Source organism: Stylophora pistillata, chromosome 3 (assembly GCF_964205215.1).
Source record: "Stylophora pistillata chromosome 3, jaStyPist1.2, whole genome shotgun sequence".
In the NCBI taxonomy this organism is placed as follows: Eukaryota; Metazoa; Cnidaria; class Anthozoa; order Scleractinia; family Pocilloporidae; genus Stylophora; species Stylophora pistillata.
Genome location: NC_142521.1, coordinates 32331034 through 32461797, shown reverse-complemented (window position 1 = coordinate 32461797; position 130764 = coordinate 32331034). Strand labels below are relative to the sequence as shown.

Below are 130764 nucleotides of genomic sequence, written 5' to 3'. Positions count from 1 at the left end.
TAGTCTCTTGGAATATGTTGCCTGCTGACATTCGCACTGCAAATTGTACTGGGAATTTTAAATTTAATGTGAAGAAACTCCTTGTGGGTAAATCATGATTTTATTTGTCTTTATTATAACAGTATCTCATTCGTACTGTATGTATTGGGTGATCTGCTGATACATGGGGTCTGGGACTCTTTTGCAGATTCTCCTATGGTTTTTTTTAAATTTTTTTTGGTTAATTAACTGTATCATACCAGCATTTGTGTATTTATGCCATTAAATTGTAATAAACAAAATAAGTAAACTTAGGGCTTGAAACTCCCCTAATGCCAACCAAAGAGACCATATGAGAGATTTTCATTTGTTGTTGTTGTTGTAGTAGTAGTAGTAGTAGTAGAAGTAGAAGTAGAAGTAGAAGTAGAAGTAGAAGTAGAAGTAGAAGTAGAAGTAGAAGTAGAAGTAGTAGTAGTAGTAGTAGTAGTAGTAGTAGTAGTAGTAGTAGTAAAACTTTTTTTCAACTTGGATTGAAGAATAGTGTACAAGCACTTCTCTGAGAAATAAATAGAGTGAAAAATATATGTACAATTAATGAAGAAAAAGAAAAAGAGAACAGATGTATGTATGCTTGTAAAGTCTAGGAAGTTGTTTCTAAAAAAACAAATTCCATAATTTGGGCGCAAGAAATTTGAAGGAGTTTTTCCCATAAGATGTAGTATTTATACACATGGTAACTGCAACGTGCTCATACCTCTAGGCCCATTAATGTTGGTCCTCGGTGTAAATAATGCTGCTACGTAGGCAGCTGCGGCTGCTCGAAATGACTTGTGAACTAAAATCAATATATGAAAAAGTCTTTTCTTTCTCAAGCTGACAAGGTTTGGACTTTCCAAAAGCACCTCGTATGTACCGACTTTTTCACCAAGGATTATTAGTAAAACATGTTTATTAAGGAGTTCTAGTTTATTCCCAATTCCTAGCACAGTGCTTTAGTAGTGGAAGTGTGGCGTAATAAAAGCCTCAGTAAAGCCGTGCTTTAGTTGAGGGTGTAAATCTTTCAATTACTTGAATTAAAACGTAACATGTACTGCCAAATTTAGAATTGAGTGCTAATGTCGATTCTCTCCTACCGTGAAAAAAAGATGATGAAAAGTAACCTACCCATTCTATTCGCTGTACGATGAAGCGCTAACGCTCAAAACGTCGGAATCATGCATTATCATCCGCTCGTTCAAACGGCAAAAACTACCATCAACTATCATCTCGAATTTAAATATGTCTAAAATTGTTCTCAAGGTACTGTTCCAGAAGTTCTCTTGGAAAATCTATGCTGGGACGACCCCTGCATCCTGTAAACTTAAACAACCGCCTTTACAATGAGTTGTCACTGCCACCAAGAACAACAAACAAGCTCTTTGTAACAAACACTCCAGCTGAGGAAGAATGTTAAATAACGAAGATGCACGAGCTAGAATATAGAAGGCTCTGTCAAGGTGTGTTACTAGGTATCCAATTCCATTGTCACTTTCATGAAAACGATCATTCACTCGACTCAAGACGAATTCTATGATGTGGCGTAAGTCGCTCTTCAAAGGATCCATTTCCTTCGGCAGAGAGCAAATAATAGATACCACATTAATGATTCATGTAAGAGAGTATGGAATCAAGTAATTGTTCATGTAATTTAGGTTGAATTATACCTCCTGATGAGTGGACAAGTCGAAACGACGAAACGACATAACGAAACGACGAAACGACATAACGAAACGACGAAACGCCATGACGAAATGACGAAACGACAAAACGACGAACCGATGTGTTCGATGACGAGTCGGACTCGTAAAACGACGAGTCGAAGAGGCCAGCCGACGAATCAAACTGACAATACGACGAAACGAACTGAAAGTGCGACGAGTCGAACTCGGAAAACAACGACTCGACATAACGAAACGACGAAACGCCATAACGAAACGACGAATCGAACATTTTGTCCAGGATCTACCTTCATAGAAAAGATCTTTCATTGTTGGCGCAGAGCGACTCTCGCAAACGTAACTTCCAGCATATTCTGGAATGAGACTGAGAGCGATGGGCTTATTCTTGCTTTTGCTCAGTTCAGCGAAGAACTGGTCCATTTCCACTTTTGGTGGGGCTGGGATTTCTTTTGACAATTTTTTTGCATCATAGATCAAGTTTGTAATCATCAGGAAAAGAATCATTTGGAACATTGTCAATGCTCGCATCCAAGTCAGATTTCATCTTCTTTGTCGATTTAAAGTTTATGTCACGAACCCTGGCATAATCGACTTGCTTGACATATCATGGCAAAAGCCACGTGCATTTGACCTGAGTACACGAAAGCTTTTTTTTTAAAAGCATAATCAGGATACCGAACCGTTGTGTGCTTTCAATATCTTTATTTTCAATTCTTAAAAAAACGTTACTCAATGTATGATGTTAGACTTTTAGGATATAATGAAGCAAAGTAGTGGTCAAGGTGACTGCCTTCAATTGCAATAGCTTTTCCTTTTCTCGTAAAAAAGTCAGTATGGTACATTTTAAACTAAAGGTCCTTGAGGATGACTCAAAATTCTACCCTATGTTTGTCGCATGAGTTTCATAATAAACCAGAAAAGATAATTTGTTCTATTCGTTATCATAATGATATACTTAACAAATTAGTTTGCTTTCTTCAACACTCTTAATTGAAAAATGCACTCATAACATAGGGAGAAGTCACTCTATAATTACTTCCGGTAGTTATAGAATGGGAACATTCATCAATTCAACGAGGAAAATACTAGTTTTGGACTTCTGAACAATCGAACAGGAGAAATTTTCAGAAGCATCAATCCTTGCAACACGAGCACGTTTCACTTATCAAAAACAGGTGTGAGTGTCGTGGATTTTGAGAAAAATACACGTATTGCTCCTTTGTATATTTCTTTGTACGCCTTGAGATATCTTAATTTACCTTTACGATGAGACGTTAATCATGCAAACGGATCTTTATTAAATGGTCCTCCGTGAGACACTCCGATTATGTAGTACGAGAAGTGCTGGGGTTTCTTTTTTCTAAGTTTTGAATTCGCTTCACTTTCCTTATCAACTGAAGTTTAAACACCCATCAGATATTTCCTAAGCTTCTTCCTTTTGTGAGAAAGAGAGGTTGAAGATTGTTTCATGGACGTCAAAACTATTGCAAATATCACAAAGTTGTATATTGTTAAATAAATTGTGGTTGTTTATCGTGGTCAATGATACTAAAAGAGAAATGTAATTGTTTGTCTTACAATCATTCCAAGTGACTTCATCGTGAGACAAACGATCACATTTCTCTTTTAAGTATCACAAAGGTGTTTGAAAAGGTAGAGTAATGAAGAACTAATAAGGTGAACATGCTTCAAGCAAACTATCTGACTAAAACGAACCCCTAGGGAAGGAAAGGCTATAGCCTTTAGGGAAAATAGGTAGATACAAAAGCCATGCTAACCATAACGTTAGGACTATTAGTCCGCCCGTGCACCAATGGGATTATCATCATCACCATCATCATCATCATCATCATCATAATCATGTCATCGTTTATCATTATTGTTATTACATAAAAACATACACTTAAAGTCAGACTGGCCCGCATATAGCTATGCTAGTCTAGGCGGGCTAGTCCATCAATAGCTACAGTCCATCATTAGCTTATTACTATTAATATTAGTAAAATTAAAAAGAAAAGTAGGAAAAGAATGTGATTTAATAGATGATATTTGTTTGTTTGTTTGTTCCTCTCTCTTCCCTCCCCCCTACTACTACTACTTGACATTTTAATTTCGCTTAAATAAGATTTTGTGAACCTCAATGAAAGAGTCTTCATCTTCGAGTACACCTAATAGTTTATTTTTAATTCTGAGTTTGAAGGATTTCTTTGGTAGCCCTCTCAGAGAGTTAGGTATCTCATTCCACAGTTTAGCACCAATCCTTGAAAAAGAAAATTTTTGGATTTCAAGTCTTGAAGCTTTTATGTAAAAATTATCTGAAGTAGATGAGCGTGTGTTATAAGAATGGATACTAGACGTTTTCGTAAATAAATTACGTATATTAATTGGGGCAGTAGCAGTGCTAACGTCGTGCATCAATTCGGATAAAGTTTCGTAGAACAAAAAGTTCAGAGGCAAAATCTTAGCATTAATAAACAGTGGAATGGTATGTTAATTTTTGTTTGCGAAGTACCTGAAACGTAATGCACATTTTTGTAACATTAAGATATCATTTAGATAAGACTTACAGGCCTGGCCCCAGACAGATAATCCATAAGTAATATAAGGACAGATTAAAGACTGATAAATATTTAATAAGGTGTGGGGAGGTACAAAGTGTCTTAATTGTGCGAGAAGACCTACAGTTTTACTAATCTTCAGAGTGATATATTCAATATGGATCTTCCAAGAAAGATTAGGGTAAATTAATATTTCTAGACACTTAGCGTAATCTTTGCAGACTAAGGGGACGTTCATATTCTCCTCATTGTCAAATATGCATATTTTAGGTTGAAAAGATAGTCTTTTTGGACATGGACGAAATATAACGAAATTTGATTTTTTTTATGTTAAGGTTTAATTTGTTTGATGTTAGCCAAACATACACTGATTAAAAAAGGAGTGCAGTATGTGAAAGAAGACATCCGGCCATGGAACCAGTAACGCTTTGAATCTAATAATAGCATAGTTTCTAAAAAGGGGGAAGCACAAGTAGGAGTTTGACTTAAATATAGCTGTCAGTGTATGAAATACGTATCACCAGAATATAAATTGCAACGAAGTATATTAAAAGGTACTTGTTCCTGCTCGACAAAATTCCTCAGCCAAATCCTTGCGATCTATCCTACACAAAGCCGAAAATAAAGCATGATAGGTTGCTTTTTTGTGTTTTTTCTGTTTCCAATGTCGCAACATTTGATAAGCCTTTTCCTCCAGTTCCTCATTTTCCTTATGGATCTGTGTTATTGTAGACTCATCCATGTCCAATAGGTAACGCCCAAGTGGTTTCCACTTGACAAGCTTTTGCGAGAGGTCAAGCAACTCTTCTAAAGAGGGACAGCCTTTTTTTACCCCATCTGCCGAAAAAACATCTACAGGTAAGTGAACTTGTTATTTCATTTCTTAGGTCTGTTTTCATACTAAGCAGAATGTCAGGTTGGTAAATGTACCTGTCATCAGGTTGAGTGTGAGCTGAGGGTTACTATCTTGACGTACTCAAGATTTAGTAGCTGATTAAAAAGAACTCCTCTCCTCTCTACGGAACAGACATACTCTTCATTTCCGGAAGTGAATGGATATCATGGTAAGGCTTGAAAATTCAACTAGAGAATGTTTTACCATACCGTCACTCACTTTCGGTCGCTTGGTAGCCCGAGCACCAAACCACAACGACTTTCTCTTACACACTGAACGTTCTAGGACAACGCACCAATTCCATTCCGCCTCGCATACTTTCCACGTAAATAAATATCCACGAAATTTGCTCGCGCTGAAATAACAGTTTGGCGTGTTGGATGATAAATAACTTATTAGACGTTTCTCGAGAACTAATTGATAGAGAATTTGATATAAGAACAGAGAGGTATCACAATTTCTTATGATCATTTTTACTTTCTAGCTTTATTTAATTTTTGTAAACAGCGCCTTTGAATCTTGTAGAAAAGGCGCTATATATGGATTATTATTATTATTATTATTGTTATTATTATTATCAACACCTAATTAATCGCTTCATATTATGGTGTAATTGGTCGAACATGACGATCAGAGTTGACAAATGTTCTACTTTTGGAATACGGAAACTGTGCTTTAAATCTGTCCATTTACCCAAGCTGTTGATCAATGGAGTTCTAATTCCCTGTATGGAAATTGGTGAATCATTTCGTTACTTAGGTCGCTTCTTTGACTTCAACATGTCTAATAACCAACACAAATCTGAATTGTCTTCTCTTTTACAAATCTTGATGAATGACATCGATATAAAGCCACTGCATCCTAAACACAAAATTCTTCTGTACAGCCGCTATGTCCTATCGAAGTTGTCATGGCATTTCACCATAGCAAATATATCCAAAACCTGGATAACGCAACATCTCGACTCTGTAGTGAATGGCTACATCCGAAAATGGCTTGATATTCCGATATCTGGAACACTGAGCAATGTTTTCCTAGAAAGCAATAAATTTAGTCTTAATATTTGTCCTCCCCCCTATCAAATTTACTCAGTGCCAGTCAGTTCTCCGAAATTCATTAAAAGAGTCCCCAAATGATTCCTTGAAAGCTCTCTGGAAATCGTCAGGCTGTCACACTAATATTCAATATGATGTGTACAAATCCACTAAGGAAGTTCTTAAGAATTTCCGTTCTAATCAAGAGGATAAACTGCAACACCACCTAACATCTCAAGGTTTCTTCTTCTCAAATGTTATGAAGTATTCATTGTCATCTGTTAATTCTATTTGGTCAGTGGCCCAGTCCCATCTACCGAAGAACATTTACAACTTTACCATCCACTACATCAACAACTCTCTTCCTACACGTAAGAATTTGGTAAGATGGGGATTATCACAAAGTCCTGATTGTTCCGTTTGCCTTAATCCTGAATCACTCCTTCATGTTGTCGCTGGTTATCAACAATGCCTTGATCGCTTTACCTGGAGACACGACTCAATCCTTAACTTCATTTCCAAGACCCTTCAACCTGTAATTAATGTTAGCTCCTCAATCTATGCAGATGTTACTGGTTTTCTAAATCCCTCAATAATAACTGGTGGAAATTATCGCCCAGATCTTCTTTTCCTAACCCAGTCCAAGTGCCTATATGTTCTAGAACTAACAGTTGGTTCCGAATCTAACTTGTACAACAATGCAGTACGTAAAAAAGAAAAATATCGGAACTTGATTAACGAAATGAGTTGAACTTTCAGATGTGTGAAATTTGTAAATCTCTCCATGAGCTCCCTTGGCGTTTTCTCAGGTGAATGCTCTACGTTCTTAGACCTGATGAATGACATAGGCATTGCCAAAAAGCAGCAACTTTACATAATCAAGACAATGATAAATATAGCTATTAGAGCAACATATTACGTCTTTTGTTGTAGAAATAGGAGTTGGGATAACCCTGATTTGATGCACTTTTGATTTTTGTGTGTGTGTTGAATAAGCCAATCTCAAGCAGCATTTGTAAATTGCCTATACGTAGTGAGATTTACAATTGTACATTTAAAAACACAAATAAAGTTTCCATTATTATTATTATTATCATTTCGGTGTGTCGTATCGCTGAGTATTTTTACTCGTTATTGGTAATTGACTCGCCCAATAGTTCCAAACTGGTGGTTAGCTAAAATTGCAGAGACGTCAAATGAAAATCAGAAAGGTGGGACATCCATATTATTTACGCCAGTCTGGTTGCTGTATCTATCATTATAATGACAGCATCGTCGTTGCTGGTCTACTACCTTCTCCTAATATATCCGAAACCCTACACAACAAAATGACCACAACCATAATCAAGACTCCTGTGTCGTTTTTCGATACTACCCCAGCTAGTTGTATTCTCAATCGATTCTCTAGAGATGTTGGTTGCATGGAAGACGTGCTACCGCCGCTGTTTTTGGAAGCCACTGAATTTTCCCTATTCGCCGTAAGTGCTGTTTTGGTCCCTGCTACAACAACCTGCTGGCTTTTTCTTGGCCCTTCTCCCAGTCATCGTGATATTTGGTTAATACCCGCGTTATCAATTGCAGTCCTCACGAGAACTGAAACGGATCAAGGCATTGAAGTGCAGCCCCGTTTACTCGAACATCACCGAGTGACGCAGAGATTCGGTACGATCGTATTGGAGGTTGCAAATTAGAAGTCGAGAGTAAAGAGTTTGAAAATTTTCTGGCAGTGAAAATGGTCGTTATGGCTTTAGAGGTCTGAGCTGTAGTAGCTCAAAAAAGTCTTTGGTAGAAAATTTGATATAAGAACAGAGAGGTATCAGGACGAGAACACACAAGCTTTTATTTTGGTGATATCATGTACCCGCTGGTTGAGTATTCGCTTGGATCTGATGTCCAGTTCGATTGTTGCAATAACTGCCATTTTGGTCGTAGAAAATCCTGGTAAGTATGCGCAAGCTACTATTTTTTAAATAAAAAACTATTTGTTAAAACATCGTAGGAACAGTGCTTGTTACAGTTTTCTCATTTAAGATGGGTTTAGAAGGATGAAGTGCCTTTAAATTCCTCTCTGCTGGTTCAACTCTCCTTGGGTCTGTCATGATATGAAAAATGGTACTCAAGGCTAACTTGCGCAATCTTTTGTGCCCCACCGTAAAAATTAATCCCAGCATTCTCCAAACCATCCAATTTCAAACATCACTATTTATCTCAGATACTTTATTTTTCTCAGCACTGGCTGGACTGGCTGTAACATACGCTCTGCAGTCCCTGGATGGCACACAATATTGTGTGACCAACCTCAGAGGTGGAAAATCTGATGACATCAGTTGAGCGGGTGATGTCTTATACCAAGATAAGGTCTGAACCTCGCTATAGCATTGAAACCCGTCCCCCTCAGTCATGGCCCGATAAAGGAAGCCTGAAAGTAAGTCATCTCTCCTTAGCTTACTATGAAGGCGGACCTTCCGTATTAAAGGACATCACCTTAAACGCCTCTGAGAAAGCAAAGATTAAAGTTGTAGGTCGAACTGAAGTCGGAAAGTCATTGTTGGTTTCAGCTCTGTTCCGTATGCCGGAAACCTCAGGGAAGGTAGCAATATCAAACGATGCAAATTGCCTTTAGTTCCCTACAATCGAGTCATATTGATTTAAATTTTGGGAAAAGTTCTCAAGCCTCAGGTTCCTTGTGACAGCAATACTCCAGTTCTATTCAGTCTTCCCGTTCTCTAGCTACGAAAGTTGCTATGAAACGAAAAATATTTTTGAGCACGCGGATTTTCTCATAACGTATCTATATACCTGCAGCACAGTAGAGTATTTGCATTGAATCAACATTTTGCGGGGGACTTTGGCCAGACTGCATTGAGCAGTGTGCAATTTTTGAAAGGAAATTTTGAAAATGCCCCCAATATCAGAATCAAGGCCGACCACAACAGAACATGAAAACATGAACATGAAATTTAGTCTCTGGCTTTAATTTATGGATAATCTAAAACTTAACGATGACAAAACCCGCTAAAAAAATACTACTAACGTTGATATCGGGCGATAAATATAAACCTTATTATAGGAAATTAACAATGCATGATGACAACGCGAAGAAAACTTAAGTTAGACTAAATTAACGCGAATTTTTAAAAAATTAGATTTACATGCATTAAAAGCGTACTTTTTGATGAGCATCTTGCTTTATTTACTGCTATTTTCATAATTTTGCAAACTCGAACTTTACATTTCTGAACGCTAAACTGCGTTTTGGCCTCTGTCAATAAAACCTTCCAAGACAAGTCCACGGATGTTTCTAAGTTTTTGTTAAAGCCAAAAATTTGGTTTTGAAGCTTAACTAGCCCCTATTAATTCAAAAGATATTTCAAAGCCTCCGTGAAATCACCAAGAGCTGCTCACTCGTTTGATTGACGGAAACCAAACCGCAGTTTGTTGCAGGTACACAAACGTGCTGCACTTTCAAAATCTCAACACACATGTCTCATGGAGAAAAAGAAGCATTTACAGCAGTTAGCTTTTAGGAAATAAAGGTGCTTTAAAATAACAATGTTGTAAAATAACGTGCATTAAATTTACATCGACATTAATCAAGATACATTAAATCAACGCGAATTTTTTAAAATTGCGTTATCAAAGTGCATTGTTAATTTGCTGCAATAAGGTATATCTTATTATTAAAAACTAGATCATTGGATAATGCAATTCAAGACTTTTTATTGGCTTAGCCATTATGGTATATCAGCCAATATACCATAATCTACAAATATGGCAAGCGTACGTGTCAGCTTAAAATTAAAAGGGAGCTAAAAATTTTACAAAATTTAATAAAATCTCATAAAATTTAATAATTTAATTTAACGTTTTTAATAAAACAATTACTCCACTCGCGCTTGTTGGATATGAGATGATTATAGCCAACTCGGCGCTACGCGCCGCGTTGGCTATCTATCATCTCATATCCAACGCGCGATCGTGGAATAATTGTTAATTAGACGTTTTGTTGTGCAACATCGCTGAGTATTTTTACTCGTTGTTTTCTATTTTGACTCACCCTTCGGGCTCGTGAAAATACGGCACAACTCGTAAAAATACTCAGCGATACTACACAATAAAACTCCATAGGAGATTTATTATCCAACACGCCAAATTGTTATTTTAGTGCGGGCGAATTTCGTGAACATTTCTGGAGTACAAATATCGTGTGATATTTGTACTCCAGAAATACATGTGGAGGGTAATACAAACAGGCAGTTGGGACTCACTCAAAGGTGACCGCGACTGCTCTCATAACAAGGTTACCTCTTAATACGGTGCCGCTTAACACAGGTTTGACTGTATGGGACCTCATTTACAACATTCACCATACATCAGCGTTTTATAAGGTTAAAAAATACCTTTGATCTTTTTTGGCCGTTTAGGAGTTGGACCACCATGAGAAGACGAAATCTTCATATTTTCTGAACTATCGCCTGCCTCTGACGTTCCTGTAGACAAAAATAAAAGCTACATGCTCATATTTCTCTTTTCAAAAGAGAAAGAAACGGTGGTGTATTCTGAATTCTTACAGCATGCCTACAGATTCGTTGACATGCAGAATTGTAGAATTCCAGCCCACACTATGTATTTACTTCTATCATAGATCTTAAATTTGCCATTTACGAGATTGTCACTTTTTTTCACCATGAATATGGTTAGAAAGAAAGTATTCATGGTTTCGAGCTTTACTTTGGATGCATTGGAGTAAATAACCTAGATGAAAACACAACAGGCGACTTCAGGCGGGAATTGACTGCAAGACTCAAGTCGTTTCTTATAACTATTGGTCATCTCTCACAGTTCAGAAAACAAAGAAATCCGAATGGTCAACCTATTTGAATTTTTAATCTACACCTGTGCAGACCGCCATTCTTCGCTATTAACTTTCCATTGTCCGTACTGCTAACCGGAAATCATCTCTAATCAAACTGAATTTCCAAAAAGACTTACCACGTGCATCTTGTAAAACCTGAGTCTAAAGTATGAGGAAAGAGAAAATTTGAAACTGTTACGTAATAACTTGAGAGGACCTGAAAAATTACCAATTTTTTACTATGAATTTTTTACATGAATTTTTGTAACAGGACTACATCTAAAGGCGAATAGATGAATTGAAAAAAGAAATCCTGTCTAAGAGGTTACCAGGGGGGCATGAAGATAGGGAAATAAGCAAGAAAAAAAGGAAAAACTATGGGGAAGCGAGGAAAGAAAAGGAATATGGTTCCAGCCATAAATAGGATGCGACTTAATTCACTAGTTCTCCGTTTGAACTGATACTATTCTTGATAGATTCAGCCCCTGCTCCTGTGCTTTTTCATTAAGTAAATGGTTTGAGTTTAATGTTATGTTATATCGCAGTTAAATCTTACTTTTTGAGGTGTAACAATTGTCATGTTCCGCAGACATTTTGAGCCATCCTCGTTAAAGAACTTAACTTGGACATCTCCTCGATTTCTTTGCACAATGACTTCGCTTTCGTACTTCTCTGAGCGATTAAACCTTGAACGCAAATAAATGTATTATTTCTTAAATAAAATCAACGTCACCCTTAGCAAACAGCGTTGACCGTGAACATCTGACTTCTATCTCGAATTAAATTGGACCCAAAAAATCCGATCATTGCAAGTTACGTAAATGTTTGTACAAGTGCTTGAGCTGTCTAGTTGACTCCAATTACCTTCCTACTGTTAAAATCTCCCTATAGTAAGCTCAAATTAGATTTGAGTAGCGTACATTTAGGAAAAACTTCAAAGGTAATAGGCGAAATATAAATCTAATTAAAACTTCTCAAGTTAGTAAGCACTTATGTTGTAAGAGATACTTCACATAATATTACCTCAAAATTAATTCGTCAGCTAATGTTTCTTTACGAAGTTTGAGACCCCTATAAGGCCTTGCAGTTATTCTTTCATCGTCACAGAGCTTCTCGTTAGAGCTTCCACATCCATAAAGGGAGACTGAGTATGTAGAAAACCATTCCTGTCTGACTCGTTTCTCCAAATGACTAGGATAACAACAAAATCTCAATTGAGAATTTCTACTAAACTCGTCGACTCTACACAAGCACGCAGCGAATCCGGCTGTTCTTGGCTTCGAATCAGCGTGATGATATAGACGAGACTGCCTTCTTAAACGTTTTCTTTCCTTTCGCGATACCAAAAACCTGCAAAGAAATGATTCGTTATGTCAGCGTTAGCTCTTTGTTCTTCAAGTTTGGTGTAGCAATGAGACTCATAAGTGCTTTCTCGCTTTCTTTTAAACAAATAAAAAATCCGCAGATTGTCATATTATTTTTAAAAAGACTCTCGTTCTGTTTTGATAAGTAATGCCCATTTGGGATAGTAAATTGAAACCTTTTAACACACCGAGTAAAATGTCTGACTTGAAATGTCACCACTCTATCATTTAGTTCCGCTGGTCTTGGCAGCTCCTTTGTTATATCTTTCCAACCTGTTGTTCCGTCGTCAGAATTTGCTGACACCACTATATCACAGGTTGAGAAATCTACATATTGTTCCTCGTTTGCGCTAAGCGACATGGGGAGTGTAATTTCTGCTGGTTCTAATAGTTGAATAGCACTGGAACATGTGATGTGCAATACAGGTCCTGCCAAGACTCCACTTTCTTCCAACCATTCTTGTGGGATTTCTTGTACCTTTAAAATAAAGTAATCTGAACAAAATTATTTACTCTTTGAGTTCTTTCCTGTAGAAAATTGTTCCGCTGCAAAAAGAAAAAAAAAATTGAAAGGGCAAAGAAAAGAAAAAAAAATAGAAAGAAAAAACAAGACACTTTGGTTTGAAATTTGGTCAGGAGTAGCAATAGTCAAGGCCCGGACCGCAAGCTATCCTGTTATAAAGCATAAGGGAGCCATAATTGCGCAAACCAAGTCTATGAGTAAAATGAGATTGCTCGACGAATCCCATCAATGTCTAGCAGTTCAAGTAAAGTTTCAACATTAGCAAACTAGTTTAGTTACCAAAGGCCCCCATAGTAGTCCGTGTTTATTGCAAACAAAATTAATATTGTAAAAAAGGGTAAATTCTGTTTACGAGTGCAACCACATCACTATTTTGATAAGCTGTGCTAGAAACTTCGCCTTTTTCCGGAAAATTCTGTTTCGTTATTTTAGGGATATCTCATCATCAGCGTCTAGAATGTTCTTACTGCTAAAAATAGTGTTTTAGAAATAGGTATGACGTAATCGACTACTCTAAATAAGGTTCAAGATTGTGAGATTTAGAAAGGTTTTTAGAAGTTTAAGATACCACTTTAAAGTTAGTAGACCAATAAAGTGCTTTAAGTGGAAAACAGAAATCTTCTCTTGACTTCGTGACAACGAGGCAGGTGGCCCATCAGGCCGGTGCTTAACGCCAGTTTCCGTAGCATGAAGTGACTAGGAGTATTTCTACTCCACCCTGGATAGGATGGTAGTCTATCCCAGTGTTACCCCCCAGCATTAAATTCCCTGATACCCACTTAAACATCTGGGTGAAGAAATGCACTGAGATAGTGTTGTGCTTAATAACACAACACATGTCCCCGGCCTGGGCTTGAAACCGGACCACTCGATCCGGAGTCGAGTGCACAAACCTTGAGGCCACCGCGCCTCCCAGATAACAAAATTGTTATAGATGTGAAAATCTCCAGAGTCAAAGAAACGTGTATTTAACGTGGCATTTAACTATTTCTTCAACCTTTGTCAAATGGCCGATCATTAGGCAGATTGAAGTATGATTTGACAACAAGCAACGCTGCCATTGATACTATGGTGGTGCTGATACCCAGAAACACAAACACACAACGTAGTAGCATCTTAATTTAAAACAGAGCAATTGCTTTTAACAAGATCACTTTGCAACAAAGCCGTAATCTAAATGCTGCGGGCAACTACTGAGCTTTACCGTAACCATCAGACGTGCAATAGAGTAGTTAAAAAAAAACCTCCCGAGCTTTACTTTGATGCTTGGTTCAGTCTATTTACTAATTTAAAAGCATACCTTTAGGGTTAATTGCAAGTTCCCTTTAGTCACAATTTCGGCTGGAATTGTAACTTGTACGTCTGGATACTCCGGGATTCTACAGGTGAACTTCTGATTACGTGAATGGTCGATCAAGTATGTGTGCGACTTGAGTCTGTAGAGAACAGCATAGGTGGAACAGCGTGTCACTCTGGCCTCAGCGTACGGCACTCTAAGCCTTGACAAGAGGTTTTCTTCGACATCTGGAGGAAACAAAGGCGTTTTCACGAAGGGAAATATAATCAGTACGTCTTCGTTAACATTGCACTTTAAAAGGACGAGATGCCTACTATGTGAAAGATAATTAGCCAGCAGCAAAGACTTATTTAGTTCAAAGCATCATGATTTGAAGCTCTCAACGTAGAATATGTCAGGTGCAAAGGACTTTTCGTGGAAGCAATGAGCAAAAATCACAAAAACGTAGAAAACCGTTTTTGGTTTTAAAGGAAACGTATGTATCAACGATGATAAAATGGAAAAGACGGCGATTGAGAGAAAACATTCCTCGGAATTAAATACATGTTTTAACCTTCATTATTACCTGAGTTCTCCCAAACGTTTGTTGTCTCCAAATCTTTCCATTCCCTTTTAGTCGAATCAACTAGCTCGCTAATTACAACTTCATATCCCTCAAGTTTAGCAGCACTATGTGAGAGGGCAACTGTTACTGTTTCATCAAATTCTCCAGTGAAACTAGTGCCTGATAATTCACTATATGACAGCTGTATCACATCGCTAACCAACTCCTCGTTCTTCGCCAAAGGCAGAAGTTCCATTGTTGAACCCAAAAGGGTACATTTGAACAATATGGCTGTCGGAACAGCGTTTGGGGCAAATGCTATACATGCGGCAGCTTGGATTTCTTGAAGCTTCCAAAGTGACCCACTCTTGTCAACTAAACAACTAAAATGAAAAAGGAAATGAAAAAGGGAATGAAAAAGAAGATAAACAAGGGGAGAAAATGAGAAGATGTATGTATTCGTTGTCGATGTCACGAGGTGGCAACAAGATTGGATAGATTAAGTCAAAATGAATCATTTGTCATGCAGTTAAAACTCGTGATGTTTAAGAAACTTACCTCTCAGATTCGTTTGAAGTAGATTGTAGCATGTTTTGTGACAAAGCATTTGGCCCGATTTTCATTTCCTCCTGCTGTTGCAGATCCTCAAGCTTACTGTCTGTCTCGGCCTGTGATTCACACTCCATGGGGTCTGATTCAGACTCAAGTCCAAAAGGACCTTGAGAAACTACCCTTGGGAGAAAGCACTCCGAATGTCCTGGGTTAGATGAATAATATCATGAGTGACAAATTACTCCTTAATTTTGGCGCGAAATTTCAGCGTTAATTTTTAATTTCACATGTGATATTACAAAATTGCCATGGTAACATCTCTTGTATCTCGATCAGAGCCATGATGACGTCGAGATTTAAGACGGTGACCCTTGAAGAAGTTACGAAATTAAAAGAAGCGGCCGAAAATTATTAACAGGCACGAAGAATTCGAAAGGTATATTTTTTGAAGAAACTCAGAAAATTACGAACTTTAACAATGATGTATGCTTTAAACAAAAACTAGATTCTTCTTGATGTTCTCGGTTTTCGATAAAATAAACCATTAAAAACAATTACGGTTGTGAACGTAATTTGTCACCCATGCTATTAAAAGGCAATCAAATGGTTTTCTCGTGACATTAGGAAATAATTTCACTTGCGTCTTGTCAAAATTCTGATAATTTCCCCCGCCTAAAGGCTCGGGAAATTATCAGAATTTTGACAAAACGCGCGTGAAATTATTTCCTAATTTCACTTCTCGCCATTTGATTACACATACTAATTTAATTCTAGCTACTTCAGAAACTGTAAAACAGGCAGTTAATAGGTTTTACTAAGAGAGATGGTAATTTGAGCTTGGTGATGGAGTCAAGAGAAATCTTTTTCTCGATGTCAGAGGCATGGGACTGGACGTGTGTCGCATTTGGATCTAGCAATATCCTAAGTCTCGATCATAAAGTCTCTGTGGCTAAGTGATGGGGCGTAAGAGTGAGAAATCTGCAGCTCTGATGTTCGATTCCACACGGGGACTCAGAATTTTTCCTTTTCGTTTCGTCTGTTCTGGTTGTGGTCTACTCTATTATAAACAAATTTATCATACGAACCGTAAGGCCCGTTCACTCAATCCTATCATTAGAAAACCAAAATGAAAGTTGAAGTATGTAGGACCAATTCGGATGGGGTGAGCTGTCCGACCCTGCATGACTCGGTTGCAGGTCATGAATTCCAATTGTGGAATCAAATTTGAAATAAAACAAAAATTAAATTTGTGCCGCGTTTACGGATTAACATAGACAACCAAAACCTAACGATAAAAGTCCGACGTTTCGGCAACATCTTGGCGCCATTGTCAAGGAAAACTAAATTAAATATGCGATTTCAAGAGTAACTAAGAGCCCAGAGTCACTAATTTGCATAGGTCAGGCAAAGACCTTGGCGCGAATTGAGTCTGATTGTACGTTCAAACAAGCTCGTAGTTGTTTAATGAGTAACATCTCATTAAAAAGACAATCAAACTTGTTATGGCATATTTTCAACACCTTAAAACAATTGTGAAAGTCATCCGGATCCGGAATCCTGCCCGCGTGTCTATTATCGTAGTGTTTACTTTACAGTCGTAGATTTTAACCGCAATGAATTTTAACTGTTAAAATCTACGACTACAAACACCACTCGGGTTGTCATACCCTTTAAAGACCAGGAATCAGCTAATATCGTGAAGACACAGTTAAAAGACCACAGTGTGAAACTCCAGACCATTGTCCAACCAGTGTTTACGAGCTGCAAGATTGCCCAGGAGTTCCCGACAAGCGAACCAAAGCCTCAACTCATTGATCAACAGTGCGTTGTGTACAACTTTAAGTGTGACCAGTGCGATGCTGGTTATGTCGGATACACCCGTGGCCACCTCTTCGTACACGTTGATGGACATAGAAGCAAGACCTCGTCAGTGCGTAAACACTGCATAGGTCTTTGGCTGACCTATGCAAATTAGTGACTCTGGATTCTTAGTTACTCTTGAAATCGCATATTTAATTTAGTTTTCCATGACAATGGCTCCAAGATGTCGCCGAAACGTCGGACTTTTATCGTTAGTCTTTGGCTGTTTATGTTTATCGAAATCATTGTTGTTTACGGATTAATTGTCATTTTCTTTCTCTGAATCGAGGAGATGAAAGGAATAGGTTTTGTTGTATAATATTTTTAAGCTTTCCAGAACGTGATGGGATGAGATAAAATGACAAGAGTCGAGAACAGACAAGACGACCAAGTAGGCATGCGATGAGATACTTTGACTGGGTTTTTGCTGTCACTGACGGAAAAATATTTGGCTCCACGTGGTCCTAAATTACGGACCTCACCGCCCTCGGTCTGTAATTTTGACACCCTGTCAATATGTAGCTAGCCCTCCATCGGCTATTGCGATACATTGTTTGGCTTGCAGTGGTTCCTGTTCCTCTCGCATGTAAGTAGAGAGCTTAGGAATGTTTCCAGTCAAATCAAGTGAAGCGTACCCTTAAAAACTACATCAATGAATCGATGATCCCAATTTTGAACCCGATAAACGTATTTTTTTTCAAAAGGCGCGGAACTTTGTTTGAATTAGAAGTCGATTTTTGATTTGAACACGATCTGCGCTACTTCATTAATGTAATCTTGAGGAGTACGCTTCACTTGTTTCGACTGTAACTTGAGAGTCGGAATTGGACCGCCGCCCAGTTAGCCCAATGGATAGTGTGGTGGACTGTTGTGCGGGAGGTGGAGGGTTCGAGCCCCGGCCGGACCAACACTCAAGGTCTTAAAATAATTGAGAAGAATTTGCTACCTTTCTATAACATCAAGAAATGGTTAGATATTCTAGTTTTCTCGGACAGGGACGATTAAATGGAGGTCCCGTCTCCTGCAGGGTTGGGGGCAGGAGACGTTAATACCCCACACACGAGATTACTGTGTGATGGATGTCCTCCCCTGGGGTGGGATAGGTGGGAAGGCGAGATCGATGGACTGTTGCGGCTGCCAGAGGCGCCCGATATGGTGACGTCTGTTCTCAACCTTAAACTGCACCCATAATTCAGCCTCACTGGCTGCAAGTGGTCAGAAATACTATATTACTAAATTGAGACGGTTGGGTCATACCCCAGACCTTTTCAGAATTACTTTCGGATCTGACACTCGAAAGTTAAAAAGTACACTTGTGTCAGCATGCTTTTTCACAAAATCTTACACAATCGTCTAATGTTTTTGCTCTCACAGATCATAGAGATGACGTCAGAAATGTTCAGAACTAAAGGGCTATACAAGTGACAGGACTATTATAAGAACACAAGGGATAAAAGGAAACCGCTTGAGTATATAAATAGCAACTTGGTAAAGGAAAACTTTCAACTTACCACATACGAAATAATCTCTATCAGCTCTGTATTCCTCTTCAGAAATAGCTATTTTGAGTATCATCTCAGTTAAGCCAAATTCCATCAAAATCTCTTCTGTCACAAGATACTTTTGCGCCATCTCATTCAACAGGCCAATGCGATAGCCATCCCACAGTGCGTCAAGGCTTTCTAATGATCTGCAGCGCGCAATAGCTATCAAGCTGCCCTCGTTATAGCGTGTACTTACAACCCTCATTGGCATCAGATCTTCTTTACTAAAATGATCTTCTTTACTAAAACGATCTTCTTTACTAACAGGAGGTGAGGTTCTCATATAGTTCGCGGCGAGTAAATATGAAAGGAGCATCGGGTCTTCTGTAACACGTCCGCGCCGAAGTACAATCTCTGATTTTGATGTAGTGGACATTTTTGCTAAAGGCACAAAAAAAAAAATAATAATAATAAAAATTAAATAGCCTCAAGCTTCACAATTGATAAGACGAATAGTACTTATTAACATATAAACGACGACTTGTCTTCTTTCCTTGTTACCGTGCTGGTTATTTGAAAGTTCTTCGCCGGTTTCAATTTTTTTAGGTATATTTCTAAGGACCGTTGAAGGCAGAAGGCAAAAGGCGACAGGAACTCGCAGATGATTACGAAGATGCATCATATCCAGAAATTTCGGACAACATGGCTGCCAGCACGTTCGCGAGCATGCGCAGATAACACAACAAGAGATTGAAAATGGCGGCAGAACATAAAAGAAATATGTGGGAAATTTTTTTACTTTCCTGTTTTTTGTAATTTTCAGCTACATTTTCATCGAACAAGAAATGATAGGCCCAATGGAAGCCCTTACTAACCTATGAAAACAGCGCTTATCTTCATGTTTTTCTAAGCGTGAGGTGAGAAAGTTCTCTTCCCGACAAGTTTGCCTAGCTTCCCATCCAAAACATTCGATGTTTATCTTGGAGAACAAAGGTTTTTTTTCTCTCCAGAAAAGAAAAAAAAAACACTTGCTAAGGCACAGCCTTTTTACGAAGAAAATCGGGCTCGTTGTAGTTGAAACCAATGAAGAATCGGAACCATTACTGAGGGAAAAATGCTGAGAGAAGGTTTGTCTTCTTTCTGTTTGGCAGCTCTTTGGCAGCCATTTTTGTTCTACCTCGTCTCGATTGGTCAGCTGTAATCCCTGTTAAAATAGGGCAACTATTGAATATAGAAACCGGCTGAATTTCAAAATATAGCGGGAAAAAACTGCGAGAAAGATTTTGTTCAAATAATTAATTATGCCGTGTCTGATATACCGCCAGTTAAATCTTTTTTACCTTGGAAAATTAACGTTGTGGACGTCTCACTACAATATGCAAAAGACAGAGAAGCAAAAAAAATAGCCTTGACCATTTCCATGATCTATTGCACCATTAAAGAATGGTACTATCTTGATTGAAGGAACCGAAAGAGTAAAATCATTATATTTACCTTTCCTCTCATCCTTCGCTGACTCAATACTCTTTCTACTTCATAAAATGGCCCTTTCCTTGCTGATGTGCAATCATCTAGATAATCTGCAGTGCTCATGTTATTCAAATCCTCATAAAAGCCCTTGCTCGCTCTTTTCTTCGCCCTGGCCGCCATTTTGATCGAGTCTGATCATGCGCCCGTGGTGAATGCCGCTTGCCGTCCTCGATTTCTGGCTATGTTGCAGCTATTCAAAAGCCCATCAGTTTCTTATATGCGCGCGGACTTGCGAGTAATGTGTTGATATGCTACCGAACTGGTTAAAGCACAATTGAAATGAGGTACGACCTGAGAAAGAGTTGTTTTGTAAGAGCTAACCTTCAGCAACGAGCTTTGGATTAAAATCTATGTCTTCAACTTCAACGCGATTGGGCTCTTCGTGAGTTTTTTCGTTTCCCTAAGAGCCAGGCGCTCAAAAGTAAAATATTAATTTTGGAGTCTGCAGCTTTCATTCACAAAAATATCGTTGTACATGCAAAAAGGTAAAGTGTTGCACAATCATTGTTACTGAAAACATACTGACACGGTAGCCCCGATCAAGTTTAAATTCTTGTTTATGAAAGCGATGCTCGTAACAATGAACACAACTAATACATTTCTTTAAACCGTAGTGCACATGTATGATTTTCATAGATTCTCAGTTTTTAAGTTCTTTCACACACTTTGAAAAGCCTGAGCGTTGGAGGCTTCATATCCTGCTGTCCTTGTTTCTTCAAAGAGCGCATTTAATTTCACATTTTAATCGTTTTAACAGAAGTCTGTGTTGATGACGTATGTGTATCATGCACACCTTCATCCTCCCTTGGAGGTGCTTGACATGTCATTCTTATGCTTTCCCACTCTTGAAAGAGATTATTTCTCGATTTTTTCTGCCTTTAAACCAAGTGTTATATCTCAAAAAATCGGTTGAGAATACCTTGTTTCTACTTCTTTAAGACATGTTACGCATCCGATTCGAATGGTGTAAAAAAAAGAAAAAAAAAGCCGAGAAATCGTTTTTTACTAAAAAGGGCTTCTAAATTCACGAAATTTGGAAAGCGGCTACAGTTATTCATACGAATATGTGTTTTTGATTGTTTGTTTTTTCAAATTCTTCATTGTTTCTAAGGGATCAGAGCGGGAAATTCTGATTTGGTAGGCATGGACAAGACTGATTGGCCTATCCTACCAACTAGGCACCTAATCAGACCTCGGACGGTATCCAATACCTCGGGCACAGTTTCTCTCAAATACGGACCTCTCGTCTGATGAATAACATTACATATATGTATAAGGTCTGCTGACCTACAAGCCCTTATATCTGCACTTTTGTATGTATTCCATTGGTAGTGTAGGTAATGTAGGTAGTGTAGTCAAATATGGTACATAAATGAGTAATTAACAAAACGAAAAGAACACATGTAAATAAATTGCTGCGAGGCACATAAGAAGTGTGAAAGACGATAAAGAAATCAAAAGTTCATCATAACATGGTATAGCACTATCTATGGGCTTTGAATATTAAGATCCTGGTATACATACACAAACCCTTCATCTGATCTTTACAGCTTAACGCCAAGTAACTGAAGTCATTGCGAACTTCGTGGATTTTCTCGTGTTTTCCTGGATACCACTCACCGACACATAATGGAACGAGGCAATTATGAATGATGTTATGTAGAGCAAAGAACCCCTTTTAAATTGCTTTGTTCTCAATATGTGACTTCGTAACCCACTTCGTAGCTAACTAGTATCTTGAAGGCCCGAATTTGGTTATCTATAAGATTTCTTTTTCTGCAGTGACTTTAATTGGGATTGACCTTTAGGGATCAATTTGTTTCTACAGGTCAGAGTGTGACTTAATTATCAAAGCGCTTTCTTGATTCATGTGTTGTTCTTATAAAGGAGATGCTAGTAGCATAACAAAATTTCAACCATGCATCAAAGGAAACAATTATTCTAACAGTCATCAGCTAACCTTGTGTCCTTTCGGAGAAGCGAACTGACTCTGAAACTTTCTCTTTAGATTCGTCCGCAACTCTCTGTTTCTCCTTCTTCTGATGGGCTTTTTCTAACATAGGTTTGTCTCCTTCAAAAATTATTTTTTCTTTACCTCCTTGTAGACCAGGTCCTGAGATGGACACACATTCGATATGCAGATGAAGGTCAACTATAAAAAAAAAATGTGTTTAACGTATGCAGAATAAACAATAAAAAAAAACCTCTAGAACTTGCCGGAGTGTGTAACGTTCACCTTTAAAATGTTAAGAAGTTTTCCGTTAACTTTCGTTTTAATTACTACTGACTATTGTGATGTACTATAATTTTCGGTTGTAAACAAATGGAGTGGAAAAAATATAAGACATCAAAAACAAAAGCACAGCTACAGGAGTTTTTCCGTTCTACCTAAAAGAGAATTAAAAAATATTTTTCCGATATATTAGATCGTGGGAAACAAGGACCTCAATTAAGAATTAGAGAAGCATTTATCATACTGAGCTTCATTATTTTAGTATGTTTCATATGATGATATGGAACATTCCTGACGTTGCATAAATAGAATGTCTACGTCAGGAAATAAGCTTATGCTCAAACCCTCAATAAACTCGAACCAAAAAGTATAAACTAAGTACTCATATTAGCGGGGCTCCCACGCGCGCTTTGGGCGCGTGGGGCAGAGCCCCATACCCATGGAATTTGGTCAACCTCTTTTCGTTTGGTTGTCACGTGACTGACCGAGCGTACGTGCCCTCAGATTGCACGAGTAGGGTAGGGGAGACAATCAAAACGAAGGGAGGGGTGTCTCAGGCGAGTCTTGGCAAATGCACATCTTTTATGTTATCATTAATCAAGTTACGAACTTGGGAGCTCCGCTTCTAGGCTTGGCTAAATATATCTATTATGCTCAGGTCACCCCGATTAAGAATACTGAAAGTGATAAATATCGTCAATTAGGGTCGCCTTTTTGGTGGGACTCTTCTTTTTTTAACCAGTAAAATTGTATCAGATAAAACCTTAATGTAGAAATTGGGTGTAAAAATATAAGTTTTCCAATCCTACAAAATAGTACTTTTGAACTGAGACAGGAAAACCAATTTCATTGGAAACGTGAAATTATTGTAAGCAAACTTCCGTGACACCAGTAGTGATATTTTCTCAAATGAAGGTTCCATCTAACCTTCATCTTGCTCTTTTTCTCGGGTTGAAAATCTTGGAAGAATTTCTCTACGAAAAAATCTAACTCTTTTCTGCAATTGAGGTAGGCTCATCAGCTTCTTCCTGAGCGGATCTTTGATATCTTTAGCGATATTTCGAAAGAGCGTCTCTATGTGCTGGCCTTTCGTCATAAGACCTCCTTTTTTCACAAGCTCTTTCTGTGTTTTTCCTATACTTGTCTCGATCTTTTCTTTGGTTGACGCTTTCTTTTCCATAATGGCTTTGTTGATCTCTATTTGAGTCGTGTACCACATCTTCAATTCTTCCGTCTCTCTTGCATCCATAACCACCGGCAAGTCGTTTGACAGGATCATAATGGCTTCTTCTAGTTTGCCTTTCCTCGTTGAGCCGATCTTGCTTGCGATTCGGTGAAATATATTCTTGATGTTTTCCCATAGAGAAAGAAACGACTCGTCTAACATTTCGATTTTGTCAGCCAAGTGACGGAAGAGTGACTTCCCATAAAAGTTGATTCTTGCCAAATCAGCAGCTGCACTTTGATCAGTTGCTACAGGCAGAGTATCCCATCCCGTAAGAGGAGGAGTGTAGTCACATATTGTCATCAATAAAGTGAGTAGCAGAGAGAAGTCAAAATCATTTGACACTACAGTTACTCCCAAAGAAGGGTAAAGGCAGTCCCACTGTGCTCTGGTTATCACTGCAGACTTTAGCTTATTCACCGTTGTAGGGTCTTTCAAGATTTTTGGGAGGATACTTGGGGGATGAATGAGGTCAAAACTTTCCCTTAGTAGCTTTGTACCTTCACCGGTTAAGAGCCGTGCGATGCGTATAACGTTTTTATATGGTGCAAAGTCTGTTTCATCTAGACCTGAGGTGGAGGCCATCGCAGTTAACAGATTTTGTCTTTAAAAGATGTTGCTCTACGAATCTTGACTTCTCTGGATCTCCTCAAGGCTCTCTTTTTGCCTCAGATTGATATCATATTGGTCTTACAGCATTATGAAGCCTGCAATATAAGATATAAGAACAAAGTTTGTTGAACAAAATATTTAAAATCTGTTGAAATTTTATTTGAACTTTGCAGAGAAGGCTAAGGGGCGAAACTGCCGGGATTTTTGAGCGGTAAAATGAGATTTGAATCCCTAGGAATGGTAATCAAAAGCTGGCTGGCCTTTATAATCTTCTCTTGAAGTTGTCCCTTGCTGGCTAGAAGCTGATCAAGAACCAATCAGTTGTACGGTTATACGGTGTCTTAGCGAGTTCTCATTAGTTCTTCCACGGTTATTACAACTTCTTCTTCTATCCACTCTTTTAATCTCCTCTTTCTTAAGCTATAGAATTTTCCTTGTTTGATCATGAGAATAATTCTCTTGTTTAAGTTTTTGACCGTTAGGGCTCTCAAAGCAAAAATGAAAGATCACATCTGTTTTCATCGATCTTTAGAAAATATATATTTATCTGCATGGAAAGGTTAAACTTGGTATCCGTAAAACAGTGCTCGATACATATAGTAGAGCGAGTATAACGTGTGATAAGCAGAAAAAAAATCAGTCAACTACATTTCATCCCTACAGACCTGTTTCGTGGTTGCCCACATTAAAATCCCCCAATGAGTGGGCAACCACGAAACAGGTCTGTAGGGATGAAATATAGTTGACTGATTTTTTCTGCTTATCACACGTTATTTATCTACATATATTTTCCTTCTCTGAATATCTTTTTCTCCCAGAAGTTCAGAACTGATTTTGTAAAATTTCAACTGCACATATAAATGTTATTGATGAACTCAGAATTGCACGTGTAAGTTTGCTCAAATATGAGCCGAACAAAAAAGGCATTGAGTTCACAGGTTTGAAGATGTTAACCGAATAGGTCGCTGGGAACTCTGTGCAAATTAATTTCCAAATTTGAAGCATTAATGGAAACCGATCTTGCGCTTCTTACTTAATTGTCAGAGTAGGAGCGTCACAAATTTAAAGTTTGTTTACTCGACACAAATCACGCGACCATCTGGTTCACATTGGGTTTTACTTCCGGTTCTGAATGTTTCAAGAAATTTTTATTGAAGAAAATGAAAAAAAATTCAGGTTATATGATTTTTTAAGGTATTATGATTATCAAGCACTGCATTCAAAGAATAGCATTATTTCAAGTAAGAGAAAATAAGAAAAATCTTAGGGGCAAAAACAAACTTGTTTTACCTGTAGCTTAGACCACAACTTACGCCCTTAAATCGACTTCTTACATTGCTGCTAAGGCTTGGAATGCATTCACTGATAAGCTAAGATTAATGGCCGAATTTGGCCCTTTCAGGAATGAGATAAGAAAACTAAGTAATTTTAAATTTTTATATCATCATTTATATTTAGGCTTATACTATTTTTAAACTCTGTAATTTGTATTTAACAATTGGTTCATACGTCAGCGTGCGTTCATCGAGATATAAAGCACGCGGGAAGTTTGGAGAGCACGAGAGCAACTCTAGCTTCCCAAGTGCTTCATATCTCGATGAACGCACAGCTGATGTATGAACCAATTGTTTTATAACATTTTCAATGCTGTAGTTTATGTATAAAGGGCAGAAATTCCCTCTCCTACGCTTCAATGCGTTGTTTATTTTGTTTCGGAAAAGTATTTCGTCATGCTTTAATGATCTTGTCTCAGATTGGTCAAAAACTGACAGGTGCATTCATGCGTGGAAATGAAGTTAGAGTTCCGAAACGAGATTAAACCGTTGATCGTTTTGTTTTCCCTTTCTCTGGGTTCTTTCTCGGGAGTAAAAAATCAATTCCCAAAGAAAAAGTAGGCAGATCTTCGTCGGCTTGTTCGTTTGTTGCCATGTCAAGTTTAACTTTTTTGCGGAAGTTTTTCCCGTTTTTACTCGGGCTTTCCGAGGGAAACGCCCGAGGTATAAATTCGGCTGTTTTCCTTTTAGTGGATGCTGTTAGAACAGCATCCTTTATGCCATCGCATGTGTAAGGTAACAAAAGAAACTTCGGGAGCCAATAAGATCATGAGAATTGCAGTCGATTTAAGTCAGTAACATTCTGATGGACCTCGAGTAGTTCTCGGTAGTCCGTCTTTTCCACGACTTTGGACGGGTCTCAATGATCGCCAACGACTAGGATACGGATATGTCCGATCTTCCAAATATGGTTGGCGATAAATGTCTGCAAACGCTCGGAATTTTCTTTGGCTGTTGTACCGATGGCGCCCGAAATGACAAGTAAGCCACGTTTATTAATGACGAGCAGAACAAGCGGCGTAGCGGGTGTACGAAGTGATAACAATATTTGGTAAATAAAAATGTTTTCTCTCTATTTTACCCACTCAATCAGGCGCAGCTTTCGAGGAATACGTAACTCGTATGTTTGTAAAGAACTGTTCGACACTTTCCGCACCATTCGAGATGTTTTTGAAAGAGATTTAGTGAAGGGACAGACCTGTTTGTTTGACAACAGTTATCGTCCGAGCAACGAATTCGAACATTGTCAAAACTTTGGCGATCCACTATTCTTTTAGTTTGAGCACAATTGATTTTCATTCATCGTTTTTGTTTAGAAGTAATCGTGGACGATGTGCTGGACATTATATCTGTCAAAAGGTTAGCCGCGTTTCCGTAGAAAAGCGCTTAACAGGAGTTGTCTGCACTAGCTCCGATTTGAGGATCGTCCCGATCTTTTGGGACGCAAAGAAACTCCTCTGTGAGACAATGAACCTCCTTCGGGAGACAATGAACCTCCTTTGGGAGACAATGAACCTCCTTTGGGAGACAATGAACCTCCTTTGGGAGACAACGCACACTGATGAGACTTCATGCAATGTTGCCTATGACAAAATATTTGACAGAAACGATAGTGTGGATAAGTCTTTTGACCGTGAAGAAATCAAACTGACACATTTTGTTCGAAGCAATGTGGTTGCGAAATGCACCCTTGTTAGAGTATTCCTGAAAGCTGTGCCAGGTTCTGTAAAACACAATTCAGCTATTGATTCTGTTACAAAAGTACCAATAATCAGTGATAAGGAACTCATAGGTATGAAAAACGATCTGCAATTTAGATCAAGTACACCGTTCAGGCGGCTAGCAGTAAAACCATACAGATCTCGAGATAGAGAACCATCTACAATGTCACTGCGAAAAGTTATCCAGTCATTGAAATTTCGAAAATTGAGATCAAAAGTGAAGAATTTGCTCAAAAAATCAGTACCTGCTTCATCTGTTTTACACAACATTGCTTGTAATTATAAATTGTGGAAAATCAGACATACTAAAAGGCAAACAAGTTTCTTTAGTAATTATCTTTTACGAGCTAAGTGTGCCACTTGTTCATTTGCATTTAATGCATCAAAAAGAAATCTTTTACTCTCTGGAGATGTTGAATTAAATCCAGGTCCTGTTGCAAAAGGCAAAACTGGTTCATTGGCATTAGTATCCAATACTACAGGTGATTTGCTCTTAAACTACAGGCTACTTAGACATGGATTAAGACCACTTGATGTTGGTGGAGGAGGCGACTGCTTTTTTAAGTCAGTATCACACCAGTTATATGGCAACTCCAACCATCACCTAGAAATTAGAGCATTGGCTGTCCAGTATTTGAGAAATAATCCTGAGCGATTTATAGAAAGCAATTTGGATGGATCATGGTTAAGTTATTTATCTTGTATCTCTATTCAAGGAACATGGGCTGATAACATTGTTATACAAGCTGTTTCAGATTCACTGAACTTAAGAATTTATATTGTCGAATCTAATGCAAATTTTTCAGATTTGACCCTGGTTGAATCTGTGAATACTGAGGTTGGAAGTATAAGGTCTACATATGTAGGTCACATTGGTGAACTGCATAATGTGTCAACTTTACCAGCTGAATTTGGAGTAAATTCAACTGAAACTGGAACTGAGAAGTCTCATGTAAATTTTGCATCTTGTGACTTTGGCATAAATCATAACCGTAAAAGAAAAGACAGTGACTACATGAAAGAATATAAAAAGAAGAGAAAAGCAGAAAAAGGCATTTCTAAGGAGGAAAGAGAAAAAAATAATCAATACATGAAGAGTTATAGAGCAAGGAAAAAAAGTATTGAGTTTTTTATTTCAAAGTTTCATGACATTGTCTCTCAAGGGCCACTGTATATTTGTACTTGCTGTGATCAAATGTTCTACAAACATAGTGTACTTCAGACTAGTAATCTAAGACAAAACAATCCTGATATTCATAAATACCTTACAGGTAAGACAAGTGTCAACAATACTGAATGGGTTTGTCAAACATGTTTCAAGTATTTGTGTAAAAACAAAGTTCCACCATGTGCTATAGTTAATGGAATGCAATTTCCACATAAACCAGCATTCTTTGATCTAAATGAACTAGAGTGTAGATTACTTGCACCCAGAATTGCTTTTCAAAAACTCATGCAGGCACCACGAGGAAGGCAACTTAAGATACATGGTAATATTGTTAATGTTCCAGCAGATGTGAACCTGTTAGTATGTTGCCAGGCTTACCACATGAAACTGCAACAATTAAAGTCAATTTGAAACGTAGGCTACAATACAAAAGTAGTGCATTATCATTAACTGTTAGACCAAATAAAGTTATCAATGCTGCAATTTGGCTTTTGCACAACAGTGATCTATATCAAGAGGAAGGTATTGCACTGAATGAAAACTGGTTACATAACTATAATGAAGCATTAACTGGAGACATTGAAACCACTGATGATGAGGATATAGTCTTAACTGATAATAGGCAAATCAATGAAGAAACGTCACAAAATGATGAAGATGAATGGAGTGAAGATAAAGCAGACATTTGTGCTGGTGTGGCTGCATGCATGATACTTTGCTAACACCACCAGATTTTGCAGGTCATAATGAGCGGCAGTGCATTCTTAATCTCGCACCATCAGAGGGTAATATGCCACTGAGTGTATTCAGGGATGAATATTCTGAAGAATTGGCATATCCAGGAATATTTCTTGGACAGAAAAGACCTGGTTACAAAGATCAGTTAGTTAAAGTTCTTTACAGTGACATCTGTAAATCAGAATTGAGAAGGTCAGACCGTAGAGCTGCAAAAAATGTTCAAAACATTTTTTATAAAGCAAAAAAGTTGCAGATGAAAATTCTTTTAGGAAAATCACAAGTTGCTTTAAGAAAATGCCACAGAAATAATAAGTCTCTAAAAGCTGGCGATTTAAAAAATGATGGAGGATTAGAAAAACTAGTACATCATGATGAGGGATACAAATTCCTGAGAGCTTTACGAGGAAGCCCACCATATTTTGAAAAAGCTGAGAGAGATCTATTTGCTATGATAAGACAACTGGGCACAGCTACTTTGTTTTGTAGTTTCTCATCAGCAGAAACGCAATGGATTCACCTTCTTAGAATTCTTGGTCAACTGGTTGATCACAAGCAGTATAGCAATGATGAACTGGGAAATTTAAACTGGGAAATTTAAACTGGGAGGAAAAGTGTAGATTGATCCAAAGTGATCCAGTCACATGTGCTAGACATTTTGACTATCAGGCGAATAATTTCTTAAGACATTTTCTGCTAAGCAATGCTGAACCATTAGGAAAAATATCTGACTGGTTTTTATAATAGAGTTGAATATCAGCAAAGAGGTTCACCTCACATTCACATGATGATATGGATAGAAAATGTACCTGCATTCGGTGAAGATAGTGATAGCATAGTGACCTCATTTATTGATAAAATAATAACTTGTGAGAAGCCAGCAGACAATCCTGAGTTATTGGAACTAGTTACCAGACAAATTCATAAACATTCTCATACATGTCGTAAGAAATCTAAAAATGAATGTAGGTTCAATTATCCTCAGCCTCCTATGAGGGAAACAATCATTCTGTATCCACTTTTTGAGAATGAAATACTAATGAGTGAAATAAAATCACATAAGGAATCATGGAAAAGCATAAAAAAATATTTGAATGACCTTAAAGAAGGTATGGATATCACTTTTGACAACTTACTTGTGCTCTTAAATATGACTGAAAGTGATTATATGTTAGCCATCAGATCATCAATTAAGACACCAACTGTATTTCTCAAAAGAAATCCTAACGAATTAAGGATAAATAATTACAATCCTGCTTGTCTTAGTGCATGGAGAGCTAATATGGATATTCAGTTTGTACTAGATGTGTATGCATGTGCTGTATACATAGCAAATTATATTTCAAAGGCTCAGAAAGGTATGAGTGAACTGTTACGACAGGCTTGTAATGAAGCAAAAAAGGGTAATTCCAACATTAAACAGCAAGTGAGAGATATCGGAAGCAAGTTTTTAAATAATGTTGAAATAAGTGCACAAGAAGCTGTATACGTTGTTTTACAGCTTCCAATGCGTAAAGCATCTCGACAGGTTGTATTTATAAACACCTCACCTCCCAGTGAGAGAGTAAACCTTTTGAAGCCACTTAATAGTGATATTAAAGATATGGATGATGACTCTGAAGATATTTATCCTGGTCATTTGATCAAAAGATACACAAAGCGACCAGCTAGTCTTGAACACCTTACTCTAGCAGACTGGGCTGCCTGGTATGATGGCGATACAAAACCATACCTTAAGCAGTCTAAAGAACTTGACTCTGATAGCCTTTTTTTAGAAGTAGCTCTTAATGAAGTTAACGATGATGATTATAATGATGATGATAATAATCACACCCACTCTAAATGCAAATCTTCAAAGAAAAATAAAAGGAGGAAAATAGCTAGAATAATTAGAAGTGTATGTTTCAACAAAGAAACTGAACCAGAGAAATACTTTCGTGAACTAATCATGCTTTTTACTTCATGGAGAAATGAAAATACTGATTTGATCGGTAATTGTTCAACTTATCAAGATTACTTTTCTCTATTTGCTCATAAAATAAATGAAAACATGAAAGAATATGTTGTATGTAATGAAGACTTAAATGAAATACAAAATCACACAAATAGTACGGAAGACATGGACCATCAGTATAACCTGATAGCACCAAGTACTCAAAATGTTGAATGCCAAGATGAGGCTGAAGGTAATCAAGATTTACAACCTGACTTAAATGAGAAATACAATCTTTCTGATGACATTGGCATTCCATCAGCAGATTTAAATCATGAACCATTAGTTCTAAATGAAATGCAGGATGAAGACTACAGACACATAGTTCAAATGTTGAACAAAGACCAAAAGGAATTTTTTTACCATGTATTGCATCTGATCAAAACATCTGATGAGCCATTTTATTGCTTCCTCAGTGGAGGAGCAGGAGTTGGGAAATCAGTTGTAACAAAGGCTTTGTATCAGGCAGCCTTAAAATATTATAATCAGAGAGCTGGTGTTGACTTTACACAGGTGAAGGTGTTATTACTAGCACCTACTGGTAAAGCTGCTAATAATATCAAAGGCAATACCATTCATACTGCTCTTGGAATATCTGCATTTCACTCTTTGAAAACATACAAAAGTCCTGACTCAAGCAGACTCAATACTCTGAGATGTCAACTAGGTCATATCAAATTGATATTTGTAGATGAGATATCCATGGTTGGCAACAGTATGTTTAATATTCAAATCAATAACAGACTGAAAGATATTAAAGGAAGTCAGTTGCCCTTTGGAGCTGTAAGTATTGTTACTGTAGGTGACCTATTTCAACTTCAGCCAGTAATGGATGGTTACATATTTAAAGACCTAGACACAGACTATAGTGTTCTTCCACCTAACCTTTGGCAACAACATTTTAAAATGTTTGAATTGCATGAAATTATGCGGCAAAGAGAAAGTAAAATGTTTGCTCAATTGCTTAACAGATTAAGAGAAGGTAAACACACTTGTCAAGATATCATGAAGCTTAAAGAAAGGTTAATAGATTCTGACAGTACTGCATATCTTAGTGTACCTCACTTATTCATACAGAATGTTAAAGTAAATAAATTCAATGACAGAGTTCACCATACTATGTCTGGTCCTAAGTTCTCAATCAAAGCACATGACACTGTTATTGGAGCTCAATCTCAGAAACTTAGGGAAAAAATACTGAAACAGATTCCACTTGATCAACCAAACAAAACAAGTCAATTGCATACAGTGTTGCACCTAGCTGTTGGTGAAAGAACAGATATCTCCCTCAATGTAAGAACTGATGATGGCTTGACAAATGATGCTGGTAACATAATCAAACTTATTCAAACACAAGAAACTGGCAAACCTTCAGGTATTATTTGGGTACAGTTTGATTGCCCTGATGTTGGTGAGAAAACAAGACATGATAATAGACATCTTTATAAGCAAGGCATTGAACCTACATGGACACCCATTACACCAGTTACATCACAGTTTGCAGTGGGTAGAAATAGAACAGCACAGGTCTTAAGAAAACAATTTCCACTACGTCCTGCTGCTGCAAAAACCATTCACAGGTCACAAGGTGATACAGTTGATAAAATAGTTGTCAACTTTGATGCAAGAAAAGCAATACCTCATATTCACTATGTAGGTTTAAGCAGAGTAACAACAATAGAAGGCTTACACATAATAGACCTTTGTGAAGACAAAATAGCTGTAAATACTGATGTACAGAAAGAAATGGAAAGGCTGAGAACTGAAGCTAAATTACATTTGTGCATAAATCCCGTTTACAATGCTGATCAAGTGCTATTAAAAGTTTGTTATTTAAATGCAAGGTCTTTACATAGACATATTGAAGATGTGCAAAGTGACCTGAACTACAGTAGTACTGATGTAAATATTTTCAGAGACAAGATTCTGTCACTCTGATGATGAGAGTGCATATATTATTGATAACTATAGTTTGTTTAGAAATGATGGTACAGTAACAACTACTAATCTCTGACCATATGGAGGAACAGCAGTTTATAGTCGCGTTGATTACTATCCTGGTTATCCATACTCCTGTAATTCTCATGGGATTGAAATAACTGCTATCAGACTAATGACTGCTCCACACATACACATATTTGGCATATATCGCTCACCTAGTGTACCCATAGTGCAAATGTGTTCTGCATTATCCAATGTTTTATTTTCACAGGCCTTGCAACTCAATGTTTTAATTGGTGACTTTAATATTGACTGGCTAGAAAATGCAGAGAGAACATCACTGTATAACTTATTTGTAAGAGATCATGGATATAAACAGCTTGTATCATCTTACACCACAGATAACAAGACTTGCATAGATCATGTTTATACTAACACACCCATATCAAATATTAAGGTAGAAGTACTTGAAACATATTTTACAGATCACAAGTCAGTTTGTGCACTTGTTGATTGCTTTAATGAGGCAGTTTAAATATCAAACTGTTTTGCATGAAGAGAGAGAAAGAGATATTCCTGATTTTCTAATATTCTGGTACATGCTCATACTACTCATGAACCTTCATTATGTTCATTGACTAGGAGCTTTCTTTACGGTAATGGCATTAAACTGAGAAGAAACAAATTAACTATACTTGTACTTGGACATTTACATTGTACGACTCTACATGACGTATATCAAGCACATTACAAACTACTTCATTTTGCTGCAAATATGAAAATTGGTCAAAATACTGTTACTTTTATTTCACAGTACAGTTGTAACTGACATTCCAAACATGGCGTCAAACTCAAGGTAAGTTCTTGTGTCCTGATAAGACCCTAGCAATCTCTTAATATATTAACCCGTTGCCATTGAAGCTAATGAACACAATTACATTCATTTACCCACAAATTTAATTCTCTCTCATTTTTCTTTTCTTTTAGTAAAAGTACATCAACAACAAAGAGTAGCAAAACGAAAGACTCAGGTAAAAAAAAAAGCTTTTTTATAAAGTAAAATTAATGGTTTGAACCCAGGAGTATCAATACTTTGTATAGTGTGATCCGCGTGAAAGAAGTTCTAAAAATATGTTGGTGAATGACATTTCAACAACCTGTTTGCAAGTCATCTTTAGAGTCAAGTAAATAATAGTTGTCAGTTGATGATGTTGTAAAGTCTGATCCATAGACCACTTTCATAAATGGCTGCCGGATGAAAATTCTTTTGTTTAAATTTAAATTAGCCCTTCTGGCCTTGCTCGAGATAATGTATTCTTTTGAATTTTGTACCGGAGAACGAGGTCAGAAGGGCTAATTTAAATTTAAACAAAAAAATATTAAACCGCCAGCCATTCATGAAAGTGGTCTATGGCCAGTTAAGCCATGATCCAATTGGCTGTAAGACGTGTGTAGTTTGTCAACAGTCATTGGTCTGTTGTGATCCATCTATTGTTCATCAGTTTGTTTATGTCATTAATGAGTCCTTGGTAACGTGGATAGTTGTTGACATCTGTTGAGAGATGTGTCTGTGTTCTAAGTTAGTAAACCAGCTTTCCAAAGTCAGTTGTTGAAACTAGTTAGTACTGTATGTTAAGCATTTAGCAGACTCCCATTCAGGATTCTGTGATTAATATGTCAGTGATCTTCATAAATGTGATAGTTTACATTGCCTTTTCTAGTTGCTTGTTTATTCTCAGTTAGTCTTGTGTTAAGGTTCCTACCAGTCTCTACAGTGTAGGATGCTAAGCAGTCAAGAGAATGGTGGGGGTGGGGGGGGGGGGGGGGGAGATATAAACCTTGTCTGCAACTATAGAATTGACTGAGCCACACATACAAAATTACTAAATTGTTCTTCTATTTTTTTTCGAGACGAATCCATAGAAGGATATGTACATTTGTTAACAGAGGTTCAAACAGCAAGAAATTCCACTACTAACTACTTCAACTGCCGCATTCAAACAGGGCAAGAGGAAGCAGTACGTACTGTATGCTATTCACCTCAAAAACGCATGAATTTAAACCAAGCATTCCTTAATAAATCACCAGTGAAGATTATTGGAGTGAAACAAACACCATCAAAAAGGTTCCATACACGAGAAGAAGAATTTACCATTGCAAAACATGCAAAAATTTCTCCAGCTTCTCTGTCATTTTCCTTTAACGAAAGCTTTAGCAACCAGCTATGCACAATTACTCAAGCACTAGGAAAAGATCTATACGAAACTGTAGATGTCAAGGCCAAAGTCCTCAAGAAGGCGGAAAATAAACAAGTCATTATAAAAGATGGTGAGAAGGCAAAATATAAAAGCGATTGCCTTATAGCTGATGAAACTAACTCGGTAAAACTGGTCTTGTGGGAAGGCATAATTGATAAAATTCATGCTGGGAAAACATACCACTTCAAACAATTGAAACTTGGCATTTTTGATGATGTCAAGTATTTAAATACTAGTGAAGCCACTGACCCTCAAAAAATTGATGATTTACAGAACATCAATCTGACCACACCAGAAATAAAAGACAACACCATTGAAGGCCGCTGCATTGGTGTTCAGATCAAGCGTACTGCCTCTTGCATAGTATGTAACATGACCATCAACGAAGCACAACTTGAAAGTGAAACTGTAACTTGTAACAACTGCAACATGACTACTCTTTCAAGCATTTGCAATACAAAATTAGTTGCTCAAATTGTCATTCAAACTATGCAGGAGAAAAAAATTCTCAAATTTACCTGCTTTAATGATGCCATAAGCAGCTTCCTCATAACAACCGACTCCCAGATGTCATTATCTGATATCCCACTAGAAGACTTACAGAAAATCATGTTGCAGGCAGGGAATAAGAAAATTATAGCAGACAAAACAACTCAAGTAATTTCACAGTTCCTCCCCTTGCATTGATATTAAGATTAAAAATACATGTACAGCCAATAGTGAATTACAGAGTTAAGGAAAACTGTAACTTGTACCAAGTGCAACATAACTGCCCTTCCAAGTATTTGCAATACAAGAGTTATCTATTTGCTCAAATTTTCGTTCAGTCCAGGGCGGATAAAAAATGCACAAGTTTACTTGCTTTAATAATGCTATAAGTAGCTTCCTAATAACAAAACACTTTCAGATGATGTCTGATATCCCATTATAAGGCTTGAAGAAAATTGTGTTACAGGCAGAGGAAAAAACCATGCAATATACCAGACCAACAACTTCAGTGATTTCGAAGTTTCTCCCCTAATTAAGTGATATTAAGATGTATGAACATTAACTCTCCTTTTCTTAAACTCTCATTCAAGCTCTGCGAAACAAAAAGATAGTAAAGTTTACTTGCTAATGACACCCCTTACCAAATCTACATATATGTGACATATATGTGACATAGGTTCAATTGTTGCACATATATGTCACATATATGTGCATATATGTGACATATAGTTAAAATGCTACAGTCATTTCTACATATATGTCACATATGTCTGCATATATGCGACATATATGAAAATTGGCGAGGATGAAAACATATATGTAACATGTATGCAAGTTTGCACATATATGTAGCATTTATGTTTGCTCATATTTATCGATATAGCCTTGCATGGACTGATACAGTAAATTGAGGAGTCCCTAATTCCATTGTAGGGTTCAAATATTACATGATGCAGTGCTGTTTTCATTTTTATTACACAGTATGAATAATAAACTTAAAATGGAAAAGTGCTTATATCAATCTCTATAAGCACATTATATATACTCATGCATGCAGATCTGATTGTGAACTATTAAATATTTAACATTTTGCCAATCCTACTTAAATGATAACGTCAGCTTTTACAATCGTAACAGTGGCCAATTTACCATTTCAACTTTGTTGATATAATCAAATTATTTCATTGCCCCTACTGACACAGCCCCAAACAGTTTCTTTTAGAAACTATCAGCCTCTACTTAAACGATAGCTTGCATGTATCCTGCTTGAACCTTTCTCTCAAATGAATTAATGCTATCCAAGTTTTTGGTGAAGCTAGGCTGGGTTATTTATGCTGTCATCATAACAAAATTGCTTAAATTATTTGATAAAAAGTGAGATTCTTCTGAACTACAAATACCAAAGAGAAATACCTGAATTTCGGTGCCACTAATTCTTTAAATACATGTAGCTACAACAGGCAAACCATATAGCAAGGATAAGCTCTGATGGTGTGGGTCTCATGGCTTGTGTACAGCTCTACCTTATGGCCCATGCATGTATCAAGTCTGCAAAGTACTTTTTAAGAGCATTCAATGAGCTGACACACTTAATTGTTAAGTAATCCAGGAATACAGTGCAAATTAATCGAAGCAATTACACCTAAAAGACAATTTCCATTTAGATTGCGAGCAACCACCAAAGTAAGGATCAAAAGAACGCTCTCAGACAGTTTAAGTAGTGAACCTGGGTACACAAAGGGATCCTTAAAAATTTCTGTTTGATTGGAGATGTCGCCACCAACTGATTTCTCTTCATCATCTGAAAAGCTTTCACGATAGCTTCTTCCATCACCTTCAGAGAGTCAGACACCGCTCCAATTCATGTCCAAAATATCATCGCTGTTGTCTTCAGGCGAAGACATTCCTTGATGTTCCGGAGATGAAGGCAATGACATATCTGACATAGTCTCCGACATACTCAAGTCCGCATTAATTGTCATCACGGTCATCTGAATACTCTGATTTGCGATTTCCTAGCGAAACATTCCCACTTTCCTCGGGAGTTTGCTCATCTTCATCTGAGGTAAGTTGTACCGTTTTATCCTGCTGTCGATAAAAAGTGCTTTTGGGTTTTTGAAGGGATACTTCTCTTCGATGAATGTTGTGGCCATCTCGCCTTCATAACGTTCCACCATTTTACATGGCATGTAAAGCGCATGCCCTCTCATCACGAAAGACCACAATGCCTGAGGGCACGCATCACGTGGTAATATTCATGTGACTAGACAAGAGCGTCGACAAGAGCGGGAGTTTTTGAGTCGCAAGTGCCGAAGCATTGTTTCATCGGATAAATTTCGCTTGTGTTCTCCCATTTTGGACAACTTTTCTCATAATGAGAGAAACAAAGGCGCCTTCTCGCTTCGCTAACGGCTTTGGTAAGTCATGCAAAATTAACTGCGTTATATGGATAGTTGTCTTAGCTGCGAATAAATGCTTTCCGCTGTACCTTGGTTCCAGAGGAATTTTGTTTGAAAGCTAGGCCGATTGCGGATTCAACTTTGCCATAAAGATTCGCTACCTTCGGCATGTTTTGAGAGCGTGAAATTTCGGGTCATCCTCGGTGTAAAAGCCTGTAAAGCTCACGAGTGACGTAAAACAAAGACAATAAAACATTAAAAACAAAAGCGTACAGCAAAACAATTCCTCATGACACAAAGAAAACCTCATCAGGTTTTTACACCGAGGATGAGCCGAAATTTCCGTTTGTTTTCATTGATGTCAATACAGAGGCCACTAAATAACAAAGGACAGTACAGTGTTTGCTTTTCCATGCTGCAATAGATCTTTTCGCGGTAAAAGGAGGGCAGCATGGTCGAGTGGTCAGCGTTTCAGACTTGCAATCTGTCGCTCCTGGGTTCAAGTCCCGCCTTGGCGACTTCTTGGATTAGCCCCGAATTTCAAATCCTCGGCCATGCTTGAAATATAGCTAACTGGTTTGCCTTCGGCCAGTTGGGATTCTTAACAACGTTATTTTCAATTTGAATTATTTGTTTAAGTTGTTTCGTGGAAAACCTGTAAACTAGCTTCTAGCTAAGTGTTTCTCCACGTTACACTGTTTATTATTATAAAACTGTTTATTAAAATCCGCCATTTTGGAAACGGGGCAAACAGAGCGAGAAGTGTTTGTACGCAATGTCAAAAAACGTCTGTAATATAAAAATCTGGACAAGACTTCCGTATTATATCCCCATACTTGATTATGCATTCAATTCTTGGATAAAGGAAAGCAGAGGAAAAACAACGTATTTCCTTTGGGACTACAGCTTTGTTTTTGATTGGTAGGGGGTTATACAAAAATCTTTCCAAAATCTGCACAAACGTTGAATGGTGAGGGTAATATGGAGGCCCAAGCATTTCTCTATTTAAAATTGAGGGGGATATATAAAGGTAAGCTGAAAAGTGGGTGATCGTGTTTTTAATTTTCCTTACATCTGTCTGTAAACCCCGCAAATTTTTCAAGGTCAGGGAAGAGTTACTGGGGAATTTTGCAAAAAGTCAAGGAAAATCTTAGTTCTCGTCAAAGTCAGTGAAAAGTAGGGGAATGTTGATTTGAGAGTTCCACAGAGGTTTGTGAAGTAGTCGATCAAGTGTAGCAAATCGGATAGAAAGCTTAAAAGCGATGGAGAAGTGTATCATAGAGCAATAGAACTATGCTATTCCGAGAAATTTCGTAAATCGTTCCCTGCATGTCTTTAGCCTTAGCCATTTTATATTTGAGTTGTGCACCCCAAGGAAATAAAACAAACCATCAAACCCTGCTTAACTCTGTGCTAATAATATTTTGTGCACTGCGCTTTCGATAATTTGGTAATTAATTTAATTCAAGGTCAGTGAAAAATGTTTTGAGGTCAGTGAAAAGTCAGAGAAAAGTCAGGGAATTTTTTGGGTTCCAATGAGTGGCAACCTTTTGTTTGTATTACTATATTTAAGATATATCACAAACTAATCTATGATTCTAAGTATATATCTTGCTTCTCATTTGACAGCATTTGTATAGTCCCAATTCAAGAACTCAAAAGTGGCCCTTGTGCAAAAAGCCATCCAGGACACGTGCACAGGATGCCACAGAGGAATTTCAAAAAGGAAAGAATGTTGACACTATATCGTTAGCATGCACTTGCGTTTTATGACCCTTAATCTTGTCCAATACATTCCATTGAAGTTCATGCACTCATCAGTAACCTATATGGGCAATAGACTTATCATTTTCTCAGTTGAATGCCAGGTTTATTGTTTGATGGGTTCTGAGTTAATGTTTTTGAATGTTGCATATTTGCGGGACCATCCATTGAGGGAGATTGTTATCTGCTTTTTTTATCTATAATGCCCTTGAAAATAGAAAAAAACTTGATTGTGGCAATTGATGTGCTTTAACTCAAGAGAAGTTTCTCCAACTGACCTGTAATTTACCAAGTACATGTCACTGGTGTACATGTTGTGGTTCAGTTTTATCCTAGGTTCAATTTTTATTTTCGTTTGTATTAATTAAACTCTATCATTATTGCATATAGCCATATATCCAACAACAAATGGAAATAAAATTTGCCTGTAGGATAAAACTGAAATACATCACTTTGATACGTTACGTTGTAATTCAGGCCATTTTATTGATGTAAACACTCATTCACTTTGTTTAAGGAGGAATACAAAATATATGCTTTGTTTGCCACAACCATATATGTCTATGAGCATTTTCTTGCTTTACATTTGGGTACAGCTTTTCATTTGCATATACAGGCTGTTGATGTTTTATATAACTGTTTAATATGAAAAAAGATTGGCTCATACAATTTAGAAGAACTGCAGAAATGTAATGGTCAAGAGGCCAACTCCAATGTAGCTTTGTTGGTTTATTAGCTCGACGTTTGGACCGTCTCAGTCTTCCTCAGGAGCATACTAATTACAATAAGATTAGTATGTGATTAGTATGTAATTAGTATGCTCCTGAGGAAGACCGAGACGGTCGAAACGTTGGGCTAATAAACCAATAAAGCTACATTGGAGTTGGCCTCTTGGCCATTACATTTCTGCTTTTATTTACGTTATTTCAAGAGCCCACGATCGCTTCAGTGATCCTCCAGGCAGCGCGTTTGAGACTGATCAGCATTGTTTGTGGGACCCCTTACAAGCTTCTACTTATATATATATATATGTATATATAACTAACTGCAGAGGAAAATAAAAATTAAAACTTTGCACGAAGTTTTAGTGCGAAGTTTTAATTTTTATTTTCTTAAATAATTGTTTACAAGCTCCATGATTCAAGGATAAGGTTTTTTACGTTTATATATATATATATAACGTTTATATATATATATTACGTTTATATATATATATATGAGTTCTATTTTCTTTACATATTAACAGGTTTCGCAAAGCCATGCCTTACAGAAATATATGATTTTGTGATCTCAATTAAGGATTGTGGTTATTCTTTATTGACTGCAATTGTTTTTGGCTAGCTATTATCAACTATAATACATCTATGCCTTTAGGTTGACCTGCATATGCATGCCCTCACCAAATCTACATATATGTGACATACATGTTACACTTGTGTGCCACATATATGTGGCATATATGTGCAACGATTGAACTTATGTAACATATATGTCACATATATGTAGATTTGGTAAGGGTGCATTTGTGGTTCCCAGGTTCCACATATATGTTACATATATGTTACATATATATGTCACATATATGTGATATATATGCAACATGAGTGCCAAATTCCTACATATGCCACATTTATGTTACACATATCTGGCATATATTTGACATATATGCCACATATATGTGACATATATGCCACATATATGTGGCATACATATGTAACATATATATGTCACATATATGTAGATTTGGTAAGGGACTATAAACAACGTAATCAGTTAGTAATTACATGACTTAAACAAAATTATGTTCCAGGGAAAGCATAAAAATTTTAAAACCACCAAAACCACACAAATGGTTCAAGAGCACTACCTTCCGTAAATATTGTAGTTGTGTTATACAATTTCTCTTGTTAATTATTTTAACTCCCTTATGGGAACATGAGTACTAATAGCACTCTCTACTGCGAGGATCGTGCATCATACGTATCTATAACCGCAGTTCAAAGAATTCCTTGCTTGATGTACCCGAATTCCTTGCTTCATGTACCCGAAAGAAATTCGATGGCTATTACGCCCAATGTGTCTACAAAGTCACACACCGTTCGCGGTAGAACTGCACTAAAAGTTGTGGAGGGATTTGGGAACGCGTGGTTTCGCAAACTTTACGACAGATCAATTAACGAGCGATCCTTCATGAGTGAACCTTTTATCGAGAAATATCAAGCGAAACCTGCTATATCAAATGAGTTATGTCATATTATGTTTACATGTAAACACAACCGTGTATTTAGATGTGATCGAGAACCCATGCAGTAGAATACCAGAAGCTACTCTGAAACGTCTCAGAAGAAAGGGCTGAAAACTGAAGGAATTTGTTTATGTACATATTCGTCCAAGCATATGTACCGAAGTCCTCTTGGCTACATCGTTATGTGAAGGTTAGAAGAGTTACAAAGAATATTTGTAAGCTTAATACGAAGAGGGTAAGATTAAATAAAGTTACAAAACATGATAAGAAGTATTTGTTGAATTGTTCAGTGAGGGTATATCAGAGGATAATGACATTGAAGTATAGAGCGAGGTGGTATTTATCAATGTTTTCTTGTAATAGACCCTTGTGTCTTTATAGGAGTCAGACACACGCATCAAACTATTTAAAATTTCAACTGAGTTCAGATGGTGAGAAAAATCCTGGTCCTACTCCAATGTACATTGACCCTAGCAAATTAATAATGGCACCATATAGCCAAGCTAATGAGTTGGTATTGGGACAAACTGCAGGACAACAATGTGTTGCAATGAGTTTATGCTCTTTGATTTACAATAACAAACAAGGAATCAATTCTGCTAATGATCTCTTGTCAATAATGAGTATTGGAAATCAGTTGTTTTCAAGTTTCTCTCAGTTAACCAGACAATCATATTTAATGCAGACAGAATTACCCACACTTTTAAATGTGTTCAAGACTGAAGAGCCTTTCAATCACTTTTATGCGAAAAGGTAATGTGGGCTAGAAAATATTCGATTCTTGTGCAAGGGATATTTATTGTAGAAGCCATCCTCGAGGTACATGTGTGCTGCTTGAGGTATCATCACTGAATAGCTTAGTACATTATTTTCAGAGTATACATAACAATGATATATTTGAGTTGAAAGGGGTTAAAATTAACAGAGTTCAAAATAGTAACCTTTTTCAGAGTCATGCCTGTGAAACCAGAAAGTTCAATGTGAGTTGTGCTGTGGCTGTCTATTCACTCTGCTACTTCTTAAAAAAAATTATGTAGTTATTGGAATTCAAACACCTTGTCTAATGTTATTCAGTATGGCAAAAGATAATATGAAAAATCAATTCTTGAAAATCTTGTAAGAAATAATGGTGAATGCACAGGGTTTTTGATGTGGTTTTCAGTTTTTTGTCTGACATTTTTTTTTAAACCCACAAAAAGGTCAGAATATGTGTATTCCCTCTTGGTATTAAATGAAGGTCAAATGCCTCTAATTGAATATACTAAAACTGTAAATAGCACTACTTCTCTTGTTGCAGCCATCAATAATATTCAATATTCAGAGACTTTTCTGTTAAAAACAATATGAACTACTGAACATTAACATTTCTTCAATCTACTGATTTCTGACAACTCCCTCTGGGTGATCATTCGGCAACAAACTATGACTCGGTACCACTAATAGATGAAAAATTCCCTTCTCCTTCCAGTTAAAGACAAATACATAGCCTACTCATGGTTTGTAAAAGCCTTGAAAGTCCTTGAAGGTGCTTCAATTTAAAAATAAAAAATTCAAGGCCTTGAAAGTACTTGAATTTGAGGACTACACGTAGGGCTTGATTTTTGCAATGCTTTTTCTAGGCAATTTTCAAGTTGAAAAAAACTACTTTCCTGGAAAAGCTGAGAAATAATATTAAATGATGTTAAACTTGCTTGTGCAAACCTTTCCAAAAGTGGTCCTTCAATTTTCTAAAACTTGGCCTTCAAAGTCATTGAAAAGTCCTTGAATTTCAACCCTTGGAATCTGTAGTAAACTACTCCTATATAGTAATATATTATTTTGATTGTTACCTAGTACCATAACAACATTCATTACACTCCAACAAACAAAAATAAACACAAGTTTGACTTATTCATGACCCACAAAGACGGAATTGCGTGACGACAGTAACAATGGCAATATGGCAGTCCCCTAAAGATAACTTCAAATCAGATGTGCGATATTGAAAGCCCGGGTTCACGCAGCTATGCGTCTAGTTTAATGAAAAATGTCGAGGTCACTCGCGAGAAAAAATTTTTTTCGCGAGGCATTTGTTTGCTGACGTCACCAGCGTGCACAATGGAAAATTGAAGCACGCTCGCGGTAGTGAAATTTGATTGCACGAATTTACAAGCTATGTTATAATCATATATTTCCTCGGTATATTAGCATCTCTATTGCTAGAGGCCTAACAAGCCTCATTTTCATCCGAGTTTAAATAAAGTCATCATCAGTGTCGCTCTTACATATTTCTATGGAGTCAGTCTACATGATGTTTTGACTGAAATTTATGCAAATATGTCGCAACTTAACTCTCACAATGTATACATAGCGAAATTCTTGTAAGTTTTGCTCTCATCACTTTCATCAATGTCTTCCTAGACAAATGAATAAAGGCTGATAATTTCGAAAGAAGCTGTTTGGGGCTGCGTCGGTGGGAGTAACGAAATAATTTGGATATATCAACAAAGTTGAAATGGTAAATTGGCCACCGTAGCGATTACAAAAGCTGACGTTTCGAGCGTTAGCCCTTCGTCGGAGCACACTAAATGTGTGTTAAGAAGGATCTAGGTTTAACTATTCAGATCTCTGTGTTAGATGGGAACCTTAGTGTCATTTTGGTCTACGAAACGAAAACATTCCAATTCACAAGATTCAATAGGTTTTAGGTAGCATCAGCACGCTGTGTTAATCAGCACGCTGTGTTAAAAAGGATTTTATGAAATTGTCATCAGCGCTTAACGTGTACTTTTATAAAGTAACTGCACCTAAAATAAACTCCTTAGCTACAAGTTACATCAAATTGTCACGGTAAGGTTCTAAACGTCATAGGGACGAATTAAAACTTGAGAAAATACACAATTCATGCCGACAATCTAAGCCGCAATGACTGCAATGAAGTTCCGTGTTGATAACAACAACAAGTAACTTCTATCGTTTATGGCATGATATGTTAAACAACAACCAAACTGTTTCATCCAATAGGAAAATCATTAATTAAGGTATATCAAGTCTCTGAACGAGTTGCAGAACATTTTAAAACAAACATTTTCGAATGACGAATCGGAAAAGCTCCTAATAGACCTCCTTTATTTACACGTTACACTACTATGACTGTCTCGATTGAGTCAATTAGATTTTGCCAAGATATAAACCTCATTTATCTTACCTCACTGCTACATATTCTCAGCTGATACCGCAGTTTCATCTGCATACACGAAGAAAGAACTCGCAGAACGAAGTTGTGAAGGAAAGAGTAGGTTTGCAACGAAATAAAGCAATAACCAAAACCTCAGGCACTGGACGCAATGATCTACAGACCGTGACAATGTTAAGAAATTTGCATCTTCTCCCAAGGATTTGTCACAAGATGCGTGACTGTCACTACAACGCAAAAACACCTGATTTTGAGACGTCTTTGATGACAATTCATATCAATAACAACAGATTGTGGTTTAGATTATTTTAATTGTTCTCTCTACCCTCCCTAAATGCTCGAAATAACCATGGTTTGTGACTGAGAAGGGTTTTGACTTGAGAAGCGGTCATGGATAGTCATTGGAAAGCCGTTTACTCAAGGACTTTGGCCTAAACTACAGCAACTTACAGGACGTCTTCAAAAGCACACCTTCCTAAACCTAGCTTATGTCAAAAAAAAGAAAAAGAAAAAAAGAAAGAAAAGAGAGAAGAAAAAAAAACTAAACAGTAACAATAATGATAATAATGATAATAATGATAATAATGATGATAATAATAATAATAATAATAATAATAATAATAACAATAAACAAGTTAATTTGTTTTTAACAACTGAGTTTGGTGATGTAAATTGGCCACTGTAGGGAGATTCTAAAGCTGACGTGTCCAGCTCTTTTTCAGAGCAGTCAACAAAACAAATAAAAACAAACAAACAAACAAACAAATGCTGTGTCGTCGTGTCATTTCGGTCCATTGAAAAGGCCGAAAAAGACTTCGGCCAATATCTAGTCAAATTGGTCTCACTCTCAAGCGTATGTACTTGTTTCTGTCGAAAGCTTCCTGTGTACATTCAATAAGCTCTTGCTTTAGCAATCTCGAATAGCCTCGATGGCCAATTCGTTTTCCTACTCTTCACAATCAAAAAATTTGGAGTTTATGCACTTCTTGAAGTTACAGTCATAAACCTTTAGGATGATTTACGAGTTTTGGAACACCGCTAAATTAGATAAAATCTACGATTACTAAGTAGCCGAATCTGTTCTCGCTAAACATTCGGGTGTGTATCGATTTTTATTATATATAGGGTGGGTATTTAGCCCAAAATATACTAAAATTGGATACATATCATTGAGTACAGCTCGAGAGCTTAGCATTCACCATGGGGGTTAACCAGGGCCAAAACAAAAAACAAAAACGAAACAAAACAGACAAACAAACAAGAAAACACGCTAAATGGGTACTTTACTAAGAAATTACGAGTAATTGACTCTGAGCCAGATCCTGAACTTCCCTTCTACTTGTGTCGAGTTTTCAAGCCTTTGAAAATTTCTCCCGTAAAATAAGTCGATGAAACCTTTAACTATTTTGACTTATATACATTCATTCAAGGGAGTGTTGTGGCAAAATAGAACAAACTCATCTTTGGGGAATGTCCATCGATTCTCGATACTCTGAGAAATACGGTGTATTATTTCTTGCTCCTGCAGTTACTCCAAAAATGCAATACTGAACACAAAACATTGCTGGTACGAGCGTCTGCTCAGAGTTCGTGCCATGGAATTTCCACGCGGCAAGCCCATACTTCTCTCCGTACTAATTAAAACAAAGACAAAATAAAAAAATAGAATGCAACTCACTATCTTAGACTGATAAATTCAAAACTTTTCTACATTCCCGTCTACTTTGTAGAACTCATTCTGTCTGTCAGCCCGATTACAGGTATTTTTCATAGCGAACTGTATCAAAAGACAAGCTAAGCACTTGCTTTGCTTAATCGATGATGTCGCCGAGAATGAATTTCAGAGTTTTGTTAATACTTTTGGGTAACGAAGAATTTGTTTCAGGAAAAGGTTTTTTTCCGAGCAAACGAACATTTAGCGGCCAAGGTCAGGGTTCCAACTCCATCATTTTAAAGTCAAGTGTGCTCGAACATGCTCTTTACAGGATCAAAGACTGAAGCTTCATTTTACATTTATAAACACCAGACTGTTATCGTAAAAACACAATCTTTATTTTTTGTCTCATGAACTGACGAAAGCCTCCCTCAGTTGGGAGACATTGTGAATTGCATTTTATTTCTTGCTAGTTTCGAGCATTAAAATAGCCTTGGTAAATTGATAACCTTCATAGAATTGCGCAATCAGAAAATTAATATAGTTCAGTCAACTTTTTCATTCGCACAACTGGGAGAAAATCGTATTATTCATTTCAATATCCGTGATTTCATTCAAATGTTTTATTCTTTATCTCTTTATCACGGTTTACAGTAAGTAAAAAGTCAAAGATAATTACATCAACGTCGAGGTCAACACCAGTATTTATGTCCACTGATTCGAGCTGAAGGGTGAGGAATGACTCTGGATATACTCATGTTTAGTGAAGTGAAGTGAAGTGAACACTTTATTTGAACACGATGGAGTATTCAGCATAGCTGGTGGGGTTGTGTATTTACAAATAAAAAACAAGTATTAAAAATTAATTATGAACCTATAATTATGTTTAGATCAGTATGCTATGTACTAAGACTGTAAATTTAAAATTCTAAAAATAAATATAATCATCATCTTTATATTTAATTAAAGCGGCAATTGGATCGAAATTTAGTCTTTGCAATATTCATTAACATCATTGTCACACAACATGGCGGTTTAAAGGATTATACTTTGGGACTAGGCCTAACTTAGTAAATACGCTATTGGCTTGCTTAGCCACTCAAGTGTTTTCCTCGTGAATACACAATACGTAAAGACTAGTATTGAAGAAACCTAAACTATCGGCAAGTGCGTTACTTTAGTATAGTTTGTGTGGTGATGTTCCTTTAGCTCTACATATTTTTGCATGGCAGCGAAGGTTTTTAATGCAAATACTTCCAATAAGTGAAGGAGGGGTACCAATATTTTTAATCACATGCTGTATAAGCCTCTAAAACTCTGATATGGTATTGTTCAAAAAATTCTGCAGACGTGAGATCATTTCATGCGTCATTTGACGTTTTTCAATGAAAAATATAATACTTGTAATTGAGGAAGCTTGTCAAGAATACTGAAGCAGAAATACGTAGTGAAAAAAATGTATAAATTCATTTCTTCCTGTGATTATCAGGGTGGGAACTAAAACATTTTAAAGGAGGGAGGTCACAGTTACAAATGCTGTGCCATTTGCGCACATTGATTCCACTGCTGCTCTTCCTAGTACAGCGGACTCATATTTACACCGCAGGAAAGACCGCTGATTGGATTATCGAACACCAAGGAGATTTATTCCATAAACATTTTTCAGATCCAAGGAGATAGTGCTTAGTGCAGCCCACGTAGCTTTGAGATACGAGCGTCTCTGCAGAAGAGCAATAATGATAGTACTAAGAATAGTGATATGCAAATGTTATTGAGCACCTGTGAGTCGAAACGTAACATAGGATGACGAAGAAAGATTTGGAACGTAGAGTCTAACGTCGATCAGCTGTTTCACCTACTGACGTCTCGAAAACTGCAAGTGACTGCCCCACGAATTCAAAAAAGTATGTCTTTGTTTGAGTTCGGTGGTACAAAGCCCTTACAAAGGCAATCAGCCAACTTAAATGTTCTCGCAAAATGCAAAGGCAACATCTTTAAATTTGAAGGTAATCGCGAATCTTCCTTGGTGGAGGAGGAAGACTGTGATAGCCTTTCAGAGATGGAAATGGAACCAGTGGATAGTGCTCCTGAACAGCACGTCGTTGAGATGAAAGAACAGGAAGAAAATTTGATGTGTGGTACTGTCACCTGGCGACTGTATTGGAAATATGTCAAGGAGGTCAACCACTACCCATGATCGTAGTTGTAGCAGTTTCCTTCATCTCAGCCCAAGGTAAGAAACTGCACTGAAGAAACTGAATCGTGGGAGGAAGAAATCAAAGTTTTTTCTACTCTCAGTAGAAAGCAGGCAATTAAAAAAAGCTAATTTTAACCAAAGGAAATCCTGTGTTTTGCTAACATCTGCCCTTCAAAATCAACAACGGAGTCCTTGAAAGTTGTGGTTTAATTTCTGTTTAAGCATGTCGTCATTTTGGTGACAAGGTTCATGAATTAATTCAATACAATACAGTCGCCCGTTCGAGGTTCTTTACCAAGTGAGGAGGTTTTTGTTATTTCTTAGCATGGTAAAGGAAATCTAACCGTTAAAACCTTTTTGACCGTCAACTTTAAAAATTGGCAACGAAGTGAACACCAACGAGAGGTTTATTCAACGACCTTGGAAGGAAAAGATTAAATTTTTTTTTTTTAAATTATGATATTTTTAGGCAGGACGTTTAATTCCACTCTTCAAGACAATTTTTTTCAAATAGCATCATTTTTGGCCATTCATTATCGTTTACACGCCGTGTGACTATAGGAAAATACTTGAATACATTTAGTCCGCTTAAGGATTTCTAGGTTCTTGTTTGTTGTACCGAACACCATCTCCTCGTCAGGTCAGTCTTGACTCCACCTTTCTAATAATTGTAATGTTTCAGTTGCCCTAATAGTTCCAAACTGGTGGTTGGCTAAAATTGCAGAGATGTCAAATGAAAAGCAGAAAGCTGTGGACACCCATGTTATTTACGCAAGTCAGGTTGCTGTATCTATCATTATCATGACAGCATCGTCCTTCCTGTTCTACTACCTTCTCAGAGCGTCCAAAGCCCTGCACAACAAAATGACCACAGCGATAATCAAGGCTCCTGTGTCGTTTTTCGACTCTACCTTAGCTGGTCGTATCCTCAATCGATTTCTAAAGATGTAGATTGCATGGACGACGAGTTACCGCCTCTGTTTTTGGAAGCCATTAAATTTTCCCTTTTCGCACTAAGTACTGTTTTGGTGCCTGCTGCAACAAACTACTGGCTTTTCATAGCCCTTCTCCCAATCATTGTGATATTTGGTTACTACGCATGTTACCAGTTGCAGTCTTAACGAGAACTGAAACGCATCGAAGCACTGAAGTGCAGCCCCGTTTACTCGCACATCACCAGGACATCAAATGGTCTTGAAGTAATTCACACTTCCCGAATGAACGAGGCTTTTCTTGGCAAGCTTTGCAGGTTAGTTCTCAAGAATTGCTGTCAACAGCTAAAACGCTCGACTTTTGGTTAATTTTTTGAGCTTTTTCTTATTCTTTTTACAAGTCTTTTTCCATTGTGGTGAACTTTGAGCAGCAAAATGGAACATGATATGTCCATGATATGAAAAATGCCATACAAGGCTAGCTTGTGCAATCTTTCGTGTCTCACTGAAATATCAGTCCCAGCACTCCTAAATAATCCAATCTTAAAACGTTGCTATTTAATTTATAGAGTTTATTTTTCTCAGCACTGGCTGGACTCGCTTTAACATACTCACTGCAATCCATAGACATCAGCCAATGTTCTGTGCGACAGGCCTCAGAGGTGGAAAATCTGATGACATCAGTTGAGTGGGTGATGTATTACACCAAGATAGGGTCTGAACCCGGGTACAGCGTTGAAACTCGCCCCCCTCAGTCATGGCACGATAAAGGAAGCCTGAAAGTAAATCATCTCTCCTTAGCTTACTATGAAGGCGGACCTTGTGTATTAGAGGACATCAGCTTTAGCGCCTCTGAGAAAGAAAAGATTGGAATTGTAGGTCGAACTGGCGCTGGAAAGTCATCTTTGGTTTCTGCTCTTTTCCGTATGCCGGAAGCCTCAGGGAAGGCAACAATATGAAATGATAAAAATTACCTTAGTTCCCTACGATTGAGTCACACTGATTTCAATTTTTAGAAAAGTTCTCAAACCTCAGGTTCCTTGTGACAGCAATATCCCAGTTCTATTCAGTCTCCCCGGTCTATAGCTAAGAAAAATTTATAATTCTTTAATGAAACGAAAAGTATTCTTGACCACGTGTATTTCTCATAATGTACCCACATGCCTGCAGCACAGTACAGTACAGTATTTGCATTAAATTAACATTTTGCGGGGGACTTTGGCTGCATTGAGCAGTTTACAATTTTGAAAGGAGATTTTGCAAATGCTCCCAATATCAGAATCAAGGCCAGACCACAACACCAGCAGCTACGTTCCGTACTCTTTGCGATAGGTGTGTGGGTTCCTTAACGTGCCTTGCTAACCAGCACAAGGAAGATGCAGGAGACGGGGCCTACAAATTTTTCGTTTTTATCCGGGAAGACTAGAATGTCTAAACATTTGTAGATGTCATTGCAAAGGCAGCACATCATCCTCAGTTAATTTAAGACCCTAGGTGTTGGTCCGGTCTCTACAGCACGATCAACCAGGCGGCCGTCTCAGGTAGACATGCAGAACTGTTCATTTACTATAATGCTTATCGTATAATTCATTTGTACAGGTAATTATCGATGGCATTGACCATACATCCATCAATCTCCAAGAGGCTCGCCGATCCATAGCTGTTATTACGCAAGCTCCGTTGCTTTTTGCTAGAACATTAAGAAGGAATCTGGATCCATTTAAAGATCACACAGACGCAGATCTGTGGAAAGCATTGGAAAATGTGCAGTTGAAGACTCTTGTGGAAGACTTTTCAGGTCAGCTTGAGTTCAAACTAAAAGAGTCCGGTGCAAACCTCAGCGTTGGTGAGAGACAGCTGGTCTGTTTGGCTCGTGCATTAGTTCAGAAGAGCAAGATCATTGTCATGGATGAAGCCTCTGCTAATGTGAATTTCAGGGCTGACCGTCTGGTCCAGCAAGTTATTCGTAACAAGTCCAAAGAATCCACAGTGCTAATCATTGCTCATCGACTGAATACCATCCTAGATTATGAGTGGTAGAGTTTGACAAACCTGAATCGTTGATGAGAAATGGGGGAATATTCACTGAGATGGTAAAAAAACCAGGGCCAGAGTAAGAAAACTTTAAACTGACTACTGCTGTCTGGTTTCCATCAGAGATGTTCAGATAAAAAATCTTCATTTCACTTTCTTCTTCTTGTTAACTGAAGAAATTTAAATTAAACATTTTCATGTATGCTATGTGCTGGAGGCCTACACGGCAGAAATTCACTCTTTCACAAGGATTTTTCACATTTTACTCGAGCATATTAACCAGGCTGTTTGTAATCATTTCTTTCACTCTATATCACGAGGTTATCGAAACGTTGTGTGCTTTCAGTATATTTCATTATTACATTTGTTACCAACTGTACAATGTTAATATTACAAACTTCATACGAGAGACAAGTGTAAATCAAGCTGGCTTTGGCTTCGATTACTATGAGGATTTGTGGGAGACTTTTTTTCGTATAATTGTCGATGCATGTAGATCTGAATGAGATCACGATGCTAGCTGGCCTTTTGCCTTTAACTCACTTGATAGAATTGTGTATGCTCATAAAGGATCCTCCGTTTTTGAAAGACTCCACATCCAAATTCATCCCTGTACGATGCAAAGTATAGTAACATTTGGGGGAAGAAAGATTATCACAATTACAAATTATGATTAGAGTAGGTGGGACAATAAAACTTCAAATTAACCCAGGCGTCGAGTCCACGGCTTTCCTTCAGAACTGGTAAGGCGCTGTAGCTAATTCGAGTCATCAAGGCGGCTTAGAAATGGCTGTTGTGTGACTTGGTGACTTACCCGGGAATATAAGTTTATTAAAGAGAATCATTTATTTAAAATGGGAAAAAAGGTATTAATCAAAGAGAAATCATTATAGTTTGACATAGTGTTGAAGCGACCTCTGAGATAGGTAAGAAAGGAACCTGTTATCGTTTATCATCTTTTGCAAAGGATTGATATATGCTAAGAGATGGTCAAGTCCTCTCTTGTGCATGCTAGAGTGGATAAATTCTCTTGTAGATGTGCGGTGTAAACAGATTCGCTTTACTTTCATAGATGCTCGAACCCGATTTTTGAACATTTATTAATAATAATAATAATTTTTGATATTTATATTGCGCAAATTAACATGTGAATATGATCAAATGCGCATCACAACACTTTTCGGGGGACTTTGGCCGGACTGCATCAGCAGTTTACAAACAATCGAAGGAACTTATTTGAAGATGCCCCCTCCACCCCTATCCCAGTAAACAGGCCAGACCACATCACAGTAATCTTGTGAGTGGGTTCTTTAACGTCCCCTGCCTAACCAAATTAGCTAATTAGTAGATGCAGGAGACGGGACCTACGGTTTATTCGTCCTTATCCGAGACGACTAGAATGTCTATTCATTTCTTGATATATCAGAAAGGTAGCGCATTCTCCTCAGTTATTTTAAGACCTTGGGTGTTGGTCCGGCCGGGGCTCGAACCATCGACCTCGACCTCCCGCACAACAGTCCAGCGCTCTAACCAATTGAGCTAACCGGGTGACGGTTATTTATTGAATACACCATTCCTTGGAAAAGAAACAGAACACATTCAAGCCCGTGTTTTAAAAGCCGTCACCCACGGGAATGTTTGAACCCGACTGAAGTCAGTTCGAAGATTCATCGAATGTTTCCCAAACAATTTCATTCTTAGTTGAGAGAAAGAACTGTTTTAACTACAATAAGCAGAATGTGGCGTGTCACGAATGATACGATGAAAGTAAACGACGGCTTTCAAATCTACTTAATAAAGTCCATTCTGGATGAAAAAGAAGCGAATTTGTGGTGAGTGCGTGAGCGTAGTTGTCGTACTTGTTTATACGCGTACATCACGAGTGCCATGACTGTCGCTCCTACAATTCACCAAATGCATGTGTGCCCAGTGCGTGAAACAGTTTTCTGTTGCTAACAGGTAAAGCATTAGACTAAAAGTTCGTCGTTTACAGGTTGCAGGTGATATCTTTTGCTTTTTTGGCCAGACTCTCTAAAAGCAAACTATTCATGGGAGCGGGAACAGAACCCATAACCCAGGATGTACCAGTGTGAAGGAGATAGAGATGGATCAGTCTTCTGCTTCGCATGCTACCAGTAGTCCTGAAAGAGTCGTTTTGAGATGGATCCTGAATCTTCCAAAAACAAATGGCACGATCTCCACGCGCTATCACAGTGCTCAGGCAAAGAAACTATCGCAGCTTTACACCAATCATTTTTATTTACTTAAAGTGATTTTCCTTACCATTTAAAACTGGACGGACGTAAACCTACGTAGATAAATCGTCGGTTGTTCGAAGGGTGCATGACGCTACCCGACCGATGAATCGCTCTCAAGCGGATAAGTGTTGACAAATCTTACTGCGCTATCCACCGGATAGAGGACTATCCAGTGGATAGCGTTTCCCATACTTCTTACAACTGGGGCTAGAATTGTAGTTTATATAAAAGTATATTGTTAAACGATAAAAATACAACTATATTCAGTCTAATATCGTAAGGGTTTACTTATATTGTTGTTGGGGAAAGGAATAGAAATGTTGTGTTACTTTAAACCATTCGATACAAGGGGTTATGAAAAGGCAGGTTGATTGCCTCTTATTCCGTTTGGAAGTCTTATCTTAAAGGTAGAGTTTGGTCACGTTTTCCTCGTTATGATCGTGAAGTTGACATGGAAACAGTTTTTCAGTTTCTACGGTAGTTAGCCTCCCGGTTAGCTCAATGGATAGAGCGCTGGACTGTTGTGCGGGAGGTCGAGGGTTCGAGCCCCAGCCGGACCAACACTCGGGGTCTTAAAATAATTGAGAAGAATTTGCTACCTTTCTACAACATCAAGAAATGGTTAGATATTCTAGTCTTCTCGGATAGGGACGAATAAATGGAGGTCCCGTCTCCTGCAGGGTCGGGGTAGGAGATGTTCATTTCCCACACACGAGATTACTGTGTGATGGATGTCCTCCCCTGGGGTGGAATGGGTGGGATATTGGGCGCACTTAATTTGGAGCCTTGCTCTGTTGTGCGACCCTCACCACACTCTGGTTAAAGTGATTAAATAAATACTAGATAGTGTCTTGGGAAAGCTATGTTATTAATTATGTTAATTTGTTAGTCCAGGAACAGTGAACCTGTCTGGTAACTTGAAAGTCACGTTCGACCCCTCTCGTTCCTAGAGATGACCTAAGGTGTAACATGTGATACCCTTCATGTTTCGCAATTAGATAGTTGTTATTACTGGCGCGTAGCAACTTAGAGGTGGTACTTGTGAACGCCCCCTCTTCTCCAACTGTTGTGATCATGATGTTGTTATGTAACGGTTTTCTAAGGTAATTGTCTTTTTTTTTTTAGATATCCCTTCAAGTGTGAATAATATTCTGTCAATAGGTTAGTTATGATTTTTATATTACCAATCTTGTTTCTATTCTGGCCGATCTCAGCTGTAAGATAAGAAATTTAAGGTAGAAAAAGATTTTGTAACTGCGCAAATAACTCGAAGGCGTATACCTAGTGAGCAGGAACTGTCATACGTAATCTAACATGATTCGATGGTTGAGACGGAACGATGACGATACAAGAAGATTGACAGCTTAGTAATGTCACCTGCAGTGTCACCTTTATAAACGGTGACCCTCGTTTTTCTAGTTAGATAGAAGCTAGTCCCCGTTGTAACAACTTGAGAAGAGAAGAGATTAAAGAAGAGTCAACCAAACCAACTACGAGTGTTAGAGATTTTACTTCTAATAATATCAGTACTTTTTATTCTGAGCGCTTGTTAATAAACAGGTTTCAGATCGTGACAGATAATTACTGAAAATATCTCATATCAGATTGTTCAGTTCATGAGAAATCCTGCCACAATAACAGTCCAAAGTTGTTCGGGCTCTTTTTCCACATTTTTCTTTAGGTTTAAGAAAACAAGAACACTGCCATTTACCAGCCGAGTTTATTCTGTGTTACGAAAGACTGCGCCCTATTTTCTGAGTAGCGGGAATAATTTCTCCTAAAACAGAACATTTAGGTGGTGAAAACCACATGTGAATAACTGGGAAAACTGAGCTATGTGGCTCATGTTTTTACAAAGTCCATAGCCAGAATCGTTTATGGCAAAGATAAAGCATCCCTGTCTACAGAAGAGAATTCCTCGGCCAAATCCCTACGATTGACCCTACGTAGGGCAGTGTATAAAGTTGTATAAGTTGCATCTGTATGGTTTTTCTGTTTCCAAACTCGCAAAGTTTGATAGGCATTTTCCTCCAATACTTTATATCGCATTTCGATCGGTTTAATTATGGACTCATCCAGGTCCAGCAAATGACGCCTAAGGAACTTCCAATTGTTAAGGTTCTGTGCCAAGTCTTGCAGCTCCGCCAGAGTGGGATAGCCTTCTTTAACTGTATCTGCCAAGATGATAGTCAAAAGGAGATTAATCATTTGGATTTTACACTTTGGGCACCTTGTTTTCGCGAGTTACAGAACATGTTAATTTAATGATTTAATCCAATTTAATTCAATTTAATTTAGTCCATTTTCATTGCATTAAGTTTTGCAGTGGGGAAGGACTAGAAAGGAACATAGGAACCATACGTGCTATTCCACCCTCCCACCCATCCCACCCGAGAGGAGGACATCCATCACACAGTAATCTCGTGTGTGGGAAGTTAACGTCTCCTACCTCAACCCTGCAAGAGACGGGACCTCCATTTAATCTAACCATTTTTTGATCTTATAGAAAGGTAGCAAATTCTTCTCAATTATTTTAAGACCCTGAGTGTTGGTCTGGCCGGGACTCGAACCCTCGACCTCCCGCACAACAATCCAGCGCTCTATCCATTGAGCTAACCGGGAGGCGGTTTGTAATTTTGTCTCCAGCTTTTAATTGACATTCTAAAACAGCGACAGGAACAATATAAAATCACTGACACAGGTATTCTTCCTTCTTCGGTTATCATTTACTCCGAATGAGTAACTTGCAAATGCAAAGATTTACCTTGGAAGCTATTCTTTGGAGAGGAAACAGAATACAGTCAAACCTGTTTTCCTCGTGGCTGACCACGTAATACAGGTTGGCCTCTTGACTACAGGTTCCACAGAAAAGAGTAAGATAAAAACAATTAAAAATACCTTTTCGAATTCATGCCTTGATTGACCACTTGATGTAAAAAACTCGCTCAAAAATACTAGTAGCGTTGATAACACAGATTTAACCCTGCTTAAAAGGTTACTCTCAGTTTTGTCTTAGTAATCCCGCTTTAAGTGATAGTCAAATACAGGTAGATGATGCTACAAACAAGCTGTTGGGACTCAATCAATACAAGGTTAACGCTTAATACGCTGTCGCTTAATACAGGTTCGACTGTGTAGGACCTCATTTACATCATGCACCATACAACAGAGTTTTGTAAGGTTAAAAAATACATTTAATCGTTTTTGGCCGTTTAGGAGCTGGACCATCATTGGACGACGGAATTCTTAAATTTTCTGAACCATCGCCTACCTCTGACGTACCTGTAGACAAAAAGAAAGGCTGCATGCTCAAACACTGGCGGTGTATTCAATTCTTACAGCGTACCTACAGATTCGTCGCCATGCAAAATTGGAGAATTCCAGTCTGCAATGTGTATTCTCTTCGATCATTGGTCTTAAAATTTTCCATGTACAAAAAACTGTCATTTTTTTTACCATTTACAAAGTTACAAATGACACATTCATGGCTTCGAGTTTTACTTTAGAAGCACTGGGGTGAATAACCTGGATGAAAACGCGACAGGTGACTTAAGGCGGAAATTTTCTGAAAGACTTAAAACTCATGTTTACAACCATGCTCATCTTGCGCAGTTCGGAAACAATGAAAACCGAACGGTCAGCTAGTCCTTATTTGACTTTTTAATCTATACTATGTAGACCGTACTTTGCATGCTATGAACATTCTGTTATCAGTCTTGCGAACTGGAAATCCGTCTCTGGTCGAACTGAATTTATAAAAAGACTTACCACATGCAACTTGAACAACTTGAGTCTAACGTAAGAGAAGAAAGAGAAAAAAATATGAAACTGCTTTGGAATAACTTAAGAGGACCGAGAAACCACTACCTTTTAAAAAGTGAATTTAGTAAGCTTTACCAAGGTTTGATCATTTGGCGAATAGAGGAATCAATTTAAGAAATCCTGTCTAAGAGGGTATCAGAGGGTATAAAAAACGGCGTAAAAAGGTATAAAACAAGCAAAAACAAACAAAAAAAATTGGAGGAAGCGACAAGAGAAAAAAATTTATGATTTAGGCCATAAATAGGATGCAGCTGAATTTACCAGTTCTTCATTTGGACTGGTATTGTTCTCAGTAGATTCAGCCCCTGCTCCCGCCCATTTAATGAATGGTTTGAATTTGATGTTCACATTATATTGCAGTGGAATCTTACTCTTTGGATCTTACTTTTTGACGTGGAACAATTGTCATGGTTTGGAGACAAATTAAAATCATTCCTTTTAATGAACTTTATTTGGAGAATTCGTCTTAGCTTCTTTTGCGCAATGGCTTCGCTTTGGTACTTCCCTGAACGATTAAACCTGAATGCCAAAAGATATATTATTTGATAAATAAAAATTTCCTTCACCCTTCGCAAACTGAGTTCACGATAAAGATCTAACTTCTATCTCAGTCAATGTGTTTGGCTGCTCTATCATGTGAGCAATTTTTGGCGATTCGCGGATGGAGGTGCTAAGACATCGATCAAGTCCTACTTCATGGAGATCATTTTTTTCTCGGTGCATTCAGCAGCAGTGAAGTTTTATGCAAAAATGCTTTCATTCAGAGTAAACGGCCGCCTGCAGCTTGCTGGTCTCGGGAGAAAAGAGAGGAAGGTGTGAGGCCAACCTGCTTTCTGTCGAAAGCTACTTTGGTAGCACCGACAAAATTTTCACAGCATTCGCTCGTTGAGGCGTTAAATTTGATCATTGAGTCAAAATCTCTGCCCGTTGAGGTAAATAATTCGACCATTGAGTTACTTTTTCCCGTTGAGGCGAAAGAAAAGCTTGCAAGATAGATTCAAAATGTGGATCACTTGTTGAAGCTAACCATTCAATTGCCAACTCAAGTGACTGTTTGGGCTTTGAGACAAATTTTGAGTCGATTTCATCTGTGGAGAGCATCCATTCGGCCGTCGAGTCCAACTGTTTTTCAACCTTTGAGTCAAAAGAAAACTTCTCGAGCACAACATTGTCGTTTGCTCAATGACTTTTGAACATTCCTCAAAATGTATTGGTCTTGTCGAAAGGCGGTCCGCGAGTTTTGAAAGACAAAAGCTTGATTGTGATATTTCCAGCATAGAATATAGAGAGCGCCGATAAGGGTTGATCAATGCGAATGACACCTTTTATCGTTGCCTTTCTTTTTGTCCAGCATTGATGAATATTTCCTTTTGTCCAGCATTGATGAATATTTTCACAACCTACAAGCAATTACAAAAAAGCGACACCGACCCCTATTACACCGCTTATTTCAAATCGTTTTATCAGTTTTTTCTTCAAGCTCTGACGCCAGCACCCACTTTCACATTGAAACTTTTGGTCTCTCCAATATTACCTTAAAATAAAAGTCGTCAGCCGATGCACCATTACACGGTTTGAGACCCTTATGAAGCGATGCAATTATTTGGACATCCTCAAAGAGATTCTCGTTAGAGCTTCCACATCCATAAAGGAAGACTGAGTATGTAGAAAACCATTCCTGTCTGACTCGTTTTTCCAAATGACTAGGATAACAACAAAATCTCAATTGAGAATTTCTACTAAACTCATCGGCTCTGCACAAGCACGCAGCGAATCCGGCCGCTCTTGACATCATATCAGCAAGATGATACGGAGGAGGTTGCCTTCTTAAACGTTTTCTTCTCTTTCGCCATAAGCAAAACCTACAAAGAAATGAATAAAGGCTGATAGTTTCTAAAGAAACTGTTTGGGGCTGCGTCGGTGGGGGTAACGAAATAATTTGAATGTATCAACAAAGTTGAAATGGTAAACTGGCCACCGTTACGGCTATAAAAGCTGACGTTTAGTCGAGCGTTAGCCCTTAGCCCTTCGCCCTTCGCCCTTCGCTCCGACGAAGGGCTAACGCTCGAAACGTCAGCTTTTATAACCGTAACGGTGGCCAATTTAACATTTCAACTTTGTTGATACATTCAAATTACTACAAAAAAATGAATCGTTATGTCAGCGTTAGATTTTCGTTCTTCAAGTTTGGTGAAAATATTTACACTCAAAAGTGTAAGAAATATCTAAACAAGTTTTATATTATGCCGCACCGTTCGAGATTGTCATTCCACGAAATGTGCACAATTTGTTCTAACTGGTGCGTGCGTTCTCCAGAATTTTTTTTTTTCTGAGTGCAAGGTATGGTTTAGGTATATCAATATAACTCCTAAGTGCTTTCTCGCCTTTTAGAAACATCAAAAATCCACAGATTGTCATATCATTTTAGAAAAGGCCAGACTCCCATTCTGTTTTTATAAATAATGACCATTTGAGAGAGCAAATTGAAATCTTTTAACACACCGAGTAAAATGTGTGACTTGAAATGTCAGCACTTCATCATTTAGTTCCAATGGTCTGGGCAGCTCCTTTGTTATGTTATGTCTTTCCAGCCTGTTATTCCGTCATCAGAATTTGCGTACACCACTATTTCACGGGTCGAGATATCTACACATTGTTTCTCGTCTGCTCTGAGCGACATGGGGAGTGTAATTTCAACTGGTTCTATTTGTTGAATAGTGCTGAAAAATGTAATGTGCAATACATATCCAACCAAGACTCGACTGTCTTCCAACCATTCCTTTGGGATTTCTTGTACCTTCAAAATAATGTTATCTGAACACAATTGTTTCCCCTTTAAGTTTATCCCTGTAGGAAAATGTTCCGCAAAAAAGTGGAAAGGAAAAAGAAAAGAAAAAAAAAACAGAGAAAAAAAAAAGACATAAGCGTTGATTTGAAAGTTCGTCAGGAGTAGCAATAATCAAGATCCAGACTGTACCCTATTCTGTTATAAAGTATAAAGGGAGTCTTAACAGCGCAAACCAAGTATATGGGTAAATGAGATTACTCGAAGAGTTCGGTCCTCTCGATTTGGAGTCGAGCGCACTAATCATGAGGCCACCAGACAACAGGGACCTCAAGCAAACCGCAACGGCGACGGTAACGAGGACGTGGGAAAACGAAAGATCTAATAGTCCTTTTTACGGTTGTGGGCTTGGTGGCCAAGCCTTTGAACAAGAGTGAGGCTAAGGGTGACCTTGTTATGATAGAGATGTTGCTTCTTTTCAAATGCAAATGTCTTTGTTATCATGCTAACTAGATACAGGTCTCTATCACAACAAGGTCACCCTTAGCCTCACTCCTGTTCAAAGGCTTGGCCACCAAGCCCACAAGTGGAAAAAGGACTATTGGCATGATTTGCGCCTAGTGTAATAAGAATTTTTAACATATAGTTCCTATAAATAACCCCTTGTGTAGTTGTCCCGTTTTGGCGCCAGAATGCTTTCACAGGGAATCTGGGGTCGAATTAGCCCTTTTTATTTAAATAGACGAAAAAAATTTAATACTGGTCTAACGGTCAACAGAAGACATCCGCAAAAAGAACGCGTAGAGATGTTTGGGCTGCCGGACAGAATTGAAGGTAACATTTAGTGGCGATTTCAACCCTTCAAATGTTATTTCATATTTAGAACACAATCAATCTATTTGCTTTGCAGTTTGACTGTTATCGTTGGCAACCAGTCCAAAAATAAATTGGCTTTCTTTACATTAGTAACCTTCACATTTAGTAACGCTTCGCATCGTAAGCGCGAATCATGGCAGAACAATAGCTCAGCAAGTGGGTTTTAAAACTTAATACATTTCTTAACCTTCCTTTACAAAACAGCGGCGTGAAATCATTAACAATTCGCATTGTCTACGAACCGAAATCGCGACGGCAAATTATTTAATTTCCATTCGGAAGTCAACGCTACTTTTATACGTTATGTTGAGGTTGAGGTGTGGCGTCGTATGAGACGGTAAAACCATGCAGCCATTTTCGAAATTCCAATTAAGAGTAGAAATTAATTTCAGTTTTAATCGACGTCTTCTTTGGTGCCGTCGTCCTGACTGCTAAAGGTCCCTAACAAAGATTCAAAGATAAAGGCTGATAGTTTCGAAAGAAACTGTTTGGGGCTGCGTCGGTGGGGGTAACGAAATAATTTTGATATATCAACAAAGTTGAAATGGTAAATCGGCCACCGTAACGATTACAAAAGCTGACGTTTCGAGCTTTAGCCCTTCGTCGGAGCGAATAGAGGAATTGTGGTTTGTGTGTGCATTTAAAGGCAGAAAATGGAGCTAAGTTATTGGTGGGAACATGGCAACGAGAAAAACAAGAATAAATTAGTGGAATGAAAAGCGTTCGTTGATCCCTGTGAGATTTAGACTGCCGGTTTGAAAGATGAGCTTTTGTTCAAGATTTTTTACGGTTTTCCGTGCTACTAAGTGTAAGGAAAGACCGCAGATTGCCATATGTTGCTTAGAATGTTTAGGTAAATTAAAATGCCTAGCGACTGGTTTCGATGTGTCCTTGTCATTCCTTTCCACGTCTCGAAGGCGTTCTCGGAATCGGTCACTCAGTCTTCTGCCTGTTTCGCCGATGTGTATATATCTTTTTGCAATAAGTGCAAGTTATGCAATAGATTACATTGGAGGAGGTGCATGTTCCCACCAATAACGTAGCTCCATTTTCTGCCTTTAAAAGGACGCACAACCCACAATTCCTCTATTCGCTCCGACGAAGGGCTAACGCTCGAAACGTCAGCTTTTGTAATCGTTACGGTGGCCGATTTATCATTTCAACTTTGTTGATATATTCAAAAGATTCAAAGAAACGTATATTTAAAACGTGGAATTTACCCATTTCTTCAACCTTCGTTAGATGACCGATCATTAGGCGGAATGAAGTATGAATTGACCAACCAGCAACGCTACCACTGATACGATGGTGGTGCTGAGACCTAGATACACAATAAATACTCAAAGTAGTAGCATCTTGATTTAAAACACAGCAATTGCTTTTAACAAAATCACTTTGCAACAGAGCCGCCATCTAAATGCTGTGGGCAACCACTGGGCTTTACAATACCCATCAGAAGTGCAATAAAGTAATTGAAAAAAACATTAGGAGCTTTTCTTTTATGCTTCGTTTGATCTACTTAATACTTAGATTAAGAGCATACCTTCAGGGTTAGCTGCAAGTTCCCTTCAGTCACAATCTCTGCTGGAACTGTAACTTGTACGTCTGGATACTCCGCAATTTTACAGATAAACTTCTGATTACGTGTATGGTTAATCAAGTGTGTGTGCGACTTCAATCTGTAGATAACAACATGGGTGGAACAGCGTGTCACTCTGGCCTCGGCATATGGCACTCTTAGCTCAGTTTGAAAAGAGGTTTTCTTCGAGACCTGTTAGGAAACAAAGGCGTTTGCACGAAGGGAAATGTAATCAATACGTCTTCGTGAACATTGCAGTTTAAAAAGACGAGATGCCTACTATGTGAAAGATATTTAGATAGTCAGAAGCATATCCAAAGCTCTCACCGCCGAATATGTCAGGTGCACGAGACTTTCATGGAAGCAATGAGCAGAAATCATGGTAAACGTATAAAACCTTAAACACATCTTTTTGCTTTTAAGGGAAATGTATGAATCATCAATGATAAAAATGGAAAAGGCGGTGACTGAGGGAAAAATTCCTCGGAATTAAACACACGTTTTAGCCTTTATTATTACCTGAGGTTTCCAAAACGTTTGTTGCCTCCAAATCTTTCCACTCGCTCTTAGTCGAATTAACTAGCTCATATCCCTTAAGTTTAGCGGCACTATGTGAGAGGGAAACTGTCACTGTTTCATCAAATTCTCTAGTGAAACTAGAGCCTGATGATTCAATAGATGACAACTGTATCACATCGCTAACCAACTCCTCATTCATCCCCAAAGGCAGAAATTCCAGTGGCGAATCAATACTGGGTACATCTGAACAATATGACTGTTGGAACAGCGTTTGGGTCAAATTTCAAGCACGCAGCAGCTTGGATTTCCTGAAGCGTCCACAATGCACCACTTTTGCCAACTGAACATCTTTTTAAATGGATGAAAACAATACAAAAGACAAATCAAAAAAATTTAAATCTAAAACCAGACTAGGAAAGTGGCAGTCGTTAGTTATGAAGCTTAGCAAGTCCTCTGAATGAAAGGAAAAGTTGCAGATTATGGACGGACAGAAAACGCAGAAATAGATGAACTTACATGGTCCTTTCCATCTGTAAGCTGATTTTTTTCAGGTTATCCTTTAAAGATTAGGCCATAGCTGTGTTCAAAGTGTGGATAAAGGTATCCACCGGATAAATCTCTATTCAGTGGATAGCACATTAACATTTAATCGTTGAATATTTATTCGTCATCTCTGCTGAATAGTGTTATCCACCATTTGAGCAACAGGGCTCGGAAAGCGGTAGGAAATTGACGAGAATTCACAGTTGTGAAATTTTCTTCAGGTATGTGATCTAAGTAGCTATGTTAAAAGCGGCAAAGGAGATGCTATAGAGTCTGGTGGCAAGGAGCTGGGTTTTCTTACAAGAGCTTTGATTGCATCATCATGATGAAACATACTCAAACAGCTTTGTTACAACACCTAGGGAAGGAGAGGTATAAGAAAAAAGTCTTCCAGGGAGAGTTTTATAAGTTCTTGATAAAAACATCGCGAGAATTGTTTTAAAATAGCAAACTTAGCGAAAAAAAAAGCAGCACTATGATAGTTGCACACGCCTAACATTTAAGAAATAATAAAGGAAGGAGGGCAATTTGAAAGCATAGTGTGTGTAGGACTTTACGTGACAATCAGCAACATGTTAGAGGAATGTATGATGCTTGCTGAAAAGCATGTAGACGTGTCGAAGACGTGATAAGGTGATAGGCTTCATCCCCTGGAATCTGCTTGGGCTGGGCTATCAGAGGGACAGAAGATGGTATAAGCATAAGGCAAACGCGATGTGTGATTCTTCAAACCGTTGTATATCTCAGTGTAGGGACCTTAAGCAGTCAGGACGGCAACGCCAAGAAAGACGTCGATTAAAAATCGAGTTTCTTCTTTTAAATAGAAGTTGGAAAATGGTTGCATGTGTTTACCGTCTCACAACATAACTCATAAAAGGAGCGTTGAGTTTCAAATGGAAATTAAAATAATTTGCCGTCGCGGTTTTGGTCCGCAGACAACGCAAATTTTGGCGATTTCACGTTGTTGTTTTGCAAAAGACGGCTAAGAAATGTACAAAGTTTTAAAACGCACGTGCTGAGCTATTGTTCTGCCAATGAGATCTTTTATTTTTTCACGTCCTCATTGCCGTCGCCGTCGTGGTTTGCTCGCCGTCGTGGTTAATGTTATCAGCCTCAGCCCTCGGCTTCGGCTTCGGCTGATAACACTTACCTCGACCTTGATTATTCCGGATATCACAATAACCTCATCCCATAATTGTTTATATTGATGATAATGATAGCAACATTATTATCACTGATACGATTTTTTTCGTTAATAGTATCGATAATAGTGATAACGATAATGATAAAAATGATTATAATCTTTAGAAGAAGAAAAAGAAGGACAAAAAGAACTACAAGAACAATATAAGAATAAACACATTTTTAGTCAATATAACTGGTTTGATAAAGACAAAATGGGGCATTCGGCATCATTGTTATGGTTATAAAAACAAACCGCTCTGATTCATTTGAAGTAATTTCTTCCATACATTCTGGAAAACAAATGTTCATCTGCTCTTGTTCTTGAGGATCCTCCAGCTTTCTTTCTATCTTGGCCCGAGATCCCCACTCCATGGTATCTCTTGATCCTGTCTCCTGATCCTGACTCATAAGACATTTTAAGTTACTATGATCGGGCACAACCTCTGCAAAAATAAATAAAGGAAAATATTTTAGTGGTTGCTCAAATCGCGCCCCTCTCATCCTGTCAGATAGTTAATAGTGATGAGAACAGAAGAGACAAAACTAATTAAACCAAATGAATATATTTACAGTAACCATGTGGAGGAAACTAGCTTTTCAACCTACCAAAATCAGTCAAGAAATATCCTCTGCAAGCTCTGTACTCCTCTTCCGCAGTAGTTGTTTTGAGTCCCAACTCAGTTATCCTAACTTTCCTCCTAAATTTCTTCCGTCACAAAACACCTTTGCACCTCTTCATTCAAGAGACCAGTGCAGTAGTCAAGCCACAGTGTATAAAGTATTTCTAATGATCTGCAGAACACAATGATTGTCAAGCTCCCAGGCATAAGATCTACAATTAAAATTTTCCGAAAGTTCGTCTGATACTTTAGAAAGGATTCAAATCCATCTGGTGCAGAAGACGAAAGTCTTCCTAGAAATCTTTGTGCGAGCTCGGCCAAAAGATACTCTACTTCACACCTGATTCCAGGGAAAGCAATTATTCTACCCTCAATACGAAAGCCTGGGCACAGGAGGCTCGGTGTACAGTTGTATTGCGAACAAAGCTTTACATAGCGGATTCGATCTCACGTTTTGACCACTTCAAGTGAAATCTGTGGTTATGAAGCATATGGATCTTCCCTACAACCACTCCAGGATGCGTTGAAACCTCATCTTTCGTTTTACTACTCTTCGGACTCCTTTTGCCCACACAGTTACGGTTTCTTCCGATGACTTAGTTTTCCGGAGACGAGGAAAAGGTTGTGCAGTCAGGATGTGTCACAATTCCAAACTGACTTCACTCTACTAAATGCTATGAAAGTGGTCAGGTCATGCCACTGAGGGAGAATTCCATCGAAAGTTGTGCGGTTTTCATCGGATCGAGAAACGGGGTGAAAACTTTTGATGTCGCAACATTCACCAATGCGAGGAAACTCTTTGAATTCTCTTTTTGGACTAATTTTCTGGTTTCCTGTTTAGAAAGCTACTGATGAAGGTTCTTCTGGCCTTAGTCACTGTCAAGGTTATCGAGAGAGAACAGCATGTGTTCTCGAAACGGAACTTAACCTGTTTCGTTGTTGTGTAAACAACCTCAGTTTAAGCAACAGTGATCAGTTTTGTCAAACAAAACACTCAGTTAGCCCCCAACATGCAGCGTCCTAGTTCACTTGTTAGTAGAGCCCAATTGATGTCTAAAAATCACGGTTTTAATCCTCGTCGACGTTTGATCTCAACCAAAATTCTTTTTCTGCAGTGACTTTAATTGCACACCAAAGTGTGATTTATAATGGTAAATAGACTTTTCCCTTTGTTTGAGGCACAGTTATGCACATGTAACATTCTTTGCATTTCTCGACGTATTTTCTCACGCTTTCTAATTACGAAGTACTTTTCTTACGACCAAGTATCTAAGGAACGAGCGCGCAACGCTAGTTTGATTTGAACTAACAAGGTTCAGTTGTTAAAATACAGTTGTTTGGTTTAGTCATTGATCCAGCGCTGCAAAAGTTACAAAAGCCGAGAGCTGTCTTTCATTTTCCCAGAAATTTGATTGGTTTCTTTGAACAAGCCTTGAAATTAGAGTAGTTGGTTTGTTTTAGTAGCGCTTTCTTTATTGGCTAAGAAAAAGTTGCGATTTAGAGCAAAACATTATCCCATCGATGAGGGTCAATCGGATTGCAGGGATCACCATTGAATACAAAGTGCATGTAACAAAGATAATAATAATGATAATGATCATTGTAATAATTATAATATTAATAACAACAGCTACAAGAACAACAATAACAATAACTTAATTGATCTCTCCCCCAGTAGGGCTTTTCTGGGTCAATACAGTCAAATTGAAACGAACGTAGTAAATAGAACGAGAATTTAAAAATCCCAATTGAGCCGATGGAAACCAGTTTTCTATGTTCACACAGCAGCCAAGGAGTTGAGCTCGGGACAACCGAGAACAATTACAGCGAGTAACTATGTGTCAGAAAGGTTTTGCATTTATGTTATGTAGATATGGAAGAAATGCTGTAGGCCCAAAAAAATTTGAACATAGGTCAAAAGCATTAATTATTCCAAACGTCGTGACATTTGCAGCGATAATTGTTATCAAACCTTGAGGTCTTTTCAGAGGGGCAAGTCGATCCTGCAATCCTTTGTATAGATTCCTACCTGTTTCTCCTTCTCACTGTGAGCTTTCTTTGGGATATATTCGTCTTCTTCAAGAGAAAAACACACAACGTTTCGATGACTCCATGTTATCATTCTCAAGTGAGAAGAGAATAAAAATGAATAGTTAATTGGTTCAACTTCTAGAAGTTGCAACTATGAATCAACTATTCCAATTTGATGGCAATCTTTACGAGCAGACCGACGGTGTGGCCATGGGTTCTCCATTGGGCCCACTTATGGCAAACGCATTTCTCTGTTCTATCGAAGAGAAACTAGATCAAGACAACAAGCTCCCTGAATTTTACAGAAGGTACGTGGATGACACGTTTGCTATTGTCACAAGTGTACCAGCGGCAGAAGATTTATTATCAACGCTAAATAACTGCCATCCGTCCATACACTTCACCATGGAGCTAGCATCTGGAAACAAGTTACCTTTTGTCGGTATGGAAGTGCTCAAGAAAGGCTGTACACTAGAAACTAGTGTTTATCGGAAACCAACAAACACAGGCCTATTGTTTCATCACCAGAGCCACGTCGATAAAAGGTACAAGAAATCACTACTTAAGACCATGTTGAATCGTGCATTCCGCCTGTCGTCCACATGGGAGTCCTTCCAATCTGAATGTGATCATCTAAATATGATGTTTACAAACCTCAAGTATCCCGACCACCTCATCAATTCCACCATCTCTCACTTTGTCACCTCAGTTAGGTCGGAAAACCCTGTAGTGCAAGCTCAATTATCTGTCAACGAAAATGCTGTTCACCGAGTGGTTTTGCCTTTTAAAGATCAAAAGTCAGCTGACGCAGTGAAAAGGCAATTATCAGATCTAAGCAACAAAATCGATCACACCCTTCATCCCGTGTTCAAGAGTCGCAAAATCTGTGAAGATCTCAGAGTACGTGAGCCTAAACCTCCTATAGTTAGCCAACAATGCGTTGTATATAATTATAAATGTGATCTGTGTGATGCAGAGTACGTCGGGTACACCAGCCGGCATTTACATCAACGTATTAATGAGCACCGTAATTCGGCCATCGGCAAACATCTAAAGAACGACCACGGCCTACAAACCATCGGCGACCTGACCAAGCATTTCAACGTACTTAAAAAGTGCACCGGGAAACTGGACTGTTTAGTTCATGAAATGCTTTTCATAAAGAAGATGAAGCCCTCTTTGAACAAACAATCGGATTCCATACGCGCGAAACTATTTATTTAATAGTTTACATTTATGAACTTAACACGCGCAATTATTTATTTAAATATTTTAAATATTTTAAACTTTTTACGTTTGCCACCTTCGTACGGTATAAATTAACTATTCATTTTTATTCTCTTCTCACTTGAGAATGATGACATGGAGTCATCGAAACGTTGTGTGTTTTTCTCGCTAGTGTTTATTCTTAAATGTCTAACAAAATCTAATGTCTTCAAGAGAAATTTCTTTTTCACCGATTTTCAGACTAGGTCCTGAGATATACGCACATTAAATATGTAGGTGGAGACGAACTGTTTCAAAACAAAAGTTGTTCAAACTATACGGAATGAACAACATTACGCACGCGACTGGAGACGATTAAAGTGAAACCTCTAGAACTTGCGCAGGGTGTAACGTTTACTTTGAAAACATTCAGAGGTTGTGCCTTTACCTTTCGTTTGTATTTTGTTAGCTACTGTAATTTACTATAATTTTTCGTAGGGAACGAAAGGACTTGAAAAAAAAACATAAAAAAGGAGAAAAGAATAGCACAACCACAGGAGTTTAATTGATATTCCCCAAAAGAGAATTGAAAGCATTTTCCAGATCTATCAAGTATCCAGATCTTCATGGATCATGGGAAAGAATAACCTCAACTTAGTAATCAGGAAGTATTCATTGTGTTGTTGATTATACCGAATTTTTTTCCTGGCTCCATACAGATAAAATATGTTGGTCGGAACAAAAACTTCCGCTAAGATCCTGACATATGAAAATGACATATGACATATGAAAATGATATACTATCAAAGTGCTCAAGCCATTCCAATTAAGAGACTGAATCTGGTAAATCTCATCAACCAGGGTTGCCTTTTAAAAGCAGCGTGACTCGCATTTTTTTGTCGTTGGAAGCATGAAATTATTGTAAAGGGAAAGATCTTCCGCGAAAATGGTCATTACACTGGTCTGTCAGTGTTTCAACAACTTAAAAGAATTGCTGAAGAATAAAGATTCCATCTAACCTCCATCTTGCCTTTAAAGTTCTGTTGTATTCGCTGGTATTTGTGCGGTTGATTCTCTTGGGAAACTTTCTAGGCTTATATTTTCAAATCCTTCCTGCAACTGAGTTAGACTCTTCAGCTCCTTCTTTCATTTTCAGCTCCTTCCTGAGTAGATCTTTGATTTGTTCAGTGATCTCTCCAAAAAAACAGCGTCTCTACTCGCTTACCGTTTTCGTCATAACATCTCCTTCGTTTTCCACAAGCTCTTTCTGTTCTTTTTCTATAATTGTCTCGATCTCATACCCATGCTTCTCTTTTGTTGACACTTTCCTCTCCTTGTCTTTGTTAATTTCTGTTTGAGTCGTGTACCACATCCTCAACTCTTCCGTCTCTCTTGCATCCATAATCACCGGCAAGTCGTTTGACGGGATCGTAATGGCTTCTTCTAGTTTTCCTTTCCTCGTTGAGCCGACCTTGCTTGCGATTCAGCGGAATACGTTCTTGATGTTTACCCAAAGAGAAAAAAACGACTCATCTAGTATTTCCATTTTGTTAACCAAGTGACTGAAGAGTGACCTCCCATAACAATTGATTCTTGCCAAATCAGCAGCTGTACTTTGATCAGTTGTTACAGGCAGAGTATCCCATATTCGGGTTTATTTGGGTTTTCCTTTTAGTAAGTCAAAAAAAACAAAATACATAAAAGCCATGGTGGGTTTTGAGTAGCAAACTAAGATATTTTTGCCTTGTTGCCTGCTTTCATTGTTTACTTGTATGTCGGTACTTTTGTTGTACAATTCTAGCGAAATTTTTGGTAAACAAAAGTGTTAATTAATGGCCTTTCTGGCAAAATTAGTTTTCATGGTAGTTGGCAGCTGAGTTTATACTCGTAACTTCAATTTCCTTTCATACGATGAAACTTAACACCAACCTTGCTTAGATAAGCGGAAACTCTTAATTGTGTTTTTCATTTTATTTTGTAAGCTGCTCTCTGGTATGATTTTGAAATCAAAACTGTAAATTCTCACCTGAGTTTCCTATTTTTAATGGCCCAAAGCTTATTTAACCTCCTTTTCCCGATACGTGAATATTTCAATGTAAATCATTTTTGCTTCAAAGACAAGTTTTCCGTTCCTTTGTAATTCCTCTCTAAATATTGTCAATTTAGAGGACAATAGAACCTCACACTAGTTCAATCTTTAAGCAAGCTTTGTTGATTACATTCTCGATTACTAAACTAAAGAGATAAGAGGTCATGTCGCTTGTTGGCCTGACCTAGAATAAAGTTTACCGTGGAACCAAAACGCTTTCTCATCTTTGACGTTCGTATAAGCTCGCTCGAAGTAGATCTTCGTGTGCCAGGAAATCGTGATCGAGTTTAATTTCCGTTCTCGCTGCCGAGTCGCTCTACAACGCTAGTTACACCCGTTATTATTGTGCCGACTTGCTCTACACTTCAATTTAATTGTACTTTGCTATACCCTCACAGAACAATTCAACAAATGCTTCTTCTCGTGTTGTGTAACTTTATTTAATCTTACCCTTTATTTAAGCTTACAAACATTCCTTGTAACCCTTCTAACCTTCACATAACGACATAGCCAAGAGGACTTCGGTATGCTTGGACGAATACGCTCATAAACAAATTCTTTCAGTTTTCTGCCCATTCCTCTAAGACGTTTCAGAGTAGCCTCTGATACTCTACTGGATTCTCGATCACGTCTAAATATACCGTTGTGTTTACATGTAAACATAATGTGAGATAGCTCGTTTGATATAGCAGGTTTCGCTTGATATTCCTCGATAGAAGATTCACTCGTAAAGGATCGCTCGTAAATTGATCTCTCGTAAAGTTCGCGGACCGACCTGTGGCATGAGGTAACGTGCGAACCACCTACTTCGATCTCAAAATTACCGCCACAAATAAAGACAGTTTCCATTGGAGAAAAGAAATACAAATCTAAAAAATTCTTGTATTGTGATGAAGACATAAAGCAATTTTGGGGAATTCGCCCGCTGTTCACTGTTTTGGAGTAGCTGTAGCTCAAGCTGACTTGACTCTAAGAGTTCTACATCACATGACGGTTGATTGACAAATGGTCCAGTGGGACCTAAGGCTCCTTTTATAGCGCGCCTTCGTGTTTAAACCATGCGCTCTAGGGTTCATTGTACGCATCCGCTTGCACTTCACGCATGCGCTGTAGTGGAACTGCGTTCTGTGCCTGAACGCTAAAAAAAAAAAAAAAAAAGAAAAAAACCAAGCCGAATTTATATCTCAGGCGTTTCCTTCGGAAAGCCCGAGTAACAATCGTTTCTTAAAATCCAAGATGGCGTATGCAACATGGCGGATTTAAGATGGCGTACGGATACTGTAGATATGTTGTCTTTGTAGCGATGGCATTAAACTAACCATTAAATGTGAGTGTTATTATTTTCTTTCTCCATTTGGTGAAAATTTTGAGAGATCAGACAATAAACAGAAATATTTCAAAATTGTATACTTTTACTTAAGTATATTTTAACACTGCCTGGAAAAAAATCATTGAAACTCAAATAGTTTTGAACTCAGGAGTTTAAAAACTTGTTTTCACAAATAAAGTTCGCGCTTGCAAAGAGTAGTGTTAGGCAGTTATTGTTTGTTTCCTGCCAATGATATAGAAAGGAGTGACCTCACTCCATCACCCGATAAACCTGTTCAGCTACACTTTTAAGGCGCTACTATAGTACACAATATTCAAAAACGCACGATGGCATTACTCTCCCCCGTCACGGTGTGTGGTGCTGAAAGGCTATTTTCGGGGGTCCTGTCCAATGCACTAAATAAATAAGTCTTTGGGAGCTCTGTGAAAATTAATTTCCAGTCTTGAAGCATTTTTCGGAACTGCGAGAAGACAACTCAAGCTTGAACCAGTTGGTGTAGAATCTATTTGCCTCAATGTAAAGGGGAATACAAATACATGGTTTTTCGTATGTGCCTGTTATCGCTCTCCAAGTAAGTGTAAAGTCACTGACTTTATCTCTGCCTGTTCTACTGCTGCAGAAAACATGCTAAAAATCAGGAATGAAATTGTATTTGTTGGAGATTTCAATATCGATATGATGGCCTATGTTGATGGGAATTTGCAAAATACGAATAATCCTTTGGCTGATTTCTGCGATCGCTATTGTCTCTCAAATACAATAACTGAACCAACAAGGGTTACTAACACAAGTGAAACCCTAATTGATGTGATCCTAGTTAATCGACCTGAGCGATGGACAAAGAGTGGCACGTTGAAACTTGGAATAAGTGATCACGATCTTGTATACATAGTGAGAAAACCACGCCTACCGAAATCGAAAGTGCAAACGATTCAGTCCAGAAGTATGAAGAAATTTAATGAAGTCTCTTTCTGTTGTGATTTATCTACTGCTCCATGGGACAGTGCCTTTTTTTATAATGATATTAACGATGTCTGGAATCACTGGTCAAAGCTCTACAAAGACATAATAGACAAACATGCGCCTATTGTGAAAAAAAGGGTTCACGCAAACCAACTTCCGTGGATCAATGTCCAAATAAAAAGAGCAATTCGACTGAGAAACAAACTATACCGCAAATACCGCCTTAGTCGGAATGACGAAACTTGGGAAAGTTATAGAGTACAAAGGAACTTAGTTACCAAACTTAAGCGAACATCTATTAAACGGTTCTTCTTGGACTCTTCAGCTAACGCAACAACTCCTGGAGATTTTTGGAAGCGGGTAAAGCCTCTTCTACCGTCTTCTGGACAAGATAACAGCGATGGTACATGCATAATGGTTAGAGGTGCAGTTGTTAGTGATCCATCAAATCTTTTCAATAAACACTTCTCTTCACCTGTTCTTGATTGAACTATTTTGACTAAGTCTGTTGAAGATTTCGAACATCATCCAAGTGTGACTTCAATGTCGTCGCGCAATTTCAATCTTGGTTTTTCATTTCAACCTGTCAGTACGGAATACATTGGTAAATTGCTTACTGGCCTGAAAACAAACAAATCTTGTGGACCTGAAAATATCACTCCCATGATTCTTAAGCTATCTGCGTCAACAATCAAAGGGCCTTTGACTAAGCTCCTTAATTACAGCCTTGCTAACTCAACGTGGCCTCAGGAATGGAAATTAAGTAATGTTACTCCAGTCTATAAAAAGGATGATAGCTCTCTTGTGGAAAACTACAGACCAATCAGTATCTTGTCGTCCATTCCCAAGATTCTTGAGAAAGTTATGTATGATCAGCTCTATGATACTTTCAAGACCCACTTCTCTCTCAATATGTATGGATTCTTAATTGGGCACTCATGTTGCACTGCTCTTCTATAAATGGTTGACGACTGGAGACTAGCCCTGGATTCTAGGAAAGTCCCTGGAACTATTGCCATTGACCTTTCCAAAGCTTTTGATTCTGTGTGTCACAGTCTACTCCTAGCCAAGTTGCGTGCTTATGGTCTGAATGATGATGCCCTCAGATTCGTCCAGTCATACTTGACCGAGTGACAGCAAAGAGTTAAATTCAATTGCAAATTCTCTGATTGGCTTCCCGTTCAATGTGGTGTGCCTCAAGGTAGTCTTCTCGGTCCCTTATTTTTTAATATATATACGAATGACTTAAACTTTGCTGGCCAGATCGCTTCCTTGCGTCTATATGCCGATGATACGACAACTTATCGATCTCATCACGATATCACTTTCTTGGAAATTTCCCTGAACCATGATATTGACATCTTCCTGTCTTGGCTTTCTCGTAATTATCTTATGGTCAACAACATAAAGTCCCAAGCTATGATGATTGGAGATATTGCTTACGACCCTCAATTTATCATTGGTGACTCTAGAGTCGAGTTATCTAACTCACTCAAAATCCTTGGGGTCACAATTGACGACAAGTTAACATTTGCTGATCACATTCAGAGTGTTATAAAAAAGTTCTATGCCAAGATTGGTGCTCTTAGGAGACTCAAAAAACTTATGCCTGTAGATGTCTCCCTATCACTCTATAAGGCTTACATACTTCCTCACCTGGAGTACTGTACCGGTCCGCTATTGCTTGGAATAAATAAAACACTGAGCTCTAAACTTGAGTCAGTCAATAATTACCCACTCAAAACTTTGCTTAATCTCGGCAATAATGTTGATTACAATACAATCCTAGCTAAAAGCAACATGAAAACTCTAGAACATAGGCGATTTTATATTTCCTTGGTTTTACTTTTTAAATGTATGAAATGGAACGGTCCGGAATATATTAAAAACTTTTTTAAATTGCGGGAATCTAGATATAGTTTAAGGAATAAAGGTGTAAATCTAGTGCAAGCAGGGTATAATAATAGATGGATCGTATCATAATTCCTTTACATATAAAGCTAGTCACCTTTGGAACAGTTTACCTTGAGAAATTAAGGTTTTGTGACCCAGGAGGGCTCTTACGAACTTGTTAAAGCCGAAAAGGGCAATATATCGAACAGACCTTGAAAAACCTTCTAGAGGGTAGACTTGTATATACTGCTGCAACCCGCAGAACTTATAGTTACTCAAAAGCATAGCCCGAGTAGATTCCATATTCGCTATAGAGTGTCGTAATTAGCCATCACGACACATTCGTTTCGCAAACACTCTAGATCTTAGGCAGTCGACCCACACCCATTATGTTAATGTTATGATAATCGTGAGTGACAGTGAATTCTAGAAGACTTTAATCGGCGATAATTTGAAAACGCGAATTGCCCCAAGTATGGTTTTGAACGCCATAACAATCGAGATGGCCAATTGGCACCTTGATTCAAACTCGGAGCATGTTCAGGAAGTAACTTTTTAAATATAACTGCGAGGGAATTCCAACTGTAGTCTCGTCTTGCAGGTCCACAGTCCAGCAAACTTGCGTGGATGGCGCTGCAAGAGAGACAACGGTTGAAGAAACTTGTTCTGTTTCACTCTCGGCCTATATAACCACCCAAACCGAGGTCGGTTCGAAACATCGTGACTTATACTTTTTTATTTGTCCGAAACTGCGGTCGAGCAATTTATTTGAGGCTCACTGATAAACTTTTGGCGTTTATTAATCGTAAGAAAGCAAATGTTTTTTTCCTCTGTAGGACGTGTTCGGCATGGCTTTTTTTACCTCCATTGAGTTCCTATAGGAGAAAGGTTTCCGTAGTCAGGGGAAGGGCTGTCGCAAAAAAACAGCAGTCAAAGAAGACGATTCTGGTTTCTGCACTGGGGCCAGTCCCACAGTGGCCTGGCTCTTTAGAGGATGAGTACTAATACAGAACTTTTCTTTGATCTGCTACAAAGGTAGCACGCGAATCTTAAAAAATACGAGTTTTTGTCTTTCTTGTAAAACGGGAAAAGCTGACAATTCAGTGTAGGTGGCAATGGCGCTGCAAAATCATCTTTAGTTACTGCTTTGTTTCGAATGACGAATCCGTGAGGTATTTTATTTTTGATAATTTCTTTTATTGAAATATTTGTTAGCTTACCAAGGCAAAAAAAAAGCATGATTAATTGGTCACTGTAAGGAGTTTCTAAAGCTAACTGTTCCAGCGTTAGCTCTTCGTCAGAGCGAATCAACAAACAAGTTAAAAAAAAAAAAAAAAAAAAAAATAGGCAATCAAATAAACAAACAAACCAATTCCGTGTTGTCGTTTTGTCTCGGTCCCTACAAAAAACAAAAATAAAAATAAAAGCAAAAGCAAAAACAAAAACTTGACCTCGCGCTTGGTCAATAACGCACATGCATGTTTCAATATCTTTAATTCGCAAGCGATACTGGCAAATACCCGAGTTGTGGCTATCTAATGGTCAACACTGAGTTTTACTAACTTTTCTTGAGACTTTCAGCAGTTAGGTCAGTTCATCCCTTTGACACTTTCCTGTCACTAATGCCAACGTGATAAATGTATTATTTACATGAAAGTGCTCTTCTCCATAGGTTTTTTTAGTACAGAGTCCGTATTCCAAGTACACCGATATCCTAGGTTGACTCACCCGAATGACTGTCTATATTTTTCGCCTTCAATTGGGATATCGAAATCAGTATATTTCCACTACGATTTGTATCTTTTTAGGTTTGAAATTTAAGCTTGCACCCCGTGAATTTCTGCCCCAAAAGTTATCAAAATATATACCGGCGTGTAAAACTTCTGTTCTCTGCATAGCATTTTCCAAATCAGATATACAGTTTTTAGGAAAAAAAAACTGTCATTTAAAAATTACGTGCAAAATTGCACTCCGTAAAATTCTGAATCATCACGAACTAATAAATAAATTTGGAAATTGATTTGAGAGAATCTTCGATAATTTAAGAATATACGAACACGATTAAGACGTTGCTCAGGTAACGTTTTTGTTTTGAAAATCACGAAAATATATTTTGACTTTCAAGTTGAATGGAGAAAATTCCGTAGAATTGTTTTGGTTTCCCTGTGTACCGATTTTTGTCGCTTTTAATTCGCTAAACGCTTTTTAAAATACCGATTGAAAAGAAATGTAAATGATTACAAGGCAAGCTTTTCATCAATTTTTTGGCAATCTTCTCGCTGAGTTCTTCATGGGGGTTGCAAATTGTGAAAAATCGCAAGCTTGTTTTTTTATTCTAAGTCAGTATCTTGAATTATTTATCGGTCACCCGAAATCGATGTATTGGAAACAATGCCGGTAACACTGAATAATTCATTTTGGAAGCTTTATTCATTAACAATGTGCGTGGCTGTCTTAACTTACTTGCGAAACTTTGCTTTTTTACATATTTCAATTTTAAAAAGCGCGTCAGATATTTGTGATCATCGTGGCTTTCAAAAGAGTTAACCTCTCTAATTTTCCAAATAATTTCAAATGGTTGAAATGTTTGTTAAAATTTAGAAATTGAGAGAAATTTAAAAAAAAAAACGGAAGGTAAATATTCAGATAACAAAAATCTACCCCGATAAATTGGGACGCTCATGTGATGAAAAATAATATATTGGACTTGTACGTGCTCCTTTCATGTTCCAGAGATAGTCAAGTGACTTTTTGGAATTTGTTTCCTGTCAATAAATAGATAAAGCTGAATTAAACCTTTAAAGTGTTCCATTTTTGTCTTTGTCGTCAAGAACAAAAGTTTCCGGTGTACTGGTGTTTTCTAGACGTTATGACGTCACCAGAGAATCACCCGCCAAAAGGCGACATTTTAAAAGCAGCTTTCTGATTGGTCGACGTTGGCGGATACAACCCACAATTCAGTGCTCCCACGCTAATTTTTTCTTGGCGGCCATTTTGTATTGGAAGGCGAATGTTAATTTAATGATATTCATATTCGAGTGAAAATCGTTCAAGCAGCGAAGCGCTTTAACCTGTCCTGTCCATTTCGCTGGTATTGAAAGCCTTCGACGATGTTTTCGAAGCTCTGAACTTGTGTCGATCGTCGATATTATTACCAATATATGGCGTGAAGCAGGGACAAAGTTTGTCAGTAATCCAGAGTCCATCCACGCGATTTTGTAGCGACGTGATGATAATTTTTTCTTAACCATCACCGCAGAGACATCGAATATGAATGAAGTAGTCTATCGCTGTTGTGCTTGGCTTCGTATTAACAAAACGGACTCTATTCCTGGAAATTTTGTATTGTTTTAATTTCTGGCACAACAACCTTATGGAAGACGAAACATCGGTTCGAGTGGCTTTGAGGTAAGGTTTTACGGTGATCAAGGAAAATTCTTTGAAATACACTAACAGTTTATTACCAGATCAAATGATTTAGACACCCTGCCAAGTATTATGCAGCGTGGCTTTTTAAATCTATTTGTGCCCTTTTTATGTTTCTATTTTGTAGGATTCGTCCTCAGAGCGCCGCCGAGCGTATAGACATGTGTAGGGTTTGTACTTGCGTTACTCCAGGACATCCTCAGGTTATACTCGGAAAAGACAAGGCCTTTACGTTTGATCATGTTTTTGACATCGAGAGTAAACAGTATGTGATCTATGAGCAGTGTCTCAGAGGACTCGTCGAAGGGTGAGTTAACCTAAATGGCGTTTTGGCGACTTCATTTTGAGGCCGTTTCATGTTGCGATTGTTGTTGCACATTTCCCATGTTGATCGACGCATTCCGCGCTTAGCCAGTGCCAAAAATTGCGTTTATAAATACCGTAAGCTTATGTTTGCGTGATTGCAGTAAGCTTAACTTAAGCCAAGAATTTTTCCTTTTCATTTCAGCTGCCTTGATGGCTATAACGCTACAGTTCTTGCTTATGGACAGGTAATTACACTTTTGTTCGTTTGGATTAAATTTGCATCTGTATGCGTTTAAAAAGTTAAATAAATGCGAGCGCTGTTGCACTGAAAAAATTATTGGCAAGTCCTTAGTCGAAGTGAATTTCCGGCGGTAACTTAATGTTCAAAGCCTTTTAATGGCCCTTTCTTTTCATAAGTTTTGCACGGTTCACGTATTTTTCTACTTTATAGGGGCCATATATCGTTTAATCCCGGTTGTGTATAAAACAGTCCTCCCTGGAATATCGATGATGATAGTTTTATTGTAATGTTCACCGGGAGATTTTCATGTTCTTATCCTAATTTCTAGTCTTGTTCATTAACCGCAAATGCAATCTGTATGTATTTATTTTCGTATTTTGCGTTCGAAATGATTTTTGTCGATTTTGTCCGTTTGAGCCTTTAATCAGCGATCTAACTCGAGTCCATTTGATTTTTATCTAATAATAATAGAGTACATTGTGTGTACGGGAGATGTATTGGTCCATTGCTGTTCTGCATTAACTATCGCGGACACAATTTTCTCAATTATTCACCACTTTCACGGTTGATAAATATAATCCATTTACGTGGTGGTTCATCCGTGAATTTGAAATTTAATTACACAAGATTTAGAACCTAAATGTAAACCACAATATTTCAGTGTACCATCAGGTAGATTATCTCAGATTATTTCTTATTTCGTCCAGATTTTGTGAAAATTAAGCCCTTTGATATCACTGATATCTCGAGCCTAGAGTGATTGGTTATGGAATTTTGTGTTTTTTTTGTTCTACGCTAATTTTAATTTGAATGCCATTTTGTCCCTCCACTTTTGTCTTTATTTACATTTTGTCAAAGCTGTAGATATTACATACTATCATGGAAATTTTTACAAGGTTCAGTAAACATATAATTTATCTCCTGGAGTGACTGAGTGGCATCAGTGATTAGATAATAAAATTTTGCTTTGAATTAAACCTACCTATGAAAATACTAGGAAAGTCCGTTGAATAATTATTTGCATGGTGCAAACCCTAATCTTAGAACTTAAGTGGGGTCATAACCTGTTAGAATATCCATCTATCTTTCTGTTGAAATTTGAGAAAATTCAATTCTTGTGCTGTGCTTTGCTATTCTCTGGGTTTTACCCTGTAGTCTTAGCAGAAGTAAAATTTTGTAAAGGTATTGATTTCGTCCATGATTGTTTTTGTAGCTATATTTAGCTAAGATAATATTTACAATCTCAAGAGTGAGAAGTGGCAGTATTGATTTATTATCGTCAGATATTTTTTTGCTGTAGCTCTTGCTATATCCATGGATATAATCCATGGATCTCAAAATAAAATCAGTCTTTCCGTGCCATTTTTCATCACAATGAATTAGCTTCATCATGGCACATTCTATTGTTCAGTAGCAGATGGAAAAAAACTGTTGGTTCATAAGTTAACTGCAGGGTATAAACTCAGTATTGGTTTAAATAAATATTGGACTGATGCCTTCAAGATGAAATTTTCGTTTTCTTGTGTATGCCTTCATAATGCCTTCGTAAATTATATTGTTCTAAGTGGAGGACTGTTTCATTTTTTCTGTTTACACTTAATGTCATGGAGACTGGTTCATCCTTGTGAAATAGTCAAAGGGTATAATGTGTTTAAAGCAAATTATGAATGTAGAACATCAAAATTTATCATAGATGTGCTGATCTAATGCATGAATTTAAAGCAAAACAGCCATTTCACGTGGATGGATTATATTGATATGGTTTTAAAACTCTGATTTTTGTGTTTGTGCTAATGAATTGCCAAAAATTCTAATGCCTGTAAAGCACAAAAATTTCATATACACGTAAACTACTATTCTTCTGTGCACCTGGCTAAAAGAAATTTTCAGAATTCCAGTGGTGTGGTAAGTAAATGGCCACATTCGTAACTGCTTTTAAAAAATTTTAAACAACATTTACAAATGACTCAGTCACTTAAATTACATGTAAATGAATGCTTTGGAAATAAGTTATTACTATGTTAAATTTGTTGTTAAAACAGGCTATTATTCTTTGAAAATGGTATGCAGGCTCATAAATCCTCATCAATTTTTACCTTAAGCATCAATTTTTTAGAGAGAATTAACTTAACGATAGAAATGGAAAATGTCGACTTTTATCTGATGTGCAGTGTCTTTATGAAAACATAGTCTGTCAAATGTACTGTCTATGGTGGTTTTTACCTGGACTGTGCAGTGTATTTTAAAAAAACACCTTTCTGTACAATGCACTGTAAATGATGACTTTTGCCTGAGGTGCAGTGTATATCAAAATAAATAATTATCAGTCCTGCTGAATTCAGTGCAGCATTAGGGAAAGAGAATACCTTGAAGTTCTTACTTAAATGCATCTTAACATTAATTTTTTAGTTTAAGATTGTTCATTTTTGTGTCTTTAGAGTTAAAGAAAACTCCAATTCAGATTATTCTTTTCAAAGTTGTTTTCTGTTATCATTTTTGTGCTGCTGTGGGGGAAACCAGCTTATTTGTAGAGAACCCTTAAGATTTTGTTGATATATTTTGCAGAATAAATCTTGCCACGGCATATGTTGTGAACATAAATGATATTAGACCTTGGGCAACAAGTTAATTTGTATTGTTGTAGTGCAAGAAAACCAATAGTTGACTGTCCTATGAGGTTCGTAAAGAAATGGTTGCACACATAACAGTGTATGCATCCTTATGGTTGTATTGTGAGATCATCTCAGGGGATGGCAACAACTGACTTTACCATATAGAGGCCTAGTACAAAATCATTTTATGTAGTGGAACCAATACTTATCCAAAATTTCCTCTGTCTACAGACAGGAGCTGGCAAGACTTACACAATGGGGACAGGGTTTGATGTTACTGTGACACAAGAAGAGGAAGGAATCATCCCAAGAGCCGTGGCACATTTATTTGAGGGAATTGATAGAAGGAAACAAGATGCCAAACAGAAAAATGAACCTCAGCCTGATTTCAAAGTCACAGTTCAGTTTATGGAGGTGTGTATAAATTACAATTATTCTAACTTGCATTTTAGCAAATTTTTCTTTCACCTTCTTTTGCTTTCTGTTTCTCCCTGAAAATGATTTATTATGCTCAATGCCTTAAATTTCCTAAAGTGTAATATTATTATTTCTTCTGAAAATAAATCAACATGAAAACTTGTGAATTTACTGATAAATTAACTACCATTAGTATCCATATCCCCTGTGCTTCTCTCTGTCCATTTCCTTTTTTACTGACAAGGAGGATTTGGTTAACAATCAACTTTTTAGGTTGGCAATTTATCAGTTCCTTTAATAAAAATGGGCAAGACATTAAGAAAATCTATTAGACTGAAGAAACGTGACCCAAAGGGACACTTCTTGGATTGTGGTTAGCATGAAGTTTGAGTGAGCATAATTCTGTTATTTACATCAAGAGAGTTGAAATAGGCAGGGGGTGTGTGAATTATTTGTGGATTATTTCTAAATAGTAATCTGCAAATCCCTCTTGGAATTAATTTGGACTTTCTGACCTCTTCTAGCTTTATAATGAAGAACTTATGGATTTGTTTGATTTGGATAACAATAAGGTATGGTCCAGTTTTGTGTGTTTCATGTACAGTGTATGTGCATGCTGCATTTACTTTTAAGCTCCTTTCTGATATTTAATATCCTTTGCAATTCTGTAGGTGTCATGGAAAAAAATATTAAGAATAGGGATATTTTACTAGCAAGAAATGTTTTCTTTCTATATGTACAAGAATTCTAGAACTAGAATCTGCAGATTTGGCAGTCAGGGTGGAAATTTTTTAAAAGAAATCCTGATGTATCTTTTTCTTCTTAAACCGCCTCCCGGTTAGCTCAATGGATAGAGCACTGGACTGTTAGGTGGGAGGTCGAGGGTTCGAGCCCCGGCCAAACCAACACTCAGGGTCTTAAAATAATTGAGAAGAATTTGCTGCCTTTCTATAACATCAAGAAATGGTTAGATATTCTAGTCTTCTTGGATAGGGATGAATGAATGGAGGTCCCGTCTCCTGCAGGGTTGGGGCAGGAGACGTTAATTTCCCACACACGAGATTACTGTGTGATGGATGTCCTCCCCTGGGTGGAATGGGTGGGTTTACATAGGGCCATGTGTTAGAAAACTCTTTACTGGGTGAATCATGTATTTACCCTCTTGAAATAAAGAACATCGTATTGTATTGTATTGTATTGTATTGTCTTTAAAGGGTCGGAAGAGTAATGTAAAAATTCATGAAGATGCAAATGGAAATATTTATACCGTGGGTGTCACTCTGAAGCCAGTCAACTCAGCACAAGATGTAAGTTGTCAGTTAAATCCTTTTACTTTCAAGATCTCATGAATGAGATTTTCTTCTCACTGTCTGTCATATAATTCTTATGATGTTAATGTGGAGAGTTTGGTATTGGATCAACAGATGATCTCCTCACTGATATTTTTCTTTATTCTTATCACTTGTCTGCTTGATATTGTAAGGAGAAATTCATTCTTGGTCATTTATGGGAGCTGCTGGGTTTAAAATGCTGTCACAATTAAAGTAATCACAACAACCACTCAGAGCAAAGGAAAAAATCTGAAGGTGCCAGTGAGAATTCAGATTAAATAGAAGGAAACTGCTTTCTGGGCAAGAAAGCCTGAGTGACCAAGCTCTAAAGAATTCTGGTTGGTTGAGAAAGTGGTGCTGTGGTCTAGCAGCATCCAGTGGCCCCTCGCACCTTACTTTTGCTCTTGAGCGACTAAGGAATCTTTAGTTTTTTCATAAAAAGCATACGCTGGGCACCCTGGATTTCAGAGTTTCAGAGTACTGGGCTCCCTTTAATTTTTCTTAGAGCACAGCCTTGTAGTTGTTTTTGGACCACCATTTACACTGCAAAATAGGGAAATCAAAGGAATCCTGGGTGACTTTTAACACACATTTAAAAGTTGCTCTGTGAATTACAGAATGCAGTTAAGATGTGTGTGAGAGAGAAGACAGGTTTAATCAAGAGCCTTGCATCCAGGCTACATGTTTGTTTTCCATTGAAATATCCTCTGAATGCTCTGACAGTTATGTGTTTTTCTGTGTTATCTATTTCAGACTTTAAATTGTCTACAACAAGGAGCCTTATCTCGTACTACTGCCAGCACAAACATGAATGCACAGTCATCAAGATCTCATGCAATATTTGCTATTCATGTAAAGCAGCAGCGAGTTGTTAAGGTAACAAAGAGGAAATTTTTGACCAAGAAGATTATAAAACATGAAATTGGAGTATAGGTGAAGTGCCCCAACTCTTTAATTCTGAAAGAAAAGGCCCTTCCCTGGCTTTAAGTAGTTAACGTGAAAATGTATTGACTTTGGAATAACTAGAAGGACAACTATATACTGCAAACACGGAATGAAGGGGGGAAAATAATTTGTTTTCAAATTAGTTTGACATTAATTTTTTACTTGTCAGTGTGATGCTATTTTTGGGTGGAATATGTTGATTCTTTTAGTAAAATTGCATCAAAAGAAAAAAAAAGATTAAATGTATGAGGTCATCCACTGATAATTCAGCCAAATGAATTGTCAAAGAGTACATGTATTTACATTAGAATTGCATTACCAACAGAATAACATTTGAATTCCATTTTTTCAACTAGTTAACAGATGGTGATGAAAAGCAAGGTTCGGAAAAAATCAGCAACTATGAATATGAGATGCTTACAGCCAAATTCAACTTTGTGGATCTTGCTGGCTCTGAGAGACTCAAAAGGACAGGGGCAACTGGTGACCGTGCTAAAGAAGGCATTTCTATCAACTGTGGTCTGGTAATTAGAGAGTTTCTTCATTCAAATATAACCTCTGTAAACTGTGATGTTGTTCCAGGGCTTACTCTTGACTCAACAACTTGTGTATAGTCTTTTTTTTAAATTTAATTTCAAATTGAATTGTCTCTCCAATAGATTTTCCTATACCCAAACATAATTATTATCTGCACTGTGCTCCTTACATTTCTTCTGGTAAGGACAAGGAGAATTTGCAAGACCATCAGAAGATTCCTAAATTGGTGACCATTCCTTTATTTTCATAACCTTTAAATTTGATTTTAAGGGTATTGCTGTGAGAAGAAATTAGAAGCCAGTACAGCCTCTCATAGGGGTTGCAGGCTTAATAATTTATGTCTTGAACTTGGAATTATTCCCACAAGGATTTTTATCAGTTGTGAGACACAAGACCTGTATCCTACTGTTATCATAGTGATTTTCAAAACATAGTTTATCCTGTATATTGAGAAATGACTTTTCTCTATTTTGGTTCATGATTGCAGCTGGCACTGGGGAATGTGATCAGTGCTCTTGGAGATGCTACAAAAAGGGGAAGCCATGTTCCTTACAGGGATTCCAAACTCACAAGACTACTCCAAGACTCACTGGGAGGGAACAGGTGACTACCCATTCAAGTAGTTTCATGAATGATACTGTCTAAACTCACCCAATAAGTGGCCGAACATTTTATAGCTATTCAGATCAAAGGACTTTAAGGTCAAGTTTCTGTAGCATGAAGCAACATTGTGTTTAGCAACTACCTCTAGAAGGGGTGTTGTTCATAAGGCAAATCTGTGTCCCACAAAATGAAAGTGAGTGGTTTGATGCTAGTAACAAAAGTTGGGCTAGGTATTATTATGTAGTGGTAACGGCAGGAAATGGAGAATTAACAGTGCAGGCCCATTTGGACTTATCAATAATAATCAAAATAGGTTTGAACTGTATCAAAAAGTAAATGATTTTTGCTTTTTCTATTAGCCGCACTCTCATGATAGCCTGTGTTTCACCGTCTGACCGAGACTTCATGGAAACCTTGAATACACTCAAGTATGCAAACCGCGCCAGAAATATCAAGAATAAGGTGACTTGATTTCTCAGCTGAGTTATATGTAATGGGATTGGTTAATCAGTTCCAGTTGCCTTTTCCACCCTCTCCACGTCATGCCTGGCAGAGAAAGATTTGCGTTCTGACTTTTGTTAAAGTATAAAACAGATGTAGAATCGCATCATTGAATAAAATCTCGCATTCTGATTGGTTAACGAATCGAGGTATTTAGCGTGGAATTGCGAGTTGAAAACGAGACTAAGTGATATTGTTTCGCATCTACGTAAACACAACAATTTTAAAGTAATATGCTGTTTCCTTTTTTTATTCATTTTTATTCAGTTATGCGATTCAAAGAAAAGCCATTACTTCACTCGTGAATTCCGCATTAAATTACACTTGAAAACCGATATCGCACTCATCGCTTCGCGATTCGTGCCATATCGGTTTTCGCGTGCAATTTAATGCGGAATTCCCTCGTCAAGTAATGAATTTTTCTATAGTATTTCAAAAGGATGGGAAGTGGGATTGAATCCAAGGTGTACTTAGGAGAAAAATTCCTCACGATGCTTTTTTGCTCCTTGGGTTCATTCGTTGATTCTGGTTTAATTGAAGTGTTGAAACATTGAGAAAGAAAAACCCTCTTTTAACTGGGATAAGAACTGCATAAGTTGAACCTGGGCCTTAGCAGTAAGAAGCAAGGGCTCTCACTTTAGAATCATCGTGCTTGCCACTTATTCAGTAATAATGTGCCTGTATGTCACCTCTTATCAGACTATTAGACATACATCAAGTTAAACCACAAGTAGTGATTCCACGTCTCTCTAACATGTAAATTTTCTATCTTTCTTTCAACTGAAATGATAACATTGGTTTTGTTTCCAAGGTGACTGTGAATCAAGATAAAGCGAGTAAACAGATGGCTGCCTTGAGGCAGGAGATACAGAAACTTAGTTTAGAGCTGACGGAATTTAGACAGGTACATTACGTGTACATGCGTGTTATGGGAGTCATCCTGTTAAACAATTAGGTTATAAACTTATTACTTACATCCATTTTGAAATCACTTCTAAACCTTGCATTCTGATTGGCCCTCAACGGCCCTTAAATGGCGTGATTTATTTACAAATCGCACCATTTTATGCTCGAAATCGCATCATTTACCCAGCCAATGAGAGACAGCTTCACTAAAACGCAACAACCAATCAAATTTCAAGGCTTGCTAAAAGAAATCAATCAAAGTGCAGAAAATTGAGACAACTTTTGCAACCTTTTACATACCAGCTCAATGGACTGGATCGATTTAACAAATCGACAGTGATTTAACGGGGTCTGTACTCTTATCGTCAACGATATTCTTCAGCTCATGCCGTGGTCAAAATGTCGTGGACTCGCGAGGAGCAGCTAAGTACAAACCTTAATTGTGCCTCTGTTAATAAATGTGTTTTTTTTTTTTTTTTTTCGGTAGGGGAAACGAGTTTCAGGAGTGGATGGTGAGCAAATCAGTGATGTTTGCCATGAAAATGTCATGCTGAAAACTGAAAATGACAAGTACGTATGTTGTAACTTTGTGACACCCCTTGTTTTCAAATTGCTCCTAGAAGGGAAATTTTATTTTGGGGGTTATCGTGTAGAATGTAACAGAGTGACATATTACATGGCACACCTCTACATTGGTGCATATAAAAAAAGAAAAAAAGAAAAATAATGAATATGAATTGACATTTATGTTTTGGCAGACTTCGTGTGCGTATTAAGGCCTTGCAGCAGACTATTGACACACAGTCAGTCAGAATAGCTGACCTCATCTCTTCTCAAGTGTTGGCGTCTATGGATGGTACGAGAAACGATACATTGAATTTGTATATTGGAGTTATCAGTGTCACTGGCAAACACTATGTCTAAGAGATCTAAAAGGGATAGCAAGAAGGCTGGAATCAGACAGATTTTGTGTGAACATGACCCCAAACATCATGCACTGAATGCAGATTACCTCTTTCGAACTCTGGGATTTTTTTAGTTGTTAGTTGGCAAATACAAACGCTTTAAAGCTCTGTATGTCACATGTGTACAAATTTTGAAAAGTGAGTTAATTCATTAGAAGAAAATAGGGAAATATATGTATTTCCACTACAGTCCATTTTCCGCTCTGTTGTGTTACTGTGGGTCACTTAAATTGTTAATATGGTTCAAGTAGAGAAGACGAAACCAGATTGAATATGACGTTCTCGAAAGCTTATGGCTTTTTTCCCTTTGTGTTCCTCATTTAATTAAATGAATGTCGAAAGATTACATATTTTCGTTGTATTTTTTTCAAGGTGAAGGTGTTGATGGAGGAGTGGAAGATCTCATCCAGAAATATTTAAAAGAAATTGAAGAGCTCAGGTAAAAATTGTAGCGACGTTTACAATTATTAATAAGCAGGGATTGAATTCATGTCGAAACCAATAGGAAATCCCGGGGCAACTCACTTTGGTGGCTAGCACGCTTTGCCTTAAATACAGTCATTTAGAGCTTCAAGGCAACTTTCAGCATTTCGTCGGTACCCATATACACTTGTATATTTCTGATAGCATTAAGGTACATTTGTGCTGTGAAGAACGCAGCACACTGACCTTGGCCAAGACTAGAACCCAAATCCAAAACGAAACATTAAATTTGGTCCAGAACGACAGGGAAAAAAAAAACAGAGAATAAAAATCAAAGTTTGGATGGCTCAGTGAGGCCATTCTACTACTCTGCTCTCTGTCCGTGTTATATCCCTGTTCTAATTGGATTATTTTACGCGTTTCGATGCCATAATATGGTAAAATATCGAAATAGTGGAATAATAATGACAACTTATTATCCCTTCACTTTTAGAAATAAACTTACGGAAAGTGAAGCCATGGCAATGGCTATAACACGTCATGCGACATTGAAGTCTCGGATGACGTCACCGTCGTCTCAGGAAACAACCACGTCTGTACTGGAGATGGCCAAGATGGACTTGGCGAAACAGCGGCAAAAAGCACAGGTGGTATTACGAAATCCTCCTTCTCTCTCCAAAGTCAAATGTGTTAGACCTGTTAAGCCTCGTGGAGGCAGTTTTCATTCAACTTTGAAGGGAGTAAAAACTTCTTCTAACCTTCCTGTTAACTCCACTCGACCTCAAACTAAATCTTTTCTTCAAACAAATGGTGGCAGGCTTAAGGTTGTAACACCGCGACTACCTTGGAATACTGGCGCTGTCCCGTCTAGGACAGACTCCGGGCTGAGCCCTCGGATTTCCCAGCGGAGTAGTCTTGTGGCCTTGAAAGAGCTCAGTCCTAAACCTCGTAGACCTAGCAATTATTTAACTCCCGCTGACCGGGATAAACCGTTGAACGGCGTCACTGTTAACCTGGCGAACAATGTTACTGCTAATGTAGTATTGCGGAGACCTAAACAGAAGCCTGTTAATTCTGAAGTTATGGCGGCTAAGCGTAGATCTCGCAGCCTAGAATCTTTAGGTGGGAATAGCGATGCGATGAACGGTTACCTAACACCGGTGCAGTGCTTTAAGTGCCGTAAAGATCTAAGTCGGGTGTTTGACTCAAGTGCGTCTAGTAGGTGTTCCGATGCCTACAGTTCTGCGAGTGATCTTAATTCTTCTTTACCAGAACTTCGTTTTGATGAGAACAACAATGTCCAACTCGGTTCAACTCCAAAGCCATCTGTTCCTAGGCCACAGGCGCTGAAAGCAGAGAAATTAGTACAACACCCACCCCCTGTTGACATCGTGTCTGACACAGAGTGTTATAAGTGTCACTTTGAGAGCGATAGTCAGGCTGAGAGTGATTACGGGGTGACTGTCGCTTCTGACAGCGAAGTGTACAGGTACAAGCCTAAGATAAAAGACAGACGAAACTTACATTTAGATTCTCCCATGCCTCATCTTCTGAAGGAACAAAGAACCGACTCGGCCGGCAGTATACAGGAACGTAAGATTCAACTTGAAGAAGACCTTGACTCGCTGCTCGATTCAATGGCTTTTGCATTAGAAAATATTGATGCATCAGGAAAAAGCGGTGAGCCACTCCCTGGTAAGAATGGTGGTGTCCCCCCTGATGCCGTGTACACACCACCAGCGTTTTTCAGGCCAATATTCGAGGTCAAGATTTAAAACCGTCAATTTTTTAATTTTCTGTTCGTTCCTTTTCTTGGTAATTCTTGTGGTTTTGTGGTTTTGAAGACAACAGTTCTCTAGTAGGCTATGTTTTTTTTTTCTCTCCTGTACCGATATCAGAGCCTTGATGTTCTGAAAGAACGTTAAATCGTGGTCCATCAAGTACATTAATGTTTTTCACCCTTTTGTTTTGCTTGTTTTGTTTTGTTTTGTTTTGTTTTTTGGTATTCAATACATTATTGATTAATGACGAACCCACAGTAAACGCTGTGTTTGAAATACTAGAGAAAATGTCGTTTTATGCTGTTTGATAAGAATAAGGAACTTTAATAAACGAAAAATGGTAGACTGGTTGTAAACATAGAATAGAAATTGATACACGGTCACTAAAATTTGAATTCTTAAATACATGGAAAGATATACAATTCAGGAATGTTTCTAAATAGTGTTTAGATAATTTAGCGATAGAATTCCCTCCTAATTTGAATGAAAAGAGTAACTGGTATAATTCGCTCTAAAAGCAGAAATGGTAATAGTTATTGAAATAGATAAAGTCAGATGAAAGGTAAAAATTTTATTTAATAAAAGTAATGTAATTCGAAAAAAGTAGAGTTTAATTTTAAACCATAAAGAACATTTTATTTTTAGTTAAGTCATAGAATTTTGTTGTTAATTGATGACCTTTTGTGCTCTTTGCATGTGACTTCCTTCCTGTGACCGTGTTAGACCTGGGAAAAAATGTAAATCTAGCAGGGCTATTTTCAGATAACTTAAACTACTTGCATGACATTACGTTTTATCTGAAACGTGAAATTTGTTGATAAGTGTGGATACCGCACGAATGACGATGCCTAACTTCCTCCTTAATTTACTCAAGGTTTTTTAATGATGAACTCAGAATGATGCTATAAACGCCATAACAATGACAGAGATATAGCAAGGCTCTTTTTGAACATTTTTTAAAAAAATAAAAATTTGAGCGAAATCCACTTCTTTGTGTTCTTGCCATTAATGTTTAATTTAATTCCTCATATTCTCAATATGGTTACCTCACTCTTGATTCTGTTTTGCGTTTTCCAATTTTATTTTGTCAATTTCGCTGACTGCCACCATTTTGTTGAGAAGCACGTTTTGTGTTTTACTGTTCTATTTTTGATTCCTTGTCTTTTATTTCGTCCATTTTCAGTTCTTTTGCTTCCTCTTTCTTTTAACTGCTTGTTTTCATCTTTTGTTTATTTAGATTTTCTTTGTTTTTGTTTCCTTGTATTGTTTTAGCTGGCCTCATTTGTTACTTGTTCTGTTTGCATGCAAAAGCTGCGTACATTAGCAGTATTTTACTTTTGTTGCAGTTTGTTTTTTTAACAGTACGTATGTTTGGTCCCCAAAGAAAACGCGGAACTGCGATAATAATTCGAAATAGCTTGCTCTGCATGTGGTTATGAAAGCAATTGGGTTGGTATTCGAAGGCCTTACTTGCCCACGTAATTGTGAACTGTGCTTGCTTTCTATTCTGTTCCCTGAGGCCTCGCCAAACTGAAAGAACTGGGTCTTGTCGGCAGAAATGGAAAACGAAAGCCTCTGTAAACCCTCATAGGAAACCTTTAGGCTACGCACACGAAACCCCCCTAAAAAAATACAGCTATGCGTTAGACTTGAAACTCTTGGAAAACTAAGGTTTTCTTAGTAAAGCCCAGCTAAATAGTTCTCTAAGTGTCTCCAAAGGGCCTCTAGGAGCAGCTCCTATACGATATCCATGGGGGTTTCTAAAACATAGGCATATGGTTTCTTATAAAATTCGTACACACAGCCAATTGGTTACCAAAAGCGTGTCCAAAAGTTTCCCAGGGATTTTTACGACGTTTCTGGTAAATGTTATTGTACGGTTCATTATGTCGAGTCGTAATAACTTCGTTTAGGAATACAGTATGTTCATCTGTCTGTCTACGTGTCTGTCTACGTGTCTGTCTGTCTGTCTGTCGGTCAGTCAGTCCGTCAGTTTGATCAACGGTACTTCGTAACTCGTGTCTGTCTGTCTGTCTGTCAGTCAGTCAGTCCGTCCGTTAGTTTGATCAACGGTACTTCGTAACTCGTGTCTCTCTGTCTGTGTGCTTGTCTGTATGTCGACCGTCAGTCAGTCTGTCTGACTACGTAGCTGCTATGTGGCAGTCCGTGAAGCTGTATGTCCATCTACTTTCTGTCTTTGCATGAAACAATCGCTCATCATGCTTTCATTCATTCGGTATTGTGGCTGTTACTCGTTTCTGTCTCACCAGACATGATTGATCTTCGAATGCATAATCCACATTCTCGTGTCTTCGTGAACTTATCCATACAAGTTTCTTGATTTCAAATTAACAATTATGATGCTTCAGCTTATCACCTCATGTATGCTACCATGGAAATCACAGCAGTGGTCATTGATCTACTTCTTTTCCTTTGTCCGCTGCAAGCTCAGTGTTCAAGGTCTGCTTGGTAAGGTCTTGCATGCTCCTTTATCTGTCTTCTGTTAATCTAACAAAATGTATCCAAACCTTTTGTGAAGCTGGGATATGACAATGTTTTGACCCATTTTGTGGCTTTTTGGGAGGCAATTACCCACGTTACTTTTATTTTGTTTTGTTTTGTTTTTTCTTTGTTTGTCGTTTTTTATTCGTTGTGAAATACTTTTGCCTTTTTCTAACTCAGCATTTTATCATAACATTTAAGAATTCTTCATTAAGTCTAGCCGGGTAGTCGGAGACAGTTAATGTAATATTTAGCACTGAGCATTTATCGTGAGTCTTTAGAAGATTAAAAAATCCGTAACATGAATATTTGAATGTTTTAATAAAGTTAACCAGTTATGGTGACAAGCCCTTAAAAAGCACTACGCTAATGCTTTTGTCTAAAACTCTGCTGAATAACAATTTTAACTAACTCTTTCCTTTTATTTATTTTCAAAATCGCAGTATATCCATTGGTGAAAATTACTCTGTAATGCTGTTAAAGTAAACGTCTGTTCTTGGCCATATTTTAACATGTTAAGGGTTTCAGACGATTCTTTCATGCGCTGCAAAACTGCTGTCAGCGGTCCAAGATTGAGACTTGACGTGACTTGTTAGTAATCATTAATCAGTAGTTGAATCTATCCCTATTTATTTTATGTTGCTGAATATTCATGACATAGGTAAGATTTGTAGGTAGACCCAGCACTCATTCAACTTGAAAAGTGAAGAGAGTTTTAATTGTGTGCGTTAGTTTTAGATCACTGAAAACCCACTTGTATTTCGAATGTTATTCATTGTGTCTAAAATGTTTTCTGAGTACGAAGCAATTTTCATTTGGGTGTAATACGGATTGCATTGGTTTTACTTTGCTGTCCTGTGTGATTGGTCCAGAAAACGCTTGCCACTTTCGCAACCAATCATATTCAAATCTATAACCAAACGCAAGCTCGTTGCTCACGTTTTCCCGCGCTTTTGGCTTCCTGCGTGTATTGACTTGGAGCTGTTTTTTTTCTTATCGGTTATTACAACCACTTTGGTTTTGGCTTTGCGACACTTAATAGAAAGGGACTCAGTAATACTTTTGGCATTACTGTTTATTCACTGATTCCTTTAGCAGGAACTATTTGCTTGAACAGCTCATAACGTTCGTTCCCTTCGTTGGCTTCATTTTGTAACACCCAATACTGTTGCTTACCAGAAACTGAACCCCAAAGAGGAGGGTACAGATCAGCCGTGGGGTGAACAGAGCAGTGACGAGAGTAGCAGTGAAGACGATGAAGTAAGAGTTCTTTGTTGTTAGATTTCAATTGAATCTTCATGCGCCTGACCATCCGTAGGCCTTTGCAGCAACTGTTGACTTTGTTCGAAATCAATATGACCGAGAGCAGCATATGACTGCAAAAAAATGGTAAATGTGAACCGTCGAATTGCCAGTAATGCTTAAATATCCTGTGATGATAGGCCTCGACACTAACGGTAGCCCACCAGCCACAGACTAGTAGAAATTCAGTTTTGGCTAGTGGTTTTCGATTTCCACTAACCAGTTTGGCTTGTAAACAGACTGAAATTGTCGTAACATCTAAAAACATCTAAGATGTCATTAGCCACTTGGCTAGTGAGTTGAAAAGTTAGTGTCGAGCCCAGGATGAACTAACCTCACGCCTAAGGGGAGTGAGGATACTCGTAGTGTTTTGATACCATGGAGACGAGGCTTAGGCTACAGCGCTCAGCAAGACTGTACCTTTACGCACCTTAATAAAGGTCTTTTATTTTACAGTTATTTTTTGTGCAAACCCAGGATAGTATGTGGGGGAGTGGTGTTTAATCTCCACCACTGAGATCTTTCTAATCGTTACCGTCGTTTATGTCAGTGATTTCCTTTTGAAATCCAGGAAAACGATGAAGACGGAAACGAAGGGCGAGGCGATGATGTTGGAGATGATGACGATGATGACTCTGATGACGATGAGACTGTTAAAGGTAGGTTACCTCTTGAACTTCATGTCTCAGAATTTTAATCAACTGGCTGTATTGTTTTCGCGATGAAACTTTAAATTTTTTTTTTCACACAAGCTTAATATGTGTGTTATGTATGAAGTACGAGGAATTCTTTAATACTATAATAAAATGCTGACCTCCACACCATTCACTTTATGTATTGCGTATAGCGTTGTCTGGTTTCATTGTGTTCCTAGTTGGCCAAGACTCGGTGTTTTCAGAACAACACCATACTTTTCTTCAAATTGAAGGCTGAGAATCAAACCACTAAAGTTTTAGATACAGTTGAATTGCATATCAATACCTAATAAGCCTTTTTGAGTAATCCTCTAAGTTTCACTCAGCAAACTGTTTTTCAGCCGAAAAACGTTCATAGTACCGGGGATTTCAATAACGTTTTCCTAAAGCCATATCTACTCGTTTTCAACAGATAATGAGAACGACCTGTCAGGCGACTTGGCGGACCTGTCAACAGAGATATCAATCAAAGAAAAACTTATCGATGAGCTGGAGACAAGTCAGAAGAAAATCCAGACCCTGAAAACTCAATACGAAGAGAAACTATCGCTTCTTCACAACAAAATCAAAGAGACGGAGACAGAGAGGGATCATGTGAGTGCCGGTTTATTTGTTCATTTATATGTTCGTTAGTGAGTCTCTTTTTCCTTAGTTAGTTTGTTTGTTTTCTTTAGTTAGTTAAATTGTTTTCGCTGGCTCTTATTGCGTCATGGATGTAGAGGGCTTTATGAACTTCGCTTCTTCAGCTGGACTGTTTTTGTCTCCTCATGAGAGTACATTACCATGGATTGTACTTCATACATGCAGCGGATAGACGATTGTTGGAGTCCTTTTCATTTCAACGCCATGAGCATATTATTTATTTATTTTCTATTACTTTTTTTAGAGTTTCGGGTCCACTCTATGCAAATTCTAAAAATTCGACTAAACTCGAATTTTTAGTCGCCAAGTTAAAAGTTTTAGTCGCATTGGCGACCGTATCGGTCGCAATTTCGAGCCCTGTAATTGTCTGACTTTGATTTGAAAGGAGACTTTTTTGTTGTGGTATGGAACTGATGTTAAATTGTGTTTTATTTAAGGTTTTACAAAGCGTCAAAAATCAAGACTCGAAATCGGGTGAAAAGGTTCGACAAATTCGCGACGAATACGAGAAAAAAATCGGTCGACTGCAGGGAGAACTAAAAAAGATGCAGGCCGCCAAGAAGGAGCATGCGCGGCTTCTCAGGCAAAAAGCGCAAAACGAGCAGCAGCTGAGAACTTTTCAAGCTGAACTGAAAGAGATGAAGAAGACTAAAGTCCGTCTCATGAAACAAATGAAGGAGGAGGCGGCCAAGAGCAAGCAACAGGAGGCACAACGGAATAGAGAGATTGCGCAACTGAAGAAGGAGTCGCGGTCGAGGCAGATGACAATTAAGAATCTGGAAACAGAAAGGCGACAGCGCGAAATAGTACTCAAGAGAAAGCAGGAGGAGGTATTTTTCCTCGCCGTATCATTCTCCTGTAGTAGAGGCTGTTACTTTATGCTTTTGTAAGATTTGCAAAGCAATCCACGAAATAGTTCGAGCGCCTGCAAAACCTTTCCCTTACGTTTTTGAGTTTGTTGCGGTGGTGTTTATCATGATCGTGTCTCTTCCTTATCATTATTCTCGTTGGGATTATTTGCAAACATGATAGATATTTTCCTGTCAAACTTGGACTACTGTATAAAGCATGCAAATGTATCGGGTTCAAGAACAAAATTATGACCCACCATGAGCTAAGCAGGGGCATGGATGGGCGAAAATGGAAAAGATTTGTATGAAGTCCATTTGTGTAACTGAGTCGAATAGCAGCGGCTCTATGCTTGCTAAGTCGAACTCAATTTGCTAGAAAATACGCACTTTTAACAACTAGTTATATTGACCTGCAGGGGGTTCCAATAAACGTCGGTTACTGCCGCCTGTTAGACTTGTTACCGCCGTTCGTTTAAGCTCCTCGTGTTTGGGTTTCGCCTTACGGCCCCATTTCTGAGTACAGCCGCTTACTTCACAATCAGCAGCTGCTTAGAGAAAAAGTAATCGAAACTCCCTGAATTTGTCGGTGATAAAGCTGTGACTTTTTCCCCCTCCCCCCCTCCCAATAATTTTTGTCTTTGCGCGCAAATGATCATGGCTATCTTTATATAAGCCCTCCATTAAAAGTAACTTTTTCCCTGAGTACATGCAAAGATCGAGATGAGATGCTGTGTATGAGCCTTTTTTATTGTCACGCTCTTGATTCACAGGTAAAGGCCCTGAGGCGTCAACAGAAACCCGTGTCTGGCCAACTGGGAGCACAGCGAAACCAGACAACCCTCTCAACAATGCGTGAACTGAATGGTGCGGACGCCAGTTCCCAAACTTCTTTCACAAGCACGTATACGTCGTACAGCGGTTCATCAGTAACCGTGGGCTCTTCTTCGTCCACCTCAAGAGTTTCTGGAGCAGCCAGTCGACCATCCGGACTGCCACTGAAATCGCCGAGAAGAAAGAGCTCCGTTCAACAGGCGTCTCGGAGTGCGAAGAAGAAGTGGGATGTCATTGACAAGAAGGTTAAAGTCTTAACTTTACCCCTTTCATAGTTTACCATTAAATAACATCCTCTAGCATAACAGACTGACGACTCAGGTGTGGTAACTTTAGCAAACTTATAAGGTATGTTGTTCAATGTTAAAAATTTAACCCCGTTATTTTGTTTTTCTTTCAGATAACATCACTGATTATCAAACGGCAGACGATTGCAAATATGGAATCGGATATGGATCGCTGGATACAGGACAGGGATCGTCTCAGTAAACAGCTCGAGAAGTGTCAAATGAAATACGACAATGCAACAGTTTTGCAAAAGGCAATGTTCCACAAAGTTCTTCTTAGAATACAATATATTCCAAACAGTCGCTTACAAGAGATAAAAGTTTTAGTGGAGAGCTGTAGGATACTGACAATTTTATTGACTACATTTCATGTGGCATTTGTTAATTTACCGCCAGTAACGGTGATGAAACAAGAGAGTTTATGTTGGCGGCCATAACTTTGGTTTGGGCCCGACTCAGAGCCGTTTTAAAATGAGCTCTGAGAAGAGCCCAAAACATATTTGTGCCCAAGAACATAAACTGTATTGCAACTATTGTTACTTTAGAGGGTATCGAGAAAATTAAAACAAAACGATCTGAACAAAACACTTGAGCGTGCGATTCGGACAAAGTCGTCATTTAAGCTCGCAAAATGCACTGCAGTGCCCGACAAAGTGATAATAATTCTTGTTCAAACTTTTGCAGGAAGAAAGTAACGTACAAGAGCTAAAAGAACAACTGGAAGCACTGACGGCGCATATGGATTATGTTCAGGACAACATTACAGACTGTCAAACAAGCATCATGGAGATGGAGGTTTGTCCGAGTGTTAGTTACGGTCCATGTGTTGATATAATTGTAAAGAGAAGAGTGGCTACATAGAAAATGTCAAGAGGCCATTTTTTTTTATCAGGGATGTGGTTTGATTGTTTAATTGGCTCAGTTGGCCAAGATGCCTTAATTAACCCATTCACTCTCAAGATTTTTATGTATGTTAATTCATAATTACAAATCCCTCTGTTTGCTGCTCCTGAGAATCTCACACCTTCTTTAAACATATTCCCCAGTTGATATGATCTTTAGTGGTCCTAACAGGTGTGCTTGGAAGGGTACTAAAGTTGCATGTATATCCAGTATTTTCTTCTCCTGGGAGTAGAACAAAATGGAAGGGTGAGGGCCAAGCGGAGCAACAATCCCATTACTTATTTGTTATATTCTATGTAGGAGCAAGGTGGAGACGCAGCTGAGATAGGAGAATTTTTCGCCACGTGTACAATAACAGAAGCACGTATCTTATTGGAGCACTTCTTGACTAAAGTAATATCTCTGGTAAGTGAAAGAGGTCAATTGTCTGTTTGCTCAGCTGAATAATTTACTGTGACATGGGAAGAGAGTATCGCCCGATCAGAATTCTTTACAGATGTGGGAACAATTGTTTTGAAGGAAGGGTGAAACACATCACGTACTCCCGAAAAAGGCACAACTGTACGTGTTGTACTTAGTCACACCTTGCAAATACTATCCGCTTGCTTTACGCTACCCACAAAGGTCGAAAATAGGCTTGTTATTCACGATTCGCATTAAAGCGAGCTTATTTACCCAACTTGAAGAAACGTTCTCTGATGAAGTCTGCCACTGTCAGACGAATCGCGCAGGAGATTAAAACAACATTTGACCAATTAATTCGTACATATTTAGTTATCGTTAAAAGGGAGAAAAGACAAAAATGTACAAAACCAGAAAGAGGAGGAAAGAGTGAATGGAAAGGTGTGGCACAGGGGGTCACGGAAAGAAAGGTTAAATGATACTCCAGATATTACTCACGGAAATATTACCTTAACAGGGACACGAAGCAACCTCTAAAGAAGCCGCGGCAAAAGAAGTCCAAGCCCGTCTCAATGCCATGAAGCAGCATAATGAGCTGCAACAGGAACTGTTGCAACACGTGCTGCAGTACCACGACTCATTTAGCAGCATCGAGAATCTTACCGCAGCTGCCATTGGGACAGATTCAGAGCTCAGTGGTTCAGAACTTAGGGATCGATTAATGGGATCGTTGGTATGACTTTGTCCTATATCTAGTTTAGTCGACACACATGCAAATCAGGCTCATTGCATAAGAAAGAAGGTGTTTTTTTCTCTTTGTAATTATCAATAGGTGACGCCAAACGGGAAGCAAAACGTGACGTGTGTTGGTTAACTTTCACGTAACTAACTTTCGACAAAGCCAAACTTTACTCTCGCCCTTCCCTTCGAGCTTATTTTGGTGGTCCCAATGGGTGTTCAATAAAACAGGACCCCACTATACAAGTAAAGAAAAATTTGAAAAGGAACATTATCGTAAGTTCTTGTTTTCAGACAAGCCTGGATTCGCTCAAAGATGAAGCCGGAACTCTGTCGAGGTATTGGGATATTTCATTGTGTTGACAATTCTGAAGTTGGGAGTCAAGTCGGGAGTCGCATACAATGAAAAATATTGACAAAGAATATAATAACAACTGTGTTATTTTGTTTGTTTGTTTGTTTTTTTTTTTCTGTCCAGGAGTTCTAGCGGTGGTACGTTAAAAGATTTTAACGGTGAAGTAGCATCTCAAGCACAAACTAAAGCAAAAGACAAGGTTAGTCGTTAGCTAGTCTGTAATTTTGGATATTAGATTAACAAGAATGGTCCTTACAGAGTTTAGTCCTTTTGTGCGCGCACAAGGAGGGAGGGAGGGGTAAAGTTGATTGTAAGTGGTAACATTGAATTCTGAGCTTAGATTCTATCATAAACTTTAAGAATAATTGAGGACTAAATTAGGTTTTCAGCCCGAAATATACCTGATTGGAAGCCTGTGTTGGTTTCCAATTTCACTATTGTGAATATGTCATGCTCGTTAATTTATCATAATTACCACTTTCGAATGTTCGGAATTTATACGATTCTTTGAGTCGATGCTGAATTGCACCCTTTTCAGAACAAGGTTTTTGAAATTTTAAACATTGTGTCTGTAGGCGCGTCGTAGAACTGGAACCCAGGAAGAGTTCTTGTACCCAGACAGAGTCAAAACAAGGCGAGATGCCCGGCTTGACACGGTTGAGGACGAAGACGAGGCTTCTGCTGCTTCGGTACCAAGCCTCGCCTTAGTGCCCGTTCTTCCCTTGGCAGGGGAAGCGAAAGGATCCCGTCAGATTTCCCCTGAACTAATGCAGAAACTTCTTGAGCTGGAAAAGTCTCGTAAAACGCAGAGTTCCGAAGCTCTGATGCCACCTCCTCCTGGCTCTCAAGGCAACCAGAACCAGAGTCAGGGGGGACCACCCGTCAAGACATCCAGGTCCAACTCGTTAAATGGCAGTGGCTCGGCACCACTCCCCGCCTCGCTAGTGCGCGGAAATGTCAAATCCAAGTCGGCGAGGAGTTATCCCTTCAGCAGGTTCGGAGGTTCGGGCTCTGGTGTCAGTAATTTGCCTAGGTCCCAGCCCGCCTCTCCGGCTCTTCAGAGGAAGTCGTTGCCGGATAAACCTGGGGCGGGGTAAGCATTATTGTACACTCTGTTGTTTACAGTGCGTCAGTAAAAATTATGAATTACGCTTTCCCGAGCGTTTTGCTGTTGATTTGCGCATGGCTTTTTGCTCTTTCTCAGTTTTCAGTGAATGTTACTCTAAATTTGCGGAAAGACATTCAAACGGTCAAATCATGAATCGCGGAGGAAGGCTATACCAGTGTCAAAATGAGCACTTTTTTTGCTAATATTACAACGTTTCATGGAGCCAGCTGCAATTTCATCCTCTGGGCGTGAAAATGTAATCATAGATTTGGAAACATTGCAAAATTTTGTCACTGAGGGTGTACACCATATCCCCAGTCTTAAAAGGAGTGTCATAAAATTTTCTGTTCGATTTACCTACATCGCGTGCTTTCTTTTACGATGGTTAATTTGTTATTATTCGCTTAAAAGCCCAGATACAGGTTGTCTGCCGCACTCACGCCTAATTGGTTTATTTGCTAATACTTTGCTAATTGTATTTATTTCTCTCTTCGATTGCAGGGTCGATGATAGTGTTGTGGTTCAGAAGACCCCGGAAGACGTATTTGCTCGTCTGACAAGTAGTCTGGCTCAAGAATCCGATCCTGATATGTAAGTCTCAAGATTAATCTTCCTCTTTGACATAGATTTTGTCCTAACCACTCTTTATCTTTCAAATCGATTGTTTGAAGACTTTTTCTCAGAGTAAAGTAACGACTTTGGCCACCAAGAAACGATATTGTCTATAACATTAAATATTCTAGGTCGCGCGCGATTGGTCTGAACACATCACGTGATCGAATAGGCCCCAGCTAAGACTGGGGAATATCCGAGGATATGCCCCAAATAATATTCCCCAGTTTTCAAACCTTACTCTTGACGATCGGTCAATTTTTTTTTCCTTCAACAGCGGCAGAATGCTGCCCCTTCGTCCCCCTGCAGGGAAGCCTGCTCCTCTTGTGTGTACATATGCTGCCACTGGGCACAATAGTGCTGTTTTATCTCTTGACGTAACAGAAGACTTGATGTTCACAGGTTCTAAAGGTTTGTGCGAAATGTTCAAATACGTGATGCCTTAGACAGGACTATTAGCGGCCCTTACGTACAACCCCCAGAAGGTAACTCTTCCCCCCCCCCTCTTGTTTTACAAAGCAAAGTTAACTCGGACAATATCTTCTATCACTAATCAGTGACAACTTGAAATACTTGAACTCTGTTTTTTAGACCGTACTGTCAAAGTTTGGGATCTGAATACAGGTGAAGAAACGCTTTCTTGTGCTGGTCACAAGAGAGATGTTGTAGCCGTACGGTACTGTCCTAAAACACGGCGGGTCTTTGGTGCTGCACAAAATATTATCAAGGTAAGGAAGCCCGTTTTACTTTTCCGTGTTACGAAAAACTGCCGGACATGGATGCGATGTAGATAATAAAAAACTGAGAGTAACTTACTTGATAGGAGGGAAAACGTCCATTTTCTCCTTTCCACCTCGCTAGTCCTTCCAATTTAATCCTACAGTTCTGTTCAAATTTTCTTGGAAAAATGCTCAGAACCGGTATTCATTTCCAAACCCTTTGTTGAACCCCCTTTCCTCATTTCAATATTCTAGAAAAATTAATGGTAGACTGCTGTTATAGAAATGTGTTATGGTGACTCAGCTCGAGGGTGTGAAAGGGCAGAATGTACACAAAGTAACCTTTTTTAATCCTTGCAATGAAATCTTGAGTTTGCTTATTTTTTACCCACCCCAGGCCTCCTCCTGTTCCCCCATTTCATCGTAAGTAAATGATGCCGGAGTATTTTAGGCTGGTGCCTCCAGCACTTCGCCAGTACAGAACGCTAATGGATATTAAAATTTCCTTACTCAATATTCTGGTCTCCACAGGTATGGGACATCAGAGACGGCAAATGTATCAGGAGCCTTACGCCACCTGGATCCTCTCTTGGTTCATTTCTATCCAACATGACTTCAGAGACTCAAATTAACGACTTGAAACTGTCTGCCAATGGTTCTCTGCTTTATGCTGCGATGGGTACCACGGTCAGGATCTGGGACCTAGAAAGGTGGGTCATGCGAAGTTTGGCTTTTAAACTTGAATAGAAGCTGTAAGTTAAAGTTGGCGTATTTGTCCGTTCATTGCTTCCAAGCAATTGTCATCAGATTTGTTTCGCGGAAATTTGGCCGGGCTGTTCTTTCTTCAGCGTTCGTCTTGAATGCTACAAACGATTTTGCTTTTTTTGTTAGCGGCGTAATAGCTCCTAATCGGCATAGTCAACATTCTGATCACATTGACTGGTGATTGGAAGGTTCCAAAATAACTGATACCCTCTAATTTTTTTCAATCAATGGATATTTGACTCCTTACGTCCCATTCTCAGTGAGATAGGAGCTTAGATGAGCCATGTCTTTCTCGTTTCAGTTATTCCATGACAGGCAAGCTCGGTGGTCACGCTGGGCCTGTTATGACAGTGCTACTCCGAGAAACCAGTAAAGAATCCGTCGTGTTCACAGGGTCCCGTGATCATTACGTAAAGGTGTGTGTATGTGTATGTGTCGAGCAGATTGTAATCTGATCTTTGGGGAACGGGTATCCTCGGGTTTTTCTTTTCCGATGCAATTAGGATTTGGTTGTGGGTAAGGATGAACTCTTTCTACTCATTAGCAGTGGGCTGGGTTGGGTAAGGGTGGAGTAATGGGGTGGAATAAAGGGGAGGGGTGGGTGAAGTAAAGAGGAGGGTGGAGTAGGGGAGGTTGCTCCGTGCATGCTAGAGAAAATGGAACTTAGAGTTGGCGTGGTTATTAAGACGACTGCTCAACTGAAGATTTTGTTCGGAACTTAAGCCAGCATGTTCATCTCATAGTAATTTCTTTTCTTTTTTCGACAGATATTTGAAGTAAATGGTTCTAACGTCGGTGTTCAGGTATGGTGTCTCCAATGACCATCATTTGGTTATCACAATTTCAATGATTAAAACAATTGCCACGTATTAAAGAATGTTGACCATGGAAGTGCACGAGTTTTAGGAAATGAGGCTCATTTTGCATAGTTTTGTGGAAAGGGAGAAATTACATCTCATTAGGAATAACTCAAAATATTTCGAAACTGACGTTCATGGCAACCACGGAAAAATAAGACGGCCATTGTCTAAAGAAAACTTTCCTGTTCGTTTGTTTGTTTGTTTGTTTGTTTGTTTTTTATTTATTTATGAAGGAGTGACACATGTAGTGTATTATTTTCTTACAGTCGGCCAAGAGCAAACTAGAACCACCCCACTATGATGGCGTCCAGTCACTGGCTCTCAAAGGCAATTATTTGTTTAGTGGATCACGCGACAATAGCATCAAGAAGTGGAACATTGAAACGCAGCAACTTATACAGGTTTGTACGCAGTTTGTTCAAGCTGGCTATGGACAGGATCATCAGAACACGATACCCTTGCCAACCGCTTTTCGTTAGCAAGTTTTTTGTTATTCTTTCACTTGACAAGTGATTTCTCGGCAGGGTTGGCTAATATTTTGAACAAGGAGACTTTTTATGCAAGAACATGCTAAGGACAAACCCTGCCAGTCGAATGACCCAACAAGGGCGTTCGCCATGACCTCAGCGGGTCTCAGGGAAATCCCACCATCCCACCATAGGAAGTCTTTTTGTTGCAAATGCATGAATACCGAAATTTTTTCATGGGCAAAGAAGCATTTGCTGGAGTAGAGTTAAGGCCCCTTCAACCTGTTCTTCCCCATCTTTGGTCTCAGGATGACCTCAAGTGCAGCAAAATTCGTACAACCAAATCGCGATGTTGGTCGTTGGTTTTTCTTTGCATTTAATTTACTGAAAGAATGACAAAGTATTTTGTGATCCAAATGCAATCCGAGATTACTTTTGAGACACTCTGTCAAAGCTATTTGGCGATTTTTGTTCGAGAAATCAGCTTCTCTCACAGAAGTTTTAGGTCATTAAACAGTCCCCAAGTGCCGCATAATTCTAATACTTTTCCAAGCTTGGAAAAAAAAGAGTAAAACCTGGAGGATATTCCATAATACTGATCTTTTACTTCCACAGCATATGACGGCAGCCCATAAGGACTGGGTCTGCGCATTAGATTTCTTACATCCTCAAGACGTGCTTCTCAGCGGTTGCCGCGGTGGTATGCTAAAATTGTGGAACGTAGAAACCGCTGCTCCCGTCTGTAAGATATTCTATTTTATCTTAATTTGTTTATGTTTTTAAACCTTTCACACCCTAACATCAATATGATTATTTTTCATACTGCTCTCTATACATTTGCAGTGGTAATGACATGGAAAATGAGTTTGATAACCGCGTCCGTTTTAAATTGGCGATCATTTCACTCTAATGTCTGATTCATTAGGGATACTGTTACGAGAATTTAAGTGATAGTCCGACTCTTGGGAGTTCAGGATTGCTCACAACTACAGGAAGTAACTGAGTTGTTCCCAGTTTGGTGTTGAGTGCCGAGAGATAAAGAAAAAAAAAAAAAAAAGAAAACCGCCCAAGTAGCAAAAACAGATGTAGAAGATAACTTTGGGGCTGTTGCTTGAAGGCGGATAGCGCATGTCAAGCAAAACCTATCGTAGGCCCAACTGGTTTTAATTTAGTTCCAGGCAAAACTGATGGGAAGACATTTACACCGGTAAATTTTTGATAAAGCTTAAAGACTGAATTAAGCGTGTTTAGTACGATCCAGCTCTGTCGTCGAAGAACAAAGATAGCAGCTGTGACATATTTGAAAACGAGTGTCTTTCGTTTTCCTTTTCATGAAGGTTACAAATTGGCTCCCCATACCGTCGTTCCATCTTCTCTTGTTTTTGTTTTTACAAAACTGGAACCGAAAGTGAAACAAATTCGTACTTTCTTTATAACTTGCAGGCGAAATCAAAGCTCACAGGCATCCAATTAATGCTATTTGTACGAATTCGTCTTGTGTATTTACGGCGTCAAGGTAAGGGGTTGTTTATCACTGAAAAAAGACAAGCAGTCTCTGTAAGTTTGAATGTGTCATGGCTAAGACATTCACCCACTGAGTGAATTTTAGATCATCAGGGAAATACCCGTGCCTGATGGTTAGGAGTGTTGGGCTTTATATCGACGAGCTTAAAGTGCACCTAAACCCCAATATTTTTTTTCGCTTAACGAAATAAGCTTATATTTTGGAGTATTTCTGTGCAAAAATTTTTTAATTTGCTTAAATCTTAAATTTTCTGTGCCTAGTCAAAATACGGAAAATCGGCCGCCATCTTGCCCCACGACCGAGTTTAAAGAGGAATGGCTCAAGCGGATAATGGGACGTCAAATCGAGAACACGAAAGTCTGCTTTTCACACATTTTCACTTGTTTGGGAAGGTTGTGGTCGATATTGTCCGAAATATGCCGACCAGGTGTGTTGTATGAGGAATGTCCGAAGCGTGATACCCTCTTGCAAATTTCGCACGTTGCTACATCCTCCTACAACACACTTAGTCGGCATATTTTCGGACAAAATCGACTACAACCTTCCCAAACAAGCGAAAATGTGTGACATGCAGACTTTCGTGTTCTCGATTTGACGTCACATTACCCGCTAGAGCCATTCCTCTTTAAACTCGGCCGTGGGGCAAGATGGCGGCCGATTTTCCGTATTTTGACTGGGCACAGAAAATTGAAGATTTGAGCAAATAAAAAAATGTTTGCACAGAAATACTCCAAAAAATACGCTTATTTCGTTAAGCGAAAAAAAATTTTTGGGTTTAGGTGCACTTTGATCTAGAACCCTGGCTCACCAGTAATTGTCTTGATGTCTTGGTTAGGTTCGTGTACTCCCCCATTGTCTCTCTCTTCCTAAGGGTGCGATGAATAAATAACAATGAATGACTTGTAGGGAAATAAAACTAATAATAACATATCCCATCCAATCTAGATCGTGTGGTCTATTGGGTAGCTACTCATCTCATCTGCGAGGTTTTTTTTTTATTGTTCTTCAAGTAAGGCAAATATCAAATGATTGTTTAAATTCTGTTGAAATTTGATTTTTTTGTTCAGTGACAGGTTGGTTCGCCTGTGGCGTGTCACTGGCTCGTTGGATGAACAATTGGGTGAATTGGATCGTTCTGTTGAGGTGTAATATGGCTTTGTGAAATAAAATTTTTTGCGCTTTAAGGAATACGAATTTAAGAATTTTCTTCTATTTTCCACAGAATTGAATTTTGCCATTTTGTAAATAAATTAATTGGTATGCTTAATAAAAGGCACGAGGTGTACATACGGCCGTCTTCTTGTCCTTGTTTGCTATGATCCGTGTTGAATTACTCCCCGAAGGCAGGCCTAGAATAAATAATTGATCTCTAAGGGAAAATGTTATTTGAAAAAGAAAAAAAAAAAGAAAAAAAAAAAAGGAGCACGGCGTTTAATTAAACAATGTTCTCAAAGCCGTGGGGAAAATTTTTACATGTATTAAGTGCAGCACCCAAGCTCTCTTTAAGAACCACACAAGAAACACAGTTTGCATATCGATTTATAAGGATTTGTACGGGATTTTCTACAAGATATCCATGGACCGATAGTTAAAAGTGAAAATATTAGATAAAAATGGCTTAGCTTACTCCATACGTGTGTTTTCTCCTGGTGTCGTTATTTTACCGATTTAAGTTGATTTAAGCGTTTTTTTTAATCCTTCGTCCGGCAGGCTGTCCGAACAGAAGTGTTCGGCCTTGTCTTCTCTTTAAGAAGAGAAAACCAGGATTAAATAAAAACCGCTTAAATCGGCAAAATAACGACACCAGGAGCAAACAACACACGTATGGAATAAGGTAAGCCATTTTTATTTAATAGGGAGTTAAAGGAAATCACTACGGCTGGCGCTGCTACGGCTACCGGAAGTAAAATTGTCCAGAAACGAGTCATTGCGCATGTTAGTGGTTCCCATCCAGCCGTAGCGGGTAATCCTTCTACGCGAGTAGGAAGGTTTCGGCGTAGTCTGTGGTACGTGAACTTATCTCGCTTCTTTCTTCGCTTTATACATTCTCCTGAGCAATTTTAACTATTGAAATACACTTAACATCTTTAAAAATAGCTTATCGGGAATATTTATCAAGCTTGCTGTCCCTTACCGAGTGAATCTGCCTTCATTTTTGCCGCCGGGTTTGTCGAAGGATCGAAGCAGTGTGCGCATGGAGAACGCAGCGAACGCAAGGAGAAATGCGTTGGTAGAAAGTCTAACTTTTCCTTTTCAAACCTCAAAGACCACTTGAAATTCAAATAGCTGAAGCCGAGGAATGACGAGGGTTATGAGGGACCGTGTAGAAACTTTGCTTTGGTGTTTATAAGCTCCAAACTGGCAATTTTACAACACGTAAGCTTAAATATTTTAATTCACTCATTCACTGTGCACAGGATCGCCTACAATTTTTTTTCCGAACTTTAGAATCCCTCGTCCCTTTGAACGAAGTCATTTTGAGTTTTTAGACGTGCAAAACTACCGCGAAGACACTTAATTTATTGGTTTTAAACTTCTCAGCCGTACTAGGTTTGTAGTTCGCGTTGCTTAAAGTTGAATTTTGGCGGGCTACGGCGACGTACTCTCCCCAAGCCTCGTCAACTACGATAGCCGTAGCAGCGCCAGCCGTAGTGATTTGCTTAAACTCCCTAATATTTTCACTTTTAACTATCTCCATGGATATCCTGTAGAAAATCCCATACAAATCCTTATAAATCGATATGCAAATTGTGTTCCTTGTGTGGTTCTTAAAGAGAGCTCGGGCCGCCTGTGAGTGCAGTAACGCGAATACAGCAATGCAAAAGCAGCCCTGCCAAGGTAAAAAACGGACAAAACGAGAATACTCCATGAACTACGAACCAGGAGATGGTGATATTTTTGGAATGAAGCTGTGAGTTCGAGGTCTCCACGGTTGTCTAACTTCCGTGTACCGAGGGCTCAACTGCATTAAAGAACAGGAAGAAAAATAACACTTTTTTTTTTCTTCGCCTTTTCTTTTTTTTTTTTTTTTAAATTTTGCCTCGCTTCCTCTTTTTTTACCCTATATTTTCTCGAAAGGGCATTAACTGCTGGAAAAATATCACGTCTAGACTATTAGTAAAAAAAAAATGCCACTCGGACTTTTCCGTTTTCGATTACCGTATTTTCGTTGTTTGATCGGAAAGAGGAAGCCACAAGATTCTTTGATTCCATTATTAGAAAGACCACTTATAGTGTCTCGGACTTTGTTTACCTGTTTGTAGCGTGCGTGTCACCCATGCATATAACGTGACTATTGACGACACGTACCATTTTCATGGAAATTGGAACACTAATTTCGTGTCCTCAAGAGCTGAAACGTTCACGCGAGACTTACCAATCACAATGCTGAGCTATAGAAACAAGGAAACAATTGGAAAATTTCCACAGAGTAGATCTAAATACGTAGCACGCTGTGTTCGTCATGAGAAAACAAGGAAGATCCAGACTGATCGTAGTGGTAGAGAAATGCTCTTTTGAGGCCGAACGGTGGTATACTCTCCGGGTAGTAAAATACGTGTTATTTTGATATCCCGGGCGGTCAGATACGATGCCTTATTTCAGGCTGCAAAACCCAATACCGCTGAAAAAGTGAGTACTCTTTAAATTTAACTTATTTTCTAGGGCATCACCGTATGTTTTCATTGCACTGAAAGTATAAAATTGTGAAGAGAAAGGGAACGAAAATAATATCTGAAACATTCGTCGATGATATCAACGACTTGACTGTACCTACCGATATTGCCTTCAATTTCGTGATGTAGAAAGTGGAAATAAAATACGAAAGGAATACAAATTGTACATAGAAGATAAAGAAGGGGGCGTAAAGAAAATATTTTGTTGATTATCCGTTCCTAATCAGTTCCCTGGCAAATCTGTAACAGTTTCTTTCAACGTTTGTTAATTCCGAGCGTAATAACTTTGCGTGACTTTATCAGAACAGGCAATTTTCGTGATGGTTGCAATTGCCATAAGCAATGGTTTCACGACGAATCCATATGTGGAAGTCATCATGTAAAAATTTTTGAATTTTTAAGGCTGTTTTTGTGGAGATTAAGTGTTGAAGACTGATGTTTAGTTACAATTTACCACAAAGTGTCATGACTTCGCTAAATTATTATTCATAAACAGCCCATGCTCACGCGAGCTGTGCATAAATTTACAAAGCCAGTTGCTTTGTACTCCAAGACAAGTTTATGCTCCATATTTTTGTTATTTATGTTCCTGGACTAGTATAATAGATATAACTATTATCCAACTGTGCTTCGCAGAGTACAAATAACGCGCGAGATAAGTACAAATATCACACGATATTTGTACTCATATCACACGATATTTGTACTCCAGAGATATCCGCGAAATTCGCCTGCACTTAAATAACGATTTGGCTTGTTGGGTAATAAATCTCTTAATAAACGTTTTGTTGTGTAGTATTGCTGAGTATTTTTACTGTTTTTTTTTATTTTTTATTTTGCCTAATAAGATATATATAGCCATTGGACTTCAAATATTCTGGGTGAAATTTTGTGCTTGTGTAGTATTGCTGAGTATATTTACTGGTTTTTTGTATTTTGCCTAATAAGATATATATAGCCATTGGAATTCAATATTCTGGGTGAAATTTTGTGCTTGTTCGCGCCGATTATACTAGAAATAGTTTGTGAATTATCGATCAAGACAGTTGACCGCGTTATCAAGAAATTACCGATGCTAGTATTAAAATCATTAGAATATTTAAAATATTAAACTAAAGGTAGAGTTTGAAGGCATATTTTAAGCATTTTATAAATAATATTCTCTCACGCGAGTTTACTTTTAGATGAACTAACAATAACTATAGGTAAATTTCTTATTCATAACCAAAGCTATCGTCGAACGCTCTGAATAGATTATTTTGGATGTTTTGCGGGAAAATGACGCAACCCAACAGAATTGTTGAAATACTGCTCTCTGATTGGCCATTGCCATGGTGCAGCGAAATATACAAAGTTGAATTATGGGTATCATTTAGAAGCCAAAGAACTTTTGTTATATTGACGTTGAGTTATCGTGTTTTTTAATGGCCGAAAAGCGTCTATGTTCACGCTGATTTTCCGCCAATGGAGTCCAAACAAATGGCGGTTCTCCTTTATCTTTAATCATCGGTGCAATGACGAAGGGAGGTTTTTCTTGCCAATCTAGTCGCGCCCGGGGAAGCAAGGACTATATGCGACATTACTACGATATAACCTCGAGACTTTTCAGCAATGGACGGTAAATGATAAATATAGATCAGATTAATTCACTCGAATTTCCTGTTTCACGGTATCCTCTCAGTCATTGTATCTATTTGAAATTTCCTTTTAACATTAAGTTTGTTCTTGTGTTTTTTTGTTTTGTTTTTTTTTTTTTTCATCCAGGGCTGACGATTATCTCAGTGAGCTCTTTTTAAATGCAGCTAAGGTAAGCTTCTAATGCGTGTGTTCTGATGGATGCATACACTATTTTTCTCTCTCGATCAGCTGTTTACATTTGCTTCGAGATGGTAACAATCTTTTCACGTTGCAGAATGGTGACATCGAAAGGGTACAGAACTTCCTCGCTCGTACATCTAGAAATGCGGTAAGCTCAAGCTTCTCTTTTGATGATGATTCTTTATTCGCCGTAAATGTGAACTTTCTTCACTCAAAAGGCTTCCTTGAACTCGGTTAATATTTCGAACTCCTTGCTACCTCGAATCCAAAGCCATTTCATCACTTTTGAAATATACAATGATTTCAAATCGTTTACAGTTAAACCTACAGACTACCAACACGATCGAAGCGCCTGTATCTTGATCTGGTTTCCATTTCTACTGGCAACTACTTAAATAGCGTGATTCTGCTCTTGTGTAAACAGCACAGCCTTCTTTAATTTAATTTTCTGTTCTCTTCTAGTCTGTAAACGTGGATGTAAAAGATAGAGAAGAAGGTTTCACGGCTGTTATGCTTGCAGCCATGAATAAACACGAGAAGGTAATGATGTAAGATCAATTAGGGCCGATATACAATGGCGTCAAACAGCATCATTAAGGATATTTCATACTGATCACTTAAATCGAAAGTTATTTTGAACCCACGAGGATGAGGAAAATAAACTTCAATTGCTCTTATCTACATGCGGTGCTCAGCCTTTTTCTTAAGCTCTTGGAGTGCATTCTGGGATCATAGAATTGCGCACGGAAGCTGTAAAAGTAGAATACTGAAACCATGTGGTTGTGTCACTTGGGGTGCACACTGTTTTAGTTTTTGCGAAAGATCCTATTGAATTCTGCTATACTCTGGGAAAAGGAGTATCATTTTGGATAGGACTTTGAATTCACAAATACACATACACAATCTGAGATAAAAAGTGGATAAAGTGGTCTTGCAGGTTTCTTTTTTATAAGCAATGGAACAAGTTTTTTTGTATGTATCTTAACAAATATCAAGAAGCCAGTTTGATAACAATGCTTTAAAAGGTGCGCGTGCACTGATTAGAACTAATTCAATCTAAATTAAGTCATCTGAGCAAACGACAATTTAACAGTAAAACAAATACAGACTATACCATAAGTATGTTTATTATATAGCTGACAGTACCCTTGGGCAATATGAAGCAAATCCTGTGTTCTGATTGGCTACCTGAGCCATCTTGCCCTCTCAGGATTGCCTGCTTTGATCCCGCAACATGAAAACAGTGTGTGTAGCAGACTTACAGTACAATACTTGGGACTTTTATTCAATCTGGGGGATGAAGTGGCAAAAGAGTGGCAGAAGACAGTCCAAACTAAAACATAAACAACCTTCTTGTGTTTATTGTGCTACAAACACATTTGGCTTTCTTTCGAACAAGTCATTCTTGATTCTCATTGAGGGAAGCATTTTTGCCATATAATAAATCCATTATCAACCAAGCTTGTTCAGTCAAGATGTCTGGATATCAGCCTCATTCTTCTGGGCTGGGCATTAACTTTTCAACTTACTAGCTAAGTGGCTAGTGACATCTTAGATATTACGACAATTTCTGTGTTTACTAGCCAAACTGACTTGTGGAAATTGAAAACCATCAGCCAAAACTGTCAGCCAAAACTAGTCTGTGGCTAGTTAGCTATCATTAGTGTGGAACCCTGTTCCTTTTTTTTCATTTTTATGGACCTTGCATGACTTTGTTTTGGTCTTTAAAAGCCCAAAAAAAGAACTCAGCCAATATCCAGCCATCGTGGTCTCATGCTTGGTCAATAACCCATATGTAAGCTTGCAGACAGAACTGGGTGACACAACATAACTGACCATGTTGCCCAAGGATTTTCAGGATTTTCTGGTCTGCAACTACGGGTAACAGGAGGGAGCTCTTTATTACTATTTGATCTAAATGTTTATCAACAAAGTTGAAGTCAACTCTCTGAAACCAGTCCATTTTAAGACTGGCATGCATTGCAGAGACAAATTGTATCTCTGTTTCAAAGAGAAGCAAATTGTAAATCTGGGGCTGACATATTTCAATCAAAAGGATTGCATTTAACTTTTTGTTGGAAGGAAGCTATTGTTAGGAGAGAGTTTCCTGTAACAAGAGGGTATTTCTCTGCTTCAGGTGGTGTCGCTGCTGTTAAACTATGGAGCAGACATCACTTTACATAACAACAAAGGACAGACAGTGCTTGATATTGCAACTGATTCCATGAGACCACTCCTGCTAGGTATGTTGGCTGTATTTTGAAATTATTTTTTAAATTATCCTCTGATGAAAGCTTGATGTAGTTTTTCCTGATTCGATATTTTGTCTCACCTTTCAGGTTCTGTTGCAAGGCAAGGTTTGTGGACAATTGATTTTAGCATTTACAGTGAAAGAAATGCATGTAGCATTATGTATTGTTGATTTTGGTACCAAATGAAAAGTTTATATGCATATATACCTCTTGAACACAGGCTACTCCTCTCGCCATTTACTACAAGCAGCTTGGCAAGGAAATTTTCAACTTGTTAAGAAATTGCTGGTAAGTGTTAACCTTCTACGAAGAGTTAATACATTAATCCAGTCAAGCTGCTTCAAAAGATGTGTCACTTGACAGTTACATGGTTAACTTTAGATCCTTCATTATTTTACAACGAGAATTTTTGGTTGATATGTTTCATGCAGTAACTATTGCATACATCTTACATAATCATATTAGGGCTCAGAGTTGGGAAGTCTTTTTTTATGCTTTGAAATGAACATCTTATTTATTCAGTAATGATCTGTTCTAGTCATCTAAAGCAAGGCTGGATGTAAACTGCAAGAATGCTGATGGATTGACACCCCTTTTGCTGGTCACCAGAGATATAAATCTCTTTGAAAAGAGTAAGTTAACTAATTGCAGTAATAATTTTTCAGATCCTCTGGGTAAGGATAGTCCTTAGAAAGCATTTCCTCTGTATTCAGGTGACTGCAGACATTGCGACAATCTCTAGGAGAGTTGACTCTGAAATGTTCATCTCCTTTATCGACAAAAGTCCTTAGGACTACTCTTGCCAGAACAATCAGAAAAAAGAGCTTCTTGTCAGTGATAGAAATCTATAGTACTATAATAGTATCTGTAGTCTCTAGACACAGTCATGTAGTCCTTTGTAGATGATAAATTTCATTTAATCTTGCAGTTGAAAAGGCTGTACTGGAGAATTCCTATCACCCAGTTGATGTTGTCAGGGAACTGATAGCTCACAATGCGTAAGTCACAGACTAACCATTACGTATTACTTTACAACTGAAAAGAAGAAAAGAAAACATTGCATGTTACAGCAGAAGCCATTTATTCTAAGGTGTGGGAAACAAAACCACACAATTTTGATGGTCATTTGTGTGTCTTGAACTGTATTGTGTTAATCGCCAGTACATAACTGACCTGTCAGATTCAAATCAAAAGTGTTCACAGTTTTCTGAGTTATTAGTGAGTGTTGTACCAACACAGGACAGGATGGAAAACACATGCACTGTAAGTACCTCCCGTTGTCCTATACAAAGCCTTAGAATAGTTTTCTAAGGCTTTGTATAGGACAACGGGAGGTACTTACAGTGTGCGCTTTTTCCACCCTGTCATGTTTCTGCCTTAATGTATCAATTGATACTTTAAGTGTAGTGTTTCTGCAGTTTTAGATGTATACAATCTCTGGGACATGCATACAGTAATGCATAATCTTAAAAAAATGAAAAAATTTGGAGAGAGTCCAGTAAATCATGAGTATAACTATACAATTGCTAAGATGTATACAAATCCTGAAGTGCAGCTGATTTTTTTTGTAAAAAAAACTGGATACTCAGTACTTTCTCAGAAATGTTACCCACAGGTACTGCCATGTACAAATCAAATTTCACAATAGACTGTTCTCACTCAATGTAAATTGTAAACTTATAGAGATTGTGGAGCAAGAGACAGTGAAGGCAAGAGACCTCTTCATTTTGCTGCTCATGGAAAAGGAAGCCATGCCCAGGGTGTTGTAAATATCCTGATACAGGAGGGAGCCAGTGAGATTGGTGAGTTATCGAATTTTTTTACCCAGATTAGAACACTAATGGCTGGGAAATACTGAATTTAAGAAACCTATTTTTTTCTTTTAAAATAAAATCCTGAATTCAGTTTACCCATCTGTTGCCCTGAAGGAGTGACATTCGCTCGAAATGTTAGCTTTAGAAACTCTTTGTGGTGGCCAATTTACATTTATCAACTCAGTTGAGAGAACCAAATTATCTTGTTTTACCCCCTCCCTCTTCCCTGACAGAGCACCATAGTTTGTTTAATAGAAACTTACTCCCTTTATTCAGCAATTGTCTGTTTGCCTGTCTGCATCCCTTGCTGTAGAAACACTAAACCGTGCATGTTTTTATTTTCTAATGATCTTTTCTCCTACAGATGTACCAGATCGATTCAGCTACTCCCCCCTGCACTGTGCAACCAGAGAGGACAATCAGCCTATTTTGCTGGCTCTGATCGAGGGGGGTGCTAATGTCAATGCCAAGGGACATGTTGGAAAGACTCCTCTTCACATAGCTGTATGAGTGCAACAATTAGTTTTTAGTATTACTGTTTTTTTTTTTTTTTTTTTTTGCTTCCCAATCAGTGACAGCTCTTGTAACATGTGATCATTGATGCTACACCAGTTTTAAAGTCTTTGGCATGGGTGACCAATCAAGGCTGTGCTCTAAGGAAAATTGAAAGGAGTCCAGTGCTCAGAAACTGTGAAATCCAGGGTGCCCAGCATATGCTTTTTATGAAAAACCTAAGATTCCAGGGTCGCCCAAGAACAAAAGTAAGACACCAGGGGCCACCGGGCGCTGCTAGACCACAGCCCTGCCAGTGGAAAAATAGGTAGCTGTGACTACAGAAGGGGCTGAAAAAGAAAAAAATCTTTCAAAGATATCGGTGAGCATAGAAAGTCCCATAAATAGCTAAAGTAGATCACTGTTCCATTTGGACCCTTTTGCATGGGAATAGAGTTTTTTTGCCTCTTAGTTGTGAACGTTTTGAGACCTGCCTATTCACTATTAATAGGTGTTTTCATCTTACTATTGTTTGAACAAAACAGGCTTCTCATGGATTTGAGCTGGTCTCTGATACCCTTCTACATCATGGAGCTGATGTTACCATCACGGATGATAATGGTTGGTGAAACTGATTTCATTACTCAATTCAATTTGGAGGTCACAAGCATTTCTTTAAACCATGTTAGCTGAAGCGTCACATCGCATTGTAGGTAACTTGTATGTTGAATCGAGTTCCACCTTTGTACCTGTACTTGAATTCTATAAATTCAGTTAAATTATCAAATAGATTGTCTCGTCTCTTGCAGGACTTTCTGCTGTGGATGTAGCCAAAGGCAAAAGAGTGCAACAGGCTTTAAAAGGTAACGTCAGTTTATATATTTAAAAAAGATCGGCTTTGAAGTGTGCTTTATGTCCAGTGATCATAATTTGATAACAGGATTGTGCAAAAATTATGCAAACGCCGAAATGAAATGAGGCAGCTATTGTTTGAATTGCATTAATGCTTCATTAAATTCTCGAAGTACCGGCTTTTCAAAATTCAATTACAATGGATAAAAGTTTCGCGTAATAATTCATTGGGAACGTTAGTGACCCTCAAGATTTAGATAGAAAGTTTGATCCTTCCGAAAATTTACGGGGAACATTTCACAGAAAATTCTCGCTTTAGCATTCACGCAAACACCGTGTTTGTCTGTATTTAATAAATTGTCTCTCTCTCTTTTTTTTTTCTTTTTTACAGAGGCTTGGGTAGGGCAAACTCAAGGAAGCAAATACCATTCGCATAGGGTCTATTCAGGTAATTTGGATGGCATGTGTGTCTTTGTGAAGACAATCATCAAATAATGAAAAACGTCAGTATATATTACCACACAGTCAGTTTGCCCCCCCCCCCCCCCCCTTACATTTATTGTTACTCATCATTAATAGATGCTTGGTCCAATCTATTTACATTTCATATAATTTTTCTTATTTGACCATTGAGTTCATATTCTCATTCGAATCCTCTGTTGCGATCCCATTTAGCACCGGCTCCACCTCAAAATGAACAGGAGTCAGTTCCATCCAAGCTTGAAACAACAGAACAGAAGAAAGGCAATCTTTTAAGTGCTGTAAGTACTCCGATGCAAGCAAAAAAAAAAGCATAATTAGACATAAAGAGTAACAGTCAGATAATCCTTATAACCATTATTATTGGTTAAAAACTGTTCATGTTTAAATTTATTTACCATTTTTCATATCTATTATTTTGTAGGATTCATTTTCTCGAGTCAACACAGCCCCTTCACAAAGAAAAGAGCGTAAGTTGAAAGAAAAGGCTGCCTGAGTAGCTTGCAATGCAGGTGTCTTACTAGGAAGTTAATGTTTAGAAGTTCGCGATCGTTTATTCAACCACCATGTTTGATGTTCAACGTAGGAGAAACGAACTGCTAGCAGGGTAATTTGGACTCGCCCCCTCAGTACAAATATGTTTTTCTCCCCAGCCTTCCGCAGCTGTAAAAATCAAAGATGGTAGCTATAATTTTCACCAAGATGGTATTGAGCACTTGCCCGATAAAATTACGCCTGCTCTGCAGGCTAAGTGACCTACAGTTTAGATATGTGTATTTCACCCAACCCGTGGACAATAAAGGACAAAATAACGTGCACCACAAGAGCAGTTCTGTATGCTGTATTAGAGGTTTTCTTTTAACTTTGTTTAGCATCTTGATGGGTAATGTTGTAAATTATTGCTGACCCCGACATTTTTCAGAGCCAGTACACGACACTATTGTTGCTTTGCGTTGGTGCACTACCCAGGCATGTGTAAGTGATTGATTAAGCTCGTTCCTTCTCCATCCCACAGGAAAACTGAAGAAAAAGCCACAGAGTTTCTCAGAGGAGATTTCTCTGCCAAAGGAAAGGTATAATAATTATAAACACGCTGTCTTGCAGTTGTTCCTTGTCTTAATCGCACTTGTATCTCACCCAATAATCCATCCGTTTGTTGCTATGAATCTTATTGCCAGTTGGTCAGTGTGTGGTGTATACATTTGTTTCTTTATTCGCTTACTTCTGTCGGTATTACTTTTTTTTTGTTTGTGTTTAGATCCAGCCATCCCGTATCAAATAAACCGTCTGACGTGCGCATGCCTAGAATTCCTTCGGCGCAGAAACCCGAGTTATCCCTTAGTTCCAGATCCAGCTCTGAGTTGGTTGGACGAGGGAAGCCTAGAAGACAAGAGTTAACAGGTTTGTGAATGGTGTGACGCGTTTATCAACTGTTCTCTGATAATTTATTAAAACTTATGGGAAGAAGTTACGCGTCAATTACTTCTGGAAGTTTAAGGGTTAATTTGGAAGACTTCAGGGCGCATTTCGATCATAAACAAAAGTATCACTTCTCAGAGAAAAAGTAGGTCGATTAAAACTTGATGCAATTGAGGAACTAAAGCAACCTCCTGGAACGCGGGAAAACGTGAATGGCGAAGTAACGATTGGTTTCGGTTTTGCATTTGATTTGTTGAGAGGTGGTGTGAGAACCAATCAGGGCACTAAGTTAAGGAAAATTATTGCGATCCCAGACTACTTCCAAACTCACATCAAAACTTCCCTCGGGATTAAGCGGATTAAGTTTTGTTTTTCAGGCTAATATTTGTCAGTATGATTGACGCAATTATTTAATTTAGCTCCAGGATTAAAAGACGCACGGTCTTCAGAAGCACTGCCAGGCTTATCAGTTCTCAACATTGAATTGAGAAATGTGAGGTACAGTAATGAAAACAGGCCTTTGTTTTTTTCTTTTTGTTGTTTTTGTTTGCTTTTCGATGGATAATGAAGCGGTACAAGCTGATATTGAGGGATGAGTGTTGGTCGTGGATGGAGAGAATTTGGGCCAATATATTGAAGCGAGCTAATTGCGTTACTAACTGTGCAAGACTTTGTGACCGAAGAGAACGAAAGGCTCTAAGCATGAATTAATCCTTATAAACTAAAAGCTGCGAGATTTGGGAAAAAATAGATTTTTGCTCGTCTCCATAGAAACCTGCGAGATGCGAAACCCATGTTACGTAAGAGAAAGACATCAATTCAGTCACCAGTTCCTCCCAACTATCGCTTACATCATCGACTGTCGAGTCCAGTCCTCTCGTATCAGCGTAAGTTATCACCGCCTGGAACACCTAGGAATGAAGCGCGTATTCGATCGTCTTCTGAAAGCCTGGTACCAAGTTCTAGGTTGGCGGTGCCCTCACGAGTGCCTCCGCTCGGAGGAAAAAGAGCCTTGACACCAGAGCTTCGATCCATCACGACGTCAGAAATGACCAAAGAGAACATCGCTTTTACGCCGGAGATCATCGATCTCGGTAAGTGTCTGGATAAGTTTTCAAGACAGATAATGAGTACAAAGTATTTTCTTATCTATGTAAAGCTTATTACGTGAGAATGTTCTTGAGGATGAAAGTTTCAAGCTAGATGGTAGTTCTACTTGATTCACCCCAAGGTTTTGAAAAATTCGACGAGAATGTGCCACAATAAGTAAACAAGACAACAGACTAACGGAGTGCCCCGATGAACGAACCTCATGTAATGTTCCAATACTTGACCTGATTCATCTTTACTGCATCGGGTTTTATTTTGAAATGAGCCTGAAATAAGATTTTTTTTTAGATCTGCTTACAAAACAAGGCCGAAGGAATGAAAAGTCTTCATCATTATTTTTGTCCGAAGTGAGAGAAGTCACGCCACCTCCTCCGTCCCCGCGCATTGTGTCACGCAATAGTCCAGAGGACATACAGCTGGAATCCGACACAACGAAACAAGATAGCGAATCAGTCATGACACGAACGTTTGAATCAGTTCCACGCCCCTCGTTTTGGATTCCCGTGGATGGAAGTACTATGGAAAAGAATGAGCCGACTAGTGTTCAAACAGTTGAAGAGTCGTCATCAAATGGAACAAAATTTTACATCGATCTTAGTAACTTGGAAGCTTTAGCGACGGGACAGTGCTCACTGTGTGGAGATTCTCTTCCCGAAACAACCAAATCAAAAGGAGATACTATCTCGTCTAACACCGAAAGAGAAATTTGTAAATCATGCCAACCGCGCCGTCGTTCAAGTGAAGATGTTTTCTGGATTCCATTTACCGATAAAAGGAAAGCTTCTGCTCTTAAAATTCTGAATGGAATGGAAAATAGACTCCGAAGCGATCCATCGATAGAGAAAGAAAGGAAAAACTCTGGAGATGAGATCGTCGAGCAGAGCAATGGAGAACCTCATCCTCAGAGTGAACTTTCTGAAGTGAACTCTTCTGTTGTGGAGGGCGGCGATAGCAAAGCTCTTGTTCTAACCAAACCCGCTCTTCCTTTTTCCCCGAACATGACAGGCTATGACGTCTCTTGTGTTTGTGACAATAACACCGGCTTGTGCTCGTGCACCATTGTAAAGAAAGATGTGTCGTCTTCTCCTTCAACTGATAACACCATAAACAGGGTAAGTGGTGCTACAGGCGTTGTTAAGACTGTGGGTGAGACAAGTTCCTTACTAGAATCGACCCTGGTTGCTCGGCCTACGAATGAGTACGCTTCTTCTCGACGTGCACCTACCTACTCTAAAAGTACATCATCGGTAAGAAAAGAAACTGAACTTTTTCTTAAATCGTTCTCCGAAAATGATGTTTCTAATCATTCGCTTGTGGAAGACACAGTTAAAACAACACTGAAAAATATCGAAGAAAACGAGAACCACCTGGTTGACGCTCATCAAAATGTGTCAGGTCAAATAGCTAAGCAGCCGTTTGTGCAAGAGATTCAACCAGACGACAGTCGCGATGGCACAATTTCCAATGCACCTATAGAGCCCAGTCCGCCAAAACATGCATGGGCAACACCCAGAATGGAAGAACCTGGTACTAGTAGTGTTAAAATCACAAACCCTTTCCCATCACCTGTACCACCCGTGGACAAATCTGCTGTGCATCCCCCGATTGGGCCCGTGGACGACAACAGAATGGGGAATAAAAAACATACTTTGGGAAAGAAAGGAAAGAAATGTGGAGGAAAAACAGCGGCTACTTGCAAACCTAAGTCTAGGACGAAGAACAAAGTACCTGAACAAAACGTTAAAGGCAGTAAAAAGAAAGGGAAGACTAAAAAGAAAAGTGACATCAAAATGGTCACAGTGCAGCAGAGAGAGGCCCGGGAGGAACTCGGACTCAGGACGATATCCCAGGGAGGTTTGGATGTAGCCGAGGAATCTATGGACAATCTTTGCACCTTCCGACCTTTCGGCATGTTTAAAGGAATACATACTATTCTTACCCCAATACCAGAGTCGCCTCGAAGTGCACTGAGTACCCCTCGGACTACAGAGGGTACCGAACAAGTCGGTGCCCCTCCTAAGGGCCCAGAGGAGGAAAGTAGGGAAGCTCAGGAGGGGAGCAATAAGGGCCCTGATGTGGTGGTCTTAGGAAATGAGAAGGATTCCGAGGGAATGACGGAAGAAGGTGAATTCGATGTTGTAGACGGTGGGATGTTTAGTAGTTTGATTGGGATGTGTGTCCCGCGGCTTAAGTTGGGGAAATCTGACGTGGTTTCTGATTCGGGATCCGATGCAGAGAGTACTGAAGCTCTTGTAACACAACCCCAAGGTGGTGGTGTTACGGAGCAGCAGCTTGATTCTACGGAAGAAGGTATCGCAAGAGATAGAGAGAATGTCATGGGTGTGGACGAAGTCGGTGCGAAACATCAGGTTGTGCAGGATGAAGCTGACGACGCCATGGAGGCCATTATTAAACGTGAGCTTAGTTTGGAGGATAAAAGAGAAAGTGGTAGGACAAATCCAATGGATCAGGCTTCTGTTTTGCATAATCAGACCACGAAGAACTGCTCGTCAGATGAGATATTTCGTGCAAAGTCTAATTCATCACAAGTCAATACTGGCGAAGAATCGCTTTTGAGTTACCGATGTTCCAGAGACTTTTCGTCAGAGATATTAGACGAGTCAGATTTACCGAGTGAAGAACGAACTTCTTCGGAAGCGAGTTCGTTCTCCGAGCAGTACTCGGATACGGACTCGTCGTACAATAGCTTGGGATCGGCCTCACCTCGACCTCTCTCTCCGGCTTCTTCGCTAAACAGTAGTGATACATACTTCTCTTCGCCACGTTCTTCTTCTGGCCCCGAAACACCGACTCCGGAGCGAGAAATACGCTCGGAAAATTCTGTGGAAATCGATTACTACGAGCAAATGGCGAGAGGGAAGTCATCCATTAGCAGCAGTAGTAACAGCAGTTCTACAATTCGCACTCGGTCTAACATCTCGCTCGGAAGTTTGGGTAATGTTTCCCAAGGTTCCATGGGAAGTTTTGCTGCTTCAGTCGCTGAGAACGTGGTGCGAAGTCGACTCAGTGCGTCTTCTCGTACCCAGTCTTCCACAAGCTGTGAAGAGGAGATTGTTTGGAAGAAGGGCAACATACTCGGAAAAGGCGCATTTGGAACGGTAAGTTACTGATACTAGGCTGTAGGGAGTAAAGATCATTAATGAAAACTCGTTAGCAAAAGCCAGAACCATTGTTCATAGGAATTTACAGATAATCCACATAGTTGCGCTATCTGCGCTCTTCAAACGGAAAGTTACTGATGCTAAACGTCATGGATTACTTACCATCGAGGAAAACCCGTCTGCGAAATGCAGAACCATCATTATATTGTTCATGTGTTAGGTATAGTTGTGGGAATTTTTGTCAGCATGTTTGCAGATAATCTGTATAAGCGCGGTACTTGCACTATTTTACGTCATGCTTTAACAACACCTTTAGTTAGTGGCACTTGCTTTTAGTAGATGATTGTACGAAGGTATACTTGTGCTTTAGCTACTGATTACGTATTAAGCGAATCTAAATGTACGGCTGAAGTGCAAAATCAAGTGGCAAGAGTAAGAGACGATGAATTGGTCTATCATTCCAATCCAATTTGCCAAATGAAGAGCAGTTGAAACCTTCAAATTTTTCATGATAAAGATTAAGGTAATCTGTATTATTATGCCTTAATGCATTGGTAAATTGAGTTACCACTATGTAATGAACACCAATCTTGTGGTATCTTTGTGTAGGTTTGGTGCGGACTCACCAACACGGGAGAAATGATCGCCGTGAAGCAGGTGGAACTCAACAACAGCAATTTTGACGAGGCTGAGAAGGTATGTAGACTTCGTGGTAATGGTGTGGCTGAGTATTGCAGAAACGGGCTTTTTTGTTATCTCTCATTACGTCGAAAAGAGATCGATTAGCAGTATTTAGCAAAACGAAAAGCAAAGGGTAATTTTTATCACAAGAAACTAATAATAGTGTAGTGGGTCGGAATTCCCATGTTCCAGCCAATTAGATTAAGCAAAACTACTAAGATTTCACGATAATACCCTCTGTAACTGCCATTATATTTCCTTGAGATTATTTCATTTAACAATTCTATCAATATTCAGCGTCTTGCATCTTTTATTTCCGCATTAGCAATACGAGAAACTCCAAGAAGAAGTATCACTGTTGAAATCATTACAACATAAAAACATTGTCAAGTAAGTACAGATCAATTTTTATTTATTTATATATTTATTCATTTGTTTTGTTAGGAAGGACAAGTGGCTAGCTTGAACAGTATGGCGTTCTTTGTAATGCTAATGCATTTTCTGACCATCACTTTCAGGTATATAGGCACATGTTTAGATGGAGGTGTAGTAAATATCTTCATGGAATTCGTCCCAGGGGGATCCATTGCCTCCATACTCGCACGGTAAGGTCTTTGGCCTAATTTCTACTTAAAATGACATAGCAGCTCTCCTATTTTGTGATTCTTGTGCTTAACATCCACTCCTCATTGTTTATGAACACCAAGTCTTTTATGAATCGTGGTTTCCTTGAAATTGGTATTGAAGGAAAAATTCCCAGTTGCGTTGCAGCATGTCGTGAACACGTCAGGTTACTAATGCAACACTGCCGCCTCGTGAAACACCAATAATTTTAGCTTTTCGTACTCGTAACTCCAAAACGAGCCGAGTGATCCCCCTTCTTTATTGATAAATTGCAGTCCGCGAATCAAGGTTAATCTTTATCCAAAGTTTTGAATAATCTGTTTACACGGTTCAGATATTGGAGTATTATTACATCCTCTTGTATCGGCCAGATTTGAAAGCTTGTCTAATACTCAGGCTATCCATCTTGGGGTTTGACAATTAGCTGTTGTTGTAAAATTTTCCCATCCTGTAGACCGTAGACATCATGTGATATGTAATTATAGCAACAGTCGCGTGGTACACAGCTTTTACAGTCGTTCATTTGTTCAGAAAGTAGCACTGTGTTTTTTGTTCCTCTTTCAGATTTGGTTGTCTTGACGAGCCCGTGTTTAGTCGTTACACGAAGCAGCTGCTGTCGGGCGTGTCTTATCTCCATAGCAACAACGTCATTCATAGGTATAAGGGTAAATCTTGTCTTCAACCAAGTTTAATTCCAGTTTGTCGTCTTCAACAGCTATTTTTTCTTTCTTGGGTATGCACGTAGTTTATGTTTTATATCCTTTTTGCTCATCAGAGATATCAAAGGTGGTAACATTCTTATAATGGCGAGTGGCGTTCTCAAGTTGATCGACTTTGGTTGCGCCAAACGTCTCTACATGGTAAGGTTTGCTACTTACTATACTTATTTATAGGGTGTGGGAGACGCCGTGGCCTAATGGTCAGTGCTTTGGACCGCGGGTCGGGAGGGACGGGTGCTAGACCTGGCCGAGTCATCGTAATGAGTTCTTGACCGAGAGACTATACTAGAAGACACAGTTGACGCAAAGTAATAGAGTACATAAGACAATCGAAGACTACAAGGCAAACAATGAAAACAAAGGTTTGACGAGGTGGTGTTCTATTAAAACCTGTTCTTTGTCTTCTACACTATGAAGGAACCCTAAATGTTTATTTGTGAATTGTCTTATCTCGGTAGCATTTGGTGTTTTCACCTTAGTGCAATTATTTCACGGTTTTGTTATATTTAAAACTTTTCATTGTTGAGAAAGCGATCCAAATAGTATCGTGATCTTTGATTCAACTGATTTTGTTTCAGAATCTGAGCATGAGTAGAAGTAATATTCTTCGTTCCATGAAGGGCACGCCATATTGGATGGCACCCGAGGTTATCCGGGAGACTGGACATGGCCGTAAGTCTGATATCTGGTGAGTGTGATCGAGATTTTTTCTAAAACAGTTTCAAAAGCGAACGATTGCCTATTGGGCCGACTGACTCTTTGATCACTGTTGTTTAATGTTCTTTGTTTTAACATGTTTCCTTTTTGTTTTAACAGGAGTGTTGGTTGCACAGTGTTTGAAATGGCAACTGGAAAGCCTCCGTGGTATGTTCACGATGATTTCAATATTGATATAACATGAATTTTTTTTTCGAATCGACCACTCATACCTGTTATTAAGGTACATTCTGAGATTCAAAGGGCATGGGTGGTTTGGTGGGTGCATACGTGTGTGTGTGTGCGCGCGCGTGTGTGTGTGTGTGTGTGTGTGTGTGTGTGTGTGCGTGCGTGTGTGTGTGCGTGCGTGTGTGTGTATGTGTGTGTGTGTGGTTAGGGGGGGGGGGCGGTTAACACAGTTTTTTGTCCTCGAAAGAAGGAATGCATTCGTGTAGTACAGGCATGTAACTGGACCATCAGGACGAAGTGTCATGTTGCTTTCAGAAACGTGGAAAGGAGTAATTTAGCTGCATCTCCTGTTTCATTATCAGGTCTGACATGCCTCCTATGGCCGCCATCTTTGCAATTGGAAGTGGTTCATTAACAGTGCCACAACTCAGTGAGGATTTCTCATCAGCTGCCCGAGACTTTGTTAGCAAGTGTCTCACGAGGTTAGTTTCCTAGTTGCATAACTACACCTACCTCTTAGAAACAACCTGAATAATAAAGGATCTCTCTACAGTTCTTTTTTTTTTTTCAGAGAATTTCGGCGTATTTTTCTTGATCCTATTGTATGATTAACACAGCTTTGATCACCTTTCCTTTTTGTCATTTTAGGGATCCAGATTGGCGGCCTTCGGCCGATGAGCTGCTGCAGCATCACTTCCTGACGGACACTTCATGACGGGAGCTGCAAGCAGATCCAGCCACCTAGATGCACCTTAATTTATACCGCTACAAAGAATGAAACAGTAGAGATATCAAATGTTAAATGCACCTTAATTTATACCGCTACAAAGAATGAAACAGTAGAAACATCAAATGTTAAAAATGCCATTTGCGAAGAAGTACTTCTTCAAAACTCACTGCAATAACCACAGTTCGTACGCACACTACAGTGTTATTTACAATGAATAAATTTCTTTCGTTTACGAAAGAATGCAAACAATAATATATCATCTTCTCTGTGCAGGGCAGACAAAAATATATCTCAATTTCATCCCGATGCTGAAATTATTGCGTGTTATCTTAGTTTAGTCACAAAAATTTTTGTAGAAGATGGTCGAATTAAAGGCTCGATGTACCATACAGCCAGAGTTGTCTTTGCGTTCTTTATTTATTGTTTTGCAGTTTTTGTTTTGTTTTGTTTTGGTTTGGTTTTATATATAGAAGCATAAATGTCATCTTGCATGAAGCAGAAAACCCTTCACTTGTTGACCGGCGACGCAACTGAATGGCAGTAATACTTAGCGTCCTACAATTTAAGGGTAACAGTGCATGAGTCCGAATTGGAAATAGAAGCGCGATAATTTGAATTTCCATTACCTTGCTCTACTTCAATAGAGTCAAAGTAGATGAAGAGAATGCCACTGGTAAACACGTCTAAATAGATAAATTGCAGAAGGTCCTAAATTTTGCTGCACTCATTTCAATTGGCACTAATAAATACCTGCATATATCCTCGTGTTACAAGAGCTAAACTGGTTACTAGTTCGTCTTAATGCCAAACTTCGTGACAGTGTCACGGCTTTAAATGCCGAGTAAAGCACCGTGCCGAAAAGAGCACACCGCATGAATTATGAACGATTACTGTAATTAAAGGTTACTCAACATTTTTCAGGCAAGATACGGGTTCGTCGAACTGCGTTCGCCTTTAGTTTCAATTTCCAGCAATTATCAAGTGTTACCTTTCGCCAAAATATTGACTGCGGCAGGAATATCAAACCACCCAGTGATTACATCATGTCATGGCAAGCTTTAATAGCAGCAGCAGCAGCACACGTACAACTCTCGTATCACAGTTACAACAGACCGTTATGGAGAAAACCTATATTTCCTTGTCGACTCCAAGGAGAGAAATCCACAAGTTTTCTGTCTGTGCCGAATAGAGTGCAAGATTTGGAGGGCCAGACTCGCTCTTTTCTACATGGTACTTTAGAATACTTTGCAGAATAGCTATTCGTACTCTAGAGAATACCTATTCGGCATTTTATAAGTTCGCCCGCTAAGGCGTAGATAAAAAGTTTGTCAGAAGATCAGATCAGATATACATACCGCTAGTTTAAGAAAAAAAGAGAAACTTCAGATCCTCATGTGCAAGTCTACCTTCAGTAAGAGGACCTTTGACGGTAGAACTGTGGCAGCATGGAGCTCCTTGCTTGAGGAGTTGAAGAACTCTGGGAGTGCAAAAAAAAACCCTTTAAAATAAAAACTCCAGGCCCTTCTCATTGACGAGTTTGAATGTACATATAGTAGTACTGAAATTAGATTCTTCAGCAGTTTTAAGAATTATAATTTATAATTGATACTAGTAACCTATAATTCGTGTTTACTAAGAGTTGTAAATATAGTTTTTAGTTGTCTATGGTGGTTTTTATACAAAATTTTTTTATCTTATGCTGAAGAGTCCTGAAGTTGGTATTTGAATAAAGTATATGGATGTGTATTTAACAAATGGTAAACACCACAGCGTACACTATTGAGTTATGGATGCACGCGGGAGGTTGCTAAGCACGAAAGAAGCGTTAAGAGTCGCCGAGGCGATAGCCGAGAGCGACTCTAGCTTCTTGAGTGCTTAGCAAACCTCCCAAGTGCATCCATAACTCAATAGTGCACGGTGTGGTGTTTACCATTTGTTTTATAACATAACATTGATACATTGTAGCTAAAGAGTTCCCTTTTATTTAACAAATCTTACGTGACCAGAAAAAACAAGCGCGCGCGGAAAAATAGTCTTTGCATTTGCTCACGTCAGCAGCGTACACCCATGGGCAAATGAGGGACGCTAAATTGACCAATCAGAGCGCGCGCTTTACTTTGGTTATGTTATAAACCTAACTAGTGTATCTAACGGATAGTAATGCTGCAGCACATTCTGTTTGAGTGACATAATTTCGCGATGATGTATCTACCTGCGTGTTCCAAGATTTACATTAAGAAATATATCTCTCCAGATGTTTTCTGAGGGAGAAAAAGTGTACTAAACACAAAGAAAATAGCGCGCGCACATAAGAAAAATATTGCCGTTTGTAACACAATCTCATCCGGTTTTGCCAAACCCCAAGAACATACAGATGGGGAGATGACATCTTAAAACTAACCCTTATTATTACATCGCAAAGGAAAGTCATTAAGAGATATTCTAATAAGAGCTTAATTTTGAGGGTAGAAGATTTAAAAGCACTAGCGAATGGAAAGAGTCGCACAGGCCCTATGAACGCCATCGGTCAACTGCCTCTTCCGGACTACCAGCGTGTCAACTTACGCCACGGTAGAGTTATTCATTGATCAAGTGACTACTTTCATTGCTCTAATTCAACTGTCGTTCATTCAGTAATCAAGATAGTAGATTTACCATACAATACTCGCGATTAGTTAATTTGCCTTTACTTAGGAAGGTAGATCGATTAACAACATTGGGAAATGTCCCTACAGTAGTAACGCAAAGTAATGCAATACACTAAACCCAACAATCATGGCGCAGTGCACTCTGGTTAAAAGCTGTAACGTTTTCAGCTAAAAAGTGATCTATTGGAGAATTTGCATCCCTCACATTCTTTTCTGATCCTGATTATGATGCTGATTATGACTCACCACGCTGACTGCGCAGCAACAACATTCTATCATCGGAAACAACGCATCTATGATCCTGGTGCTCGGTTAAAACGAAAAAGTTCGACGCGACATTATGTTGACAATGAGGAATGTCAAGGAAGGGTGGTAGTTGGAGGGTGAGGTCATTGTCAGTATGGACTAGTAAGTGGATTTCATACCTGGAGAACTTCATAGCAATTCATTGTTTTCCCCTTACAGAACGCATTTTAAACCCCTACCAACTCCACTAGTTTAAGTTTAAGTTTAAGTTTAATTCATTCGCCACAGGAATGGCAGGAGGAAGGAACAGAACTTTCGTTCCAATTGACGCCTAACCCCTTTTTTACCCACCCATCCCACCCCGGGGAGGACATCCATCACAGAGTAATCTCGTGTGTGGGAAATTAACGTCTTCTACCCCAACCCTGCAGGAGACGGGACCTCCATTTATCGTCCCTATCCGAGAAGACTAGAAAGTCTAACCATTTGCAGATATTATTACAAAGGAAGCACTTTCTTCTAAGTTGTTTAAAGACCCTGAGTGTTGGTCCGGCCGGATTTGAACTCACGACCTCCCGCACAACAGTCCAGCGCTCTACCAATTAAGCTAACCGGGAGTTAGCTTTTTTTACCAAGAGT

General features: G+C 38.5%; 6 protein-coding genes, 1 long non-coding RNA gene and 1 pseudogene across 13 annotated transcripts; 7 read left to right on the top strand and 1 right to left on the bottom strand.

Annotated features, from left to right (window-relative positions):
• Positions 1-3549: 3549 nt before the first annotated feature.
• Positions 3550-45647, bottom strand: LOC111340569 (uncharacterized). Of its 4 annotated transcripts, none has more exons than XM_088754383.1 (13): positions 45498-45647; positions 23354-24358; positions 22154-22345; positions 18691-19104; positions 15326-15524; positions 14789-15150; positions 14227-14450; positions 12592-12881; positions 12063-12389; positions 11596-11725; positions 11177-11201; positions 10585-10674; positions 3550-5092 (listed from the first exon to the last, which is right to left on the bottom strand). In XM_088754383.1, exons 2-13 carry the CDS (start codon positions 24234-24236, stop codon positions 4803-4805), a joined length of 3426 nt encoding a protein of 1141 aa, XP_088610509.1. In that variant the 5' UTR covers positions 24237-24358; positions 45498-45647; the 3' UTR covers positions 3550-4802. The 4 variants fall into 4 exon arrangements, 3 of the variants coding, with proteins under 3 accessions (XP_088610509.1, XP_088610510.1, XP_022803161.1); XR_015999022.1 differs by having other exon boundaries at positions 4954-5092; positions 11177-11256; XM_088754384.1 differs by lacking the exon at positions 23354-24358 and having other exon boundaries at positions 45498-45644.
• LOC148735670 (uncharacterized) lies at positions 26371-37003 on the top strand. 3 transcript variants are annotated; one of them, XM_088753995.1, is made up of 4 exons: positions 26371-26648; positions 33970-34011; positions 34143-34186; positions 35067-37003. In XM_088753995.1, exons 1-4 carry the CDS (start codon positions 26560-26562, stop codon positions 36098-36100), a joined length of 1209 nt encoding a protein of 402 aa, XP_088610121.1. In that variant the 5' UTR covers positions 26371-26559; the 3' UTR covers positions 36101-37003. The 3 variants fall into 3 exon arrangements, with proteins under 3 accessions (XP_088610121.1, XP_088610124.1, XP_088610123.1); XM_088753998.1 differs by lacking the exons at positions 26371-26648; positions 34143-34186 and adding an exon at positions 31367-32589 and having other exon boundaries at positions 35067-35204; XM_088753997.1 differs by lacking the exons at positions 26371-26648; positions 35067-37003 and adding an exon at positions 31367-32589 and having other exon boundaries at positions 34143-34163.
• On the top strand, positions 26657-29901 carry LOC148735671 (uncharacterized; annotated as a pseudogene).
• On the top strand, positions 37775-40619 carry LOC148735669 (uncharacterized). The gene is made up of 2 exons (XR_015998927.1): positions 37775-38319; positions 39931-40619. It is a non-coding gene; the product is annotated as an uncharacterized LOC148735669 (long non-coding RNA).
• A 3398-nt stretch (positions 45648-49045) lies between the features above and the next one.
• On the top strand, positions 49046-52526 carry LOC111329611 (ATP-binding cassette subfamily C member 4). Its single transcript, XM_022934346.2, is given in 5 exon segments — positions 49046-49277; positions 50019-50258; positions 50854-51215; positions 51868-52297; positions 52300-52526. Coding segments are annotated over 5 exon segments (1350 nt in total). The 3' UTR covers positions 52386-52526.
• Positions 52527-68649: 16123 nt separating this feature from the next.
• LOC148735668 (uncharacterized) lies at positions 68650-69950 on the top strand (the record flags this gene model as incomplete). The annotated part of the gene is made up of 1 exon (XM_088752980.1): positions 68650-69950. A coding segment is annotated over one exon (1095 nt), but the record flags the coding sequence as incomplete, so codon positions are not given.
• A 9055-nt stretch (positions 69951-79005) lies between these two features.
• Positions 79006-107844, top strand: LOC111329599 (kinesin-like protein KIF21A). Its single transcript, XM_022934329.2, has 37 exons — positions 79006-79409; positions 79555-79734; positions 79936-79978; positions 82818-83000; positions 83528-83575; positions 84218-84310; positions 85088-85210; positions 85636-85803; positions 86304-86419; positions 86779-86881; positions 87732-87824; positions 88314-88396; positions 88585-88682; positions 89164-89230; positions 89708-89861; positions 94677-94757; positions 95371-95458; positions 95907-96088; positions 96574-96966; positions 97758-98063; positions 98219-98359; positions 98790-98900; positions 99309-99413; positions 99928-100143; positions 100443-100486; positions 100627-100702; positions 101079-101596; positions 102113-102202; positions 102501-102634; positions 102815-102951; positions 103474-103652; positions 104009-104123; positions 104475-104510; positions 104834-104968; positions 105650-105776; positions 106478-106550; positions 107627-107844. Exons 1-37 carry the CDS (start codon positions 79375-79377, stop codon positions 107706-107708), a joined length of 4956 nt encoding a protein of 1651 aa, XP_022790064.2. The 5' UTR covers positions 79006-79374; the 3' UTR covers positions 107709-107844.
• A 2163-nt stretch (positions 107845-110007) lies between these two features.
• Positions 110008-127358, top strand: LOC111329625 (uncharacterized). 2 transcript variants are annotated; one of them, XM_088754886.1, is made up of 30 exons: positions 110008-110189; positions 111998-112040; positions 112146-112199; positions 112514-112591; positions 114189-114294; positions 114391-114408; positions 114524-114591; positions 114842-114935; positions 115232-115301; positions 115987-116105; positions 116482-116621; positions 117155-117230; positions 117419-117472; positions 117853-117909; positions 118137-118222; positions 118366-118411; positions 118957-119014; positions 119200-119342; positions 119780-119858; positions 120132-120454; positions 120759-123589; positions 124202-124288; positions 124599-124663; positions 124792-124878; positions 125462-125554; positions 125673-125757; positions 126195-126304; positions 126433-126480; positions 126864-126983; positions 127150-127358. In XM_088754886.1, the coding sequence occupies exons 1-30, from the start codon at positions 110149-110151 to the stop codon at positions 127214-127216; spliced, it is 5346 nt and encodes a 1781-aa protein (XP_088611012.1). In that variant the 5' UTR covers positions 110008-110148; the 3' UTR covers positions 127217-127358. The 2 variants fall into 2 exon arrangements, with proteins under 2 accessions (XP_088611012.1, XP_088611011.1); XM_088754885.1 differs by lacking the exon at positions 110008-110189 and adding an exon at positions 111614-111851.
• Positions 127359-130764: the final 3406 nt, after the last annotated feature.

What these genes read in the sequence shown, in the direction of transcription:
- LOC111329599 (XM_022934329.2), top strand. Translation starts at nt 79,375, where the DNA reads ATGGAAGACGAAACATCGGTTCGAGTGGCTTTGAG. An exon ending in GGGATGTCATTGACAAGAAG is followed by an intron (nt 98,064 to 98,218) that starts GTTAAAGTCTTA and finishes TTTTTCTTTCAG; the next exon opens with ATAACATCACTGATTATCAA. An exon ending in TGACTAAAGTAATATCTCTG is followed by an intron (nt 99,414 to 99,927) that starts GTAAGTGAAAGA and finishes TTACCTTAACAG; the next exon opens with GGACACGAAGCAACCTCTAA.
- LOC111340569 (XM_088754383.1), bottom strand. Translation starts at nt 24,236, where the DNA reads ATGGCCTCCACCTCAGGTCTAGATGAAACAGACTTTGCACCATATAAA. An exon ending in CAAGTCAGACATTTTACTCG is followed by an intron (nt 12,390 to 12,591) that starts GTGTGTTAAAAG and finishes ATTTCTTTGCAG; the next exon opens with GTTTTTGGTATCGCGAAAGG. An exon ending in GCTGACGAATTAATTTTGAG is followed by an intron (nt 11,726 to 12,062) that starts GTAATATTATGT and finishes TTTGCGTTCAAG; the next exon opens with GTTTAATCGCTCAGAGAAGT.
- LOC148735670 (XM_088753995.1), top strand. Translation starts at nt 26,560, where the DNA reads ATGGCGCCCGAAATGACAAGTAAGCCACGTTTATTAATGACGAGCAGA. An exon ending in CGAAGTGATAACAATATTTG is followed by an intron (nt 26,649 to 33,969) that starts GTAAATAAAAAT and finishes TTTATTTCACAG; the next exon opens with TACAGTTGTAACTGACATTC. An exon ending in AACATGGCGTCAAACTCAAG is followed by an intron (nt 34,012 to 34,142) that starts GTAAGTTCTTGT and finishes CTTTTCTTTTAG; the next exon opens with TAAAAGTACATCAACAACAA.
- LOC111329625 (XM_088754885.1), top strand. Translation starts at nt 111,748, where the DNA reads ATGACGAAGGGAGGTTTTTCTTGCCAATCTAGTCGCGCCCGGGGAAGC. An exon ending in CAACATAAAAACATTGTCAA is followed by an intron (nt 124,664 to 124,791) that starts GTAAGTACAGAT and finishes CATCACTTTCAG; the next exon opens with GTATATAGGCACATGTTTAG. An exon ending in GCGCCAAACGTCTCTACATG is followed by an intron (nt 125,758 to 126,194) that starts GTAAGGTTTGCT and finishes ATTTTGTTTCAG; the next exon opens with AATCTGAGCATGAGTAGAAG.